The sequence below is a fragment of the Salvelinus alpinus genome, chromosome 27 (assembly GCF_045679555.1).
Source record: "Salvelinus alpinus chromosome 27, SLU_Salpinus.1, whole genome shotgun sequence".
Taxonomy (NCBI): Eukaryota; Metazoa; Chordata; class Actinopteri; order Salmoniformes; family Salmonidae; genus Salvelinus; species Salvelinus alpinus.
In genome coordinates, this window is record NC_092112.1 from 18,267,409 (window position 1) to 18,389,304 (window position 121,896).

General features: G+C 44.0%; 5 protein-coding genes and 1 pseudogene across 6 annotated transcripts in view; 1 reads left to right on the forward strand and 5 right to left on the reverse strand.

The window, feature by feature from the left end:
- Positions 1 to 1,735, reverse strand: part of slc30a1a (solute carrier family 30 member 1a) — a 10,241-nt gene extending 8,506 nt beyond the window's left edge. The window contains exon 1 of the mRNA XM_071369608.1: positions 737 to 1,735. Coding sequence (XP_071225709.1) covers positions 737 to 1,328 — 592 coding nt within the window. The 5' untranslated portion in view covers positions 1,329 to 1,735. The remainder of the gene's footprint in view (positions 1 to 736) is intronic.
- Positions 1,736 to 4,575: 2,840 nt separating this feature from the next.
- Positions 4,576 to 10,541, reverse strand: nek2 (NIMA-related kinase 2). The gene is made up of 9 exons (XM_071369609.1): positions 10,162 to 10,541; positions 9,460 to 9,677; positions 7,936 to 8,176; positions 6,994 to 7,076; positions 6,769 to 6,895; positions 6,316 to 6,547; positions 5,935 to 5,989; positions 5,647 to 5,723; positions 4,576 to 5,174 (listed from the first exon to the last, which is right to left on the reverse strand). The coding sequence occupies exons 1-9, from the start codon at positions 10,255 to 10,257 to the stop codon at positions 4,972 to 4,974; spliced, it is 1,332 nt and encodes a 443-aa protein (XP_071225710.1). The 5' UTR covers positions 10,258 to 10,541; the 3' UTR covers positions 4,576 to 4,971.
- Positions 10,542 to 15,434: 4,893 nt separating this feature from the next.
- Positions 15,435 to 98,766, reverse strand: lpgat1 (lysophosphatidylglycerol acyltransferase 1). Its single transcript, XM_071369610.1, has 8 exons — positions 98,230 to 98,766; positions 96,536 to 96,787; positions 67,621 to 67,739; positions 52,872 to 52,967; positions 47,875 to 48,160; positions 33,587 to 33,713; positions 18,501 to 18,607; positions 15,435 to 18,331 (listed from the first exon to the last, which is right to left on the reverse strand). Exons 2-8 carry the CDS (start codon positions 96,771 to 96,773, stop codon positions 18,180 to 18,182), a joined length of 1,125 nt encoding a protein of 374 aa, XP_071225711.1. The 5' UTR covers positions 96,774 to 96,787; positions 98,230 to 98,766; the 3' UTR covers positions 15,435 to 18,179.
- LOC139556087 (uncharacterized) lies at positions 59,326 to 67,613 on the reverse strand. The gene is made up of 2 exons (XM_071369611.1): positions 62,568 to 67,613; positions 59,326 to 60,411 (listed from the first exon to the last, which is right to left on the reverse strand). Exons 1-2 carry the CDS (start codon positions 62,606 to 62,608, stop codon positions 59,802 to 59,804), a joined length of 651 nt encoding a protein of 216 aa, XP_071225712.1. The 5' UTR covers positions 62,609 to 67,613; the 3' UTR covers positions 59,326 to 59,801.
- Positions 98,767 to 100,530: 1,764 nt separating the features above from the next.
- LOC139555803 (integrator complex subunit 7-like) lies at positions 100,531 to 114,423 on the reverse strand (annotated as a pseudogene).
- Positions 114,269 to 121,693, forward strand: dtl (denticleless E3 ubiquitin protein ligase homolog (Drosophila)). Of its 2 annotated transcripts, none has more exons than XM_071369613.1 (15): positions 114,269 to 114,527; positions 114,956 to 115,060; positions 115,162 to 115,254; positions 115,523 to 115,584; positions 115,687 to 115,807; positions 116,178 to 116,243; positions 116,641 to 116,756; positions 116,863 to 116,936; positions 117,176 to 117,279; positions 117,555 to 117,659; positions 119,249 to 119,361; positions 119,503 to 119,592; positions 119,957 to 120,095; positions 120,383 to 121,080; positions 121,251 to 121,693. In XM_071369613.1, the coding sequence occupies exons 1-14, from the start codon at positions 114,476 to 114,478 to the stop codon at positions 121,057 to 121,059; spliced, it is 1,917 nt and encodes a 638-aa protein (XP_071225714.1). In that variant the 5' UTR covers positions 114,269 to 114,475; the 3' UTR covers positions 121,060 to 121,080; positions 121,251 to 121,693. The 2 variants fall into 2 exon arrangements, with proteins under 2 accessions (XP_071225714.1, XP_071225713.1); XM_071369612.1 differs by having other exon boundaries at positions 114,270 to 114,527; positions 120,383 to 121,041.
- The last annotated feature ends 203 nt before the right edge of the window (positions 121,694 to 121,896 follow it).

Sequence of the window (121,896 nt, forward strand, 5' to 3'; positions counted from 1 at the left end):
ATTATGAAACTATTCTTTTTTGTCAATTTCCATGATCTGGATTTTATTTTAGACGTCAGGACGTATCTCTAAACAAATCCACATGAGCCCCATTATCGGTAAATTAACTAAACTAATATTTGCAACAGGAGTTCGATTTAGGACACTGTCAACTCATCCATTTCTCTCAATACTTCACCTATCTGTTGGAGAATGAGCTAGCACGCTGCTGATTTACCCTGCTGGACATTCCTCGGCATTGTGCAGTGCTCCTGGCTCAGGCAGTGAGTGGCAGCTTGCATAGCAGTATTTTTGCAATGATCGAGAAGTGCGAACAGACTACAAAAGGTTCAAATCGACCAGATATCGGCTCGGCCGATTATCCGTGGTTCTCCAAAAAAATCTATGGTTTTTGTTTTGCATATATTTAAGTGAGTCTCAGGGCAATTCCATTCGGGGCAATTCGGTTACCATGGAATTGCCCTTAACAAGAACACCACAGAGATGGCTTAGTTTGGACTAAAGATCGCTTCATCTTCAGTAGGCCTAGCCTACGTTATTTAGTCAGCAAAGTCCCAGAAGTTTCAGTTATTTTTATAAATTCCCTGTCTGTGTGAGATTGTGAGTGTGTGCTCCGTCTGCCCCCACTCCCCAATAAAATATCTTATTTTAAATCGATGAAACCACATAGCTAGCCAAGTACAGTAGTTACAGTATAGCTAGCTACTGTAATAGACAAATGATTAACATAACTTACCATGTCTACGTCTCTCGGTGTTCACGCCATTAGGGGGGCTGTTGTGGCTTCCTACCAGGTTGTTGGTCTCCTCTCCTGATGATCCATTCGGTCTTTCTGACTTGCATAGTTTACCCCTCTTGTTTTTCTTATTTCCATGAGAATGGCCTCCTCCTCCGTGGGAGTGCCCGTGTCCACCACCTGCGTGTCCGTGGAACAAGCACAGCCCGAGGAGGTTGACCAGGAGCCCGGCGGCCCCCACACCGATAACTACATGGGGTTTCTCGATTTCATGTGGGTTGGTGAATCGCTCGACGGCCTCCAATATTATGGTAAAACAGAGAGCTGTGAGGAACACTGCGTTGACCAGAGCCCCCATCACCTCAGCCCGGATCCATCCGAAGGTGTTTTTATTTGTCGATTGTGTTTTCTGAGCGAAGCGCACGGCCACCAAAGCCACAAGCAGCGCTATGACATCCGATAGCATATGAAAGGAGTCCGAAAGCATTGCTAAAGATGCAGTGATCCGACTGACGACAACCTCCACGATAAAAAAGCCAAAAGTCAATGAAAGCATGCATACTAGCCGCACACGATTAGGTTCACAAGCCATTTCTCTACGCTGATCACTTGTTAACGTTAACTGAGTTAGCTAGCTAGCTTACGATATGCACGATGTTACGGTATACTAGCTGTAACGTTAGCTACAACATGCGAGCCAATCGATAGGCATATGATGCGATTCCACCACGTCTTGTAAATATTTATACGGTCGCTAACAATTCGTCATTGTCATACGATTACAACCGACTCCAATTCCAGATACAGCTAAGACCGATGTTGGTTCCTCAAAAGCAGACAATTGGGAACATTCAAAGACAAGGGCATATTCCAGAAACGTTGACCGTAGACTCCGATTTGCAGACGGCTGAAACTTTGCACCCGAGCCGGTAAAGTTTCCACACGGAATAAGGCGACTAAGAGGCACGCCCTGGTCTTTTGCTATTGGTTGTTAGGGATAAAGTAGAATTTGGTTGGTCAATTTATACAACCATTTCACGTGGACGGAGCCCATCGTTGCTATGTAGCCACGTTGATTAATGCAAACATTTAGACGTTGCGGACTCCTCCAACATTCTGACTCATCATTTTTTTAGGATGGTGTGTAGCATCGGCACACGGCCCCCTGTCTTATTTCTGTGTGGTTAACAAAATTTTATCCATTCGAAATACATGAGGTTAGACTACGTTTCAAGCACCCAACTGAAAAGAAGACTAGTCCTACTAGACTATAGGTCTAGACGTATTATTTCGCAATCTGTTCAAACACTTTTGAGAGGTTAAATGTCCTGGCAATACTTCAATAGAATAAACAACTTTCCATGCATCTAGGGCTGGGCCCTCACACATTCACAGGATTCACTTTGGTGGAAGCGCTTTACCTGCAGATTTCTCCAAAGCCACTATCGAAACATCTTTCAACCTTTCCAACATGAAGAGAAAATATAAGGATAAACGACGACATCATGTGGGAGATACTGATAACTACAACCCTTTAGACACACAGTAGCCTACGTACATCACCGGGCTGTACATTTTGTTTCCCTTTCCATTGTTTGAAGTGAAACAAGTCAGTCAATCACCAGATAAACTCTTTACGAGGTGTGCATGGAGATCAATGCATGCAACAGAAACTTTCCATGTAGAAAAATAGATCATGTAGATATACATTCTGCAACAGTAATCACTCTGATTACATCTGCATTAAATGTTTACAAGAGACCATTCACTACATGTTATGTTCCCACATAATTTACATGACCAAATGTATATGCAAACTAATTATGTAAAACATGTAAATTAAGTTTAAAAACATACATACCAAGAGTTGAACTTCATCATGCAACCAAAATAATGTACATGATGCCAATTTGAGATGAAAAACAGGAGACAATTCAAGGGCAAAGGAACAATAAAGCAAGGGCAAAGGTCAATCAGTTGACAGTTCAACAGAAAGTAATGCCACGTTCCCGTCTTGTCGGAAACTCAGAAATGTTCGACTTGCTTGCTCGTTGTAGAAAAATTATACCGAGTTTAACCACTTGGGAAGTATCAGAATCAAGCAATAGGAAGCTCTACGCAAATATTTTATGTTAATTTTAAATCGGAGATTCTGAATTTCCGACATTATGTGAACGCAGCATGGAACTTTGCACCCGAGCTGCTTAAGTTTCCACTTTCCACACATAACTAGAGGAAAGCCCTGGTATTTTGCTATTGGTTGTTAGAGATAAATGTACAATTTGGTTGGTCAATTTTTACAACCGTTTCACGTGGGCGGGGCCCAGCGTTGCTATGTAGCCACGTTGCGTAATGCAAACGTTTCAACGTCATCGTTTGGAATGCGCTGCGAACTCATCCAAAATTCTGACTCATATTTTTAGGATAGTGTGTAGCATCTCCACACGGCCCCCTTATCTTATTTCTGTGTGGTAACAAAATAGTATAAATCCAAAATACATTAGGTTAGACTACATGTCCAGCACTACTACAAACTGAAAAGACTTGGCCTACTAGACTATCGTTATAAATAAAAATTGTGTATTTTTTCACCTTCTGTTCAAACATCTTTGAGAGATAAAATGTCCTGGCAATACTTAAATAAATGTAACAACTTCGAATGCATTGTCAGCAGCATACCACCCTGCATACCACTGTTGGCTTGCTTCTGAAGCTAAGCAGGGTCGGTCCTGGTCAGTCCCTGGATGGGAGACCAGATGCTGCTGGAAGTGGTGTTGGAGGGCCAGTAGGAGGCACTTTCCTCTGGTCTAAAAAATATCCCAATGCCCCAGGGCAGTGATTGGGGACACTGCCCTGTGTAGGGTGCCGTCTTTCGGATGGGATGTTAAACGGGTGTCCTGACTCTCTGAGGTCATTAAAAGATCCCATGGCACTTATCGTAAGAGTAGGGGTGTTAACCCCGGTGTCCTGGCTAAATTCCCAATCTGGCCCTCAAACCATCATGGTCACCTAATAATCCCCAGTTTATAATTGGCTCATTCATCCCCCTCTCCCCTGTAACTATTCCCCAGGTCGTTGCTGCAAATGAGAACGTGTTCTCAGTCAACTTACCTGGTAAAATAACGGTAAAATAAAAATAAATCTAGGGCTAGGCATTCACATGATTCACTTTGTTGGAGGTGCTTTGAAAAGATAAGGACAAATTACATCATGTGGGAGATTCTAAATACAAACCTCTAAATGTACAGTACATCAACAGGCTGCAAATGTTTCCATTTACATTGTTTCAAGTGAAGCTAGTCAATCACCAGATAAACTCTTTACTTGGTGTGAATGGAGATCAACACATGCAACATAAACCTTTCATTTAGAAGAGATAATGTAGGTGTACATTCTGCAACAGTAATCACTGATTACAGCTGCCTTTAATGTTCACAAGAGGATACTCACTACTTATGTTCCCACATCATTCTCATGGCCAAACTTCTATGCAAACTGCTTATGTTTAGAAAACAAAACATGTAAATGAAGATTAGAAACACATTTTCCAAGAACTGAACCATCATGCAACCAAAATAAAGTACATGACGCCACCTTGAAATAAATAGGAGACCATTCAAGGGCAAAGGAACAATAAAGCATTACGGACAAAGGTCAATCAGTTGACAGTTATACAGAAAGTGGACCTGCCTGAAACAGACATTTGTTGAAGGTCAACAGTGCTTGTTTTTTGCCAACCCATCCCAAAATCATATTTGCAAAACATTGACATATTTCCTGAACAGAAGTGTATGCGGGAGTGTACACATATTTATACATCTTCAGATAACGTACAAACATTGCCCGTAAAATATATTTTTAATGCCACCATACAGTATGTACATAGTGGTTATAAATCACATATTCACAAATCAGAACTTGAGTGAAATTCTGAGCATCAACAACACATTTTAAATGTCAAGGTTGAAGAAACACAAACACCACTATAAACAGAGATATCTGGCATCCAATATTTGGCAATTTCACCATAGTACAAACCAATCACCATGATACAAATAAATTAAAGCTACATAATTTCCCTATGGACCGCTAGGTTTCAATAGCTCTGAAACTAATGTTAGTCAAGAAAACTAAAGCAGAGACCTGCTACTTCAGGGACACACCTCAGACAACCATATATTCATCCATCCACATGACACTGTTAGTCAGGCCCTAGGCAGCAGACTCTCTGTGGGCTAGCGGATGCCTAGGATCTGCCAGCTCTTGAGCTGGTAGAGCCTCTCCACCTCCCCCAGGGCCTGGGCCCGCATGTTGGCTGCCTGCAGCCTCTTCTTCAGCCCCTGGCTCACACTCTGCTTCTGATCTGGCCTCTGGTTCTCTTTGCTTTCTCCGGCAAAATGGACCTTCTTTCCAGGTGAGACGTTCGCCTCTCCCTCATCTAAGGGGCCAAGACGGCAAAGCGTTATATTTTTTATTTATTGAACTCTACAAAAAACAGCTCAGATAAAGACCCTCCTTTGTAGGATGCCTCTGGGATTTTTCAGACTACCCAGAAATGTTAAAATTCATAACTTAACTCTAAATCAAATATGCTTCCCACCTTTATTTCATTTAAAAACATGGTTACCCCATGGCTACTGTATATTATATTGAACTTCAATTACAAAGCAAAACAAGTACCCCTCATTTACCTCCTGGTTCCCACCCCATGTTTGTTGCAGGTTTTATTGCAGTAAAAAAAACACATATATATATATATATATATATATACACACATTCACAAGGTTAAAAATCATAAATACACAAAAATACAGTAAAATGCTAAAAATTCCCCAATTAGAGAAGTGAACACAATGCTCAGTTCTTCTCAATGTTCAGGGGGTCCAGAGGCCTTCGCTTGACTCCCATACCCATTTCATTGGAATAGAGCAGTGGCAGGGCCTTCTGCTGTTTCACCAAGTTGTAGCTCTTCAACAAACTCTCCGCTCTAAAACCAAAAGCAAACATTGTTGGAAGTCAAAATGGATTATACCCACTTGCAGTTTTATAGCAAGCAATGAGATTATAACACCAAAGCAGGAAGCAAAAGTAGCATTAGCACAGCTTGGAGGAGGATTAAAGCCTTAGAATTTAGTCTGACAAACAGCAGTTTGCTGCATTTCAAGTAAATTAAGTGATCCAAGAGAGCTCCGTTTTACCTGGCAAGCTTCTCATTTGATAGTCTCTCGCGAACACAAAGCTCCTGCTCCCGCTCTGTAGGAGGAATGGAAACACATTCACCAGGTTTAAATTAAACATACCTCAGGTAACAAACAATTCAGTCTGTGTATACTCAGTAGCATAGCCAGTGACACATTGACCTCCTTTACAACCAATCATTTCAACAAGACTGACCCCAAAAAACATGCACGTTCCAACACCACAGGGTCTCATCTGTGACTAGGACATTATAGGGACCAGGGTTGGGGTTGAAAACATTTTCAATTCAGGACATTAATTGAAATGGACATTCACTTCCTGAATTGGCTGAGCTAAAAACAGAATTGAGCCCGACCCTGATAAGGGCAAATGACACTCACGCTCCAGCCTCTCCTCTCGCTCCTTCAGGGCCTTCTCCCTGTGCCGCAGCACCTGCTCCTTCAGCCTCAGTCCTGCAATGGTAGGGGCGGTTGAAGACTCTGCAGGCTTTGGTTTCTCTGGATCAGCCGACCTCCTCCGGTGTCTTGCATGCGCCCGCCTCTGCTCATCGGCGACCAGGTCCGTCAACAGGCTGCTCTGGAGAATGGACTCAACTGAGGGCCTCAGGTAGTCCTGGCAACACGGCACAACAGTCAAATCGACAAAGCAAACTGGTAGTTTGAGTACAAGGGAGTGAGGGATTCAAATCTCTTGACGTTGAAATTGTATATCGAGCAAAATTACATGCTTGGTGATTCAGACAAACAATCATCTCAACAGAAGTGCAGCAGTTGCTCACAAGATGCCCTGAACTTTATATGGAGATAATCAGTGCTGTGAAAGTTGTTCCAAACCTTTAAATGGAGCATTCTGGACAGGAGTGTATTCAGCTCCTCTGAATACCGGTAGGGGATTCTCCTAAACTTTCCCTCTCGGATCTTCTCTGCCAGCTCTTTTTGGTTATAAGCTGTGAAAGGTGGCCTACATGGAAGAAATGCATGCGTCAGACTTCAATATCGTCTAATGCATTGACTGGGGGATATTGAGCAAGAATATAGATGACAGGCAAGGTAACTCACGATAAGGCACAGAGTTCGTACAACAAGCACCCCAAGGACCAGATATCTGATTTCTCATTGTAGGACATGCGATTTATTTGTTCCTGTAAAATATGAAAGTGTCCACACAGTGACAAACTGATTAGACAAGCTCATTATTTCTCTAAAATCATAATTAAAAAAAGATCTACTTTTAAACCATAATCATAGTTGGAGTCGGTATTGACAATTTCCCCACCGTGGGGGAAAACACAGGGAAGTACTCAGACCGCCAGCAAAAAAGGCCTCTATTTACACGTTGCTTAGGAGTGCATTTCACACGACTTTTTGATTCTAAATTGGATTGTAAGGCACGTATGAATGTCCTGCGTAATATAATGTTTGTCATTGTAGCCAATCAGCTGCATTATACTTAAAAACACTTCAAATCAGTTAAAATTCCCTTTGGAATGTAGGTTGTAACTTTGTCACAACCTATATCAATGAGCATTAGCATTCTAGCTCAGTGGTTCCCAACCTTTCTCGGTTACTATACCATCAAATACATTTTGCTCTGCCCGGAGTAACCCTGAAGAACCCCCCCACGTGAATTTTATCAGTAGGCCTTTGATCTCATGAATCTTCTCATCAACCCCTTGTAGATAAGCCAAGTACCCCCAGGCGTCCTAGTAACCCGGGTTTGGAAGCACTGTTCTAGTGAACTGCTGCATCCAAAATAGGTATTCTAAGATCACAATCAAATGTAATCTCACCGACTGTTCAAGCAATAATCAAAACATTGTAAGAGTTTGAGAACCCCTCTCCGAAAGACCGCAGTAAATCTAGGCTGTTGAAAGGGCGCAGATGGCGAACGGCAGTTATCCCTACGGTGGCCGTTGTTCACAGGGCTACCTGTTCATGACATGAATAGCAACTTGGAGTATAGGATTCACAATTATATGATTGCCTTTGCTACGGACTCACAGGAGACATGTAGTATGGGGTCCCGACGAAAGTCTTAGCGAAACTGGTGTCATGGTTCAGGATACGTGCGAGACCAAAGTCGCCAAGCTTGACATTCTGCTTGACATCCAGGAAGATATTGGCGGGCTTAAGATCTCTGTGCAGCACTGTGGCCCCACCATTGCTCCGGCGATGGCAGTCCTTCAGGGCAAGAGTGAGCTGTGCCATGACTCGCATGATGAATTCCTCCTCCAAGTAACGCCTGGACACCAGGAACACAACATACAAGTTTTATTAGTCACATGTAAGAAATACACATGGACGATGTCTAACGAAATGCTTTCTTGTAGGTTTCTTCTCAACAATGCAACAATAAATAATAAAAATCCGAACATTAAGTAAATGGCTCAATAGAGTAAACATTTTAGCATAATACAGGAACACGCAATTTATAGTCCAATGTGCACACGTGTATGGGGGGGGGGGGTGTATAAACTGAGCAATATAATAAATGTCTGGTAGCAGCAGTTGTGATGTGTACGTAGCATGAATGTGTGTGTAGCATATGTGTGTGTACAGTGCATTCGGAAAGAATTCGGACCTTGAATTCCACATTGTTACTTTACAGCCTTATTTTAAAATGTATTAAATTGTTTTTATCCCCCCTCATCAATCTACATACAATACCCCATAATGACAACGCAAACAGGTTGACATTTTTGCAAATATATAAATAAATGAAATAACACATTTACATAAGTATTCCGACCCTTTACTCAGTCTTTGTTGAAGCACCTTTGGCAGCGATTACAGCCACGAGTCTTCTTGGGTATGATGCTACAAGCTTGGTTCAAGTCCGGGCCACTCAACGACATTCAGGAGACTTGTGCCCAAAGCCACTCTAGCATTGTCTTGGCTGTGTGCTTATGGTCGTTGTTCTGGTGGAAGGTGAACCTTTCACCCAGTTTGAGGCCCTGAGCGCTCTGGAGCAGGTTATCAAGGATCTCTGTACTTTGCTCCGTTCATCTTTCCCTCAATCCCGACTAGCCTCCCAGTCCCTGCCGCTGAAAAACATCCCCACAGCATGATGCTGCCACCACCATAGGGATGGTGCCAGGTTTACTCCAGACATGACACTTGGCATCCAGGCCAAAGGGTTTAATCTTGGTTTCATCATACCAGAGAATCTTGTTTATCATGGTCTGAGAGTCCATTGGGTGCCTTTTGGCAAACTCCAAGCAGGCTGTCATGTCATGTCGAATTCCGAGCTGACAAGGTAAGAATCTGTCGTTCTGCCCCTGAACAAGGCAGTAAACACACTGTTCCTAGGCCGTCATTGTAAATAAGAATTTGCTCTTAACTGACTTGCCTAGTTAAATAAAATAAAACATTCAAAACCCACAAAGGGTGTTGCACTGTCGCAGTTCACCACCTGGTGTCAGAGTGGGATGGCCATCAGAGAGGTGTATACATGACACATGCTGGACAAGGGAACCAAGGTCAGCACAAAAACACACACACACACACACACACACACACACACACCTTTCTTTGATGCATCTGGTGATGAGGCTGGAGAGGTCACCGCCTTCACAGTGCTCCATAACGATGTACAGTGTGGTGTTGGTCCGGTCAATGATGCGGTCATAATATCTCACAATGTTTGGATGCTTCAGTTCACGCAGGAGATTGACCTCGGACACCAGCATCTGCTTCTCGCTCTCAGCCATTGTGCCGTAGTCCAACTCCTTCCAAACTAGAATCTATGACGAAACCCAGACAACAGGACTAAACATGTATTGATTGGCCAAAGCTTGTTGATGTTGGGAAACATTTTAAAGATAAACATACAGTGTAGGATATTTGCTAACTACCTGTTTGTTTTACGTCAAATCCTGGTTTAGCTAAATGTTAGCAGTGTGGTTCATATGTATAGCTAGTTATATAACACATGCCATATCATAAAACCACACAGTTCCTCGCAGTAGTAGGCAAACATGGCAAATGCTTTAGTATTGCTGATGTGGGGAGGTCTGGTGTTGTTCCCCGCTTTATTTCTAAAATAAATTTGAAAAAAAATGTCTGTCCACTTAGGGGACACCTTTTGTCTTCTCAAGAGCATCCCCCCGAGGCAAACGTTACGCACTGGCTCTGGTTACCTTGACAGGTGCAATGAGAGCATGCAAAGCAAACATAGCTAGCTAACGTTGGTCGAACAACGCCTTACTAAACGTCGGTAACACTTACCTTTGCATCAGATTTCCTCCGTATTTTCTGACATTTTCCGTAAGACCCTGACCCTATGGTATACAACACCTCATAATCTTCAACACGAGATGGCATTTTGTCGTAGCGAACGTTATATAACTAGCTAGCTAAATGCAGATTGCAATGCAAGGTAGCTAACGCAGCTATCTATCGAAGAGCAATAACGACTATTCTGGACGTCTTCTTTCTTGAAATATCGTTAGCAAACGTAAATGCTGACTATATCTCTCCGATAACGTATTGATAATTTTAGCTAGCTAACTACTGGTCAAAACAACGTGCTTTATGTTGATAACACAAGCGACGAAAGGAAGCAGGGGATTCCTTGCGCTGGTTTCAAATTGGTGCCTGAATCCTTCAATGTGATTGGTCCGTCTACTACATATAGAATGTTCTAATTGGCTGTAATGAAGACACAAGCTGCTGGTTGCTAAGCATCTGAAACCCGCGAGATTTGGCGCGGTTGTTTAAAGGGGAATAATTATTTTGCCGACGGGAACCGTTCTGATGATACCTCAGTGACGGAAACGTTCTATCAAAGACAGTACGATTGCGTGGGAAATATATTTGCATACCGCATTTGTCCAAATTAAAACGTAGTAATGTAATAAATTCACAGAACCCCATGTATACATCTAAAATATGGAATCTTCACTTGCTGATTACCACAGAGTTTAAGTAATCTATACCATCTATGACACCACATTTACATGTTTGTCATTTAGGAGACGCGCTTACCCAGAGCGATTTACAGGAGCAATTACGGGGTAAGTGCCTTGCTCAAGGGCACATCGGCAGATTTTTCGCCTAGTCGGCTCGCAGATTCGAATCAGCGACCTTTCAGTTACTGGCCCAACGCACTTAAACGCTAGGCTACCTGCCACTACCCCGTGTGTATCTCACCACAAGGTGGCAGAAAAAGCATACTCTACTTTTATCCTGCCCCATGACTCTGAAAACTGAAGGTGGCCACTGTCCATGCAAGTTAGAATATAATAACTTCTAGTGATTGTCTAGTACTTCCACACATCTATCTGATAACTAATCAAAGTACATTAGGTCCATCTATGCCAGTTAGAATATAATAAAACAAAATATAATAAAAGAGAATAGAATATCCAGTGTAAATAAAAAAACATTATTTTGTGAACTCTACAATTCCTCTCAGATTCTAGTAGATATCAAGATATAGACAGCCTTGAACCCTCTTGGGTGTTTTTACATATGCATCATTGACTTTATAATCATTTTCTGCTGCGTAGCTTGTCATTGTGAGAACATGTGGCAGCCAGGCTGAGTTCTCTGTCTGTCCCACAGTCCCAGAGCAATGATGAATATGGTTATCAGTCTGCATCATAAATCACTGTCAGGGGAGCAGTGTGTTAGACATTGTTAGCAGTTGACCTCACATAGCGAGTGCCACATTTTGTGATCAACTGTTGATCTACCCTCATCACAGAGAAAGTGATACCCTACAACACAACACTGCTCATTGATTTACTGCCTGCATTGACAGGGAGGTTGTTTGGCGTTTGTACTAAGGTTGAGTGGGCCAGCTAGGCTAGATGATAGGCACCCATGAAATCTGCAGATCGTGTTGATTACTGTGAGGTACATTGAAACTCGAAACAGAGACCTCACACTCCATCCAGGGATATCAATAGCCCTTTACCTGGGTCATATTCATTCATGCACACCATCGCAAAACATTTTACAACAGAAAACAAAAAATGAGCATTTCTCATTGGACACGTGCAGGTATTCCTTACGTTTCAGTCCGCTTTCTTCTGTTTAGTGCCTAATGAACATGACCCGGAACTTGTCAGTGTGAAATGATCTCGTCGTTGTCTTCATATCACCAAGCATCTTCCCTGTTGTGATGCACTCTGTGAAAGACAGGGGCCCATGTAGACAGGCTAGTTTGCGGCAACAATATCTAATTCCAATTATACCTGTGCACCTATTAATTGCCCCAAAAAGGTCATTGCCACTAGGGCTGTTTCCATGGCACCCTCTCATGCACACAGGGGAGGCTATTGGGAATCAAGATCCAGCAAACACGGTATCAATCCTCAGCAGCGGTGTCATGTAATTAACAAGGCCCCCTGCAGAGTCCCTCTAGGGGCATACCGTGGTGACAGGCGTCTTCGAATTACCCCTGTGTCACTCGTCTCTCTCTCCTGCCGTCACACTGAGTCGTACACACACATGTCAGGAGGACATGGCAGGGCTCACGGTGCGGTGTAAAATAGTCTGTCTGTCACCACAAAGGTAATTTCCTACAGAGGGGCTGTTATGGTACCAGTGTCCCTCTTTCTGTAACCAAGTCAGGAGCGTTGGGGTGCTTAATGTGAGGCTGACAACCAAAACAACAAAGACTGCCGGGGGCGACTAGGGTCCCTTGGGGGGCCACGCTAGGTGTCACTCATCTCTCTGAGGGCCTAGGAGGGATAGGAGCTAGGAGGGAGAGACAGTGGACCCCGTTTGAATGGCACACTATCACAACAGGGGTGTCAGTCAGTTTTCTTGTCTATATCCTTTGGTCTTTTTATATACCGTGTGTGTCAATGTGTATATGCTTGTGTACTGCGTATGTGTGTTTATGTATCTGCGTGTGTTGTGTACCGGACATGCCCCTATCCGAGGAGTTGGTGGGTCTTTGGTGTCACCGGGCATGGAAGGTGGCGGAGCTGGTGGCTGCAGCCATGTTGCTGTACTGTGACATTCATCTGCCTGCTTCCCCTCAGACTGTCCTCCATCGTAGGTCACCCTGGCCTTCCCCCCCGCAGATCACCCTGGCCTTCCCCTGCCACCATGCCAAGTTTTAGTGTTTGCTGACTCAAGGGGAGCAGCCACGAACCACAACATTTATCAACCAGACCAGAGCAGCCGAGCATGAAGACATGGTACACTGTGGAGCTATGCTTGTGATGCATTTAGTGTAACTGTCACTGCAGGCATTCTGGGAGCGACGCTATAGCCTAGCTTACCTGCGGCTGGGCATGGTGGAGTCTGTGTGCAGTCAAGAACATACCGGTACATGTGTTTGTTTCTACACTGATGTGTTCACATTGGCTCCGGGGTGAAGTTTCCCTCAAGGGACAGATCTAGGATAAGCTTCCTCTCCCCTAATCCTAACCATCAGTGGGGGAAATGCAAAACTGAACCAAGATCAGCATCTAGGGCGGGGATCGGCAACTTTGATGAGGGAGGGGGCCACAAAAAAAAACATTATTCATCATGAGGGGCCACAGTGGCTCATGGGTCTGCGTACCCACATCATATATATACATATACAAAAGGGGGGCCGGCTGCCAGTTGCCCATCCCTGGTCTAGCGGCAACTTCGTCCTACACCTTTCACATCACATGTGTAAAACAGAAAATTACTAGGCCTTCAGAGAAGAATATGTATGGGGTTGTTGTAAATGTAGATTATTAATATTAATTCTGTAGTCTCTGGCTTACGCTGGCCATGAAAATGCACAGCTCTGACACGTTGTGACGAAAGGAGATCCCTGGTCTGACTTTGGTCCTCCCTCTCAGTTGTTTGGTATGGAGATGACGCTCTGGTGTGAATCCCAGATTAGTCATTTTGCAGGTCAGCAGGGTCCTTATAGTCTCTCCTGTGCATCTTTAATCCCATTTTCCAGCTCACTTCCCAGTGCCTAGGCCCTGGCTACCCATTGGCTGCCTGCAGCTATGTGGCTCTCGCAGAGACCCGGCCCTCCTCCTCCCTTCCCCCATCACTCCAGCTGCTATGGCGATGACAAGCCAGGCCGCCCTTGCTCTAGTTCCTCGCTTATCATCCTATACATGATGTAACATTTTACTACATCTGCCAGTCAGGCGGCTTAGTTTAACAAGTGGCCACAAGGCCTCTCATTCATGACCTCGCCCCAGTGGTTTATGCCTACCTGGCAACAAATAAATGCAACAATCTTAGTAATTCAGTCCTGTGCCAAATGATAAGCGTAGAAGGATAAAGAGAAGTCTGAGAAGTGACAGATACTCTGTGTAGATAGAACAAGTGTCTGTTCAGAAGGGTGCGAAACGTGACATTTTCAGATAGAAATGCATTTTGTAGAACAGGCATGATATTCTGTCATGCAGAATTGGACATAAAAATTTAATTAATAAAGCTGACACTATCTGCAATGTTCTATAACGTGAATACACACCAGGAAGAAACGTGGTGGCATTCACTCACTTCCTCTAACATGGGCTGTGTTCAGAATGGCACAGCGTAGCAAAACGTTTTGGAACAGGAAATGAAAATCTATGAACAAATTTAGTTAGTGCCTCCCCGGTTTGAATGGTTTTCTTCCTACTGAGGACTACCGGTTTCAGAGCTGAAAGAGGATCTGTAATGTAAACCGTTGGGTCTCTGTGGTCAAATGACAGATGCCACGGTTAAACAAAGAGCAGAGACCAAAAGCAAGGACAGGCTTTAGTTACCTGGAGACCGCCCTGCGGCAACGGCATCACTATCAGTGCCTATGTCAATAGAAAATGAGGAAATAAGCCTGACAATAAACCTGACAGATGCAATCAGAGCACCATAAAATCACTATTTATTGTGCTGGGTTTAGGTGTGGGAGAAAGGGGTTTGCTTACCCATACCACTCCAAGAGTGATACAATACAAATACATTGTGAAAGAGTTTGATTTACAAATGTTACGCTCCTGTTGTGTTATTTTTTTAGTTCTTACCTCGCCTTGAGACATGGCTGAGCTGCAATTGTTTTTTTTCTTCTTCAAATTAAGGAGTGGGCCTTTATTAAAAATGCCTCATGCACCGCAGTCTAAGTTCAATCAGGTCTCAGTAGCTCACAAGTATATCACACATTCTATGAGAGTGACATACCCTCTCTACACATTCTCAGTATATTAGTGAGATAATGGCTCCTAATAAAATGTATATATATATATATATATATCTATCTATATGTATATTTATTTACATAAAACTCCAACAGAGATAAAAGTGTGCCATCTGAAAAGGGGTGTGTCAGACACTTCAAAAACCAACATCAAATACTGAGTATGAGGCAGAGAGAATATGAGGCAGAGAGTATGAGGCACAGAGAATATGAGGCAGAGAGAATATGAGGCAGAGAGAATATGAGGCAGAGAGAATATGAGGCAGAGAGTATGAGGCAGAGAGAATATGAGGCAGAGAGAATATGAGGCAGAGAGAGTATGAGGCAGAGAGAATATGAGGCAGAGGAAAAATCAGACAAGCTATCAGGATCTTTATGACCATCACTTTTATTCCAGCACAAGTTCTTTGTGTTGTAAAATGGCTGTGTAGCTAGGAAGAAAGGGAGGAGTACAAAATGGAAAATTACAGTTTCTAGTATCGTTTGTTAAAATTCTTAACGTTGTCATTGTTTTTCTTTCCTAAAACCATATCTAGGAAATCAGATTTTTACCTGCCTTTCTTTGGAGACAGTTAAAAAGAAAAAAGAAAATGAAGCTTCATTTTCTGTCACTCTCTCACATTGAAAAGCAATCTCACGGGACCGGCACAAAGATGACCGCTAAAAATGTACGTCCCTATCTTCAAATGGACTCCTTATCTCCCGAACCAGCCAGCCTTCTGTCTTTCATACACAGCCTGTTACTGGACAGTATTAACCACAGTTTAAGAGGTAAGTCATGACTAAAATGCATTCCGTTTGCATTCCTTAGACATCATGATTGTAGCTGTTCATCTAAAGCGTAAATACCTCTTAGGTGTGTTTATATATATTTTTTAGATAAAAAAAACCCCATGGTATTATTAAAACAACTTTTGGGAGAGAATTGGTGCATAATTGCTGGGCCGTGTCTGAATTCCCCTCCAATGTGAAGGAGTGATTTCTTCCTGGATGGTCTAGTTTCAAATCAAAAACGTAATGCCCTACCAATAGACAGCTTCTTGGTACCCCCCTAAGATCTAAAAGGACTGGATAGAGATCAGTAAATTGGCAATATCTTTAATAGGCTAGGTGGGAGATTTGCCATATACTGCACAAATCAATCAAGTCCTTTTAACATCTCCAAGTGGGAATCATCCAGTGCCTAGGGGGGAGGGGCCTATGTCCCTGTCCCGTTACTTCCACCAATCCAACCACTTCAGAGCTGTGATTATGACAAGAAAGGTAGAAAGGAAAGGATGCATTTCTGAAGTATTCCAACAGGGCCATATGTGTATCAATGAGCAGTGTGACAGTGCAGGAGATGAGAGCCTGGCCGAGCCCTCTGGATTCATGAAGCGCGAATGAATAACATCCAGGTCAGAGGTCAAACCAAAGGTCAAGAAATAGGGAAGTAACAGAGAAGTGACTGGTTTCAAAAGCCATTTGCTTTTTCTTCCTCATTTTTTTCTTGTTCTTTAAACATTTATGATATTTCAAAATTAAAAACAAATCAGAAATAGTACGGACCAAGAGAGAGATAACATCGGTTGCAGTCCCTCACAACATTGAATTTCTTCCTCAGCTTCGTTATGTACAAGAATAAACATACCCATGACGTAAGGACAACAGTTCAAGTCATTTAAAATTGAAATAAAATCTGACCACTAACAGTGATTTGCTGTCGAAACTCCGTTATCGCGGAGCAGCGCGACATCAATTATATATATATATATATATATATATATATATAAAGGGGGGGGGGGGGGGGGGGTTATGCTGTAAATTTACAGTAATGACACCTATGAGTGTATCAGCCAAAATCTCTAATTTAGAATGCAGAGCATTAGGGTAGCCACATCTATAAAAATAATATTTTATTATGTCATTCCCCACCCCATGACTTAAATATTTGTAAAACTACAGTATGGAGTCCAATGGGGGTAAATTCAGCTTTGTCCTCCTTTTTCAGTTTGGCTCGCTGAGACGTTCCTATATGGACAGAGATCCACTCTGCTCTGTGTGTGTACGAGTGAGGACAGGGGGGTGGAGAGGGTGTTAGGGGAGTTTGTTTTCAGGGTGGATCGGATCAGAGTGCTGTCCCAATGTGCCATCAGTGTTCTGTCATCAGCGTTTGGGCACTGTTCCTCCGCCGCTGTGTCCTCCTCCCCCCTTGGTTCCAGAACCAGGTACCCCCGACCACATGTTGTGGAAACAGTCCTAACCAGAGCCTGACATCGTCGCTAGCGTCCCTTTAGGCCCAGACGGAGGGCCACTAGTGTAAACAAGAAGATTCCCCCGCAGTCAGTCAGTTCAGAATACTGTCGAAGACAGACAGAGTAAAGTCTCCAAGACTTCAACGTAGATAGAGAGCGACGACGACCACAACAAATGCAATGGCCGTTGTTAAGGGGAGGGGCAATTTAAAATAAACATTAACAGCTACCATTCAGGAATATTTCCTGGAGTAGAAGAGGGGGTAGTAGGGATCCTTTTAGTGCAATGAAGGCTAGAGGAGAGGGGTTGGCATGGTAGTCTCTGATGGTACATACAACAGCCCCCCCTCTCTGTAGTGTGGGTCAACCGCAGAATCAGCAGGCCTGGAGAGAGGTCCAACTGGGGGTTGGTTCACCCGAGGGTGGGGGTGGGTACAATGGCAGACACAATGCATACTCGCACACTGTAAAACTACACCTAAAGACCAGGAAGAGAGTCCACTTGAAAACACCCTCAGTTTAAATCCTGAGCCTCATGCTTGATTTGAGAATGAGGCTCCAGTGGAGAGACCAACTAGATTGGGGCGTTTATATCCAAGTAGTAAGTATGTGTAAATGATTAATGTTCAGAAGTATGGGCTTCAGTCAATTGTGTGTGTGTCCGTCCGTTTGTCTGTGTGTGTGTAGGTATTCATGTAACCAGGGGGGAAAATAGCCTCCAACATGGTCATTTTTTTTCAGTCTCTCCCGGTTTTTGCAAAATGTACATTCATCCATCATAGGAAGGAGAGATGGCGCCGGGGCGGGCGAGCCATCGACTGATCCAGAAGCAGTGCCATTAGGGTCTGGTCCACTTTTAAACTCCATCTTCTTCAGCACACTCAGAACAAACAGTAGTAGAAGTACTGGAGGACGCTGTACCACAGGTAGCCCGAGGCAAAGGCCAGGGATTGGATGAGACAGAGCCGCACGGGGTCAAGGGTCATCGCCCGGGAGACGGCCTCCTTCTGGCCTTTCGGTGGAGGGAAGGCTCCTGTTGGGGGGGACACAGGAAGGAATAGTCAGCGACATTGTTATCACGCCTCAAAGTGGACAGTCACTTCTCTGAAATAGAGGGAGAGGCCAGAAAGAGACAGCTCAGAAAGAAAGGCAGAAAGAGAGGAGGGAGAAAAAGAGGGAGAAAGAAAGCAGTGAATACCGACCTGTTTCGTAGAAGTGAGCCAGTAGATCCTCCTTCTCCACAAACCTCTGGTACAGCCAATCTGTCAGGGGCTTGGTCTCTACCGGAACCTCCTTTATGGGGTATACCCTGGGAGAGGATCAAGGGGAGAGAATTATTACATTTAATTACATTTATTTAATATGTTCCTATATGTTTGCGTTGGCAATGTATGTGGTTACCCTTTCCATTCTGACACAGACAGACAGACAGACAGAACAGCATTATTGAAGTTTTTTCTCAACGAAGGCTGGCTGCATTGATCGGTCTCCTCACTCCCTGAGCTGAGTCTATCCCAGAGAAGAGTCTATCACAGTGTGTGTGTATGTGTAGAGAGATGTGAGAATGAGCTGCAACCCAAGTTTGTTAATGAGTTTATCAGAGAGTGTGTGCGCGTTCGTGTGTGTGTAAGCAGTACAAGCCTCAGCTCTTTCAGGAGACTTCATTAACAGACAGGCTAATCACGGTGACAGGGAATCCATCCCTGCCTCTGACTCTACAGAGATACAGACAAACAGCAGTCCCAGCAAACAGAGAAATGCTGCAAGGCTGCCTCACCTAGCTGGTCCCAGATCTTGTTTGTGTGGTCTTGCAAACTTGGCAAGTCAGCACAAACGTATCTGCGACCAGGCTAAACCTCACCTGCCCATATGAGAGAAACCACAAACTCGGTCACTTTATCAGGGCTAAAAACTGCTGGCTGTTGTACAGTGCCGTGCCGTTTTTTTGCATTAGTCAGCTCCGTTGTCACAGGGCCTGTGCAGAAATGGCCTGTACCACACCAAGGCACTTCTGAGAGGATTGGATAGATAGAAACAATATGGTAGTAGCTCCACCCAGCTCTCTGATAGGCTTGTTGTAATTCTGCCATACTGCTTAAACCAATCCAATCCTTTCAGATCCAAGACTACAGTCTTTCTAAACAAGAGATGGCAGAAAGTAAACTAACTGCCATCCAGGCTTCCCTGGACATCATGCTTTCAGATAAAAAAGTCAGATTCTCCCACTCATCTCCCATGACATGAATCCTTGAATAATACAGCTACACAGCCCATCTACCACAATAGTACAGCGGCAGGTAGCCAGGCGGTTAGAGCATTGAGCAAGGTCACTGGTTCGAATACCTGAGACGACAAGGTGAAAAATCTGTCGATGTGTCCTTGAGCAAGGCACTTAACCCTAACTTTCTCCAGTGGCGGTGTACTACTATGGCTGACCCTGTAAAACAACACATTTTACTGCACCTAACTGGTGTATGTGTATTTTTTGTAACATCGACTGTACGGAATAGGATTATTACATTGTGAATCAGTAACAGGGAGGCTTGAAAGGATCAATGTAGCTCTGGTCTAGGTCAGTAGTGCATGCCCCCCCGTCTCACAGCCAAAACCAGGGTCCTGTTAAGTTGGGAAAAAACGTTTTGAAATAGATTGAAACAGGGGAGGTACTGCCTGATCTCATCCAATAAAAACACAGATTTCTGTTTTTCATTGCAAAATGTTTGCGACAGCGTGCCCTACTGAACCTGCTCCAGCTACGCAACACTAAAGAATTGACGAGAAACACACTGAAAATGAAACATGGTTTCTTAAAATAACTCCTCTGCTTTTCAATTGATCCACATTTAGTCAACAGTGGATCTCGAATCAGAAACTGTCTAATCCTAACTATATGTAATAATCCTATATAGTGTACAACCCAAATGACACACAGAGCTGACCAAATGTATTGCACTATATGGGGCAGCGGCATCAAACTCATTCCATGGAAGGCCTAGTGTCTGCATGTTTGACTTTTATCCTTTAAATTAAGACCTAGACAACCAGGTGTAAGGAGTTCCTCACTAATTAGTGGCCTTAATTCATCAATCAAGTAGAAGGGAGGAGCAAAAACCTGCAGACACTCGGCCCTCCGTGGAATGAGTTTGACACCTGTGATATAGGTAATAGGGTGGCGTTTGGGATGCAGCCATTCATGAGAACCAAGCCCATCTAGCCATGGTTCCACACACACATAGCTGTTTTAGTGTAGCGTGCCTACTGCCTACCTATGAGGCCCTCTCCGGTCCCAGTGGTAGAAGATAACCCAGTAATCCTAGAGCCTAGCGAGAGGAAAGGGAAGCTAGCAGGCTTAGGCCACTTAATTGGCTGTTTGGGCATCAGTAAAGTGGCCACTGCCCTGAGCTTTCCTCTGGCTAAAATATCCATCCAGGTTAATCAGGGACCAGGGGGGCAGAGTGGGGGAGGATCCAGGTTAATCAGGGACCAGGGGGGCAGAGTGGAGGAGGATCCAGGTTAATCAGGGACCAGGGGGGCAGAGTGGAGGAGGATTCAGGTTAATCAGGGGCGCAGAGTGGAGGAGGATCCAGGTTAATCAGGGACCAGGGGGGCAGAGTGGGGGAGGATCCAGGTTAATCAGGGGCGCAGAGTGGAGGAGGATCCAGGTTAAATCAGGGGCCAGGGGGGCAGAGTGGGGGAGGATCCAGGTTAATCCGGGGCCAGAGTGGAGGAGGATCCAGGTTAATCAGGGGCCAGAGTGGAGGAGGATCCAGGTTAATCAGGGGCCAGGGGGCCAGAGTGGAGGAGGATCCAGGTTAATCAGGGGCCAGGGGGCCAGAGTGGGGGAGGATCCAGGTTAATCAGGGACCAGGGGGCCAGAGTGGGGGAGGATCCAGGTTAATCAGGGACCAGGGGGCCAGAGTGGAGGAGGATCCAGGTTAATCAGGGGCCAGGGGGGCAGAGTGGAGGAGGATCCAGGTTAATCAGGAGGTAGAATGGAGAAGGATCCAGGTTAATCAGGGGACAGAGTGGAGGAGGATCCAGGTTAATCAGGGGCCAGAGTGGAGGAGGATCCAGGTTAATCAGGGGCAAGGGGGGCAGAGTGGGGGAGGATCCAGGTTAATCAGGAGGTAGAATGGAGAAGGATCCAGGTTAATCAGGGGCCAGGGGGGCAGAGTGGAGGAGGATCCAGGTTAATCAGGGGCCAGGGGGCCAGAGTGGAGGAGGATCCAGGTTAATCAGGGGCCAGGGGGCCAGAGTGGAGGAGGATCCAGGTTAATCAGGGGCAAGGGGGGCAGAGTGGGGGAGGATCCAGGTTAATCAGGGGCCAGGGGGCCAGAGTGGAGGAGGATCCAGGTTAATCAGGAGGTAGAATGGAGAAGGATCCAGGTTAATCAGGGGCAAGGGGGGCAGAGTGGGGGAGGATCCAGGTTAATCAGGAGGTAGAATGGAGGAGGATCCAGGTTAATCAGGGGGCAGAGTGGAGGAGGATCCAGGTTAATCAAATGGTAGACTGGCATGAGATCACCCTTCTCTTATCTGTAGGGAAGTCGTCTGTGCGTGGGCAATAAAACAACTATACTCAACAACAATATAAACGCATCATGCAACAATGTCACAAGTTTACTGAGTTAAAGTTGAAATCAGTCAATTTAAAACAATTCATTAGGCCCTAATATAGGTATTTCCCATGACTGGGGAGCCAGGTCCAGCCAATCAGAATGTTTTTCCCCACAAAAGTGCTTTATTACAAACATAAATACTCCTCAGTTTCATCAGCTGTCCGGGTGGCTGTTCTCAAAAGCCGGATGTGGGTGTGGAGCCGGATGTGGAGGTCCTGGGCTGGCGTGGTTACACGTGGTCTGCGGTTGTGAGGCCGGTTGGATGTACTGCCAAATTCTCATGGTAGAGAAATTAAACATTCAATTCTCTGGCAACAGTTCTGGTGGACATTCCTGCAGTCAGAATGCCAATTACACACTCCCTCAAAACTAGAGACATCTGTGTTGTGTGACAAAACTGCATATTTTAGAAAGTGTCCTTTTATTGTTCCCAGCAAAGGTGCACCTGTGTAACGATTTTTTTTGTTTAAAATTTAAAAAACATATAACCTTTATTTAACTAGGCAAGTCAGTTAAGAAAAAAATCTTATTTACAATGACAGCCTACCAAGGCCAAACCCAGACAACGCTAGGCCAAATGACCATGCTGTTTAATCAGCTTCTTCATATGCCACACCTGTCAGGTGGATTGATTATCTTGGTAAAGGAGAAATGCTCACTAACAGGGATGTAAACATGTGTGTGCAACGTGCTTTTGAGAAATAAGCTTTTAGTGCGTATGGAACAGTTCGGGGATCTTCTATTTCAGCTCAAGAAACATGGGACCAACACTTTACATGTTGCGTTTATATTTTTGTTCAGAATAGTTCCAGACAGCCTGACCCGAGAGAGAAACAACACTATTTATCTCTGTGTGTGCGCCACTGAGGGTTCCTTTTTAAGGGAGTGGAATCCTAATCGCCATTCCATATATTTTTGTTTATTGGGATAGGCGGATACGAAAGAGAGAAGGAAAGATAGAAGTAGACATAAACAGAGGATTAGATCCCATGCCAACACGTATGGCATATGCACTACAGCCTGTGATTGTAGCTGCTAGACCAGCCCCAGGCCAGAAGGATTCAGTTAGCTCTCCAACAACACCTTTAACCATAGAGGCTGTAGACTTCATACAGAGTCAACCGGGGTAGCCTGCAGGCATACTTCATCTTGCACATAAACATTTGACTGCTAACTGTGGAGCGATACATTGGTTACATGCACACAATATGATTATTGTGGATAGTCCAATTAATATAATAGTTTGTTTGAAACCTTGACATGCTTTACAAAGACAACTTTTTCATCTAATAATCCTGGATACATCTGAAATCAGGCTACCTGATGGGACTTTTGATAAACGCAGAAAATAAAACATTCTATCACAGTGATCATATTATTTTTTATTTGGACATATAAAGTTCGTATGTGAAGAAAAATGATTAGAGTTTTTCTGAACTCGTAAGATGGAGGCTTGCGCTACCGGTGCTGGTAGATGTGCAGATCAAATTCACCGCTGGAAAGCCCATTAAGCTGTTTACATGTCCTAATAATTAAAAAGATTGCTCAGAAAACCAGGCTTTTTAAGTAAGCAATTGAGTAATTGATTTGGGACCTTATTCCGATTAAGACAAGCAGAGTAAGGCGTTTACATGACTAATGTAATACTCTGCGTATTGCCATAATCAGTTTAATATCTAATCATTAGTGTGCATGTAAACATATTGATTGCTTCCAAATAGGGGTTTGGTGTCTGATGCGCCTGGGTCAAGTCCATTAGGGCCTAACGTAGCAAAACATTGTACAACGGAAAACAAAACGTTTCTTATTGGACAAGTAAAGGTTGTACCTCCTCGTTTGGGTCAGTTTTTTTCCGTTTGTGCCTAATGAACGCAGTCCTGATAGAAACCATACACTGGAATTACTCAGGAGTGTTCAGCCAGCTTCACCTGTGTCTGTTTACTACTACGCTACTAGCATCGCCATGGCGAGTCCTCCAAGGAAACCAGTCCCTAAAATGTCACTTTTCATATTCATACTCCCAATAGACTAATAATCCTCATAACCCTCGTTATAAAAAATCACCTGACTATACAGACAGCTGGAGAGAGGAATAGAGATGTAAAGGAGAGCTGGAGAGAGGAATAGAGATGTAAAGGAGGGCTGGAGAGAGGAATAGAGATGTAAAGGAGAGCTGGAGAGAGGAATAGAGATGTAAAGGAGGGCTGGAGAGAGGAATAGAGATGTAAAGGAGGGCTGGAGAGAGGAATAGAGATGTAAAGGATGGCTGGAGAGAGGAATAGAGATGTAAAGGAGAGCTGGAGAGAGGAATAGAGATGTAAAGGAGGGCTGGAGAGAGGAATAGAGATGTAAAGGAGGGCTGGAGAGAGGAATAGAGATGTAAAGGAGGGCTGGAGAGAGGAATAGAGATGTAAAGGAGGGCTGGAGAGAGGAATAGAGATGTAAAGGAGAGCTGGAGAGAGGAATGAGGTGTAAAGGAGGGCTGGAGAGAGGAATAGAGATGTAAAGGAGGGCTGGAGAGAGGAATAGAGATGTAAAGGAGAGCTGGAGAGAGGAATGAGGTGTAAAGGAGGGCTGGAGAGAGGAATAGAGATGTAAAGGAGGGCTGGAGAGAGGAATAGAGATGTAAAGGAGGGCTGGAGAGAGGAATAGAGATGTAAAGGAGGGCTGGAGAGAGGAATAGAGATGTAAAGGAGGGCTGGAGAGAGGAATAGAGATGTAAAGGAGAGCTGGAGAGAGGAATAGAGATGTAAAGGAGGGCTGGAGAGAGGAATAGAGATGTAAAGGAGAGCTGGAGAGAGGAATAGAGATGTAAAGGAGGGCTGGAGAGAGGAATAGAGATGTAAAGGAGAGCTGGAGAGAGGAATAGAGATGTAAAGGAGGGCTGGAGAGAGGAATAGAGATGTAAAGGAGGGCTGGAGAGAGGAATAGAGATGTAAAGGAGGGCTGGAGAGAGGAATAGAGATGTCGCTCTGGATAAGAGCGTCTGCTAAATGACTTAAATGTAAATGTAAATGTAAAGAAAAGCTGGAGAGAGGAATAGAGATGTAAAGGAGGGCTGGAGAGAGGAATAGAGATGTAAAGGAGAGCTGGAGAGAGGAATAGAGATGTAAAGGAGGGCTGGAGAGAGGAATAGAGATGTAAAGGAGGGCTGGAGAGAGGAATAGAGATGTAAAGGATGGCTGGAGAGAGGAATAGAGATGTAAAGGAGAGCTGGAGAGAGGAATAGAGATGTAAAGGAGGGATGGAGAGAGGAATAGAGATGTAAAGGAGGGCTGGAGAGAGGAATAGAGATGTAAAGGAGGGCTGGAGAGAGGAATAGAGATGTAAAGGAGAGCTGGAGAGAGGAATGAGGTGTAAAGGAGGGCTGGAGAGAGGAATAGAGATGTAAAGGAGGGCTGGAGAGAGGAATAGAGATGTAAAGGAGAGCTGGAGAGAGGAATAGAGATGTAAAGGAGGGCTGGAGAGAGGAATAGAGATGTAAAGGAGGGCTGGAGAGAGGAATAGAGATGTAAAGGAGAGCTGGAGAGAGGAATAGAGATGTAAAGGAGGGCTGGAGAGAGGAATAGAGATGTAAAGGAGGGCTGGAAAGAGGAATAGAGATGTAAAGGAGGGCTGGAGAGAGGAATAGAGATGTAAAGGAGGGCTGGAGAGAGGAATAGAGATGTAAAGGAGAGCTGGAGAGAGGAATAGAGATGTAAAGGAGGGCTGGAGAGAGGAATAGAGATGTAAAGGAGGGCTGGAGAGAGGAATAGAGATGATAAAGGAGAGGCTGGAGAGAGGAATAGAGATGTAAAGGAGGGCTGGAGAGAGGAATAGAGATGTAAAGGAGAGCTGGAGAGAGGAATAGAGATGTAAAGGAGGGCTGGAGAGAGGAATAGAGATGTAAAGGAGGGCTGGAGAGAGGAATAGAGATGTAAAGGAGGGCTGGAGAGAGGAATAGAGATGTAAAGGAAGGCTGGAGAGAGGAATAGAGATGTAAAGGAGGGCTGGAGAGAGGAATAGAGATGTAAAGGAGGGCTGGAGAGAGGTATAGAGATGTAAAGAAAAGCTGGAGAGAGGAATAGAGATGTAAAGGAGGGCTGGAGAGAGGAATAGAGATGTAAAGGAGGGCTGGAGAGGAATAGAGATGTAAAGGAGGGCTGGAGAGAGGAATAGAGATGACAGGGGTTTTTCAATATAAAAAGGCACTTTATAAAAGTGCAGAGAACAGGAACGATTCAACTTCCCCACCAAAATCCCCAAAATTGATATGGCTGCAAACTTCCTTTCAAGTGTTTGTGTGTGTGTGTGTGTGTGTAAGCACATGTAAGGACAAGAGGTGTCTAGCTAGCTGTGACCAGGCAAGCAGGGAGGTTATGAATTAAGTCCCCCCCCCCCCCAACACACACACACACACAGAGCAGCAGTTGGAAACACACAGAGCAGCAGTTGGAAACACACAGAGCAGCAGTTGGAAACACACAGAGCAGCAGTTGGAAACACACAGAGCAGCAGTTGGAAACACACAGAGCAGCAGTTGGAAACACACAGAGCAGCAGTTGGAAACACACAGAGCAGCAGTTGGAAACACACAGAGCAGCAGTTGGAAACACACAGAGCAGCAGTTGGAAACACACAGAGCAGCAGTTGGAAACACACAGAGCAGCAGTTGGAAACACACAGAGCAGCAGTTGGAAACACACAGAGCAGCAGTTGGAAACACACAGAGCAGCAGTTGGAAACACACAGAGCAGCAGTTGGAAACACACAGAGCAGCAGTTGGAAAAACACAGAGCAGCAGTTGGAAACACACAGAGCAGCAGTTGGAAACACACAGAGCAGCAGTTGGAAACACACAGAGCAGCAGTTGGAAAGGAAAGCTCAGAAAAAAAGCTGAAGGAAAATCCTTAGAGGAAGAAATCAAGTCACACACACACACACACACACACACACACACACACACACACACACACACACACACACACACACACACACACACACACACAGACACACAGACACACAGACACACACACACACACACATTATAACAGAACATGGCCAAGATGTTCAAATGTTCATAGATGACCAGCAGGGTAATAATCCTCATCCTGACACCAGTGCACCACAAGGCCTTCCTCTGCTAAACTCAGCAACATTCATTCCCAGCAGCCAGTGTGTGTGTGTGTGTGTGTGCACAAGTGCCTCTCACAACAACCTGGGTTCCCAGAGCGGAGCTCCAGAGCGGCTTACCCTGCTGGGGAGGCTGATTGTAGTCACAGCCCAGCGGAAAGTCCCCTAGATGGGTTAGGAAAGAGCGTCTTGTCTCCTGCTTCTCTCATTACTGGGCCTAATGAGTCTTTAGCCTTAATCTGAGCCTGGCCCAGCAGTAGCAGAGAAAGGGGCCTCTGGGAGCCAGAGTGGGGGCTGGTGGAGGGCTGGAGTGGCCATGGTTCACACAGATCACCCGGATGTCAGCATCATAGCCCTCAGAGACCAGAGGGAGGTCTGTACCGGACTGGCTGGAGCACTGGGTCATGTTAATTCGGACCAAACTGACTGTGTTTTTGAACAAACACAACCTTGGATGCAGTGGACGGTGGAGTGGGCAGGAGAGCGAGAGAGAATGCCTCTAGAATGACAGGGCTGTAAAAAAAAGTCAACCCTTGATATAAATCATAGAGATCATTGTGATGCCGTTGGAAAAGAAGACTAATCAAAGAGAAAGTCATTGGAAATGTATATGCTAAGCCATCCACCTTATGAGAGGCCGTCGGTGTGAGGAGGCTGGGGTCACCTACACAGCTGAGCCTAGATCGGAGAGAACTAAAGCGAAGAACATGCCAAGTGTGCACTGCCTTATTAATGTGTGTGTGTATGCACGCTCATACACAAACACGCGCTCACACACAAACGCGTTTGTTTGTACTCTAATCAGTGCAGTAATATCAAGGGAAAAGCAGCTAAGGGAACCTGAGGAGATCAACGCTGTCAGAGGAATGGACTGAACTTGGCTGGGAGTGAGTGAGTGTGTGTGAGCGAGAGAGTGTGTGAGATCTCCTTTAATGAATAGCTGTAGAGCGGCAACAGAGTGACAGAAACAGCTTTTTAACAGCCTTGGCTTTAGGCCTCACCCTACCTGAATGCCTTAACCAGGGAGTGATCTATGCAGTCCTAGTGTCATATCTTAAAGTCTCCTGTTCAGCGCTATCCCTTTAATTCCATGTTGACACGAGGCTAGCGCCACTTTAATGGGTTGTGGTTCCCAAATGGCCCCCTATTCCCGATATAGTGCACTACTTTTGACCAGAGCCCTGTGGATGGGAGTGGGGGAATTCCTAACAGTGCCACACCAACTGTAGGCTTCCGACTGAGGCCATTTCTCTACCTTTTAAGTAGCTGCTTTATGTTGCGTACAGCACTATCAGTGTAATGGCTTTAAAGTAGGTTCAAAGTCCTCTCTGTCTGCACAGAAGTTAGGGCGGTTCCTCCGTATTGCAGCTAGGGCGGCCCCTCCGTATTGCAGCTAGGGCGGCTCCATACTTCCGTCTGGACAGTGTGTCACATGAATAGGGGTTACTATGGAGTCACAACGTCTCAATGTCCCTACTTTGCTAATTAGCAGTAATCCATTAGTGGCATTCCAGGCACCTTGTCACCTAATTTATCAGGTGATTTACTGGACAACAGCACATTTAAGTAGGTGGTGCAGGTATCCTCATGAATGGCATAAATGGGGCGGGGGGTGGTCAATTTGTTCCAGCAAGCATGCAGGGGGAGTGGTTTTCAATGATTTCCTCAAAATGTATGTTTTCACTATTTTGAGAAAGTAACAAAAATAACTGGATGGCTCCTTTTTAAAGGCCTTTAGAGTCTTGTGGAGTCGTCTTTAATCAGAATGGCTAGAGAATGATAAGAATAGAAACTAGGAGTGTGAACATTGTTTAACACATGTTAAAACAAAATTGGGATATTCACGTAACAAAACAAAATCCACATCACAGTGCAGTTAACACAAAACTAACAGGTCATCATCATCCTCAACCCTAACGCAACAATTGGATTTGATTGGACAATGCTGTACCGTAATGCACAAGACAAGTTGCGGGAGACGATGCTAGCGAATGAATAGGACCATATTCTGCATTGTGCACATTTTAATGGTAGTTTAAAACATTAAGAAAAAATATATATTTTTTGGCACATCCCTAATAGAAACTGCTGAGGGGAAGGACATACAAAACTTACTGTACACAGCAGAGGCAGAGAGTGTGTGTGGGGGAAAGCTACAGCAACCAGCCTCTGTCTAATTAATCAAATCAAATGTTATTTGTCCCATACTTCGTAAACAACAGGTGTGGACTAATAGTGAAAAGCGTACTTACGGGTCCTTCCCAACAATGCAGAGAGAAAGACAAGAGAAATAATATAAATAATAATAAAAGTAGTACTAGATACATAATGAGTAACAATAACTTGGCTATAAACAAGGGATACCAGTACTGAGTCGATGTGCAGGGGTACAAGGTATTTGAGGTAGATATGTACATATAAATCTTTGAATAAAGTGACACAGTAAACAGTAGCAGCAGCGTATGTGATAAGTCAAAAAAGTTACCGCAAAAATGGTCAATGCAGATAGTTAAATAAATTCCGCAAAAAAAGAAACGTCCTCTCACCGTCAACTGTGTTTATTTCCAGCAAAGTTAACATGTGTAAATATTGTATGAACATAACAAGATTCAACAACAGACAAACTGAACAAGTTCCACAGACATGTAACTAACAGAAATTGAATAATGTGTCCCTGAACAAAGGGTGGGAGTCAAAATAAAAAATAACAGTCAGTATCTGGTGTGGCCACCAGCTGCATTAAGTACTGCAGTGCATCTCCTCCTTATGGACTGCACCAGATTTGCCAGTTCTTGCTGTGAGATGTTACCCCACTCTTCCACCAAGGCACCTGCAAGTTCCCGGACATTTCTGGGGGGAATGGCCCTAGCCCTCACCCTCCGATCCAACAGGTCCCAGACGTGCTCAATGGGATTGAGATCCAGGTTCTTCGCTGGCAATGGCAGAACACTGACATTCCTGTCTTGTAGGAAATCACGAACAGAATGAGCAGTGTGGCTGGTGGCATTGTCATGCAGGAGGGTCATGTCAGGATGAGCCTGCAGGAAGGGTACCACATGAGGGTTGAGGATGTCTTCCCTGTAACGCACAGCATTGAGATTGCCTGCAATGACAACAAGCTCAGTCCGATGATGCTGTGACACACCGCCCCAGACCATGACGTATCCTCTACATCCAAATCGATCCCGATACAGAGTACAGTACAGGTACTGTCTTAGGCGTCTCACAGTACGGACATTACAATTTATTGCCCTGGCCACATCTGCAGTCCTCATGCCTCCTTGCAGCATGCCTAAGGCACGTTCACGCAGATGAGCAGGGACCCTGGGCATCTTTCTTTTGGTGTTTTTCAGAGTCAGTAAGAAAGGCCTCTTTAGTGTCCTAAGGTTTCATAACTGTGACCTTAATTGCGTACCGTCTGTAGGCTGTTAGTGTCTTAACGGCCGTTCCACAGGTGCATGTTCATTAATTGTTTATGGTTCATTGAACAAGCATGGGAAACAGTGTTTAAACCGTTTACAATGAAGATCTGTGAAGTTATTTGGATTTTTACGAATTATCTTTGAAAGACAGGGTGCTGAAAAGTCTGGGTAGTTATTTTGTTAACTATTTAGCAGTCATAGCTTGGGGGTAGAAACTTTTCATGGTCCTGTTGGTTCCAGAGTGCAGTAGTAGAGAGAACAGTCTATGACAATTTTTAGGGCCTTCCTCTGATGCCGCCTGGTATAAAGGTCCTGGATGGCAAGGAGCTCGGCCACAATGATGTACTGGGCCGTACGCACTACCCTCTGTAGTGCCTTGCGGTCGGATGCCAAGCAGTTGCCATACGAAGCAGTGATGCAGCCAGCTCTCAATGGTGCTGCAGTAGAACTTTGAGGATCTGAGGGCCCACACCAAATATTTTCAGCCTTCTGTGGAAAAAGAGGCATTGTCGTCCCCTCTTCACGACTGTGTTGGTGTGTTTTGACCATGACAGATCCTTGGTGATGTGGACACAGAGGAACTTGACGCTCTCAACCTGCTCCACTACAGCCCCGTCGACGTGAAAGGGGGAGTGCTCGGCCCTCCGTTTTCTGTAGTCAACAATCAGCTCCAACAAACCACACTGCCAGGTCTCTGACCTCCTCCCTATAGGCCGTCTCATCTTAATGATGAGTGTTGGAGTTGTGCGCAACCACGTAGCCGTGGGTGAACAGAGAGTACAGAAGGGGACTAAGCACATTCCCCTGAGGGGCCCCCGTGTTGAGGGTCACCGTGCATATGTGTTGTTGCCGACCCTTACCACATGGAGGTGTCACATCAGAAAGTCCAGGATCCAGTTGCAGAGGGAGGTGTTCAGTCCCAGGGTCCTTAGCAGAGTAATGAGCTTAGAGAGCAATATGGTGTTGAACGCTGAGCTGTAGTCAAATTAACAGCATTCTCTCACAGGTTTTCCTTTTGTCCAGGTGGGAAAGGGCAGTGTGGAGCGGTATGCGAATTGGAGTGGGTCCAGGGTGGCTGGAATGATGGTTTTAATGTGAGCTATGACCAGCCTTTCAAAGTATTTCATGGGTACAGATGTGAGTGCTATGGGGTGATAGTAATTTAGACAGGTTACCTTGGCGTTCTTGGGCACAGGGACTAGACTGGGTCAGGGAGAGATTGAAAATGTCAGTGAAAACACTAGACAGCTGATCAGTGCATACTTTGAGTATGCGTCCTGGTAATCTGTCTGGCCCTGCTGCCTAGTGAATATTAACCTGTTTAAATGTCTTACATCGGCTACGGAGAGCGTGATCACAGTAATCCGGAACAGCTGGTGCTCTCACGCAAGGTTCAGTATAGAAGGCATTTAGCTTGTCTGGTAGGCTTATGCCACTGGGCAGCTCGCGGCTGTGCTTCCCTTTGTATAGTTTGCAAGCCCTGCCACATCCAACGAGCGTCGGAGCCGGTGTAGTACGATTTGATCTTAGTCCTGTATTGACGCTTTGCCTGTTTGATGGTTTGTCGGAGGGCATAGCGAGATTTCTTATAATCTTCCGGGTTAGAGTCCCGCTCCTTGAAAGCGGCAGCTTTAGCCTTTAGCTCAGTGCGGATGTTGCCTGTAATCCATGGCCTTTGGTGGGGATATGTATGTACTAGAGGTCGACCAATTATGATTTTTCAATGCTGATACCGATACTGATTATTGGAGGACCAAAAAAAGCCGATACCGATTAAATCGGCCGATTTTTATATATATATTTGTAATAATGACGATTACAACAATACTGAATGAACACTTTTATTTTAACTTAATATAATACATGAATAAAATCTATTTATTCTCAAATAAATAATGAAACATGTTCAAATTGGTTTAAATAATGCAAAAACAAAGTGTTGGAGAAGAAAGTAAAAGTGCAATATGTGCCATGTAAAAAAGCTAACGTTTAAGTTCCTTGCTCAGAACATGAGAACATATGAAAGCTGTTGGTTCCTTGGAGTCTTCAATATTCCCAGGTAAGAAGTTTTAGATTGTAGTTATTACAGGACTATTTCTCTCTATACCATTTGTATTTCATATATCTTTGACTATTGGATGTTCTTATAGGCACTACAGTATTGCCAGCCTAATCTCGGGAGTTGATAGGCTTGAAGTTTCCGAGAAACATAAGATATTACAGTTCTTCAGGTCTCGTTGATAGAATAGTCTAGAACGGAGCTCGTCCAGTTTGTTCTCAAGTGATTGTAAATTCGCTAATTAAACAGAGGGTGGAGGTGGATTATTTACTCTCTGCCGTAGTTTCATCAGGGCACCAGCACGTCGGCCTCTATATCGCCGTCTCTTTATCTTCCTAGTGTAGGGGGATCAGGGCCTGGTCAGGGGTGAGCAGTATGTCCTGTGTCGCCGATTTATTTAAGTAGAAATATTAATCCAAATCAAGGTTAGTGATCGCTGTTCTGAATCTGTTTACGGTCATAGGAAACGATGGAGGAAACATTATGTACAGAAAAACAGAAGATCAGCGCACAAAACCCCAAAATAGCAGAGTTGGTCAGGAGCCTGTAAAACAACCGCTATACTTCCCATCGTCATCCTTCCTCAGAATGAATCCATAATTACAAGATCTGAACAACAAGAGCCTTAACATATTCTTATTATATTTTCTATGATGAAGAGGGCCAGACCAAGATATGGATCGCAACCTGGGCGAGCCCTAAAGCCAACAACCTGGGCGAGCCCTAAAGCCAACAACCTGGGCGAGCCCTAAAGCCAACAACCTGGGCGAGCCCTAAAGCCAACAACCTGGGCGAGCCCTAAAGCCAACAACCTGGGCGAGCCCTAAAGCCAACAACCTGGGCGAGCCCTAAAGCCAACAACCTGGGCGAGCCCTAAAGCCAACAACCTGGGCGAGCCCTAAAGCCAACAACCTGGGCGAGCACTAAAGCCAACAACCTGGGCGAGCCCTAAAGCCAACAACCTGGGCGAGCCCTAAAGCCAACACAACACAGCCCAGCCTTGGATAGAGACTAAGAGGGTGAGAGAGGTCAGAGATAAAGAGAGAGGTGTCAGTATAGTTGGGGTCAGTCATTACCTGTAGTGTACATGTGTGACCGTGGGGGGTCTGTAGCCAAAGATCCACGTCTGGATGTCCATGGGCCTGGCTTTGGGGTACGCTATGGTCACGTCCACCACCCACTGCAGGCCTTTGGGTTTACTACCTGCACAGACGGAGATAGAGAGAGTTAGGACATGAATGAGCATCACAGGCAGACAGTGAGGATGATATGGACAGGGGAGAGAGGGGGGAGATGGGGAGACAGGGGCAGAGGGGAAGAGAGAGAAAGAGGGATGACAGATGGGAGGGAGAGAGTAAGTGACTCTAAGGGGTGTGTCTGTGTGTATGTCTGTCTGTCAGAGTGGGCTGTGCGTCCTTAGGCTGTGACAGAGAGGACGAGAGAAGCTGAGGGGGGTTGAAACCATCAGGAGGAACGTCTGGCTCAGACACAGGCCGTGTATGAAAACCTTACTAGCCGTCATATTCTTGCTTCCTCCGTCCTTGTTTCTTTAGTTCCTCTTCAAAGCTCATTGGAGGGGAGGATCCATAGTCCCTCCCTCAAATCTTCTCCTCCAATGAGCTTAGAGAAATTGCGGAAACGAGGAGGCAAGGATTTGAGGATTAAGTAAGCTTTTCAGACACAGAGCCATGGCATCACAGGGCGGACAGAGCTAGCAGGCGAGGCAGTGACATGGTCCAGGTGATTATCTAAGGATAAACCTCATCGCTCAAGCCGAGCCTCTGATCTGTGACATAAGGCTGCAATGGCCTACAAATACAGATGTAGCCTGTTTGACCTGTGTGTGTGACTGTCGGAGACCGTGTGTGTGTGTGTGTGTGTGTGTGTGTGTGTGTGTGTGTGTGTGTGTGTGTGTGACTGTCGGAGACCGTGGGTGTGTGTGTGTGATTGTCGGAGACTATATGTGTGTGTGTGTGTGATTGTCGGAGACTGTGTGTGTGTGTGTGTGTGTGTGTGATTGTCGGAGACTGTGTGTGTGTGTGTGTGATTGTCGGAGACCGTGTGTGTGTGTGTGATTGTCGGAGACTGTGTGTTTGTGTGTGACAGTCGGAGACCGTGTGTGTGTGACAGTCGGAGACTGTGTGTGACTGTCAGAGACTGTGTGTGTGTGTGTGTGATTGTCGGAGACTGTGTGTTTGTGTGTGACAGTCGGAGACTGTGTGTGTGTGTGACTGTCAGAGACTGTGTGTGTGTGTGTGATTGTCGGAGGCTGTGTGTGTGTGTGTGTGTTTGTTGGAGACTAAGTGTGTGTGTGTGCGTTTGTCGGAGACTGTGTGTGTGTGTGTGATTGTCGGAAACCGTGTGTGTGTGTGTGTGTGTGACTGTCGGAGACCGTGTGTGTGTGTGTGTCGGAGACCGTGTGTGTGTTGGAGACTGTGTGTGTGTGTGTTGGAGACTGTGTGTCTGTGTTGGAGACTGTATGTGTGTGTGTGTGTGTTGGAGACTGTGTGTTGTTGGAGACTGTGTGTGTGTGTGTGTGCATGTGTGTGTGTTGGAGACTATGTGTGTGTGTGTGTTGGAGACTATGTGTGTGTGTGTGTGTTGGAGACTATGTGTGTGTGTGTGTGTGTGTGTGTGTGTTGGAGACTATGTGTGTGTGTGTGTGTGTGTGTGTGTTGGAGACTGTGTGTGTGTTGGACACTGTGTGTGTGTGTGTGTGCATGTGTGTGTGTTGGAGACTATGTGTGTGTGTGTTGGAGACTATGTGTGTCTGTGTGTTGGAGACTATGTGTGTGTGTGTGTTGGAGACTATGTGTGTGTGTGTGTGTGTGTGTGTGTGTGTGTGTGTTGGAGACTGCATGTGTGTGTGTGTGTGTGTTGGAGACTGTGTGTGTGTTGGAGACTGTGTGTGTGTGTGTGTGTGTTGGGGACTGTGTGTGTGTGTGTGTGTTGGGGACTATGTGTGTGTGTGTGTGTGTTGGGGACTGTGTGTGTGTGTGTGTGTGTTGGAGACTGCTTGTGTGTGTGTTGGAGACTGCTTGTGTGTGTGTTGGGGACTGTGTGTGTGTGTGTTGGGGACTGTGTGTGTGTGTGTGTGTGTGTATGTGTGTGTTGGAGACTGCGTGTGTGTGTGTGTTGGAGACCGCATGTGTGTGTGTTGAGGACTGTGTGTGTGTGTGTGTTGGAGACTGCGTGTGTGTGTGTTGGGGACTGTGTGTGTGTGTGTGTGTGTGTGTGTGTTGGAGACTGCGTGTTGGGGACTGTGTGTGTGTGTGTGTGTGTGTGTGTGTGTGTGTGTGTGTGTGTGTGTGTGTGTGTTGGAGACTATGTGTGTGTGTGTGTGTTGGAGACTATGTGTGTGTGTGTGTGTGTGTGTGTGTGTGTGTGTTGGAGACTGTGTGTGTGTGTGTGTGTGTGTGTTGGAGACTGTGAGTGTGTGTGTGTTGGGGACTGTGTGTGTGTGTGTGTGTTGGAGACTGCTTGTGTGTGTGTTGGAGACTGTGTGTCTGTGTTGGAGACTGTATGTGTGTGTGTGTGTGTTGGAGACTGTGTGTTGTTGGAGACTGTGTGTGTGTGTGTGTGCATGTGTGTGTGTTGGAGACTATGTGTGTGTGTGTGTGTTGGAGACTATGTGTGTGTGTGTGTGTTGGAGACTATGTGTGTGTGTGTGTGTGTGTGTGTGTGTTGGAGACTATGTGTGTGTGTGTGTGTGTGTGTGTGTTGGACACTGTGTGTGTGTTGGACACTGTGTGTGTGTGTGTGTGCATGTGTGTGTGTTGGAGACTATGTGTGTGTGTGTTGGAGACTATGTGTGTGTGTGTGTTGGAGACTATGTGTGTGTGTGTGTTGGAGACTATGTGTGTGTGTGTGTGTGTGTGTTGGAGACTGCATGTGTGTGTGTGTGTGTGTTGGAGACTGTGTGTGTGTTGGAGACTGTGTGTGTGTGTGTGTGTGTGTTGGGGACTGTGTGTGTGTGTGTGTGTTGGGGACTATGTGTGTGTGTGTGTGTGTTGGGGACTGTGTGTGTGTGTGTGTGTGTTGGAGACTGCTTGTGTGTGTGTTGGAGACTGCTTGTGTGTGTGTTGGGGACTGTGTGTGTGTGTGTTGGGGACTGTGTGTGTGTGTGTGTGTGTGTATGTGTGTGTTGGAGACCGCATGTGTGTGTGTTGAGGACTGTGTGTGTGTGTGTGTTGGAGACTGCGTGTGTGTGTGTTGGGGACTGTGTGTGTGTGTGTGTGTGTGTGTGTGTGTGTTGGAGACTGCGTGTTGGGGACTGTGTGTGTGTGTGTGTGTGTGTGTGTGTGTGTGTGTGTGTGTGTGTGTGTGTGTGTGTGTGTGTGTGTTGGAGACTATGTGTGTGTGTGTGTGTGTTGGAGACTATGTGTGTGTGTGTGTGTGTGTGTGTGTGTGTGTTGGAGACTGTGTGTGTGTGTGTGTGTGTGTTGGAGACTGTGAGTGTGTGTGTGTTGGGGACTGTGTGTGTGTGTGTGTGTTGGAGACTGCTTGTGTGTGTGTTGGAGACTGCTTGTGTGTGTGTGTGTGTGTTGGGGACTGTGTGTGTGTGTGTGTTGGAGACTGTGTGTGTGTGTGTGTTGGAGACTGTGTGTGTGTGTGTGTGTTGGAGACTGTGTGCTGGAGACTGCGTGCGTGTGTGTGTGTGTGTGTGTGTTGGGGACTGTGTGTGTGTGTGTGTGTTGGAGACTGTGTGTGTGTGTGTGTGTTGGAGACTGTGTGCTGGAGACTGTGTGTGTGTGTGTGTGTGTGTTGGAGACTGTGTGCTGGAGACTGTGTGTGTGTGTGTTGGAGACTGTGTATGTGTGTGTTGGAGACTGTGTGTGTGTGTGTGTGTGTGTGTGTGTGTGTTGGCGCCTGTGTGTGTGTTAGAGACTGTGTGTGTGTGTGTTGGAGACTGTGTGTGTGTGTGTGTGTTGGAGATTGTGTGTGTGTGTGTGTGTGTGTGTGTGTGTGCTGGAGACTGTGTGCTGGAGACTGTGTGTGTGTGTGTGTTGGAGTGTGTGTGTGTGTTGGAGACTGTGTGTGTTGGAGACTGTGTGTGTGTGTGTGTGTGTGTGTGTTGGCGACTGTGTGTGTGTTGGAGACTGTGTGTGTGTGTGTGTTGGAGACTGTGTGTGTGTGTGTGTGTGTGTTGGCGACTGTGTGTGTGTTGGAGACTGTGTGTGTGTGTGTTGGAGACTGTGTGTGTGTGTGTGTGTTGGAGACTGTGTGTGTGTGTGTGTGTGTGTGTGTGCTGGAGACTGTGTGTGTGTGTGTGTGTGTGCTGGAGACTGTGTGTGTGTGTGTGTGTGTGTGTGTGTGTGTGTGTGTGTGTGTGTGTGTGTGTGTGTGTGTGTGTGTGTGTGTGTGTTGGAGAGTCTCAACGTCAGTGAAGAGGCGACTCCAGGATGCTGGCCTTCTCGGCAGAGTTGCAAAGAAAAAGCCATATCTCAGACTGGCCAATAAAAAGAAAAGATTAAGATGGGCAAAAGAACACAGACACTGGACAGAGGAACTCTGCCTAGAAGGCCAACATCCCGGAGTCGTCTCTTCACTGTTGACGTTGAGACTGGTGTTTTGCGGGTACTATTTAATTTGCGAGGCGTCTGTTTCTCAAACTAGACACTCTAAAGTACTTGTCCTCTTGCTCAGTTGTGCACCGGGGGCTCCCACTCCGCTTTTCTATTCTGGTTCGAGACAGTTTGCGCTGTACTGTGAAGGGAGTAGTACACAGCGTTGTATGAGATCTTCAGTTTCTTGGCAATTTCTCGCATTGAACAGCCTTCATTTCTCAGAACAAGAATAGACTGACAAGTTTCAGAAGAAAGGTCTTTGTTTCTGGCCATTTTTGAGCCTGTAACCGAACCCACAAATGCTGATGCTCCAGATACTCAACTAGTCTAAAGAAGACCAGTTTAATTGCTTCTTTAATCAGACCAACAGTTTTCAGCTGTGCTAACATAATTGCAAAAGGGTTTTCTGATGATCAATTAGCCTTTTAAAATGATACACAGGAGTGATGGTTGATGATAAATGGGCCTCTGTACGCCTATGTAGATATTCCATAACAAATCTGCCATTTCCAGCTCCAATAGTCATTTACAACATTAACAACGTCTACACTGTATTTCTGAACAATTTGATGTTATTTGAAATGGACATTTTTTTTTGCTTTTCTTTCAAAAACAAGGACATTTCTAAGTGACCCCAAACTTTTGAACGGTAGTGTGTGTGTGTGTGTGTGTGTGTGTGTATATATATATATATGTGTGTGCATGCGGGTGTGTGTTTTACAAATTTAAAGATCAGATGGAGGAAGGAGAAAAATATTGTCAATTTCCGCAGGTCTTTTAGACTAAATCACTTAACTGCACTTGGACAACTCTGCTGTCTCAAAACTTTGCTAAGATGAACACAGACAGAATGAAAGCAGAGTTCTGATGCTGTTCAACAGAACATCTATTCCTGCCTGGGCAATGTTGAACATTTTGAATCAGGCCAACAGTGTTCCCATCGCCATGAGGGTAACATGGATCTGGTTCTCGGCACAGTGAAAGCCGAGCAGCCGAGCTTGCCGCTAGATCCGAAACAGGCGTGGTGCCAAGCTATCACTCCCTCCCTGTAACGCAGTGACAAACAATACTGTAATGACAGCACAGCCATTCATTTGATACCACATCGAGGTAGCCTGGATGCTGTAAACAGTTACAGAGGGAGCATACACAGGGTGTCCATCTCAAATGGCACCCTATTCCCTATAGAGTGCACTACATTAGACCAGGGCCCATAGGGAGTAGTGCACTAAAAGAGGAAGTGGGATGCACACAGGGACAAAGGTCTCCCTGACAATGAGGCTAGTCAGGCCATGCTCTTAACCAATCAGGAGGTTCCTGGGTTAATGGACACCTGTGATTAGTCACTGCGCACGGGAAAATCCCATACACAGCTTATCAAAGCTGGCTCTGGGTTTACACAGTCTCTGTTGTTGTGCGACTGTCTTTATTTACCCCGAGTGACATAGAGGGGCCGATACACAGCGGTGGTAGAGGAGGAGGAGGAGGAGGAGGAGGTGGTGGAGAAGGCAGCGAGCTGTGTGGCTAATACACAGCAGTGGTGGAGAAGGCAGCGAGCTGTGTGGCTAATACACAGCAGTGGTGGAGAAGGCAGCGAGCTGTGTGGCTGATACACAGCAGTGGTGGAGAAGGCAGCGAGCTGTGTGGCTGATACACAGCGGAGGTGGTGGAGAAGGCAGCGAGCTGTGTGGCTGATACACAGCGGAGGTAGTGGAGAAGGCAGCGAGCTGTGTGGCTGATACACAGCGGTGGTGGAGAAGGCAGCGAGCTGTGTGGCTGATACACAGCGGAGGTGGTGGAGAAGGCAGTGAGCTGTGTGGCTGATATACAGCAGAGGTGGTGGAGAAGGCAGCGAGCTGTGTGGCTGATACACAGTGGAGGTGGTGGAGAAGGCAGCGAGCTGTGTGGCTGATACACAGCAGTGGTGGAGAAGGCAGCGAGCTGTGTGGCTGATACACAGCGGAGGTGGTGGAGAAGGCAGCGAGCTGTGTGGCTGATACACAGCGGAGGTGGTGGAGAAGGCAGCGAGCTGTGTGGCTGATACACAGCGGAGGTGGTGGAGAAGGCAGCGAGCTGTGTGGCTGGCACACAACAGTGGTGGAGAAGGCAGCGAGCTGTGTGGCTGATACACAGCAGTGGTGGAGAAGGCAGCGAGCTGTGTGGCTGATACACAGCAGTGGTGGAGAAGGCAGCGAGCTGTGTGGCTGATACACAGCGGTGGTGGTGGTGGAGGCAGCGAGCTGTGTGGCTGATACACAGCGGAGGTGGTGGAGAAGGCAGCGAGCTGTGTGGCTGATACACAGCGGTGGTGGTGAAGGCAGCGAGCTGTGTGGCTGATACACAGCGGTGGTGGTGGAGGAGGAAGAAGCAGCGAGCTGTGTGGCTGATACACAGCGGTGGTGGAGAAGGAGGAAGAAGCAGCGAGCTGTGTGGCTGATACACAGCGGTGGTGGTGGAGGAGGAAGAAGCAGCGAGCTGTGTGGCTGATACACAGCGGTGGTGGTGGAGGAGGAAGAAGCAGCGAGCTGTGTGGCTGATACACAGCGGTGGTGGAGAAGGAGGAAGAAGCAGCGAGCTGTGTGGGCGATACATTAACATCAAATCCCATTTCCTCTGAGTGGCCCAATATCTGCCTGTGTGAGTCAGCAGAGTGAGGCTCTAGGCACCATCAGGAAAGGTGAGAGAGAGAGCGCGATAACGCTGTGCCTTTCATCAGCCAGGGATACAGACGCTAATACAAACTCACACACGCATATACAAACACATACTACACAAACTATTCCAAACACTCTCACACTCTACGTAATAATAACACGTGTTGTATATAGTGCAGTTCAAGAGCCCAAAGACTGTTTTACACTAATGTGAATATACAAACACTCACATGCACTATAAGCGTGCACGCAAACACACGGTGCAAAACATTAATAAAACCAAAAGCGTACCTTGACTTGGAAGAGTTCCAGTGTTGGAAAAGCCATAGCCAGCTAGCTAACATAGCATCCCTCTCTGTTTGAGCCAGGAGTAGGCTAAACTAGCTAGCTGCATTTGCTAGCTAAGTGAAAGTAAAAACAAAAAATACAACCAAATATAGCTAGCTCTCTCGCTTCTCCTTCATTTTTGGAAGAAATTAATTTGTTGTCGAGTAAACTACTCACCACATTTTATACATTGCAGCGCTAGCTAGCTGTAGTTTATGCTTTCAGCACTAGATTCATTCTCTGACCCTTTGATTGGGTGGACAACATGTCAGTTCAAGCTGAAAGAGTTCTGATAGGTTTTTTATTATTCCTTTATTTAACTAGGCAAGTCAGTTAAGAACAAATTCTTATTTTCAATGACGGCCTAGGAACTGCCTTGTTCAGGGGCAGAACGACAGATTTTTACCTTGTCAACACGGGTATTCGATCTTGCAACCTTTCGGTTACAAGTCCAATGCTCTAACCACTAGGCTACCTGCCGCCCCAGGTTGGAAGACGTCCTCTGGAAGTTGTCATTATTACTGTGTAAGTCTATGAAAGGGGGTAAAAACCATGATCCTCCTAGGTTTTGTATTGAAGTCAATGTACCCAGAGCAAGACAGAAGCTAGTTGTCCTCCGGCTACACCACAGTGCCCACCCCCAAGAGTTGCTGCTGAGGCTACTGTAGACCTTTACTGCAAAACAGTGTATATTAATCAATAATTTGGTGATGTGAATATACAGTGCCTTTGGAAAGTATTCAGACCCCTTGACTCTTTCCACATTTTGTTACGTTACAGCCTTATTCTAAAATGGATTAAATAAAGCAATTTCCTCAGCAACCTACATACAATATCCCATAATGACACATCAAAAACATGTTTTTAGATAAAAAATGTTAACCTTATTTACATAAGTATTCCTTTGCTATGAGACTCGAAATTGAGCTCAGGCGCATCCTGTTTCCATTGATCATCCTTGAGATGTTTTTACAACTTGATTTGAGTCCACCTGCGGTAAAATAAATTGATTGTAAATCATTTGGAAAGGCTCACACCTGTCTATATAAGGTCCCACAGTTGACAGTGCATGTAAGAGCAAAAACCAAGCCATGAGGTCAAAGGAATTGTCCGTAGAGCTCCGAGACAGGATTGTGTCGAGGCATAGAGCTGGGGAAGGGTACCAAAACATTTCTGCAGCATTGAAGAGATGGTGCCGATAGAGATGGCAGCTTCGCTTCTAGTCCTTAAGAAACTGTGCAGTATTTCATTTAAAAAAATATTATTTCTTATATTGTAAGCCCAGAAAACCTTAAGTGTTATTATATATAGCCATGAAGAACTATTGGATATCAGAGAGATGTCAACTTACCAGCACAACCAGCACTACGACCAGGAATACGACTTTCCCAAAGCGGATCCTTTGTCTGCACCTCCCAGGGCATTTGAACTGACTCATGGTGTAATTGTAACAACATACAAGAACAAGTCCTTTTGTTCACTTGACCTAGAATTCCTCACAATCAAATGCCGACCGTATTATCTACAAAGGGAACTCTCCTCGGTTATCGTCACAGCCGTGTATATCCCCCATCAAGCGGATACCAAGACAGCCATCAAGGAACTTCACTGGACTTTATGCAAACTGGAAACCATATATCCTGAGGCTGCATTTAATGTGGATGGGAATTTTAACAAAGCTAAGTTGACAACAAGGCTACCTAAATTCTATCAGCATATCGATTGCAGTACAAGAGCGAGTAACACGCTCGACCATTGCTACTCTAACTTCCGCGATGCATGCAAGGCCCTCCCCCACCTTCCTTTTGGCAAAACAGACCATGACCATCTTGTAGCTCCCCTGCTATAGGGAGAAACAAACAGGAAGCGCCCGTGATTAGGTCTATCTAACGCTGGTCTGACCAATCGGACTCCACGCTTCAAGATTGCTTCGATCACATGGACTGGGATATGTTCCGGGTAGCCTCAGACAATAACATTGCCGTATACCCTGACTCGGTGAGCGAGTTTATAAGGAAGTGTATAGGAGATGTTGTACCCACTTACTATTAAAACCTTCCCTAACCAGAAACCGTGGATTGATGGCAGCATTCACGCAAAACTGAAAGCACGTACCACCGCATTTAATCATGGCAAGGCAACTGGAAACATGGCTGAATACAAACAGTGTAGTTATTCCCTCCGTAAGGCAATCAAACAAGAAAAGTGTCAGTGGCAGGGTCTACAGACAATAACGGATTACAAAAACAAAAAACCAGCCCCGTCGCAGACAATGACGTCTTGCTTCCAGACAAATTAAACAACTTCTTTGCGCGCTTTGAGGACAATACAGTGCCACTGACGCGGCCCGCTACAAATGACTGTGGGCTCTCCTTCTCCATGGCCGACGTGATTACACCATTTAAACGTGTTAACCTTCGCAAGGCTGCCGGCCCAGACGCCATCCCTAGCCGCGTCCTCAGAGCATGCGCAGACCAGCTGTCTGGTGTGTTTACAGACATATTTAATCAATCCCTATCCCAGTCTACTGTCCCCACATGCTTCAAGATGGCCACCATTGTTCCTGTTCCCAAGAAAGCTAAGCTAACTGAACTAAATGACTATCGCCCTGTAGCACTCACTCCTGTCATCATGAAGTGAGAGACTAGTCAAGGATCATTTGACCTCTACCTTACTTGACACCTTAGACCCACTTCAATTTGCTTACCGCCCCAATAGGTCCACAGACGATGCAATCTCCATCTCACTGCACACTGCCCTATCCCATCTGGAATACTTATGTAAGAATGCTGTTCATTGACTACAGCTCAGCATTCAACACCATAGTACCCTACAAACTCATCATTAAGCTCAAGACCCTGGGTCTTGAACCCGCCCTGTGCAACTGGGTCCTGGACTTCCCGACGGGCCGCCCCCAGGTGGTGAGGGTAGGTAACAACATCTCCACCCTGCTGATCCTCAACACTGGGGCCCCACAAGGGTGCGTTCTGAGCCCTCTCCTGTACTCCCTGTTCACCCACGACTGCGTGGCCATGCACGCCTCCAACTCAATCATCAAGTTTGCAGACGACACTACAGCGGTAGGCTTGATTACCAACAATGACGAGATGGCCTACAGGGAGCTGATGAGGGGCAACAGAAAACGGCGATCCTGCGGATTTGCGTCAAGTTAATAATGGCAAAGGTACATAAAGATGACGGAATTCAGAAACGACGCCATTGTTTTAGTACTATGCACATAGTTTTAAAATTATGGCGCACCAACAAATCAGCACAATCTACTCAGTTTTTCTAATTGGTGACATCTTGTAGCTAAAATTGGGATCATGTATACTGTGGTAAAGACAATACCATTTTTTATTTTATTTTTTTATTTTATTTTTTTACAATACGTTGAACTTAGAAAACAAGGCTTTTGTGGTAAGTGCCGGGGGGGGGCCGCAAATGTTAAAAACATCTGTTGTTGCGGGGCTGCACAACGCAACGACGCAGAATGGCCTCGTTGTGTAGCTAATTGTAGTTCTTGCGTTGCATATACTGTATAGGGTATAAATCAAGCTTTAATCATCAAGCCCTTAGTATCCTCCATCATCATCCCTTTCCCAAACTATTAAATTGATTCTTTATTGGAATTTTTGTTTTACCTAAGAAGCATGTACTTCCATGCTTTTCAATAGACCTGGATGTATTTGATAGCTCAACTGTAAGTGCTGAGTCTCTTATTGCAGGCCACTGGAGTTAGCTGCATTAGCAACCCCCATGGTGGCCAGATCCCTTAGCCACGCGCACTCAATACTGCTGGCCCCAAAACTACTTTACAATTACTAGAAATGCAGCAGGACCCGTTTAAAATGGATTTTGATCTTAAGCCAGGGAATTCCAATGTGCGTGCGTATGCCTGTTTGTGTGACGGGGGATTCTTGTGTGTGTGTGTGCGCGCTTCAGTGATGGTGTTTGTTAGGCTTGGGTGGTATACCGTATACCGAGGTATTTGGAAAAACCACAGGATGGTTTATCAATAACGTTAACACTATTTCCTTTAAGTATTTTAATACATTTTTATATTTGTAGCTACTGCACTTAAGTAAATACCTGCAGTCAACTTGTGCAATACGTTAGGAGATAAAGAACATTACCATCTTCATTTCACCTATCATGAAGGTTATGGCAGTCCCCAGTCACGTGGTGTTTTTTGTTGTTTTATAATTATTTATTACAAAAAACACAAGGAAGGGGTAACATAAAAGTATTAGAACATGAAGGACAAACAATACAGCATCAAGACACCTTCAAACATGTATCAGTCTCCGCAACAGAGACATCCTTATGTGTGAGGGTCGTGTGCATGATAGTGATATAAAATATATGTCATAGTTTCCTTTTTCATGATCACAATCTTGTGAAGCCCGAACCCTCCAAGATCCCCCCACAGTTCCCCCAATAGCTGTCCCTCAACAATTCAAGACCCCTCCCACAGTCCCCCCCCAGAAGATTAAAAATATATATAATTCCATTCCCCACCCCCAAGAACCCCCCCAATGCACCAACAACCAAGAGAATGAACTAAAGAGAAAAAAGGAAAAGACAGAAGAAAACAGTAAACAACAATGCAAAAAATATATAAAAAAAGAATAAATTTAAAACAAAGGACATCAAGGACAACTGAAATCATAACAGCAATGCCTACCTTATAAGTTTGTGTGCATGTCTGGCACTATTACATGTATGTGTGTGTTCTTGTATGTGTTTAGAGAAGAGAGAACACGTGGTGTTTGTTTACATGCACACAAAGACGTGAGTCACTCACTATTGTGCAGAATACACCAGGTGATCTAGTTACAGTATGGAATTCACAACTAAATGTTTGCCAGCTAGATATCGTCTAACTATTAAGTTTACTGTCTAAAATGTGCTAAATGCTCTGCAGTTGTGCATTCGATTTGCTAATTTAGTAGCTAGTTAGCCATCTAGCTAAGTGGTTAGCTTCTTCCAAAATCAAGCATTCGCTTAGTAACAGCAGAGAACCCCCTCCTGCATCAAGAGCCTTGCTGGCTAATATTTGTTTTGTGCGTGAAGCAAACTGTGTAGCATTTTTGAGTTACTTGTACAAAATGTTCGCAATGCGCTCATCAACATTTAGTTAGCGTTCTCTATGGGATTTTACATGTACTTGTTAGCATTGCTAACCTTCGGATTACAGAGTATCAGTGGCGTTTAAAAACAGCCCCCTTGTGTTCACTGCCGGTATTACCGAATATCCTAGTATGGCACAAGGTCGGTATGAAGGTATGACAATCTGGATACCGCCCAAGCCTAGTGTTTGTGTGCGCCTGTTTGTGTATGCGTGTATATGTGTGTTTGTACTCACGCCTGTGTGTGTGGGTGTATGCAGCCTGGGTGGGGGGGTAAAATAAACATGTCATTTTCAGAGCATTTTCTTAATTGCGGAGACATCCTCCCACTCAATCAGTGTATTGAGGCCTGGTCCCCAGAAAGAGAAATTACTCTACCGCAAACTGTCGCTGGGGGTCCAGGGAACCTCAGTTGCAATTTCTGGCTCCTTCATATGTGACACTATCTGTGTGTGTCGCCCCCCCCCCATCCATCCAGCCCACGCCCTCCCATTTAAAACAGTATTCTCAGAGGGCACTAAAACAGAGAAGTGATGATTTGATGTGAGTATTCCGTCAACAGGCAGCCAGCTCAATACAAAACTCCCATTTGATCAAGATCTGCACTACACATTCTATGTATAGGAAGAGTGACAATATTTACAGGAACAGTATGGTAGTTTGAAAGAATAACTGTCAATATTTATCAAAGAGGCTACCAGTGAAAAAAGTAGTTTACTGACAGTAGAAACTAGTAGTTTACTGACAGTGTGACAAGATTTGCCCCTGGGAGGTATTTTGAAAGAGGTATTTTACTTGAAAACTAGGCCTACTCAACAAAACAAAAAAATTATGAATCCGCTTTTTTGATGGAATCAAAAGCTTAAGATACATTGTTGAGTCTCATGCCAAAATCGCATGTCTGATTACTACTTCAATACCCACAATCTCCTTCTCTCTCCCCCATTTGGAAAGTATAGAACTAGGGCGTGTTGTACTCTGGGAACCACAGGCATGGTTGATAACTGACCGGGAGAGTCAAAGAGCAGGAAGTGACGGATGGTGATGCGTCCTGACAACTTCTTTTCCAGGAATCGGTGTCTATCTGGAATCAGGTAAAATCCCCTTTAAACCAGGGTAGGGTCGATTCAAATGGAAGTCAGTCAATTCAGGATGTCAACTGAACTTCCTATTCAATCATTGAAAAAAAGGGCACCAACGTTCAATGACTTCTCAATAAACTGAAAATGAGAAGCTGTTTATATTACAATTATAATCGCTTAATAATTTCAATTGACACAGACCCTGCTTCAAACACAGGAGACCTTTGCTTGGTGAGCCCTGGTGGCTGACCTGATCCTAGATGACTATAATAGGTGAACAGATGGTTCTGTCTGTACCTGTCCCCGACAGTCTGACAGGATTAGGGGGGGTGTCAGAGTCCTCTCAGACCTCAGGTGACTAGAGATTTGGATGCAGGGTAAGGTGAAACGGAAGAGTGTGTGTAGGGAGCTTCTGACTTGACAGTGTGTTAACGTGTGTCTCAATGTGTGTGTGTTGGTGTGTTTCTGAATGTGTGTGTGTCAATGTGTGTGTTTGTGTGAGAGAAGTGACAATCGTAAAAGAGAGTTTATGTATGTACATGGTGTGTGTGATCCATTAGCTCCCCCTCCCTGCCCTTTGTGTGTGTGTGTTGGTTACCCACCTGACTGGCTGGGGTGCACCGTGCTGGCCTCCTTCCCCAGGCTGCCGTTCTCCTGCTGCGGTCCTAGGGTCTTCAGGATCACCTGGGTGGCGCCTAGCCGCGGCAGCGTCACGTGCGTCAGGGGCGGTAGTGAGTTCTTCTTGGCAAACGCCTGGCTGGTTTCCCGCCGCTTGCGCAGGAAGCCGCCCTCCGGGAAGAGCACGATCCACTTCCTGTCGCGGCTGCGGTAGTACCGGTCCAGGTGGTCCTTTAGGTAGATCAGCTGCTTGTCCCGGTACGCTTTACCCTGCGGGGTAAACAGGAACACAGACCAGCGGTGTCATGAGGGCACTATCAGGGCTGTCTGCACGAGGAACAATGTTTAGATATGCAGAAAATGTAAAGGGTCCACACACTAAAAGATTTTACAAAAAGCTTCCGCTTTAATTTGTTTTATTCTTTATTACTGTGGTAGTGTACAGTCGTGGCCAAAGGATTCGAGAATGACACAAATATTAATTTCCACAAAGTTTGCTGCTTCAGTGTCTTTAGATATTTTTGTCAGATGTTACTATGGAATACTGAAGTATAATTACAAGCATTTCATAAGTGTCAAAGGCTTTTGTTGACAATTACATGAAGTTGATGCAAAGAGTCAATATTTGCAGTGTTGACCCTTCTTTTTCAAGACCTCTGCAATCCGCCCTGGCATGCTGTCAATTAACTTCTGGGCCACATCCTGACTGATGGCAGCCCATTCTTGCATAATCAATGCTTGGAGTTTGTCAGAATTTGTGGGTTTTTGTATGTACACCCGTCTCTTGAGGATTGACGACAAGTTCTCAATAGGATTAAGGTCTGGGGAGTTTCCTGGCCATGGACCCAAAATATCGATGATTTGTTCCCCCAGCCACTTAGTTATCACTTTTGCCTTATGGCAAGGTGCTCCGTCATGCTGGAAAAGGCATTGTTCGTCACCAAACTGTTCCTGGATGGTTGGGAGAAGTTGCTCTCGGAGGATGTGTTGGTACCATTCTTTATTCATGGCTGTGTTCTTCGGCAAAATTGTGAGTGAGCCAACTCCCTTGGCTAAGAAGCAACCCTACACATGAATGGTCTCTGCCTGGCCAGTTCCCCTCTCTCCACTGGGATTCTCTGCCTCTAACCCTATTACAGTGGCTGAGTCACTGGCTTACTGGTGCTCTTCCATGCCGTCCCTAGGAGGGGTGTGTCACTTGAGTGGGTTAGGTCACTGACGTGATCTTCCTGTCTGGGTTGGCGCCCCCCCTTGGGTTGTGCCGTGGCAGAGATCTTTGTGGGCTATACTCAGCCTTGGCTCAGGATGGTAAGTTGGTGGTTGAAGGTATCCCTCTAGTCGTGTGGGGGCTGTGCTTTGGCAAAGTGGGTGGGGTTATATCCTGCCTGTTTGGCCCTGTCCGGGGGTATCGTTGGACGGGGCCACAGTGTCTCCCGACCCCTCCTGTCTCAGCCTCCAATATTTATGCTGCAGTAGTTTATGTGTCAGGGGGCTAGGGTCAGTCTGTTATATCTGGAGTATTTCTCCTGTCTTATCCGGTGTCCTGTGTGAATTTAAGTACGCTCTCTCTAATTCTTTCTCTCTCTCGGAGGACCTGAGCCCTAGGACCATGCCTCAGGACTACCTGGCCTGATGACTCCTTGCTGTCCCCAGTCCACCTGGCCGTGCTGCTGCTCCAGTTTCAACTGTTCTGCCTGCGGCTATGGAACCCTGACCTGTTCACCGGACGTGATACCTGTCCCAGACCTGCTGTTTTCAATTCTCTAGAGACAGCAGGAGCAGTAGAGATACTCTGAATGATCGGCTATGACATTTACTCCTGAGGTGCTGACCTGTTGCACCCTCGACAACCACTGTGATTATTATTATTATTTGACCCTGCTGGTCATCTATGAACATTTGAACATCTTGGCCATGTTCTGTTATAATCGCCACCCGGCACAGCCAGAAGAGGACTGGCCACCCCTCATAGCCTGGTTCCTCTCTAGGTTTCTTCCTAGGTTCTGGCCTTTCTAGGGAGGTTTTCCTAGCCACTGTGCTTCTACGCCTGCATTGCTTGCGGTTTGGGGTTTTAGGCTGGGTTTCTGTACAGCACTTTGAGATATCAGCTGATGTAAGAAGGGCTTTATAAATACATTTGATTTGACAGAGTGATCTCCAGCCTTGTCCTCGTCAACACTCACACCTGTGTTAACGAGAGAATCACTGACATGTCAGCTGGTCCTTTTGTGGCAGGGCTGAAATGCAGTGGAAATGTTTTTTGGGGATACAGTTAATTTGCATGACAAAGAGGGACTTTGCAATTCATCTGATCACTCATAACTTTCTGGAGTATATGCAAATTGCCATCATACAAACTGAAGCAGCAAACTTTGTGTCATTCTCAAAACTTTTGGCCACGACTGTACACAGAGGGAAAACATTTCAAGACGTATTACAGCAGAAAACTAAAATCTTATTGGACAAGTCCTGATAGTCCCTGGGTGTTTCAAATCTTTTATTCTGTTTGGTGCCTAACGAACTAGTCACAACCCAGTTTAGAGGGTACACTACAGTATCAGTGTAACACTCAGCCAAGCTACATTGAAATAAATGGACAGCAAGGTTCATATGAGCTGTGGTTACATTAGCAGTAGGAGCATTATCAGTAGAGATAACACTAGCAGGGTTTTTGGATTGATTGCCAGTTAGGCCAGGTTCAGAGGCAGTTTAACAGGCATCAACACACTGAGGCTGGATTCATGTGCCAGTATTGGGTTTCTATATTTGTGTGATTAGTACATGTGGTATGTTATACAATAGAGTTATACATGTTGGTCAAGTTATGTACGTTATGGCATTTGTAGTGTCGGCATGTGCCTTCATGTTCGCCTCAATTTCTCAACCCGTAGTAATCTAAACCCCAAAACTTCATACACAACCTTTTGGACAGCTGAAGCAAGCAGACCATTTTTCCTTCAGGACAATTACCTTTTCTAGTTTGCATGTGTCGGCATTTGCCTTCATATTTGTATGAGAGAATGTAAGTGAGTCCAAGTAGAGCTCCTGGTACAATATGCAGTAACATCATTCTAGAACACTGGCTACCATGTTATGTGTGTTAGGTGATTTGTGTGTGTCAGCATTCATGCTAGTGTGAGTGCCATGTGGAGCAGTCCAAGTAAAGAGCATACTATGTAGTAATACATCATACCAGAGCCATATATTTACATAAGATGTAAATACTCTGCATCATACTGTCTACTGTTGTGTTATGTATGTTGTGCAATTTGTCTTTTCATGCTTGTGTGCGTGCGATGCATGCCAGTCCGGTCAGTCCAGCCTAAGTAAAGAGCGTGGTGCCAACAGTGCAGATGTTCAGTGTGTGAGGGAGTGTGAGGTATTTGGAGAGAGGAATGCGAGCCACGTGACAGGAAGGCCAGAGGAGATTGGAGCTGCTGGGCCAGCATGCAACTGGCACTGTAACTGAATCAGCGCTCTCCCTCTCTACAGCACCAGTCCCCCTGTCCGTCTGTCTCAGTCTGTGTCCACCTCTCCCCGTCGGTCTGTCTGTTCTCCCAGTCTGTTAAGGTTGGGAAGTGCCAGGGACCTCATGATACGATCACAATACTTAGTTGCCGATACAATAAGTATAGCGATTCTCACATTTCTACATGTATTGAGATTCAATACTGCGATTTAATGTCCCAAACATATTGCTCACTATATGTCTGCTGCAGAGAGACAAGAGATAGCATGATATAATTAGTTTTGGTTAGACCATGGAAATAAGTGCTGAAAACATGTTGGCTTTATTTAAAAAGAAGATAGAGAACAAGCTAAAGGTTGAAAATATCAGAGTTTTGGCGCATTCACTTTATGATTATTTTTACAACTCAATACTTGGGAGTCAAATTATTGATATATTATCCAAAATAATATTGCGATATCTAACTATCCATTCCCCCTCATCGCTACTGTCCGTCTGTCCCCGTCCATCTGTCTGCCTGCCTCTCTGTCTTCTCTCTCCGCCTGTCGGTTCGTCCCCCAGGCAGAACACTGCTCTCTGTTCTGTTGTCTTCCAGCTGCTCCCACACTGCAGGCTGGGTCACTCCAGGCCATGGGGCTAGACTACTGTACGGTACCATAACACTGCTCTACTGTCCACTGGGCCTGCCTGGCTGTTCCCTGTTAGGAGGTGGAGGCTGTAGCCGTTTCCTGCCTGGCTGTTCCCTGTTAGGAGGTGGAGGCTGTAGCCGTTTCCTGCCTGGCTGTTCCCTGTTAGAAGAGGAGGCTGTAGCCGTTTCCTGCGTGGCTGTGTCCCTGTTAGAAGAGGAGGCTGTAGCCGTTTCCTGCGTGGCTGTGTCCCTGTTAGAAGAGGAGGCTGTAGCAGTTTCCTTCCTGCTGCGCTGATATACTGCTCAGTTGGAGTGCATGTGTAATGAGTGTGTGTGTGTGGTAGGTAATAAAGTGTATGTGTGTGTAAGTAGGTAAAGTGTGTGTGGTAGGTAATAAAGTGTGTGTAAGTAGGTAAAGTGTGTGGTAGGTAATAGTGTATATGTGTGTGGTAGGTAATAAAGTAGGTAAAGTGTGTGTGGTAGGTAAAAGTGTGTGTGTGTGTGTGGTAGGTAGCTAATAAAGTAGGTAAAGTGTGAGTGGTAGGTAAAAGTGTGTGTGTGTGTGTGTGGTAGGTAATAAAATGCTAACCTATGGGACAAATACAAACATTGGTGAAAATATAAAACACATTTTTAGATAGAGACGATGACAGTGTGGAAAGATGGATAGAGGTTGCCAGAGGGTAGAAGGCCTGATTCAAACCTATGCCGACACTGTAGATGTGTGTGCCGGACGCTGTGGCATTAGCCTTCCGCTAGATCAGCCAGACCACATAAAACAATATCTGATCACAAGAGCAGTTAGGTAGTTATCAACCATCAGCTGACGGCCGAGCTAAAGCCAGCCAGATGGATAGAGGTCTCTGAGAGTCTGTCTGTCTCACCTGTCTGATGAAGAAGTCCCCGTGGATTAGAGACACCAGGCCGAAGTTGGTGTACTTGAACACATGGTCCATCAACCACATCATCTTCCTCACCACCTAAAGGACAGAACGGAACAGACTGTGGTCACACACTCTATAGCCATAGGTCTGGACACACACACACAAACAAACACACACAGTCTACGTAGCCAAAGATGCGTCTGTGCGCGCACACACAAAAACACAATCTATATAGTCATAGGTATGAAGGCAGTCTACGTAACCCTAGCCCCCGCTGATCAGCTTTGGCCCATTCTGCCATTTTGGTCACTTCCTTCTTTCAGCACTAAGAGAATAACTGGGCTGAGGAAGCACGTGATGAGGTGGATCATATCATCATATTGGTGCGCCCCGCTCTCCACCTCCTCCAGAAAAACCCTAACCCTCAAAACCTCCACAATTCACCCTCTCTTCATTCCCCAAACCAGGGGCTCATCCATATGATGGCAGTGGGCTGCGTGTGAGGTTGGCAGTCGTCCTCAACAAAGAACTGTACTATCCTGGAGAGAGAGGACAGGACAGGAGCTCAGTCCCCACTGGCTCTACCCACCACAGAGGGGGTGTATCAGTAAGGCAGCCCTGTGATGTTACACAGTATGACGTCTGCCTGGCTTGGCCTGCAGAAACCAAAGGCATTTCCAGGCAGCTCTATCACATTGATCTTTAAGTTGTACTGATAGAAATGTAGTTTATTAGATGTAGGCTAGTTTATTAGCCTAGGTCCCCTACTGCACAGTAAGAAGCCCACTCTTATTAGTGTCATGTTGGGCTTGGCAATGAATGAACACAGAGTTGTTGGCAAAAAGAACAAACCAACTGGATCACCAGGATGGAGGTTCATATAAACCTGGGGTGAAACAACTTTTTTAAATAAAATGTTATTCATTGCATGCTTGGTAAAGAACAGGTGTAGACTAACAGTGAAATGCTAACTTACGGGTCTTTCCCAACAATGCAGAGAGAAAGAAACTAGCAAAATAATAGAAAAGTAAATCATGTAATAATACATTCACAATGAGTAACGATAACTTGGCTATATACATGGGGTACCAGTACCGAGTCCATGTGCAGGGGTATGAGGTAGATATGTACAATGCATTTGGAAGTATTCAAACCCCTTCACCTTTTCCACATTGTTACGTTACAGCCTTATTCTAAAATGGATTCAATACTCCCCCCCTCCCCTCAAATCTAAACACAGTACCCCATAATGACAAAGCAAAAACAAGTTTATAAATGTATAAAAAAATATATTAAAAAAATATCACATTTACATCAGCATTCAGACCCTTTACTCAGTACTTTGTTGAAGCTCCTTTGCCAGCGATTACAGCCTAGTGTCTTCTTGGGTATGACACTACAAGCTTGGCACATGTATTTGGTGTAGTTTCTAGCATTCTTCTCAAGTGCTGTCAGGTTGGATGGGGAGCGTTGCTGCACTGCTATTTTCAGGTCTCCAGAGATGTTCGATCGGGTTCAAGTCCGGGCTCTGGCCGGGCCACTCAGGGAGATTCAGAGACTTGTCCCAAAGCCACTCCTGCATTGTCTTGGCTGTGTGCTTAGGGTCATTGTCCTATTGCGCTCTGGAGCAGGTTTTCATCAAGGATCTCTCTGTATTTTGCTCCATTCATCTTTCCCTCGAGGCCGACTAGTCTCCCAGTCCCTTCCGCTGAAAAACATCCCCACAGCATGCTGCTGCCACCACGCGTCACCGTAGGAATGCTATTGGCCAGGTGATGAGCGGTGCCTGGTTTCCTCCAGGTGAGACGCTTGGCATTCAGGCCAAAGAGTTCAATCTTGGTTTCATCAGATCAGAGAACCTTGCTTCTCATAGTCAGATTCCTTTAGGTGCCTTTTGGCAAACTCCAAGCGGGATATCAAGTGCCTTTTACCGAGGAGTGGCTTCCGTCTGGTCACTCTACCATAAAGGCCTGATTGCGGGAGTGCTGCAAAGATGGTTGTCCTTCTGAAAGGTTCTCCTATCTCTACAGAAGAATTCTGGAGCTCTGTCAGAGTGACCATCGGTTTCTTGGTCACCTCCCTGACCAAGGCCCTTCTCCACCGATGGCGCAGTTTGGCCGGGCGGCCAGCTCTTCCTAGAGTCTTGGTGATTCCAACTTCTTCCATTTAAGAATGATGGAGCCCACTGTGTTCTTGGGGACCTTCAATGCTGCAGAATTGTTTTGGTACCCTTCCCCAGATCTGTGCCTCGACACAATCTCAGAGCTCTACGGAGAATTCCTTCGACCTCATATGCACTGTCAACTATGGGACCTTATGTAGACAGGTGTGTGTCTTTCCAAATCATGTCCAATCAATTGAATTTACCACAGGTGGACTCCAATCAAGTTGTAGAAACATCTCAAGGATGATCAATGGAAACAGGACGCACCTGAGCTCAATTTCAAGTCTCATAGCAAAGGGTCTGAAAACGTACACTACCGTTCAAAAGTTTGGGGTCACTTCAAAATGTCCTTGTTTTTGAAAGAAAATGCAAAACAAATTGTCCTTTTAAATAACATCAAATTGATTGGAAATACAGTGTAGACATTGTTAATGTTGTAAACGAGCATTGTAGCTGGAAACAGCGGATTTTTAATGGAATATCTACATAGGCATAGAGGCCCATTATCAGCAACCATCACGTTCCAATGGCACGTTGTGTTAGCTAATCCAAGTTTATCATTTTAAAAGGCTAATTTATCATTAGAAAACCGTTTTGCAATAATGTTAGCACAGCTGAAAACTGTTGGTCTGATTAAAGAAGCAATAAAACTGGCCTTCTTTAGACTAGTTGAGTATCTGGAGCAGCAGCATTTGTGGGTTCGTTTACAGGCTCAAAATGGCCAGAAACAAATAACTTTCTTCTGAAACTCGTCAGTCTATTCTTGTTCTGAGAAATGAAGGCTATTCTCCATGCGAGAAATTGCCAAGAAACTGAAGATCTCATATAACGCTGTGTACTGCTCCATTCACAGAACAGAGCAAACTGGCCCTACCCAGAATAGAAAGAGTGGGAGGCCCCAGTGCACAACTGAGCAAGAGGACAAGTACAAGAGGACAAGTACATACGAGTTTGAGAAACAGTTTGAGAAACAGATGCCTCACAAGTCCTCAACTGGCAGCTTCATTAAATAGTACCCGCAAAACACCAGTCTCAACGTCATCCAGTGAAGAGGCGACTCCAGGATGCTGGCCTTCTCGGCAGAGTACCTGTGTCTGTGTTCCTTTGCCCATCTTAATATTTTCTTTTTATTGGCCCGTCTGAGATATGAAGGTTCCCTTTATAGCGCACTACTTTTGACCAGGGCCCATAGGGAATCCCATAGGGCTCTGGTCAGAAGTAGTGCACTATATAGGGAACAAGGTGCTATTTGGGACGCTGTCAGTGAGTTTGGGACAGAGCCACTGGCTGAGGGCTGAGGGACTGGGTTCTCGCATCCCATCACAAGATGTGCCAATCATTTCAGGTTAAACTTGAGGGAGGCTGAGAATCAGATACTTGCTGGCTAGCCAGAGTACAGTATCAGCCAGCAGCTTCGAGTAGAGCTGTTACAGTCAACATGAAGATGTGTGTGTGAGTGAATGTGCGGATGACCCTGCGTGTGTATGTGTGTGTGTGTGTGTGTGTGTGTGTGCACGGTTTCCGTTAGGAAAATGTGGTGCCAGATATTTGACCGCCAGCATTTTACTACATTTTGTTGAGAAATTTAGCGGACCCATATGCAATGTAACCTTATTAGGGCGTCCACCCATGGTGCTCAGAATGACAGAAATCCCATTTAGATTATGACAATTCATCTTAAAAAAGGTTCCACACAGTCACCCTATTTCCCAAGTAAAAATTTCCTTTGAATGACCAAACCATCATTTGTAATATTTTTATGCTATTAAAATGCTCAGAATTTCTCAGAATCGCTAAGTACCAGGAAGCCTAAAAGAACAGGCGGTGAGCGTATATTCATGAGCTCGCCTTGACTAACAGCTCTTTGAAACACCTTTGTGGTCGTAGGCCAGGTGACAAGGTAAGCAATGGGCAACATGTCGTTGATGACCTGGGTCCGGTTTCCCAAAAGCATCTTAAGTCTAAGTTCCTCATTAGAACCTTGGTAGGAGCATTGTTAAATCTCAGAGCTGTTTCCCAAAAGCATCTTAAGTCTAAGTTCCTCATTAGAACCTTGGTAGGAGCATTGTTAAATCTCAGAGCTGTTTCCCAAAACCATCGTTATTAAAGTTGCAATATGTTACTTTTTGGGAGACCTGACCAAAATTACATAGAAATGTGATGTATAGATCTGTTACGTGTCGAAAGCAAGTCTAAGAAGCGGTAGATCTGTTCCATGTGTGATATTTCGGTGCTTAAGTTCTGCTTTTGCATCTTTTACCCTCGGTTTTGTACACCAGCTTCAAACAGCTTAAAATACTATATTTTGGGTTATTGATGATACAATGAATCTCTACACAATGCAAACTAGTAGGATTTTAGCAACCAGGAAATGGCTGAGTGATTTCTGCACATTACACCTTTAACGTTGCTTTTAAAAACGCTCGTAATCTAACTTCTGCTTCAGACCACTCGTAGAACTGCTAAGTGCGTCGTTAGATGCTTTTTTGCCCTCCCGCATCACTTAATACATAGAAGATCTCTGACATAACATAGAATCACATGGTTAATCCGTCTCGCTGTGACCGCGATGTCAGAACAGTGGACTACAAATATAGAAGTTGCCAATGTATTTGTAATTGATAAAAACAAGTATAAAAAGATGCTTAAAATAAAAACCAAAATGACTGCATTAAAATAAACAGCAAGCTATAGGCCTATTTCATTCATATTGAAATATATTTAATGTTCAATCAAATGACTTCTATTTTGATACTTGTAGGCTAGTCTGTAATTTGTCTCAATGTATTTCATGATATGTAGCCTAATGATGTGCCAAATCGGGGATAATGCATTTTTATAGGGTAAGCATTAGAATAAGCCGCCTCAATATTAGCAGCCATATGTTGTAATATCTCTGAGCCAATCCGTCTTCAGTATTTTGAAATCAATTTAATGGGGGGGGGTTCTACTAAGCTAGCATATGGAATTGTGGTCATACCATGGAATATTTAGCTATTTTAGGACCCCTTAAGGTATCAATTTTTTGGGGATGAAACACAGAATTTGGCCTTACAGCTAATAGTCCATGGAAACGTTTGCTTCAAACATGGATAAACAGATCGTACAAAAAAAATCAAAAGTTGGTACTGTGTCTGTCCTAAATCTGAGAGATAAGATAGATCAAGTATTTAACCACTTATTTTAGGGACTAAACTATCTCCACATACAGTGCATTCGGAAAGTATTAAGACCCCTTGACTTTTTCCACATTGTTACGTTACAGCCTTATTCTAAAAATGATTAAATAGTTTCCCCCCCCTCATCAATCTACACACAATACCCCATAATGACAAAGCAAAAACAGGTTATATAAATTTTTGCAAATGTGACCATTGGGTTCTTGGTCATCTCCCTGACCAAGGCCTTTCTCCCCCGATTGCTCAGTTTGGCCAGGCGGCCAGCTCTGGGAAGGATCTTGGTAGTCCACTGTGTTCTTGGTGACTGTCAATGCTGCAGACATTTTTTGGTTCCCTTCCCCAGATCTGTTCCTCGACACAATCCTGTCTCGGAGCTCTACGGACAATTCCTTCGAGCTCATGGCTTGGTTTTTGCTCTGACATGCACTGTCAACTGTGGGACCTTATATAGACAGGGACCTCATATGTGTGCCTTTTCAAATCATGTCCAATCAAATTTACCATAGGTGGACTGCAATCAAGTTGTAGAAACATGAAGGACGATCAATCGAAACAGGATGCACCTGAGCTCAATGCCAAGTCTCATAGCAAAGGGTCTGAATAGTTATGGTATCTGTTTTAAATAAGGTATCTGTTTTTAACTTAGAATAAATGTGAAAACATTTATAACAACCTGTGTTCGTGAGAGTCTTATCTTGTCATAGAGGGGTTATTATAGGAGGGGTTTGTAGGTTCGGATGCTCCAGACGTTTTCGTGAGAAGACTGATTTACGGGATGTCTCATGGTCTGTCTGACAAACACCGCTCTAGCTCTGCAACCATTCACCGCAGATGGGGAAGGGTGACATTTGCAGATGCAGTGGAGTGAGACACAGCCCATGCAACAACAAAAAACATCTCTAGCCTATACTGACGAACTTATGGCAATTGTTTTGTTATCCTAATTAGATGTCCGTGGTGGAGCTGACATCAACTCTAGGGGGTTAAGGAAAGATTTCAATGGCAAAAGCTGAACCGAGAGCAACGCTCCCTTTCTTTCGATCCTATCAGCCCCAACAACACACTTAGCGACTGTTCTCTCTGTATAGGCCTGACAAGGAGTATACAATAAGTATACTGGACAATGTATTGGTGCCTCCTCATTATCATTATTAATGACAGGAATTGTATTTTTTTATCAGACATTTAATTCATAATTTACAATAGGCCAATATAGCCGAATAATGTATCAACATGAACACTCATGAGAAATAAAGGTGAGAAACAATGGTGAGACATCATTTGACATAAATGATTAAAGCCATAAGCCTAATATAGGCACCCGGCCACCCTACAGTGTGCAGGACCCCATTGATTCGCACAATTTAACACTCATCTCCAATCTGAATGCTTGAAAAAAAAAAAAAAAAAAAAAAAAAGTGACATATCATGTAAAATTAATTACTTAGGGTTTAAGAAATGCAACCAACTACAGAGATTGATGGGGAGGAGAGCGGGAGTGGAGGGTGACCCATATACCCCGCTTCAATCAAGCAGGCTTCAGTCACCCCCAAGATTGTAGTGGGAGACAAATCCAGCTATGGCCTCCTAGTCAGGCCTCTCACACTGGGTATACAGGGGTCCTGGGATGGACAGCTCAGGCCTCTCACACTGGACATACAGGGGTCCTGGGATGGACAGCTCAGGCCTTTCACACTGGACATACAGGGGTCCTGGGATGGACAGCTCAGGCCTTTCACACTGGGCATACAGGGGTCCTGGTATGGACAGCTCAGGCCTCTCACACTGGGCATACAGGGGTCCTGGGATGGACAGCTCAGGCCTTTCACACTGGGCATACAGGGGTCCTGGGATGGACAGCTCAGGCCTCTCACACTGGGCATACAGGGGTCCTGGGATGGACAGCTCAGGCCTTTCACACTGGACATACAGGGGTCCTGGGATGGACAGCTCAGGCCTCTCACACTGGGTATACAGGGGTCCTGGGATGGACAGCTCAGGCCTCTCACACTGGGCATACAGGGGTCCTGGGATGGACAGCTCAGGCCTCTCACACTGGGTATACAGGGGTCCTGGGATGGACAGCTCAGGCCTCTCACACTGGGCATACAGGGGTCCTGGGATGGACAGCTCGCACAGCTTCCCCACATACAGCGCTGGACCAAGGGTAACATCGTTAAAGAGGAGATCCAGGAGCCTGTAATGTTTTTGAAAACAGAAATGTTTGTTAAAAATGGGTAGTGAATTTTATTTTATTTACTGTTGTAGGTTATGATGCTATCAATTTGTGATGCAGAGATCTACTCATTCCACAATGTGTTTTTGAAGTACTCAATTTGAAATATTTGGTCCTGCCCTTTTTTTGTAAAAGTTTTCAATGTTTGCATTTTGAATGTGTGCCTGAAATGCTCAATTGACTTGAAATTAATTACTATCACTTACAGTATGTGTCGTAGCTGAATCAGAATTAGTTAGGTAACATAGATAAATAACATAGATAAATAAGATGTTTTATCTACTTTCATAATATGCTTATGTGAGATACAGTGGGGCAAAAAAGTATTTAGTCAGCCACCAATTGTGCAAGTTCTCCCACTTAAAAAGATGAGAGAGGCCTGTAATTTTCATCATAGGTACACTTCAACTATGACAGACAAAATTAGAAAAAAAAATCCAGAAAATCACATTGAAGGATTTTTAATGAATTTATTTGCAAATTATGGTGGAAAATAAGTATTTGGTCAATAACAAAAGTTTATCTCAATACTTTGTTATATACCCTTTGTTGGCAATGACAGAGGTCAAACGTTTTCTGTAAGTCTTCACAAGGTTTTCACACACTGTTGCTGGTATTTTGGCCCATTCCTCCATGCAGATCTCCTCTAGAGCAGTGATGTTTTGGGGCTGTTGCTGGGCAACACGGACTTTCAACTCCCTCCAAAGATTTTCTATGGGGTTGAGATCTGTAGACTGGCTAGGCCACTCCAGGACCTTGAAATACTTCTTACGAAGCCACTCCTTCGTTGCCCGGGCGGTGTGTTTGGGATCATTGTCATGCTGAAAGACCCAGCCACGTTTCATCTTCAATGCCCTTGCTGATGGAAGGAGGTTTTCACTCAAAATCTCACGATACATGGCCCCATTCATTCTGTCCTTTACACGGATCAGTCGTCCTGGTCCCTTTGCAGAAAAACAGCCCCAAAGCATGATGTTTCCACCCCCATGCTTCACAGTAGGTATGGTGTTCTTTGGATGCAACTCAGCATTCTTTGTCCTCCAAACACGACGAGTTGAGTTTTTACCAAAAAGTTCTATTTTGGTTTCATCTGACCATATGACATTCTCCCAATCTTCTTCTGGATCATCCAAATGCTCTCTAGCAAACTTCAGACGGGCCTGGACATGTACTGGCTTAAGCAGGGGGACACGTCTGGCACTGCAGGATTTGAGTACCTGGCGGCGTAGTGTGTTACTGATGGTAGGCTTTGTTACTTTGGTCCCAGCTCTCTGCAGGTCATTCACTAGGTCCCCCCGTGTGGTTCTGGGATTTTTGCTCACCGTTCTTGTGATCATTTTGACCCCACGGGGTGAGATCTTGCGTGGAGCCCCAGATCGAGAGAGATTATCAGTGGTCTTGTATGTCTTCCATTTCCTAATAATTGCTCCCACAGTTGATTTCTTCAAATCAAGCTGCTTACCTATTGCAGATTCAGTCTTCCCAGCCTGGTGCAGGTCTACAATTTTGTTTCTGGTGTCCTTTGACAGCTCTTTGGTCTTGGCCATAGTGGAGTTTGGAGTGTGACTGTTTGGAGGTTGTGGACAGGACAGGTGTCTTTTATACTGATAACAAGTTCAAACAGGTGCCATTAATACAGGTAACGAGTGGAGGACAGAGGAGCCTCTTAAAGAAGAAGTTACAGGTCTGTGAGAGCCAGAAATCTTGCTTGTTTGTAGGTGACCAAATACTTATTTTCCACCATAATTTGCAAATAAATTCATAAAAAATCCTACAATGTGATTTTCTGGATTTTTTCTCTCTCATTTTGTCTGTCATAGTTGAAGTGTACATATGATGAAAATTACAGGCCTCTCTCATCTTTTTAAGTGGGAGAACTTGCACAATTGGTGGCTGACTAAATACTTTTATCACAGCATTCCTGCTGCGGTGGTTGCCTGGGAAGCTGTGCAGACAGAGTAGATGTTGAATTTTCTAAAATGTCTATCATTACAGCTTGATGATAGTGGAAAGACAAAAAGGTGATGGAAATTATTAGCCCCAATCTACATCAACTGTAAGACAAAAACAAACAATGGAATGTCAGAATATGATTTTCAGAGGTAAATTACAAGTACCATACACGCTGCAACTCCTTTTGTGGCCAACATTCCTTCATGTCAGCTGTGTGCTGGCAGTTCTCAGACTCAACGTAGAGGGCTTAGGGATGTTGAAGAAAAAACATTGGTGTTACAGAAAATATACCATTCACAAATCAAAACAGCTACAATTACAGCCACAGCATCAGACTAAAACTTTGATACTTACATTATGGTCATCGCTGGCAAGATCCATTTCAATGATGGCAAAGCATCCGTCTTCAGGATTAGCTTCCTGGCAAGACCCATCGAATGTTCTCCCCAACTGACAGTGCAACTTCGCTCGACATATGCACTACACACGCGTGACATGATCAATTTTTTGTGCAGCCTGTTATCCAAAATGAAAGCGTAGCCACTGCTGTCGGATGTCTTCCTTCTTCAGATAATAGTATACCATTAAATTAACACTATGGCATCCAGTCACAACAGTGTGCCTTTTCTGCCGTGCTAGTTGGTAGCCTGCTAGCTAACAGTAACAACACAGGTGAAAAGGGGTTAGTTACCAGTATAGATCTGCCACATTCCGCTTGAGCCATCGTACAGTTTGTAAACAAAGCTGTATGACGCGCAACTGATGAAGGTTTTAAGGTCTTACATATTGCACCCCCCCTCCCCTCAATTTGCCTACATGTAGGCTATTGTATATATGCCTATTTCACACTATGTTGAGGTAAAAATCGGAGTATAATGCTTGTATGGATATCAACCCCAATATATGTTCATGTCAATCAACTACACTACAGTTAAAAACGACTGACTGCCACCACCGATTTCTGTATGCTAGCTATGCTACCAGCATATACGAACGGGAGTTAGCATTTAGCAGTCACTTTGTCTAAACCTGAAAAGGGACAACTTATAAATGTTATGCTGCGAAAACAGCCAAATGGATTTTAGTAACCACAGTGGGCCTGTTACAATACATCAATCATGACATAGTTGACAAATATCCACTTTGTTAGATCAGATTTGTTGAATGTGCATCAATCCAGTGTCCTTTCCCCACGGCCTGTATTCCATTGACCTTATCCCCATTACCTCCTCTCTTTCCAGGAGTGCAAACTAAATTTTACATCTTTGAAATCCCTACACAAGGTATCATAAAGATGCATATTATTTGTGAACTGGCTTTGATAGCCTTTCGTCAAAGTTGTCCATGTTTGTCAAGGAAGTGAGTTTGTGTTTATACAGGATGTACTGCAACCACCTACCGTTAACCAATCATGTCAATGCACAGCTCTATGGAGCACTCCACAGTGTTACAAATGTTGTCATGTCATGTTTTGCCAACTCAGATCTACTTGCTAGCTAACAAGGTAGAACAGTTGAATTGTTATGAACACACCCTTCTGTCCGTCTCCAGCTGTTTGAACAGCGTGCTAGCCTGTCCACGTGTTGAAATCAAGTGACCTACCTTATTTCTCAGAATGAGTTGCCAATTCCATATATAAATTGTTTTATTCTTATTGCACATTTATAAAAAATACAGCTAGTATAACAGTCTTTGGCTAACATGCTGCTAGCGGTACTGCTACAAACTGAGCATACATTTTCCAGAATCAATGTGAATTGATACTCCCATTTTAGTAGTGTCTGCTCTTCTCTCAACGTGAGGAGCTGACATAAAAATGGTATTGTTAGAAAGGTTAACTTCTCTATTACAGTAAAGTAATGTCTCAATGCGTTTCAGTGTCCATATGAACAATTCTGTTGGATCAAAACTGAAATGCAAATAGTGAGCTGGAGAAATAACCTCTTCCTTATTGCTGTGAGTAGCAGTGGGAGGGGCTTGGTGTGTGTAAATATTAAGATGCACACAGTCCACAGTCATTGAACACATCACAGAAGGAGCGAAGGAGCTGACACCAAAAACACAACATGAGAGCAAGCGGACATAAAATGCTAATAAAATGTTTTTTTAAGTTTTAAAAATGGATTCGTGCAATACAGTCATTCTGAAGATCACGCCCCCCAATTTTTTTTATAATCAAATTAATTAAATATCGCACAGGCCCAGCCCTAAATTGAGCCCTAAAATTGCATTGAAATTTCTTAGGAACTATGCACACATTGGAGAGGTGTGGCCACTTGGAGACACCAGTTAGTCCTCTCACTCAAACTCTTGTCATTTTTTTGGTCTTATGTTGCACCTACCCCACATTTTTCCAGGAATAGTCTTAACATGTTACTGAATGTATCCAGGGTATTTTAATATTTTATCTTCAACAAATGCAGCGAAAAGTACAGTAAATGTAAAATGCACATAAAATCAACAGTGTAATGTTTGGATTCAGTCTTGTATCAGGTGAACTGTTGGGTACACACCTTTGGTCTAATACATGCCCCCTTTCAATTGCTGCCATGGTTATGCATATGCTTTTCATACTACTTTTGTAAGAAACATTTCAATTTAGCCCTATCCAGTTAGGTTAATTCCCATGAGTGTAAACGGGTTAAACAACTTCAATTAGCAAATTTGACATTCCTAAGACAAACAAAGAAATACCACTGGATTTGAACTCCAGGCTCAAGTCTTTGGTCATCATCGCTTCTGTCCTTTTACCTTACCAATTATTTACTTTCACACAGTAGAACTGTCATTTTGGGTAAATATGCAAGTCACAAATGACGATATCTTATCTTTGCCAAACACATTCCAGGTAGTGTGTGTCACTGTGGATACTGGATAGTCAGTTAGTCCTGCTGATACAATGGCTAATTATTAATATCATTCATCTGATACTGATAAGTAATATTATGCAATAATGTTGTGGCTCAGCATAGCTATCTCCCTTGGAGAATAGAACTGCTTCAGTGAATATTCCAACCCACACACAACCATCAGCCCACCTTGAGCAGTATATTAAGCAGGATATCACACCCAGACCATAGCCCTGAGTGCGCTGTGCAGCTCCCCCGGGATCAGCCCAGAGAGAAGCACGAGATTGAACTTCACTTAACTTTATAGAGCAGTGATGACCAGCCCGGTCGATCGACTGGTCGATCTCCAAACATTTCTGTAAAAAACCCAACGATAAAGCCTTGTGTTCCTATTTATTTATTTTTTCAGCTCAGGTTGTTGGCGGTAGGTGCACCCAATCAGCTGCCCTGCGTGCCAGGTAGGCCAACTGTTGCCAGGTTGAACCATTTTATCTGTCTGAAGGTCCAAACTCTGCCTTCCCGGCAGGTCCAGAGAGCAAATCAAGTCATTGCTTACCACTGGTGTGCAGTAACGTAGCAGGCATAAAAGATTGCTACAGCAAAGTTGATACTGTCAGTGCGACACGAGTTTCCCAATCAGCCGGAAGAAGGTGTCCCTTTTTGTTCATTGTCAGTGGAGGAAAGGGAGAGCAGAGGGAGGATGAAAGGCTGACCCTCAGTCTGCTGCTCTCTCCTTCTGCTGAGACTGACCATCAGATGCCAGGCACCATCAGCCCAGTAATATAAAAATAAAAAGCAAATGATTTCAAATGTGTGTTCACTCAGCTGTGCCTAAAGTAACACAACAAAGGATCTATTACCAGTGTGATCATATAGCCTACCTCACTGTTTTAGAGTTTGCCCTGTTAACACCATCAACATTTCCCTTTCCTGTGGCACTTGTGATTGAATCAACACCAATATTAGCCCCTTTCAATGCAATGAACTATGCAAGAGATTTTGCTGTAGGCAGAACACATCGGAGTAGGACTCTATTGCATTGACACGCACTACTCAGCCCATACTCAGCAAACACAATCAGAGCTGGAGTAAGCCTACATGCAAATAGACCATTGCCATACATTGATCTGTGCCATTTACTTTCAACTGGACTGGAATTACAGCATGAGCAGTCGTGAGTAGATGAGCTTGTTTTGAGATCAAAGCGAAAGCTGCATGTAGCCACCAATGCACATTTTGTTCATATGTTTTGCTAGTTAGTGAGTTATTAGCCCACTTATAGATTATTTGTAGTCAGCAATAGGGGAGTCATTGCTTCCTACAAGAGCACAAAACTTGTACATTTCTAGGCATCTTTGACAAGCGAGTCAGGCAAAGAGCTTTTTTTGTCTTAAAGGGGCAGTGTTGTATTTTGAGACAGGCTCGAATAAGCGAAGTAGCCAATAGGCAGAGGCTAGCATCATGTCTGATTCTCTGTAATAATATTATGGGAATAATAATGCATTTATTTTGTAAAGTGGTTTCTTGCATCAACATTTTCAGTCACCTCTTAGTCTGAAGGACAAGTGATTAAACAGGTTAATGTCAAGCCCTACATGTTTCTTTCTAAAGTCTCATGGAATGTACGCCTACATTGAACACCACACACAGGCTGCTACTGTAGGCTGAATGATAGAACAGCTATTTCCATGTTAAAATGTTAAGGGATGTATTTTCTCCATTGTTTTTGATGGTAGGCCATTCTGGTAGGCCTACATTATGATCAAATAGCCACAGTAGCCCTCTATGGCCAAAGTTAAAACGGCAAATTAAAAGTGGGTACAGCCTCAGTGTTCACAGTAAACATGCGCTGGAAGTTGCACCGAATTGTCACAATGTTCAAGTTTGCGCTCAGTAGACCTGAAATCTGTTCAGTGCAGGATTTTTTTTTTAAGGGAAAGTTGGTCCCCAGACACACAATCCAACCACATTCCAGACATCCAAATCAAGTGCCCCTAATGGGTTGAAAGAGTTCAATTCAGTACCAGTCAATTGAAGACATTTTGTATTGAGAAATAGTCCTACCTCTTACATTTAAGGACATGTTTAACTGTCACTTCTAGATCTGTTAGTTTCATCCCTGAATTCACTTGAAGTGATTCGTAGTCTAGGACAGAGTTTCCCAAACTCAGTCCTGGGGCCCCATTTAGTTTTGCCCTAGCACTACACAGCTGACTTAAATAACCAACTCATCATCAAGCTTTGATAATTTGAATCAGCTGTGTAGTACTTGGGCAAAAGCACCCCGGGGGGGGGCACGAGGACAGAGTTTGGGAAACCCTGGTCTAGGAGGCTACATTTTAATGCCAACTATGGAGGTGTCCATTACCGTGCCCTTGTCCTGCAGGCACATCATGAGGGTGCACACGTCCCCTGTGGCTTGGTGGTTGACGATGACCATGGCTTCCTCTTCAGAAAGGGGCCTTACATCGTCGCCCCATTCCATCACTGGAGAAGACGCAACACAAATGAAGTTAGTGGACACATCACAGTGACTGCACTTCACATTACTTCAGAGGATTCATAGCTAGGCCTACATCATATCAAACATCTAAAAGCAAGTCACAACTTGTAGGCCTACATTTTAGTACAAAATGGATCAGAGTTGTCTTCTCAAGCTGGGAAAAGACCAGTTCAAATTAGACTATGTGTAATCACATTATCCAAAAATAGCTTTTCCTTGTGAAAGCCCCAGTGTCAGAGAGCGATAAGCCCTATGTTGTGCTGAAAGAACACACAACCATAACACGACATTGGAAAGCAACTGACCACTAAAGAGGTGCTCTTGACATCTAGCAAATTCTATACTAATCTTGGAGAGAATGTTTCACCATTAAGTCAATGCCTAAAAACACCACACCACTTTGGTTTCAAAATGGACATGGGCCAGTCTTTAGCATTGATGCTCATTAAAGTAGAACTTTATTGGACTCCATTCATTCCTGGCTGATTTACATTGGCACACTATTCAAGAGATAGCACGCTTAATGGAGTCTCTTTGGCTAACATGGTGGGTGACAACAATAGGCCTTCCACATAATAAACGAACAAGTTTAATTTGTTATTTAACTCAATTGGACAAGGGTGAGTATTAATAACAGTAGAGCTACCCCTCTGGAGACCTGGGAGACTTTTGGGGTATCGCTAAAGAGCTAAAGCCACAGAGATGGACAAATCAATGGAAGATTGTGAGTGAATCCCCCCATGGTTCTGGGAGGCTCTTGCTGACTGAGGGCCTGTGTAATGCTAATGCTAGCAGGCTCAGGGGTGCCTAGCTAGAATTTACTGTTCTGTGGGAAGGCTAGGTTGGTGGAGCGTGCCGAGTTACATTTTCAAGGGATTACTGGCCTAATGAGTCCCAAGAAGTGGACTATGCTACTGGGACTTGCCGATGAAACAACAGAATATGGCTTAGCTATGGCATGCAAACAACTCACTGGTAAATGGGTTAGCATTGTAGAGCAAATGTGAATAGAAAATACAAATATAAACTTTTCATTGCCCACACAATGTGGAAATTTGCCTTCATGGCGTCATTGCCATCAAACAGTATAAAACACTGATGTCATGATAAATATGAAGTCTGTAAGAGTCATTGAGATCGTCCCTTTTAGTCTTCACGACGACAAGACAGAAAATGTTTGGCCAAAGGTAAGATCTCTTTAGGCCGTTGCTAGGCGATATGACATCTGATCTATATGCAGCAGCCCTGAGGAAACCTTTCATTGATTGTTCCATTCTCTCATCATAATGATGAATACCCACTGAAAACATTATTAACGGTCAAGTTAGCACAGTCCTACGATTACATGCTTGAGTTACCCTGTTGAAAAAGGGCACAAGTGATCGCTCACTCCTGAAACGAATTGTAGGAAATGGTGTTTATCAAGTGTCAAATCAATAGATTCTTGGCAGATTTCAAATTGCAATATTAACATGAAGACAACAGCTAACTGGTATAAGATACACAGACATATGAAATCCAACCCTACTACTGTTTAAATAACATTATGTACGGCCTAGGCTAACCACAACAGTATCACCAAAAAGACAAAGAAAGGATGAGAGTTGTGAGTCCTGTACATTTGGCAGCACACTCAACAAAGTGTACAGAACCTGGTCGCAGGCTAGTTTCATGGTAGGAAAATAATGACAAGCAAAATAGAAGCAACTCTTTGTCACCACCATCATCAAACTATACTCAGCATATGGGCTGCTCGGTAGTTGTTACACAGAAAACTAAGCTAGCCCATCGATCACAATTCATGCCAACTTCAGGCAAACATGCTTTGTCCATGCCTCATCCCATTCAGATACCATGTTGACTTGGATTACAAAAACAATTACAGTAATCTTAAATGAACTGACTGACTGAGAAATGGGAATGATCTGACAAATTGACAAGCAAAGTTGAAAGTGCGGGAGTGCTTGGACGCCCATACAAAGAAAACATTTTCGGCTTGCTACTTTGTCAACGCTGGTGAATTTCAATGATACAAAGTGCTCGGCCGAGACAAAGGCCTCCGTTCAACACAGCTTCTGTGGAGATGTGTCACTCCTCATCCTCAATCAAGAGGGTTTTGTTGGGGGGAATTAGCCCTTTGAGTGCCCATGACACAGCAAGGTCAGGACCCATTCCCTGAAGAGGGGCAAGGATGCATCAGAAAAGGCGCCTGATGGAAAGAGAAAGGCCTGATTAGAAGCCATTGTTATTCACCAGAGATTTGGGGCTCTCAAGTGGTAGTGATTCACAATGTCGAACAGTGCTCAATGACATGGCCAAGTTTTCCAAATGATGGAGCTAAGACAGTGTCTCTCACATTAGGCCTATCCCCACAAAAAGAAACAGAATGTAACATTTAGGGAGAAGCACATCTCAGATATCAAATGAAAAAACTTAAGTGTAAAAGTGTCACTGTGGCTTCTGTGCTGGTAGTTAGACCTATTTACATGTCAGGCTACGGCTTGCCTTTCCGTTTGTCATTTTCATATTCAAATACACATACAACTGTTCCATTGTACATATAACTGAGCATGTGACATCACAGTGGGAAATTAACTTTTTGGTCCACCAGCCACTGTTGCAGGTAGATAAAAAAAAATATATACCAGCCACTTTTTTACCATTATTACACTAGAAATGACAAATAACAGATGAGCATGCTTGTAATGTTTCTAAAACAAGAAATATATTACTAGTCAGAATAAGTAATGTGGTGTATAACTCAATTCAATACAAATTGTGTGACCGGAGTATTTTAAACAATGTATCTTAAAAATAAATCATTTAGATACAATAGATGTAAAGCAGATGAACAGTTCTACAAATGAACATCAAGAACCAGCAAAGCGTCTGCCCTGCCACAAAATGCTGATTGATACAGCTTAGGCTAGTTATAATTAAAGTTCAGGGCGCTATGCTGAAAGTTTTTACAAGGAGTACATAGGTTGAAATATAGGAGCACAATGAACGTGTTAAAGATCAGAAATAACTCAAAGTTAATGAAAGATTTTTGGATTGTTCCACGCTAAATCAAGCACAATGTACCCAAATATTTGAGTCATTAGTAGAGATAAAAATGTTCTGCTACCCCTTTAAGGTGTGGGCCGTTACCTGTTAACGGGGCACTACTCCATGTCTGTCAGATATGACGATCTCCATGTCTCTTCAAAATAACTCATATTTAAAAACAACAGCCAAGAACTGGCCAAGAAACACAAGGACAAAGTCACACTTTAGTAGCCTTTCGGGTTAAACAGACCAAGATCTAAATTTGTGTTTTGGATTTTTAAAAATACAACAATCATAAATGCTCTGTGACCACCCGCCAATGTCGCTGGTGAAATAGACATTTTGGCGAAAGCCAAAATCTACTCGCATTTGGCGGGTGTTAATTACCCATCCTGTGTGACATCTTCACATCTTTTGTCAATATCAACTTCAGCCCAATATAAGCTCAATAGCAGTCAGGTTTATCTAGTCTACTTATCATGCAAACAAAAAAAACATCAATGAGTATAGGGGGGAAGCAACTTATTTGCCAGCCTCGATTCATTCCCACCTCAGGAAAGACATCCTAATCCCCATTAGAATAGAAATCGAGCGCAAGCAGTATGACACAATGACAGAGCTCCTTCACTCTTGGGGGTCCCAAGTCCCCCAGAAGGGTTGATGAAGGTCACGCAGCCATACCTCCATCATTGAGTGGCAGGTAGCCTAGTGGTTAGAGCGTTGGACTAGAAACCGAAAGGTTGCAAGATCGAATCCCCGAGCTGACAATGTAAAAATATGTCTTTCTGCCCCTGAACAAGGCAGTTAACCCACTGTTCATTGAAAATAAGAATTTGTTCTTAACTGACTTGCCTAGTTAAATAAAGGTAAATAATAAAGGTAAATAAAAATAGAGTGCGGATGTCCTCCATTGTGTGGAGGAATAGGTGATATTTGAGAGACAGTTCATCTACAACAGGACTGTCATGGATCATTCATTAGGGAAATTGTCTGAGAAACGGCCCGGCAGCATGATAGTTGAGTAAAAAGGAACGTTGAGTAAAAATCCGTTAAAGGGGGTCGCTGACCTTGTCACCCCTCCTTTCCTCTAGCTCTCTCAGGGAGAGTGGTGATTTCGCAAGACACTCAACCCTCCTCTCCAGTATATTAACATGGGCGCATGCTCATCTTCTCTCAGTGAGGCTACAGAAGGCAGAAGAGGCATCATTATACAATTTCCTGTGACTCACTTCCTGTGTCAGTGTATTTAGAAGTATGCAGTCAGTATCACTTAAAAATAGAAATAGCCCATAACCCCCAAAAATATTGGAAAATCAAATGACTGCTTTGACTTCAATACAAATGCTCTTTCACTCATGTATTAAAAATAAATGTATGTAATTGCTTGATGCCTTTACCCCTAAAGTGATCATTTTTCAAATCGTTTGTATGAATTAACATGGGGGCTATCAGACAGAATTTGTGCAAAGTAGAGTGGGTCAATGTTCATAGTTACAGGACAATGCAGCCAATTCTTGGGATGAATAAATAGGACTAGAGACCAAAATCAGGTCAGGATCACCACGTCCTGCTACAGATTAAATACGGCCAATTGTCACCAGCCCAGGAATACCAAGGCAATTAATGTAAAATCCACGTTTCTAAATAATGGTTTCAATTTCAACCTAATACAGGCTACTAGAGCTTGCTTGTTCACAACATCACAATTCATCTATTGGGATAAAAATATTGTCTAACAGATTTGTCAAATGAATATGCAGAAATAAAAAGCGGCATGGCCAAATACGTTAAACGGGAAGACTTTCACAATACTACGGAACAACAACGTGACCAAAGAACAGAAGGTCAACATTTCTAATCATGAGTCAGTCTCAAGGCACACAGTATATGATCTTCCAGCATTCCATTCTAGTGGAATAAAAAAAAAAGATATAAATAATTTTTGAAAAAGCAATAAATCACTGCATGCCACCGTTCTGTGAGGCTGAAATCTGATCATACGCCCTCAGCTAAGACAATACTTGCTCTAAAGACTTAAAATGATCTTGAAATCTTTTCCACTGGACCAGCCAGTCATTGGCTGCGCTGTTAGTGGCAACCCAATCCCACCAATCTCGGCCTACAGGGGCAACCTTGTGCACTTCAGTTAAAATAACAACCCAATGTCTATATGCAGGACAAATTAGCTAGCTAAATTGCCATAATAGTTTTATGCTTTTTGACCTGTCCCCAAATTAATATAATTGGTTCAGTTTTTGATATTTTAACCTGCGTGTCCTGATCGTATCTGGTGTGGGTGAACAAAATCAACTTGCGGAAGACCACGTACGGTCTGGTCAGCATGTTATTCACAAGTGATAATGTATAATTCACAAGTGATAATGTATAAATCACAAGTGATAGGCTAATATTGTCACCCATCAGACTATTCTTGATTTAATCTCGTCTTTACATATACTAAATAATATATGTGTGAAATTTCTTTTGATTTAGAATGGATCATTATCATGCATCTGTCTGGAAACGGGCAGAGGGGAAAAAATACATGTCATCTATGTACTTAAATAGTGAATGGAGGACACTTTTCCCGTGGTTCATTTTCATCCCAGCCAGGTAGGCAATACTCCTGTTGTAAAGATAAGCAATGTGCTTAATATTAGTAAAGTTGAGAAATAAATATAGTAGGCCTAGCGTCATCTGGGTTAGGGAGGGTTTGGCCGGTAGGGATATCCTTGTCTCATCGCGCACTAGCGACTCCTGTGGCGGGCCAAGCGCAGTGCACGCTGACCAGGTCGCAAGGTGTACGGTGTTTCCTCCGACACGTTGATGCGGCTGGCTTCCGGGTTGGATGCGTGCTGTGTTAAGAAGAAGTGCGGCTTGGTTGGGTTGTGTTTCGGAGGACGCATGGCTCTCGACCTTCGCCTCTCCCGAGCGGGAGTTGTAGCGATGAGACAAGACAGTAACTACTATCAATTGAATACCACGAAATTGGGGAGAAAAAGGGGGTAATTGCATAATAATAGTGAAGACATCAACACTTGACATGTAGTAACCAAAAGTGTTAAATCAAAATATATTTGAGATTCTTCAAAGTAGCCACCCTTTGCCTTGATGACAGCTTTGCACACTCTTGACATTCTCTCAACCTGCTTCATGAGGAATGCTTCTAAGTAGATGCAGCGGTCTAAGGCACTGCATGTCAGTGCTGGTTTGAATCCAGGGCGTGATTGGGAGTCCCAAAGGGGGAGCGCAAAATTGGCCCAGCGCCGTCTGGGTTTGGCCAGTGTAGGCCGTCATTGTAAATAAGAATTTATTCTTAACTGACTTGCCTAGTTAAACTCAACCCAAACCATCTCAATTCAGTTGAGGTCGGGTGATTGTGGAGGCCAGGTCATCTGATGCAGCACTCCATCAATCTCCTTATTGGTCAAATAGCCCTTACACAGCCTGGAGGTGTGATGGGTCATTGTCCTGTTGAAAAACAAAATGATAGTCCCACTAAGTGCAAACCAGATGGGATGGCGTATCGCAACAGAATACCGTGAGACCATGCTGGTTAAGTGTGCCTTGAATTCAAAATAAATTACTGATAGTGTCACCAGCAAAGCACCATCACACCTCCTCCTCCATGTTTCACGGTGGGAACCACAAGAGATCATCCGTTCACCTACTTTGAGTCTCACAAAGACACGGCGGTTGGAACCAAAAATCCCAAATTTGGACTCATCAGTACAAAAGACAGATTTCCACCGGTCTAATGTCCATTGCTTGTGTTTCTTTGCCCAAGCAAGTCTCTTCTTCTTGTTGGTGTCCTTTAGTAGTGGTTTCTTTGCAGCAATTTGACCATGAAGGCCTGATTCACACAGTCTCCTCTGAACAGTTGATGTTGAGATGTGTCTGTTACTTGAACTCTGTGAAGCATTTATTTGGGCGGCAATATGAGGTGCAGTTATTCTAATTAACTTATCCTCTGCAGCAGAGGAAACTCTGGGTCTTCCTTTCCTGTGGCGGTCCTCATGAGAGCCAGTTTCATCATAGCGCTTATTTTTTGCAACTGCACTTGAATAAACTTTCAAAGTTCCATATTGACTGACCATGTCTTAAAGTAATGGACTGTCGTTGCTCTCTGCTTATTTGAGCTGTTCTTGCCATAAAAAGGACTTGGGTCTTTTACCAAATGGGGCCATGTTCTGTATGCCACCCCTTTATTGTCACAACACAACTGATTGGCTCAAACGCATTAAGAAATTCCACAAATGTACTTTTAACAAGGCACACCTGTTAATTGAAATGCATTCCAGGTGAAATCAAGTTGAGTTTTAGGCCACATCACCGAGCCCTTACTAGGGCACCTGTCTCGGCCTACTACGGCAGGGGCTCCCAAACTTTCTCACTCAGGTCCCCCTTCTAGCATTGTGGAACATCCCACGCCATGTCTATTTCTGCACATTTGTATGAATTAACATGGGGGCTATCACAGACAGAATTTGTGCAAAGTAGAGTGGGTCAATGTTCATAGTTACAGGACAGGACAATGCAGCCAATTCTTGGGATGAATAAATAGGACTAGAGTCCAAAATCAGGTCAGGATCACCACGTCCTGCTACAGATTAAATACGGCCAAATGTCACCAGCCCAGGCATGCCCATGCAGAGTTCATGTAGAATCCACGTTTCTAAACAAATGGGTTTTAATTTCAGTCTAATATAGGCTAGCTTGCTTGTTCACAACATTACAATTCATCTATTGGGATAAAAATAATGGCTGACAACAGGTCAGATTTGTCAAATGAATACGCAAAAATAAAAAGCGGCATGGCCACACTACGTTCAACGGGGAAACTTCCACGATACTACGGAACAAAGTGACCAAAAATCAGAAGGTCAACATTTCTAATCATGAGTCAGTCTCAAGGCACACAGTATATGATCTTCCAGCATTCCATTCTAGTGGGATAAAAAAAAAGAACTAAGATCACTGCATGCAACTGTTCTGATAATACTAATATTTTTCCACTGGACCAGCCAGTCATTGGCTAAGCTGTCAGTGGCAACATAATCCCCTCCTGCCGGCCTACCGGGGCACCCGTCTCGGCCTACCGGGGTAGGGGTTCCCAAACTTTCTCACTCAGGCCATCCTTCCAGCAATGGGAACATCCCGCGCCATGTCTATTTCTATGGGCACAAGAACTGTGCATTCTACTATCACAACTTTCAAGAATATTATTATATATTTTTTTAAAGCTGGACGGAGTCGGAGTCACAACCCCCCCCCAAAAAAAGGGTAGCGCGCCACAGTTTGGGAACCACTGTACTAGAGCACCCGTCTCAGCCTGACGATGTGTGTGACATTCTGGGCAGACGACCGGGCTGCAGCTGTGCCTTAGTGGAGTGGGGTGACGGGGTGCAGATATGCAGCTATTTTTGCAGGAATCTCCTTGTGAATTATTTTGCCGAAAATTGTATCTCCGCCGGCCTGGGCAGCTTGAGCTTTTGCTATAAAAAAAATAATGAACTCTTCACGAATTAGCATGTGCCTTAGTGGAGTAGGGTGACCAGGTGCAGCTGTGCTTAGTGGGGTGGGGTGACAGGGTGCAGAGAAAGTCATATGACAGTTCGTATTTACACCCTGTTGAGATTTTTTTTGAAGGTAAAAAGGTACATTTTTTTTTTTTTTAAGGTTACTTTTAATAGCGACTACCATCTGTCATATAATCTGAGCCTAGAGAAAAGTCGTTGTCCTCAGGCCTGGAAGGAAGGCAAAGTCATTCCGCTACCAAAGAGTGGTAAAGCAACCTTTACTGGTTCTAACAGCAGACCTATCAGCTTGTGTTAGGGTTAGCAAACTGTTGGAAAAAATTGTGTTAGACCAAATACAATTTCTACATAAACAAACTTACAGACTTTTAGCATGCTTATAGAGGACACTTAACATGTACTGCACTGACACAAATGACTGATGATTGGTTGAAATACATTTAGAATAATAAGATTGTGGGAGCTGTAATGTTAGATTTCAGTGCAGCCTTTGATATTATTATTAACCTGTTGTTGAGAAAACATGTGTTAAGGCTTTTCAACTTCTGCCATATTGTGGCTTCAGAGCTATCTAATAGAACTCAAAGGGTTTTCTTGAATGGAAGCTTCTCTAATGTCAAACATGTTAAATGTGGCGTACTGCAGAGCAGCTCTCTCGGCCCCCTTCTCTTTTCTATTTTTACTATTGACCTGACACTGGCATTAAACAAAGCATGTGTCCCAATGTATGCTGATGATTCAACCATATATGCATCAGCAACAGAGCTAATGAAGTCACTGAACCCCTTAAAGAATTGCAGTCTGTTTTGGAATGGGTGGTCAGTAATAAACGGGTCCAGAACATCTAAAACTAAGAGCATTGTATTTGGTACAATTCAAGTTGTAGACCTCAGCTGAATCTGGCAATGAATTTTGTGGCTGTTGAACAAGTTGAGACTAAATTACTTGGTGTTAGCTTAGATTGTAAACTGTCATGGTCAAAACATATAGATTCAATGGTTGTAAAGAAGGGGAGAGATCTGTCCGTAATAAAGAGATGCTCTGCTTTTTTGACACCACACTCCAAAAAGCCAGTACTGCATGCTCTAGCTTAGTCTTATCTTGATTATTGCCCAGTCGTGTGGTCGAGTGCTGCAAGGACAGACCTAGTTAAGTTGCAGCTGGCCCAGGAAAGAGCGGCACGTCTTGCTCTTTTTTTATAATCAAAGGGCTAATTTAAATACTATGCATGCCAGTCTCTCGGCTATGAATAGAGAGACTGACTGCATCACTTATTTTTAGAAAAGTGTAGAAAATTCCAAATTGTTTGCAGTCAACTTACGCAAAGCTCTGACACACACTTACCTCACCAGACATGCCACCAGGGGTCTTTTCACAGTACCCAAAACCACAAATTCAAGAAACGGTACAGTATTATATAGAACCCTTATTGCATGGAACTCCCATCTCATATTGCTCAAATGGACAGCATACCTGGTTTAAAAAAACAAACACAAAGCAACACCTCACGACAACCCTTCTCCCCTATTTGACCTACATCATTTGTGTGTATCTATTGATATGTAGGCTACGTGTAACATTTTTTAATTGATGTAGTTCTGTCCCTGAGCGGTTCTATATTAATGTTCTGTATTATGTGTTGTTTCATGTTGTGTGGACCCCAGGCAGATCCTAATAAAATACCAAATCCTACCCTGTGATTTCAGAGAAGCATTTTTTAGGACCTTATCTTTGTAACCACAGAGTATAGAAACAGACCATTTTCACATATGTAGACACTGGTATTGTGCTGGATGTAATGAGGTTGAAAAGAGGCAGAATAATCCTTTAATATTAACAACAACAAAAAACATCCACACGGGCTTATATTAGGGTGAGGAAGTACATCCTCTCTACCGGTAAAGGCTGATCATGTGTTTATAGGCTACATCATTGATCATGTTACATCCAACGCACAAGTCACCAAGTTGTGAAACGGCAACACTGCAGACAGGTGTTGAGATTTGAAATGCTTTAATAGCTTTTCGTATTCTTCGTTACTGATCTACTCCATCATTTCCCTCCCTCCCATCCATCCATCCTGGAATCATAGAAGGGGCACTCCTTCCACTCAGAGGGAAGACCGGTTAGCAGGCTCCAGTGACCTGTTTGACCTTGGGCGATATGGCCTAAAAATGTCAATTTTGTCAAACTTACAATTAAAAAAAGGTCAAATGCACTGCATTGGTAACATTATACCTAGGCTAACAAGTCTTCCACAACCATAAGACCAAATTATTAGTGGATATGTCTTTCAAGTCGATGAAAATGCCCTTTGTTACAAATGTAACCAGAACCATGCATAATGCACATTCCCTAATAATGACTAACTTCTTGAAGCAGGAATTAAAGAAAATGAACAGGTCTCATAAACACTCTCAAGCACAACAAGTCCACATGCTAGAGTAGCCCACTAATCTTTACACAGAACCGTGAAAAAGTATTTCCCCCCTTTCTGATTCTATATTTCTGCATATTTCTGATAGTGAATGTTATCAGATCTTCAACCAAAACCAACTTGCTTTAATAGAACAAGCCATGTGTTCTGCTCTGTATCAGAGACTTCTACATGGAGAATGTCAGGTCATCTGTCTGAGCTGAAGCGCAGCAAGACAATGGTCCAAAACACAATCAAGTCTACATGAAAATGTTTAAAAAGCAACAAATGTGAAGTTTTGGAACAGCCTAGTCAAAAGTCCAGAACTAATCCCAATTGAGATGTGGCAGGACTTGAAACGAGCAGTTCTTGCTTGAAAACCCACAAATGTCGCCGAGGTAATGCAGTTCTGCATGGAAGAGCGGGCCAAAATTCCTCCACAGCGACGTGAGTGACTGATCAAGAACAATAGGATGGCGTTTGGTTGGAGTCATTGCAGCTAAAGGTGACACAACCAGTTAGTGTAGGGGGGCAATTACTTTTTCACACATGGGCATTGGGTGTTGCATAACTTAATGAAATCAATTAAATATGTACACTTAATAATTTAAAATGCAACATGTAAAGTGTTGGTCCCATGTTTCATGAATTGAAACAAAAGATCCCATAAAATGTTCCATATGCACAAAAAGCTTATTTATCTCAAATTTTGTGCACAAACTGGTTTACATCCCTGTTATAGAGCATTTCTCCTTCGCCAAGATAATCCATCCACCTAACAACTGTGGCATATAAAGAAGCTGATTAAACAGCATGGTCATTACACAGGTGCACATTGTGCTGGGGACAATAAAAGGCCACTAAAATGTGCAGTTTTGTCACAACACCATGCCACAAATGTCTCAAGTTGAGGGAGTGTGCAATTGGCATGCTAAATGCAGGAACGTCAACCAGAGCGGTTGGACAGAGAATCTAATGTTAATTTCTCTACCATCAGCCGCCTCCGTCATTTTAGAGAATTTGGCAGTATGTCCACCGGCTTCACAACCGCAGACCACGTGAATGGCATCGTGTGGTCGAGCGGTTTGCTGATGTCAACGTTGTGAACAGAGTGCCCCATGGTGGTGGTGGTGGGGTTATGGTACGGGCAGGCATAAGCTACGGACAACGAACACAATTGGATTTTATCGATGGCAGTTTGAATGCACAGAGACACCGTGACGAGATCCTGAGGGCCACTGCCGCAAGCAACTCATGTTTCAACATAATGCATGGCCCCATGTCGCATGGATCTGTACACAATTTCCGGAAGATGAAAAATAATCTGTTCGTCAGTGGCCTGCATACCCAGGGAAATGTTACCCATTGAGTACATTTGGGATTCTCTGGATCAAAGTGCACAACAGCGTGTTCCAGGTCCAGCCAATATCCAGCAACTTCGCACAGCCATTTAAGAGATGGAACACACTCCACAGGCCTCAATCAACAGCCTGATCAACTCTATGCAGTGGTGGGCCGTCAGGGCCTGCAAGGCCTTCTCTGCTGGCCTAAACATCATCAGAATATAAATGTATTTTAAAATATATTTTCCCACAAATATGTATTAAATTATTCCCCAGAGTAAGAGTTATACTCTTCATTTCATAGCTTTCCTCTTGGTTGCACTGCTTCCAGCCCCAGGTTGAGATTTGGAGGGCTGGTCTTTATGTTAGATCTTTTATCCAATCATATTCAGCCATCATGTGTTGCCAGGGGTCTAAAATCTGCCCTCAGGCCTTCAGAATCAACAGTGCGGGCGCTTGTAGCTTATAGGGAATGGAAATGAAAATTTAGTGTCAACCAATCAGCTTTAGAGTTGGCTATTGTACGCCTGCTAGCTGGCTCCAGTGTTACACAGGAGCCAGGTAGCAGGCGTAGTGCGTGTACTTCTTTTGATTGGATTACCAATATTGAGAGGCAGGTCCTATGGGCAGGTCTATGCAGATCTAGGAAACTGAATTTGATAAACGAATTAATTCGCGTACTACTAAGCTGTTTTTTCAACCCACAATGGCGGAAGGAGGAGAAGATATCGATTTGGTCGAGGATATAATTATAACGCCATTCTCAAGACGAACTTTAAGAAAAGTTAGACATTGTAAGGAGAGGTCGCCCGACGCCACAAAGCCTGTCACAGGCGGGAAAGCCACTTTCAAAGTTTCAATTACGAGCGCTGTCAATGGCTCACAGGCTCCGAGAAGCACTGCAAACTGTACTGCTGGGAATGCCTATTATTTGCAAGTGATCGATTTGGTGTTTGGAGCCACACTGGCTTTGCAAACTTGAGTTGTCTAACCAAGGCAGCAACGAGACTCCAAAGTACGGCTGGGCACTTACAAGCAATTGTGCTTTTGAAAACTTTTGGGGACACCGGAGTGGATCTACAGCTCAAAAAACAAGCGCGCAGGGCAACGGAGCTGCACAATGAAAAGGTGAAGGGAAATATTGAAAAGACTCATTGATTGTGTCATGTTTTTGGGTAAACACTGTTTACCCAAAAATGTCAATTTGTCAATTTCAAGGTGACGCAACGCCTGGTTATACTGCGTTTCTGTCTAAATGTATAGTGTCTAGAGCCATGGCATCATAATGATGGTAATAAGAGGTGGATTAATTCGGGTGGGACTGTGTAGTACCTCACTGAAGGCCCAGGCCCCAGGCCCACGGCACGCAACTGACTCTATGCAAAGGAGATGCCGTTCCGTTGCATGAGGGAGATGGTGGTCACAACAGATACTGACTGGTTTTCTGATCCACGACCTTAACTATGATAAGCAATAGATGCATATCTGTATTGCCAGTCATGAGAAATCCATAGATTAAGGCCTAATTTATATATTTAACATTGACTGATTTCCTTATACGAATTGTAACGCAGTAAAATCTTTGAAATGTTACGTTTATATTTTAATTCAGCATAATTGTTTTGTTATTTGTTTACTCAGGTACACTTGATCTGATATTAGGTTTTGGTTAAAGAACTGAACATTAAGAATCAAAATTATGCAAAAGTGGAGAAAATTAGTGGCAAATATTTTCACTGCACTGTATTTCAAGTTTAGCCAACTTGGATCTACAGTGCATTTGGAAAGTATTTAGACACCTTGACTCTATCCACATTGTTACATTACAGCCTCATTCTAAAATGGGTTAAAACATTTTTCCCCCTCATCAAACTACATCATACATTGCAAATGTATTATAAAAAAAACTTAAATGTCACATTTACATAAGTATTCAGACAATTTACTCAGTACTTTGTTGAAGCATCTTTGGCAGCAATTACAGCCCCAAGTCTTCTTGGTTATGACGCTACAATCTTGGCACACCTGTATTTGGGGCGTTCATCCCATTCTTCTCTGCAGATCCTCTCAAGCTCTGTCAGATTGCAGTGACGCTCCCCATACACAGCTATTTTCAGGTCTCTCTGGAGAGGTTAGATCGGTTCAAGTCCGGCTTCTGGCTGGGCCACTCAAGGACATGCAGAGACTTAGTTGTGTGCTTAGGGTCACTGTCTTGTTGGCAGGTGAACCTTTGCCGCAGTCAGATAACCTGCTCCAGAGTGCTCAGGACTCTACTTTTCTCCGTTCATCTTTCCCTCGATCCTGACTAGTCTCCCAGTCCCTGCCACTGAAAAACATCCCCACAGCATGATGCTGCAACTGTTTGGCATTCAGGCCAAATAGCTCAATCTTGGTTACATCAGACCAGAGGATCTTGTTTCTCATGGTCAGAGCCTTTATGTGTCTTTTGGCAAACTCCAAGCAGGCTGTCATGTGCCTTTTACTGAGGAGTGGCTTCTGTCTGGCCACTCTGCCATAAAGGCCTGATTGGTGGAGTGCTCCAGAGATGGTGGTCCTTCTGTAAGGTTCTCCCATCTCCACAGAGGAACTCTACAGCTCTGTCAGAGTCACCACCAGGTTCTTGGTCACCTCCCTGACCAAGGCTCTTCTCCCCCGATTGCTCAGTTTGGCCAGCTCTAGGTGGTTCCAAATGTATTCCATTTTAGAATGGAGGCCACTGTGTTCTTGGGGATCTTCAATGCTGCATACATTTTTGGTATCCTTTCCCAGATCTGTGCCGACAACCCTGTCTGAGCTCTACGGACAATTCATTCAACTTCATGGCTTGGCTTTTGCGCTGATATGCACTCTCAACTATGGGACCTTATAGACAGGTGTGTGCCTTTCCAAATCATGACCAATCAATTGAATTTAACACAGGTGGACTCCAATCAAGTTGTAGAAACATCAAGGATGATAAATGGAAACAGGATGCACCTGAGCTCAATTTCGAGTCTAATAGCCTAGGGTCTGAATACTTATGTAAATAAGGTGTTTATCTTAAATACATTTGCAAAAATGTTGTGGCATTGTGTGTAGATTGATGAGGATTTATTTTTATTTTTTTTATTTTTTTTCATTGCACTGTATTTGCTAGCTAACAAGGAGAACAGTTGAATTGTAATAAAACACACCCTTCTGTCCATCTCCAACTGTTTGAACAGCATGCTAGCCTGTCCAGTTTGTTCAGATGTTGAAATCAAGTGGCCTACCTTATTTCTCAGAATGCAAAATAGTTGCCAATAACTTATATTAAAATGTTTTATGCTTACTGCACATTTATAAATACACACACTAGCCACCTAGTATAACGGTCTTTGGTCAAAATACTGCTCGCCGTACGTGGATTTCATTGCTTCGCAAGACAAACTGAGTATTAAAATTTCCAGAACCAATCTTAATTTATACTCCCATTTTAGTAGTCTGCTCTGCGCGCAATTTGAGGAGTTGAGACATGTAAATAAAAAAATTAAAAAAGGTAAACTTCATTATTACAGTCAAATAAATGTCTCAATGTGTTTCGGTGTCCATATGACCGATTCTGTTGGACCACACCTCAAAATGAAAATAGCAAGTTGAAACCTCTTTTCAGAAAGGAAGAAGTGAGCTCATCTTTGACAGGGAAAACCTGCCCTAGAGCTATCATACAGCTACTGGATCTCCGCCCAGTCAGTGCTGAGCAAATAAACTCTGCCAAACCCTCTTGCCTCATCTCTCCCATTAATTGAGTTTGTTTTTAACAGGGTTAGCTGATTGAGCGAGGGAGGAGAAGAGCATAAAAACTGTGGTTTGGAGATTATTTGGTTTCCTAGGAACGCCGAGACTCCCATGAAGATAAAAACACACCCTCGTCCACAGTGAGTCAGGAAGTCTTTACTCCCAAAATGCAACTCCCAATCTGCGCCAAACTCTTGTAGATCCAATGCTTGAAACCAACCCATTTAGACTTTTATTGGAGAAAATGGAATATCAGCTTTCACAGAATGCAGATGGACTTAGCCTCATAATTAAGTCCAACATTTAAGCAAAGACCTAGATACAATGTAATTTTAATTAATCATTTTATACCAATGTGGCATAATTGATCTTTAACTGTTGGGCCTTAAAAGATGACACAATCTGAAAGATTTCCTGCTTTTCAAATAGTTTCTGAAGCTAGGTTTCCAGCCAATTGGCAGATTTACCATTCGAATATTCTAAAACCAGCATAAAGAAACTTTGCACATTTCCCCACTAGTGTTGTTTCCACCAAACGGACTTGCTGCAGATAAAAATCACTGCTTGATGACAACGCACACAGTGTACTTTTTCTTATTAAGTTTTCATGTACCAAATAAAACCGTAACAAAAATTGTTGCGTTAAATAGCAAATGTGCCTACTCTGGTCTTGGCATCTGGGCTCTAGCCAACAGCTCACAGATACAGTACGGGTAGGCAAGTCTACATGACGAGATTACGGATAAGTGAGAATTTTTATTTGTCAAAACAGCACTCAAGCATCGATCACCATGTCACCAGAACAAGACCTTCAATAATTATTACAACGGAGCATAAAAGATGACCATGGACTTTCAACACGGAGGTTCGTCATAACTTAATCTGTAGCATAATAAACTGCATGGTATCCCGACTCGTAGCGGGAGGACCACACACAGACTATATTACGTGACTCCAAGTTTACTTCGATATGATGGTTATATCAATATTTGCACATAAAAGGGATTTCACCGCCACTTCAATTTACCACCACAAAAAGACCACAACCACGTGGAACGAAAAATTGTCAGCATTTAATTTTCTTTACAGTTTAACTTCATTCGCATAAAAACTGGATGGAACCGTGGTTTAATATGGTGAAAGTCACCTCTAGTTCCTCTGTTGGTTTTCAATTAATGATAGAAATGCCTCAAGCTTATAGTACAACGGTCTTAACCTATTATAAACCAAAATAAAGTATCACTCCATTGTTAATGTACACGAGTCCAGTAAACAAAGGATATAAAGTGCATTCGGAAAGTAGTCAGACCGCTTTACTTTTCCCACTTTGTTACAGGCTTATTCTAAAATGGATTAAATACATGTTTTCCCTCAAAACGACACAATATCCCATAATGAAAGTGAAAAGAGGTTTTTGAAAAATAATGGCAAAAAAAGTACCACTCAAAAGTTGACACCTATTCATTTCTTGAGTTTGATAATTTTCTACTATTTTCTTACATTTTACTGTAGAATAATAGTGAAGACAACACAACTATGAAATAACACATCTGGAATCATGTAGAAAACGAAAAGTGTTAAACAAATTAATATATATTTTATAGATTCAAAGTAGCCACTCTTGGCATTCCCTCAACAAGCTTATTGAAAAATGCTCCTCCAACAATCTTGGAGTTCCCACATATACTGAGCACTTGTTGGCTGCTTTTCCATCAATCTGCGGTCCAACTTATCACAAACAATATCAATTGGGTTGAGGTCGGGTGATTGTGGAGGCCAGATCATCTGATGAAGCACTCCATCACTCTCCTTCTTGGTCAAATAGCCCTTACACAGCCTGGAGGTGTGTTTTGGGTCACTGTCCTGTTGAACAACAAATGACAGTGGGACTAAGTGCAAACCAGGTGGGATGGCGTATCGCTGCAGAATGCTGAGGTAGCCATGCTGGTTGAGTGTGCCTTGAATTCTAAATAAAATCACAGACAGTGTCACCAGCAAAGCACCACCCACACCATCACACCTCCTCCATTCTTCACGGTGGGAACCACACATGCAGAGATCATCTGTTCACCTACTCTGCGTCTCACAAAGACACGGCGCTTGGAACCACAAATTCCCAATTTGGACTCGTCAGGCCAAACGACAGATTTCCACCGGTCTAATGTCCATTGCTCGTGTTTCTTGGCCCAAGCAAGTCAGTTGTTTTTATTGGTGTCGTTTAGTAGTGGTTTCTTTTAGAGGTCGACCGATTATGCTTTTTCAACGCCGATACCGATTATTGGATGACGAAAAAAAGCCGATACCGATTAATCGGCCGATTTTTTAAATGTATTTGTAATAATGACAATTACAACAATACTGAATGAACACTTATTTTAACTTAATATAATACATCAATAAAATCAATTTAGCCTCAAATAAATAATGAAACATGTTCAATTTGGTTTAAATAATGCAACAACAAAGTGTTGAAGAAAGTAAAAGTGCAATATGTGCCATGTAAGAAAGCTAACGTTTAAGTTCCTTGCTCAGAACATGAGAACATATGAAAGCTGGTGGTTCCTTTTAACATGAGTCTTCAATATTTCCAGGTAAGTTAGGTTGTAGTTATTATAGGACTATTTCTCTCTATACGATTTGTATTTCATATACCTTTGACTATTGGATGTTCTTATAGGCACTTTAGTATCGCCAGCTTAACAGTATAGCTTCCATCCCTCTCCTCGCCGCTACCTGGGCTTGAACCAGGAACACATCAACAGCCACCCTCGAAGCAGCGTTACCCATGCAGAGCAAGGGGAACAACTACTCCAAGTCTCAGAGCGAGTGACGTTTGAAACGCTATTAGCGCACACCCCGCTAACTAGCTAGCCATTTCACATCGGTTACACCAGCCTAATCTTGGGAGTTGATAGGCTTGAAGTCATAAACAGCGCAATGCTTGAAGCATTGCGAAGAGCTGCTGGCAAAACGCACGAAAGTGCTGTTTGAATGAATGCTTACGAGCCTGCTGGTGCCTACCATTGCTCAGTCAGGCTGCTCTATCAAATCATAGACTTAATTATAACATAATAACACACAGAAATACGAGCCTTAGGTCATTAATATGGTCGAATCCGGAAACGATCATCTCAAAAACAAAACGTTTATTCTTTCAGTGAAATACGGAACCGTTCCGTATTTTATCTAACGGGTGGCATCCATAAGTCTAAATAGTCCTGTTACATTGCACAACCTTCAATGTTATGTCATAATTACGTAAAATTCTGGCAAATTAGTTCGCAATGAGCCAGGTGGCTCAAAAATCTGGATTTATTTTAGCTAAATATGCAGGTAAAAAAATATATACTTCTGTGTATTGAATTTAAGAAAGGCATTGATGTTTATGGTTAGGTACACGTTGGAGCAACGACAGTCCTTTTCACAAATGTGCACTGCATCCATTATATGCAACGCAGGACACGCTAGATAAACTACGTAGTAATATCAACCATGTGTAGTTAACTAGTAATTATGATTGATTGATCGTTTTTTATAAGATAAGTTTAATGCTAGCTAGTAACTTACCGTGGCTTCTTACTACGTTCGCGTAACAGGTGGGCTCCTCGTGAGGCAGGTGGTTAGAGCGTTGGACTAGTTAACCGTAAGGTTGCAAGATTGAATCCCTGAGCTGACAAGGTAAAAATCTGTCGTTCTGCCCCTGAACAAGGCAGTTAACCCACCGTTCTTAGGCAGTCATTGAAAATAAGAATGTGTTCTTAACTGACTTGCCTAGTTAAATAAAGGTGTAAAAAAATAAATAATAGGCAGAATCGGCATCCAAAATTACCGATATCCGATTGTTATGAAAACTTGAAATCGGCCCTAATTAATTGGCCATTCCGATTAATCGGTCGACCTCCAGTTTCTTTGCAGCAATTTGACCAGGAAGGCCTGATTCACACAGTCTCCTCTGAACAGTTGATGTTGAGATGTGTCTGTTACTTGAACTCTGTGAAGCATTTCTTTGGGCTACAATCTGAGATGCAGTTAACTCTAATGAACTTATCCTCTGCAGCAGAGGGAACTCTGGGTCTTCCTTTCCTGTGGCGGTCGTCATGAGAGCCAGTTTCATCATAGAGCTTGATGGTTTTTGCGACTGCACTTTCAAAGTGCTTGACATTTTCCGGATTGACTGACCTTCATATCTTAAAGTAACGGTCTGTCATTTCTCTGCTTATTTGAGCTGTTCTTGCCATAGCCTTATTTGGTAAAAGACCCAAGTCCTTACTATCTTCTGTATGCCAACCCTTTGTCACAACACAACTGATTGGCTTAAGGAAAGAAATTCCACAAATGTACTTTTAACAAGGCACACCTGTTAATTGAAATGCATTTCAGGTGGCTACCTCATGAAGCTGGTTGAGAGAATGTCAAGATTGTGCAAAGCTGTAACCAAGAAAAAGGGTGGCTACTTTGAAGAATCTCAAATATAATTATATTTTTTGGTTACTACATGATGCCATGTGTTATTTCATAGTTTTGATGTCTTCACTATTATTCTACAATGTAGAAAATAGTAAAAATATAAAAAGCCTGGAATGAGTAGGTGTCCGAACTTTTGACTGGTACTGTAACATAGATAACTATTCAGACCCTTTGCTATGAGACTCGAAATTGAGCTCCGGTGCATCCTGTTTCTACGATCATCCTTGAGATGTTTCTACAATTTGGAGTCCACATGTAGTAAATTCAATTGATCAGACATGATTTGAAAAAGACACACCTGTCTATATAAGTTCCCACAGTTGACAGTGCAATTCAGAGCAAAAACCAAGCCATGAGGACGAAGGAATTGTCCCATAGAGCTTCGAGACAGAATTGTGTAGAGGCACAGATCTGGGGAAGGGTACCAAAACATTTCCGCAGAATTGAAGTCCGAGAACACAGTGGCCTCCGTCATTCTTAAAATGGCAGTTTGGAAACACCAAGACTCTTCCTAGAGCTGGCTGCCTGGCCAAACTGAGCAATCGGGGGAGAAGAGCCTTGGTCAGGGAGGTAACCAAGAACCTAATGGTCACTCTGACAGCGCTCCAGAGTTCCTCTGTGGAGATGAACCTTCCAGAAGTACAACAATCTCTGCAGCACTCCACCAATCAGGCCTTTATGGTAGAGTGGCCAGACGGATGCCACTCCTCAGTAAAAAGGCACACGACAGCCCACTTGGAGTTTGCCAAAAGGCACCTCCGACCATGAGAAACAAGATTCTCTGTTCTGATGAAACCAAGATTGAACTCTTTGGCCTGAAGGCCAAGCGTCACATCTGGAAGAAACCTGGCACCATCTCTACAGTGAAGCATGGTGGTGGCAGCATCATGCTGTGGGGATGTTCTTCAGTGGTAGGGACTGGGAGACTAGTCAGGATCGAGAGAAAGATGAACGGAGAAAAGTACAGAGGTCCTTGATGAAAACCTGCTCCAGAGCGCTCAGGACCTCAGACTGGGTCGAAGGTTCACCTTCCAACAGGACAACGACTCGAAGCACACAGCAAAGACAATGCAGGAGTGGCTTCGGGAGAAGTCTCTAAATGTCCTTGAGTGGCCCAGCCAGAGCTCAGACTTGAACCCGATCAAACATCTCTGGAGACCTGAAAATAGCTGTGCAGCGTTGCTCCCTATCCAACCTGACAGAGCTTCAGAGAATCTACAGAGAAGAAAATGGGATTAATGCAACAAAACCAGGTGTGCCAAGCTTGTAGCGCCATACCCAATAAGACTAAGCTGTAATCACAGCCAACGGCGCTTCAACAAAGTACTGAGTAAAGGGTCTGAATACTTGTGTAAATGTGATATTAAATTAGCACAAAAAATAAATAAAAAAACAGTTTTTGCTTTGTCATTATGGGGTATTGTGTGTAGATTGATGAGGAAAATAAACAATTTATTCAATTTTAGAATAAGGGTATAATGTAACAATTTGGTGGGTGATAATATTTATCCTCTTTCACACGTATAAGTGTGTATTATACGCATGTGAAATAGATTATTTTTTTATTTTATTTTGCATATCCCAACTCCCCCACCGAAACACCCTCGGACGGTGGGACCATGAACAGGGTCAGCCATGATCAGCGGCTACCCTGGAGAAATTAGGGTTAAATGACTTGCTCAAGGACACAGATTATTATTATTATATTTTTTTTTACATTGTCGGCTTGGATATTCGAACAATCAACATTTTGGTTACTGGCCCAACGCTATAACTGCTAGGCAACCTGCCAAATTTCCACAGCCCTCAGCATTAGGCCTACACCTAACAGTGGCAGTGCTGCTGTTGGGCTGAAATACAAACTCAGTATTGTGGTTTTCAGTGTCAGCATTGAAGCTTTCTCAACAGTCTAAGAATGCCGATCATAATGGAGAGAAGAGGAAGGACGACAAGTTGGATGGCTGATGGGAATACTACCCGTGTGATATATACAGTGCCGTCAGGAAGTATTTATACCCCTTGACTTATTTCACATTTTGTTGTGTTACAACCAGAATTTAAAATGGATTAAATTGTTTTCTCCCCCCCACCCAGCTACACACAATACCCCATAATGACAATGTTATTGTGGAACATTTGCCTATTCTTTTTAAAAATCTTCGAGCTCTGTCAAATTGATTGTTGATCATTGCTAGACAACCATTTTCAGGTCTTGCCATATATTTAAGTAGATTTAAGTCAAAACTGTAGCTCAGCCACTCAGGAACATTCCCCGTCTTCTTGGTAAGCAAATCCGGGGTAGATTTGGCATTTTGTTTTAAGTTATAGTCCTGCTTTAAGGTGAATTTATCTCCCAGTGTCTGGGATTTTGCCTGTGCTGAGCTCAATTCGGTTTCATTTTTATCCTGAAAAACTCCCCGGTCCTTAACGATTACAAGCACACCCATAACATGATGCAGCCACCACTGTACTTGAAAATATGGAGAGTGGTACTCAGTAATGAGTTGTTTTGATTTGCCACAAACATAACACTTCATATTCAGGACAAAAAGTCAAATTACGTTTTTTGCAGTATTACTTTAGTGCGTTGTTGCAAACAGAATGCATGTTTTGGGATATTTTTCATTCTGTACAGGCTTCCTTTTCACTCTCTCAATTAGGTTAGTACGGTGGACTAACTAAAATGTTTATCCATCCTCAGTTTTCTCCTATCACAGCCAAACTAACTGTTTTAAAGTCACCATTGGCCTCATGGTGAAATCACTGAGCTGTTTCCTTCGTCTCTGGTAACGGAGTTAGGAAAGACGCCTGTATCTTTGTAGTGACTGGATGTATTGAGACACCATCCAAAGTATAATTAATAACTTCACCATGCTCAAAGGGATATTCAATGTCTGCTTTTTATTTTAACCCCTAGGTGCCCTTCTTTGCAAGGCATTGGAAGACCTCCCTGGTCTTTGTGGTTGAACCTGTGTTTGAAATTCACTGCTCGACTGAGGGACCTTACAGATAAAGTTGTGTGTGGGGTACAGCGATGAGGTAGTCATTCAACAATCATGATAAACACCATTATTGCACACAGAGAGTCCATGCAAATTAGACCCATTTTACTCCTCTTTAGGCTAGCCATAACAAAGGGGTTGAATACTTAACTCAAGACATTTGTGGTTATTTTTAATTTGTAAAATAAATTCCACTGACATTACAGGGTATTGTAAGTAGGCCAGTGACAAAAACTCAATTTAATCAATTTTAAATTTCAGCCTGTAAGAATTTTTTAAAAGTCAAGGGGTGTGAATACTTTGAAGGCACTGTAGGCTATTGAAATTATCTTGTGGTTGGGAGAGTGGTAAAAATATACAGGTCCAGATCTTAGACACTGCACCACAACGTATCATTTCAAAATTATATGTAAAATTGGTACTGCCCTCACTTTTCTCCCAAACACAATACTTTCCCGAAATTCTCTTAACCAGGCGTAGATAAGTGACAGTAATTATGTTGACAAGGACTTGAGTGGCTGTAGCAATGAGTCACGCAAGATACTACGAATCATGGCAGCTTTAGCAGTCATTTACCTGTTCCTTAAAGTAACAGACCTGTAAGTAACTACTGACCTTGTGTAAACATTTATCATATGTGGAGGATGGGGCATGAAGAAGTCAGGAAAACCCCCGTTGTGCATAGGCAGTCCGGTCACAGACTCCAACATAAACAAGTTACAGGGGTAACCTCATCTGCAATACGCTCATCAAGGTCCCATTACACAAGTTGCAAAAACAAGCCCAGGTGTTCTATAAGAAGACTCCTATGTATTATTTATCAGCAGGCCGTGTTCATTACTTTGTAAAGATTTTGCGCTCAGAGAGCAACGTGGCTCCCAGACACCCAATTGAAAGGAGGGAATGAACATGTAAAGAGTGCCGAGGGGAAAAACACACCTAGAGTGCCATCAGAAAGAATTCAACCCCTTAGATGATTTTTCCCACATTGTTACATTACAGCCATATTCTAAAATTGAAGAAAACTATTTAATCAATCTACACACAAAATAATGACGAAGCAAAAACAGGTTTGGAAATGTTTGCACATAATACAAAAACTGAAACATCACATAAGTATTCAGACCCTTTACTTTGTTGAAGCACCTTTGGCAGCGATTACAGCCTCGAGTCTTCTTGGGTATGATGCGACAAGCTTGGCACACCTGTATTTGGGGAGTTTCTCCCATCCATCTCTGCAGATCCTCTCAAGCTCTGTCAGGTTGGATGGAGAGCGTAGCTGCACAGCTATTTTCAGGTCTCTCCAGAGATGTTTGATTGGGTTCAAGTTCGGGCTCTGGTTGGGCCACTCAAGGACATTGAGACTTGTCCCGAAGCCAACCCTGTGTTGTCTTGGCTGTATGCGGAGGGTCGTTGTCCTGTTGGAAAGAGAATCTTGGCCCCAGTCTGAGGTCCTGAGCGCTCTGGAGCAGTTTTCGTCAAGGATCTCTGTACTTTTCCCTCAATCCTGACTCAAAAACATCCCCACAGCATGATGCTGCCACCACTCTTGACCGTAGGGATGGTGCCAGGTTTCTGCCAGACGTGATGCTTGGCATTCAGGCCAAAGAGTTCAATCGTGGTTTTATCAGACCAGAGAATCTTGATTCTCATGGTCAGAGTCCTTTAGGTGCCTTTTGGCAAACTCCAAGCGGGCTGTCATGTGCCTTTTACTGAGGAGTGTCTTCCGTCTGGCCACTCTACCATAAAGGCCTGATTGTTGGAGTGCTCCAGAGATGGAGCAACCCTTCTGGAAGGTTCTCCCTTCTCCACAGAGGAACTCTGCCAGAGTGAACATTGTTATTATGGGGTTTTGTGCGTAGATGGATGAGGAAAACAAAACATTTCTAAAAAAATGTTTTATATAAGGCTGTAACGTAAAAAAAAAGGTAGTCTGTATACTTTCCGAATGCACCTTATATCAAAGTTATTACACACGCGGTACTATACAGAGTCCCATACTATTTGAGCATGTGATAAGACAGGAAGCAGCAGTGTACTGTCTGCAACAAAAATTGTGCGTATAATATTTGCCTTCATAAAAGTATGCATACCCCTTGACTTATTCCACATTTTGTTGCATTACAGCCCAAACTCAATGGATTAAATTGCCTCTTTTTCCACACACATACACACTACCCCATAATGACAAAGTGAAAACATGATTAGAAATGTTTGCAACTTTATTGAAACCGAAATATAGAAATGTCTATTACATAAGTATTCATACCCCTTTGCTACGACACTCCAACTTGAGCTCAGAGGCATCCAATTTCCTTTGATCATCCTTAAGATGATTATTTTCACCTCCGGATGAAAAGCGTGCCCAAAGTAAACTACCTGCTACACAGGCCCAGAAGCTAGGATATGCCTATAATTGGTAGATTGATAGAAAATGCTCTAAAATTTCCAAAACTGTTAAAAATAATGTCAGAGTATAACAGAACTGATTTGGCAGGCGAAAACCTGAGAAAAATCCATCCAGGAAGTGGGATTTTTGAATGTTTGTAGTTTTCTATTGAATGCTATTACAGTATCCATTGCCTTAGGACTCAAATTGCACTTTCTATGGCTTCCACTAGATGTCAACAGTCTTTAGAAATTGTTTCGGGCTTGTAATCTGAAAAATGAGGGAGTAAGACCACTCTGAATGAGTGGACCCCACAGTGTCCCAGAGATTTTTCATGCGCACGACCGAGAGCGCGCCTTTGTTTACCTTTTATATTGACGACGTTACTGTCCGGTTTAAATATTATCGATTATTTAGGCTAAAAACAACCTGAGGATTGATTATAAACATCGTTTGACATGTTTCTACGAAATTTACGGATACAATTTGGATTTTTCATCTACCTGTGGTGACTGCGTTTGAGCCTGTGGATTACTGAACAAAACGGAGATTTTTGGATATAAAGAGGGACTTTATCGAAAAACACGAACATTTATTGAGTAAATGGGATTCTTGTGAGTTCAACCATATGAAGATCAAAGGTAAATGATAAATTTTATTGCTATTTCTGACTTGTGTAACTCCTCTAACTTGGCTGGTAACTGTTTATAATGCTTTGTCTGCTGGGCGCTGTTCTCAGATAATCGCATGGTTTGCCTTCGCTGTAAAGCCTTCTTGAAATCTGACACCGTGGTTGGACTAACAAGAAGTTAATCTTTAAACCGATGTATAACACTTGTATGTTTTATGAATTTTTATAATGAGTATTTCTGTTTTTGAATTTGGTGCTCTGCAATTTCACTGGATGTTGGCCAGGTGGGACGCTACCGTCCCACAGTGAGGTTAAACACCGTTTCCCATGCTTGCTCAATGAACCATAAACAATGAATGAACACACACCTGTGGAACGGTGGTTATTAAGACACTAACAGTTTACAGACGGTAGGCAATTAAGGTCACAGTTATGAAAACTTAGGACACTAAGAGGCCTTTCTTACTGACTCTGAAAAACACCAAAAGAAAGATGCCCAGGGTCCCTGCTCATCTGCGTGAACGTGCCTCAGGCATGCTGCAAGGAGGCATGAGGACTGCAGATGTGGCCAGGGCAATAAATTGCAGTGTCCGTACTGTGAGACGCCTAAGACAGTGCTACAGGGAGACAGGACAGAGAGCTGATCGTCCTCGCAGTGGCAGACCACGTGTAACACCTGCACAGGATCGGTACATCTGAACATTACACCTGCCTGCGGGACAGGATGGCAACAACTGCCCGAGTTACAACAGGAACGCACAATCCCTTTATCAGTGCTCAGACTGTCCGTAATAGGCTGAGAGAGGCTGGACTGAGGGCTTGTAGGTCTGTTGTAAGGCAGGTCCTCACCAGAAATCACCCGCAACATCGTATATGGGCACAAACCCACCGTCGTTGGACCAGACAGCACTGGCAACAAGTGCTCTTCACTGACAGGTCGCGATTTTGTCTCACCAGGGGTGATGGTCTGATTCGCGTTTATCATCGAAGGAATGAGCGTTACACCAAGGCCTGTACTCTGGAGCAGGATCAATTTGGAGGTGGACGGTCCGTCATGGTCTGTGGCAATGTGTCACAACATTATCGGACTGAGCTTGTTGTCATTGCAGGCAATCTCAATGCTGTGCGTTACAGGGAAGACATCCTCCTCCCTCATGTGGTACCCTTCCCGCAGGCTCATCCTGACATGACCCTCCAGCATGACAACGCCACCAGTCATACTGCTCGTGATTTCCTGCAAGACAGGAATGTCAGTGTTCTGCCATGGCCAGCGAAGAGCCCGGATCTCAATCCCATTGAGCACGTCTGGGACCTGTTGGATCGGAGGGTGAGGGCTAGGGCCAGGGCCATTCCCCCCAGAAATGTCCGGGAACTTGCAGGAGCCTTGGCGGAAGAGTGGGGTAACATCTCACAGCAAGAACTGGCAAATCTGGTGCAGTCCATGAGGAGATGCACTGCAGGATTTAATGCAGCTGGTGGCCACAGCAGATACGGAATGTTACTTTTGATATTGACCCCCCCTTTGTTCAGGGACACATTATTCCATTTCTGTTAGTCACAGGTCTGTGGAACTTGTTCAGTTTATGTCTGTTGAATCTTGTTATGTTCATACAAATATTTACACATGTTAAGTTTGCTGAAAATAAACACAATTGACAGTGAGGACGTTTCTTTTCTTGCTTTGTTTAAATGAGTTATCTATTTCATTTTCAGTACATTGGTAAAAATATATATATATTTTAAACATGTTTTCACTTTGTCATTATTGGGTAGTGTGTGTAAATGGCTGATAAAAAAAATATATTTAATCCATTTTGAATTCAGTCTAACAAAATGTGGAATAAGTCAAAGGGTATGAATACTTTCTGAAGGCACTGTAGGTCTAACATTTACAAGTAGGTGTACACTACAAATACAAGGGGGATGACCTGTTCAGCATTAACTTCCTAGTTCCTACAGACAGGTGCTATTGGTCTTGCACTTGAGGTACAACAATCCTGAAAGGGGACCAGGTAATCATTGAAAAAGGTTGTTGTCTTCAATACCTTGAATACAATGATCCCACCACACCAGTCTGAACCATGTAGGCTAATGACCAATAGTGCTTGTGTCCACCATACCCCTTGCATTCATAGCTATCCCCAGTTTCAAACAACTGAGCCAAGGAAAAGCATGTTGTGTGGCAGCTTACCTGTATAGCCTGCAACCCAGCCCCACAGTGACACCATTGCCAACATCCATTTGAACATTATTCCTTCAATGAGCCAGAAATAGCGACTGTCCATTATTCTCAGAGGTTGAAGAAGAATGCAGTAGAGGCAATACGAAGGGATTGCTACACAGTTATTGATGAACACAAAGATGAAACGAAGGAAGGCGTTCAAGAGTACCCAGCCCAGTTTGCGGGCACCTTCTAGAAGCTGTGCCATACTGATACACACTCCTGTAGAAAGAGGGAGAAAACCAGTAAGCCAGCTAATAAATACATTTCAGACTGGTGCATTTCTAATGTGTGTAACAACTTGACATTGACAAGTAAACATGGCTAGCTAAGACTATCACACTGTAAGCTAGCTAATAAATGTAGTTAGCTACAAATATTGTTTGGTCGTTCTAAATTGGAGAGCATACATTACAAGCTAGGTAAAAGTAACATTTAGACACCTGAAAAAGGAAGCAGTCTTTCTAGAGACTAGGCTCATTATCACATTTTAAACATGTGTAGACCTTACAGTGAAATGCTTACTTACAAGCCCTGAAACAATGCAGTTAAGAAAAATAAAGTGCTAAGAAAGTATTCACTAAAATAAACTGATTAAAAAATATATATATATATATATATATATATATATATATATATAGAGAGAGAGAGAGAGAAAGATAAATGATTAAAGATCAACAATAAAATAACATCAGCGAGGCTGTATACGGGGGGCGTGTCAATGCAAATAGTCCGGGTAGCCATTTGATTAGCTGTTCAGTAGTCTTATGGCTTGGGGGTTGAAGCTGTTTAGAAGCATCTTGGACCTAGATTTGGCGCTCCGGTACCGCTTGCCGTGCGGTAGCAGAGACCAGTCTATGGGTGACTGGAGACTGACAATGTTTACGGCCTTCCTCACACCGCCTGGTATAGAGGTCCTGGATGGCAGGAAGCTTGGCCCCAGTGATGTACTGGGCCGTACGCACTACTCTCTGTATCCATGTACCAGCATTCGGTTTTATAGCTACACAAGATTCTACGTTACATAGTTAATGTCAATATCATTTTACAGGACTCAGGACGAATACCGCCGGGTTCAAATCACATCACTAGTCCAAATCATGGGAGACCAGCCAAAAGTGGTCTTTGCATTGAATGAATGAACCTACAACACCGTTCTCTGCGTCCAGTGGTTCAGGTAACTAGGTAGTTAACTATTGGGATAGAAATAATATTATTAATAATAATAAAGCCATTAGTAATTACATTAACGATAGCTAACTTTGTGTTGGAATCTTCACCCAGGAAAGAAACTCAACCAGTTCGCTAGCTAATTTTAGCCCAGGTGCTGTGACTGAAACAAGCGGCAAACTTATCCACAAAAACTAGTTAGCCAGCTAGTAACGTTAGACCAGTAGTTTATGTAACTAACTAGTTATAGGTACAACGGTTTTTACAACGCTGCATGGATAACCGCGTTTCGGTTAATGTTAACTGGCTAGCTAACTAATAAACCAACGCGACTCACAACATGCTGTCATTTCAATTGGATTTTAAGTACATTTTGTACAAATTCCGTACTAATCATGTCTTACTACTTAACATTAGCTAGTAAATCAAATCACGGTCAGAGGTTTGTCAGCTAACGTTAGTTAGCTAAACATCAATGTTCTTATCCTACTCACCCAATCTTACTATCACTCCGTCCAAATGCCGGACGATAAAACCAGCCAGCTAACGTTAGAGATAGCTGGCTTAAAATGGATGAATACCAAGTCACATGTATTTAGTTAACATGTTAGATCCTTCAACGTTGAGTAATACATCATCCTGTCTATGTGCGGTTCAGTCTCCGGTCACGGATAACTCGCCGCTATCCATGTACTGAAACGTCTTCTTTAGCGTTGCTGGGTTGATCTCAATCAATGGCACTCGAATAATTCCATCGATGCAACATCAGTTAGCTAGCTAACGTTAGTAGATAGCAAGCAGGATAGCCAGGCATCTGGTCCAGCTACATCCCTTGCGTCTCTTTTAATCCAAATGCAACAATCCCTTGATGAAAGAGCCATATAACACGCCTTTATTGTTTTAATGCAAAGGCGGCCGCGTTTCAGTTTGTACATCGGGTGATGTTGAATAGATTCTGCTGTCTGCTCCTCTAGCTCGTAAAATCCGTTCGATTATATCTAGCTATTTATGCACTGCAGCGGCCACCAGAGGAGAATCTGTCGTTCTTCTTCTTCGGCATTATGTTGGCGGATCGCATCCAATTTTAACTGCATTCCCCTGCCACCTACTGTACTGGAGTGTGAGGCCATTCACGGCCTATATACATTTTTAAGGTACAATACAATTGGGGAAAGGTAAAAATTACACTGCCAACTATTAGTCCTTTAAAATTAAACAATATTTATATAACAAAGAAACACCCCATTCCACTATTTATCCCCTCTAATCCTTCTCCAGACCAAAGGTCTGGGAGGACAGAACACTACCAATCAACAGCCCCTGCAACTGTACTGCAGTAAAACCTCGCAATCCCAAGTATTTGCCGCTGCCACCATAACCTCTATTTTCTGTGACTTTCGATCCATTTCTGCCGTGCAATTGACAACCATAGCTATGAATGCCAAGAAACCTACCTTACTGAAGCACATATTCTTCCCATCACTCTCTATTAGTCTCTGCCTACTCACAGGAATCATCTCAGGATCCCTCACCCTGTACCCATCTTCCTCTACCTCCCTCTTCATTGCTTCAGCATACAACACTTTCTGTTATTCTGACACAACAACCTCAACCTGCCTTTCTCTCACCGGACACCTCTGATCTCCAGCCCCATGGGCACTCCCACAACTTTCTCCACTGAAACTACACATTCCTTCGTCTCATGCCCTCCTGCACACTTCTCATATCTAGGACTCTCCCTCCTACATACTGCTGTGAGAATCTGTGTTATGGGATAATCTCTCTGCCCTCTGACTTTCTCCTCCAATGGGTTTTGAGAAGGAGACGAGGAGAGAGAGGACGCGAGGAGTATGGAATTGAGATCTTCCCTATGACGACGACCAAAAACTTGGATTTGAGCAAGTGCCGACTGTCCCCACCGACCACCAAATGATTTTGAGCCAGAGATGAACAGTATTTTTTTTTTACAAATAAATAGCATCAGTGCATAGACCTACATCAGTCCATCACTGAAGCTATTGTGGAATAAAATGAACTGTACCTAACTGAAAATACATACATTTCTGAAGGACATGTAACAATAACAGAAGGGGCAGAGAGCTGCATACAAGTCAAATTGATCAAGAGACTGTAGTCCATCCATACTTGTTCCAAATATCATTATTAGCGTTCAATGATTTTGTTTAGCCACTGTAGAACATTATTCTACAATAGTTACTGACCGCCCCCTGCTGGTCTTGTTTAGAACAGCGCCGAGTAAAGGGATGGAAGGTGGAAATGGTTTTGAATACTTTCACTGGCAGTCAAGGGCACCTTATGCGGAGGCGGCCCTGCCCATGGAGAATTTAATTTAATGGCTAAATGCTGCATTCTCTTCACTAAACTACAGATGGAGTAAGTAGCTTTGCTGAACATTTATATTTCCACTTTCCACTATACAAATCCTTTATTGAAAGCTAATAAAGGCACAGAGATATATGAAGTTATGTAGAATATTAATATTGTGATCTTGCAGACATTGATTTAGCTTCGATCTAGCTTCATTAAATAAGCACCATTCACCACAAATACGCCTGATTAGCCTGTTCTCTGGGCAGCCGAACGAGCAGAGCAGAGACTGTGCGTTATGTAGAGAATCCCGCACATGCGCAGAAGCTTCGGCTCTAGCTGTTGGGAAGAGGGTTCCAGACAACTCGGATCCGCAGCTAATCCGTATAATATAATGGGCATTTGTCCAACTGCCCCCACGTGACAACAATTAAACTACACTCGCACAAAGACTCACATTGCGGAGCTTCAGTAAAATGTGGTCTTTAATAATTGGAAAATGTATAGAATATTAGTAAACAGTCACCTGAAATTCTGTCAGACAAGCAACCTCCTGGGGGGGCTGAACTATAACATTCCAAAGCTTTGTCTCCCTTCCTCCATTCTGTGACCACTAACCTAAAAGAAATGGATAAGTGAAAGCAATGATGAGTGGATGAATGCTCACCAAGCCGTTGCCTCTATTTCTTCAGTCCAGTCATTTCAGAGAAGGAAAGGGAAGGAAACAAACCAAGACCTTTGGGACAAGGCAATGGGTTAGAGGAGTTTTACTAGGGTATCACTGGAAGCGAGCATGTACACTACTCCTCTGGGGGGGCCGGGGCCGGCTTGGGCCTAGCCTGCTGTGCCTGCTGCTGCTGTTGGTGGTGGCAGAGCTGCTGGGAGTAAAGGTCCTCCAGGGACTTGACCGACAGTGATTTTGGGCTGTCTTCCACTCCATGTAGCTCTCGTCCACCACTGAGGCCTCCACGTTGACCGTGTGGCTGCCCAGGATGGAAAAGATGAGCAGGAACTGGGTGCTGAAGTAGTCGTTGTGGGGCTCCCCCCGATGCTCAATTTCATTGGTCTTGCTGACCAGTGGAATCTAACAGGAAATGAAATATGCTGGTGGTTACATACGTTGGCATTGTTGTATTAATGAAGCTGAACCATTGGGAGTTGTACTATTTTTTCTTTAAATTAAGTTAAAAGTTCAAAAACCATAGTAGCTAGAGACATTGTAACAGTATAGGAGTACAGTCTCAACAACTTATAACATCAGCCCATTAGTGTATACTGTATATAACCATTGCAATAATCATTACTAGGGCAGGGGGTTGGGATAGCTGCAGTCTTGGTCTGGAGAGCGGAGCTGACGTTGAGGCAGACAGACTGAATCTTGCGGAACAATCCGGGGGTGGAGCCACCTTCAGAGGCAGCTGTTGGTTGTACTGCACCGGGATTGGCTCGGTTGGGGTCCGAGGAGATGGGGAAAAGCAAGCTGGCAAGCTGGAAAAGCAAAAAATGTACAATAAGTCTGGATCAATTTCTATAAATAATTTAGATGCAAAATACCACTTCTAAAAGGTAATTGCCTATATGATACATACATTTTACAGCGTACAAAATACCAATGCATCAAACGGCCCCTAAAGCAAGAACTGAGCTACAGTAGTGTATTCCCAATAGTATTTCCATTGCTTTAGTTAGTTCCTTTAATACTGGTTGACTGGAGTTTCTGGAAGTACCTCTGGAAGGACAGTGGAACATTAAGCAGAGATATGACCGCGTCACATCAAATGACTGCACACTGACTATAAGCAGGTGGCCAGTCACTGACCGTCAGGGAGGCGATGCCTTTCTGGTAAGAGCGCAGGGCCTCGGCGATGGCCGCCATAGCTGCGCTGTAGTCTCCGTCTTCCAGGCCGCTAAGACACAGCACAGCCTGGGACAACTCCTTCAGACCGTTGAGCCAGAAGTATAAATGCTCCGAGGCCACATGCGTCTGCAGGCTCTGGTACAGCTTGCTGGAGAACTCATGGCAACCCTACGGAGAACAGAGAGGGCCAGGCAGGACAGAACAGACATCAGGACAGTAGGGTGGAAATGCTGCTACACTGATATCTAAGGTATCAGCATCAGTGACTAATGACTAAGGCTCGAATACTAACTTGAGATATGCGCATTGTAACTTGAGTTTTCACGGAAGTATGCCAATGACATCAATGCATAATTTATGCGAGTGTCAAGTTAAGCATGCACATTTAGGATTCCACCCTAAATGAGGGCAACAAAGATCTTATCTATAAATAGAGTATAGGTCTAGTCTTTCCTCTTTACTTTACTTACTTCACCGAGAGAGGACTACAAGAGCCTCCTTGACATCACTATATTAGGTTAATTTGACAGGGACAATAATTAACATTCCTGTAAATGTCCAGATTTAATGAGTCTTGACTTCCCACAGACTAGAAACTCACCATGCGTGAGGTCCGCCTGGCGATGCGGTTCACCATCCAACCGATGGCCATGTTCTCCAGCTGCTGCTTGATCACCGACGCCGACAGGGACAACTGGCTAGCCACAAACACCACAGTCGCCAGGGAGACCTAGGGAGAGGTGACACATGCCAGATGTCAGTATCTAGTAGGTGGGATTCGTGATTGGAGAACAGCTTTGGAAACAACTTGAATAGACTTCACACACAGAATTTATCAGAGACCATTATGATATATGAGAACAAATCAGTGCTCACTCCTTAGCTTCCTATTAACCCTTTACACTCGTGGGAATTTTTCTTAATTTAAATGTTTCAATTTCAATACACTTTTATGACTCAAAGAAGAGTCTTCAACAATAAGGTGCTTTTTTGAGCTCTCCTAACTGTGTCGTTGAGGAACTAGAGCAAGCACACTTGTAGTTGTTTTGTTTGGAACACAACCCTGCATCCCCGCCATCACACAATTACTGTTGTTGTTTACGAATCCAAAAACAGTCCATTATAAAATCGCAATCTAGGTCAGGTAGGCATTATTTGAAAGCTTTTTATATTGCCAACATAACTAGCTAAGTTATAAAATACAATATTACAGTGTTAGGCTTTAAAAATGCAATTCAGGGAAACAGACCGGAATTTTGGTGCGCATAGAAAGGAGTCATAAGTACATTCATGTGTGTGTGCCGCCACTCATTTTCTTCACAGTAGACAAACATAGGCTCATTCTATTGAGAACAACCCAGGGTATGACAGTATGTCATCTTGTAACTGTACATAAAATATAGGCTCATTCTATTGAGAACAACCAAGGGTATGACAGTATGTCATCTTGTAACCCTATCAACATGGTGATCATAAACATTGACACTGTATATTACATGAGTTTTATGATATGGAAATGTGAAGTGCATATTTGGACTCACAGGTGTTTGGCTTGCTTGTATGACATCAAAGCAGTATTTATTATAATCCTCAACATCTCATCTATTAAAATATATCAAGTCGTCTTCATTTACAACATTTCCCTCACTCAGACAACAAAACGTGCAGAAGTTGCCCAATTAGCAATTTTTTCTAATTCAATTCACTACACTTTTACTTGTCCCCTGAGGGCAATAACAGTTAGTATTAGGGCTTTGTGTATCTCTCAGCAGGAGCACCTGCAGCTTGTCGGTGAACGAGTGAATGACCACCCGGTAGAGGTCCACCAGATCCCCCAGCATGCCCTATCCCAGCACGTGTTAAGGGTCGCGGGCCGAGTGCAGCTGGCACAGCAGGAACTCCACAGCCAATTGGCTGAGGTGGGGGCGACTCTTCAGCAGCTGGACTAATGAGGTGAGAGCCATCTGGGGAGTGAGAGAGTAAAAAGTACACAATTACAACAAATGTGTTATAATTGTTTATTATTTTTTTGTAAACTATTGATAAACTAATAGCTAATAAACTACAGTTTACATGACTACCAAGGAGGCCAAGCATCTTTTCCCCTCACTCTAAAAGTACTGTATAGACACTTGGACCAGGGTGCTATCCACCTTGAGCGTGGCCTGAGCTCTGGGGCTGTCGCCCTGACTGCAGAGCTCCAGCAGAGACTCCACCCCCATCACTGTGTCCTGCTCCAGCTGCATCATGTCTGGGGAGGGAAAGCAGGACAATAACATTAATATAGATACCATTTTCATCGCTAAATAACACAGGCCAGGCAGCAACAACCATTACAAAAAATATTTTCTTGGCAAAGAACAAAACACTGCCGTTAATTAAATGGATGACTGTTACTTTATTACGGACAAGCCCTAATACTGTACTGGTATCTGTGAAGGCCTGTGAAGACCTTGGAGTGCACCAAACCCATTTTAACATGAATTCGTCCACTACTGGAAGTTTTTCTTAGGTAGACCCTATTTTGGATGGCTGTGAAGTGTGAAGACCTGTGATGGTCAGGTAGCTAATTAAAGATGAGTGAGAGGACATCTCCTCCTACTAAGTGGTACCCTATACACACACCTTTCTCTGGAACAGAGAAAACACTCAGGTGGGGTCTTTGTCCCACACATACCTGCAAATTCCCAACTCCATAATCCAACAGCGAGTGGTGAATTATCTTTCATTGGTTATTATGAGGATAATCCATGTTTTCATAATACTGTGTTAATTTATTTTCCTTGAAATGCATTACCTTGCTTCCATAGCTATTCTGAAACTGACTTTCAAGTAAATCATTTGTTTTAAACTATTTACTACATATTCAACAACAGTTTTTTCCCTTCAAAGTTTAACAACGCTCCACTTGAAGCCCGTATTCAAAAAGCATCTCAGAGTAGGAGTTATTACCTAACAAATCTGATCCTTTACCAACACACCTACTCTAAGACTCTTTGTGATTACCAGCCCTACTGTTTTGGGGCTTTGTGACATTCAGTCAATTACTTAAGTTGGGTTCAAAACTTTCCAAAACATTCCTTCTTTCTGTTCCTCAGGTGATGCTTCCACCCCTCCTCGGCTCACTGACCTTGTTAAGCTAGCGCAGGAATGCTGTTACCACAGCAACCTGGCCTTCTCTGCACATGGAGTCACTGTGCCCGCCAACATTGCCATTTCCTATCCAGAGATAGGTGGCCTTTTTAGCCAGGAGCTTCAAGTCCTGGATGGCCAGTCTCTTGACTGCATTCCTAGGGTCCTCCTTCATGTACTGGAGAAGCAGCTGTAACTTCAGAGAGAACAGACTATACATTAAACATTATTCAAAGCCTTCTACTGATCTCACAGAAACTTAAGCTAAGGAAAGGAGTTTAGATTTTCTAGCCTGGGTGGGTGCCACAGCATGTTCTCCACTTTTGTTAAGCTATGCTGTCTTGGGACTTCAGGTGCATATAATAAACAGGTCAGTTGTCACTCAAATTCTGTACTTGGACATCTGTTTGTCTGTCTGTTTTGAATGAGATGTACTCTGTCTGCTGCGGTGGTAGGTGTCATGCCAAATAGCATCCAGCTGCCAAAAACTGTCTGGGTTGCGTACCAATGGGATTCTAATATCCATTATTGTCCAGGGGAGAGACTATGAGGACTTTTCTTACCAGCATCCCATTGACAGGCCGTCTAGCCAAAATCTAAAACGGAGCCTGACCTCAACGCTAATCTTAACCAAACCCTTAACACAAACTAACATTAACCTAATCTTAACCAAACCCTTAACAAACTAACATTAACCTAATCTTAACCAAACCCTTAACACAAACTAACATTAACCTAATTTTAACCAAACCCTTAACACAAACTAACATTAACCTAATCTTAACCAAACCCTTAACACAAACTAACATTAACCTAATTTTAACTAAACCCTTAACACAAACTAACATTAACCAAATTTTAACCAATTTGAAAATGTAATATCTGTTTACACGTCAGCCACGCCCCTTAGTTTCCCTCTAGTGTCCGTTGCTATAGCTACCCATTTTGGGATGTCGATGAGCGAGGAGGCGGCCAGCTGGGTGAATGTGTGCAGGGTGACAATGACCATGGGTGTGTAGGGGTAGGAGGTGACCAGCTGCTGAAGCAGCTCCCGGCTGCAGGAGGCCACGCTGCTAGAGGCCACGCTGCTAGAGGCCACGCTGCTAGAGGCCACGCTGCTAGAGGCCAGGCTGCTAGAGGCCAGGCTGCTAGAGGCCAGGCTGCTAGAGACCACGCTGCTAGAGGCCACGCTGCTAGAGGCCACGCTGCTAGAGGCCACGCTGCTAGAGGCCACGCTGCTAGAGGCCACGCTGCTAGAGGCCAGGCTGCTAGAGACCACGCTGCTAGAGGCCACGCTGCTAGAGGCCACGCTGCTAGAGGCCACGCTGCTAGAGGCCACGCTGCTAGAGGCCAGGCTGCTAGAGGCCAGGCTGCTAGAGGCCAGGCTGCTAGAGTCCACGCTGCTAGAGGCCAGGCTGCTAGAGACCAGGCTGCTAGAGACCAGGCTGCTAGAGACCAGGCTGCTAGAGGTCAGGCTGCTAGAGGTCAGGCTGGCATTGTGGTGCATGTGCTGCAGAATAGGGATTAGCTTCATTTTCAGGTCCACAGGGGCATCCAGAGCTGTGGAGGAACAAGAGCATAGTGAAACATAGCACGGGCCAATGGGAGATCACAAGGGGTCATGTTCAGTTGGCATGAAATGGAAGAAAACGCTCAGAAACCAGGACGTACTATCTGAACTTGTCCACTAACAAACGCTTGCATTTGTCTGCCTTTGTTCCCATTGCAAAATGTTTTGCTACAGTGTGGCATAATGAACCACGACCCTGGATGCTTCATCTAAAAATAAAATCGCATGGCTTTTTTTCTACAACAACACCTAAGGGACAACAGCCAAAGGGACAATGAAGAATCCTTGAAAATGTGCTTGTTCAGTTGCTTGTATATAACTAAACCCTAATTCCTCAGAATGTAATGTGATTCTGCACAAGATATTGTCACTCAGTGTCATGACACTGAGAACATTATGTTACCTTGAATCAATTAACTGATTTTGTTGCAAATCCCAGCTGCAAAGTCTCTGCAGATTGAAATGGGACAGAGAAACATGTTCAATACATAATTATTCCTCTATGGGGCATAGAACCAAAACAACTATGTGAACAGTTTGCAAGGAAGTTAGCTAAATTCAAATAATGACAGATCGGCCAGACAACACAGCTACCAGACTGAAACTTATCTTAAACCACTTACTTTGACTGCGCAGATAAGTAGGCCGATGCAAAGATGTCCGCCTCTACTTCAACGTTGTCGTGTGAGTCTAGACTTTGGTGAACGCTATGATGGCCATTCTTCCTTTCAGGTATGAAAGTGGCCAAACTGCCAAGCATCCTTAATAAATCAAAAACAGGACGAAACACACAGATTCAGAAATCATGGAAGCAGAGCTGATTGAGTCTTAAAAAAAGAAAAACGCTTTGTCATCTATGGTGTATTGTATCCCATTTTCTTTTGGAATCAGTGAGGTTTCACATTTTCTTCATGCACTGATGATCTAGCCTTGCATTGCTCTTGAAATAGTTGTAGGTACGATGCATTTGGAAAGTATTCAGACCCTTTGACTTTCTCCATATTTTATTACGTTACAGCCTTATTCTAAAATTGATTAAATTGTTTTTTTTCTCTCATCAATCTACACACAATACCCCATAATGACAAAGCGAAAACAGGTTTCTATGAATTTTTGCAAATGTACATTTAAAAAAAAAACTGAAATATCACATTTACATAAGTATTCAGACCCTTTACCCAGTACCTTGTTGAAGCACCTTTGGCAGTGATTACAGCCTCGAGTCTTCATGGGTATGACGCTACAAGCTTGGCACACCTGTATTTGGGGAGTTTCTCCCATTCTTCTCTGCAGATCCTCTCAAGCTCTGTCAGGTTGGGTGGGGAGCGCCGCTGCACAGCTATTTTCAGGTCTCTCCAGAGATGTTCCATCAGGTTCAAGTCCGGGCTCTGGCTGGGCCACTCAAGGACATTCAGAGACTTGTCCCGAAGCCACTCCTGCATTTTCTTGGCTATGTGCTGTTGTCCTGTAGGAAGGTGAACCTTCGCCCCAGTCTGAGATCCTGAGTGGTCTGGAGCAGGTTTTCATCAAGGACCTCTCGGTACTTTGCTCCGTTCATCTTTCCCTTGATCCTGACTAGTCTCCCAGTCCCTGCCGCTGAAGAACATCCCCACAGCATGATGCTGCCCCACCATGCTTCTCCTTAGGGATGGTGCCAGGTTTCCTCCAGACGTGTCGCTAGGCATTGAGGCCGAAGAGTTTAATCTTGGTTTCATCAGACCAGAGAATCTTGTTTCTCATGGTCTGAGAGTCTTTAGGTTCCTTTTGGCAAACTCCAAGCGGACTGTCATGTGCCTTTTACTGAGGAGTGGCTTCCTTCTGGCCACTCTACCATAAAGGCCTGATTGGTGGAGTGCTGCAGAGATGGTTGTCCTTCTGGAAGATTCTCCCATCGCCACATTCTCCCATCTCCACATAATTTCTGGAACGTTCCAACAGGACTCTGTTCCAAAAACTTCGTAAATAACAAGGTTGCCAACAAACAACGCATACAAAGGTGTATAGCGGCAGAAGAAGATATCGGGTAGGGAGTAGGCTATTTAATTACGTTTTTTACTGACCACGTTTATTCCGAAAAGGACTCACTCTGGTAGTGAGTGGTAGTCTATGGACAAACATTACAAATTAGCTACGTGGTGAGTTGATGCCTATTCGGCAGCTACTGAATTGATCATGCTACTTTGTATGCGTTTTTTGTTGGCAACCTTGTAATTTACGAAGTTTTTGTAACAGATTCCTGTTGGAACGTTCCACAAATTATACCCACCCAGTCAAGGGGTCTGAATACTTTCCGAAGGCACTGAATGCAATATTTGGGAATCAATTGTCTGAATTGTGAGACTAATGATGACCATCTTGCAAATCTGTAACACAGCTACTGTATGGATTGTGGACTTAACCACCATCATAATAATCAAGCTCTAATGGAAAGACAAAGCGAGCAGCATGCCATGATACCTGAGAGTGATGGCTCTGGTCACAGGGTCGTTGCTGTGGACCGAGGTAAAGACAGATTCAGGTTGGATAGTCGACGGATATTTTGTCTGTAGTTTTCTTTACGTCCACCAACAGCAGTTACGGACCGTCAACATAGTGACAATAGCTTTCAATTACTCCTAAAACTTTCAAAACTGGTTGTAGCTAACCCGATGGCAGACACACACATTGCACACACGTTTTTTTGTCGGTTTACATCTCACACCATTTCAAATTACTTATTTACATTTATGAAATTAAATAGCGCCTTGGTCATGTGACCCACACACCTCAAACATGGTTCATAATGTACACTCAGTGGGCCAACACATTGCACACCCTTTTGTTTGTACATTTGCATCTCATGAGATTTTATGACAATTTTTAAAAGATTCAAATTTCAATAGCTCCTTAGTCTTATGACCTACAACCCTCAAACTACTTTCAGAATATCCACTGAGTAGCCTTATATTTTGCACACCGTTTTGTTTGTCCATTTTCATCTCACAAGATTTTACATTAATTGCCTGCTCTGTTCCCCTGAAGGACAGTGTTACTCACACACCTATTCACTTGGGCCTTCTCCCTGGGGCCTTCCTGAACTCCAGGCAGGCCCCCATTGACCTGGTGACCTCTGACTCCAGGCCTCTAGGCCTACACTCCCTGCCTGCCTGCCCTCTTCCTGGGCCTGAGAGTGTATACTCCCTGGAACTACAGACCTCCACACCTACTCTCCCTACTCAGTCAACACCCCTCTCACTGGGCATCACCCATCACCGAGTCTCAGCCATCTCCATAACCTTGCCCACCAGGCGAACCGGGGCACCCACACTTAAGCACCCCTCCCCGGACACTAAGACGTCTATATTTCCACTGTCAAAAACCACGTGCACCTGGTAAACTGAAACAGGCACTGTACACCTGGTAAACTGAAACAGGCACTGTACACCTGGTAACTCGAAACAGGCACTGTACACCTGGTAAACTGAAACAGGCACTGTACACCTGGTAACTCGAAACAGGCACTGTACACCTGGTAAACTGAAACAGGCACTGTACACCTGGTAAACTGAAACAGGCACTGTACACCTGGTAACTCGAAACAGGCACTGTGCACCTGGTAAACTGAAACAGGCACTGTACACCTGGTAAACTGAAACAGGCACTGTACACCTGGTAACTCGAAACAGGCACTGTGCACCTGGTAAACTGAAACAGGCACTGTACACCTGGTAAACTGAAACAGGCACTGTACACCTGGTAACTCGAAACAGGCACTGTGCACCTGGTGACCCGCCCCCTTTTTTCCACTCAGAAACTAAGTCCCCACTCCAACCTCCATGGCCCCAGAGTCCGGCCTCCCCTGCTCGGACTCTAAGTGGCCTCGCCATGATGGAGGCCTCCTCATGCACCTGGTGACCCTTTGACCTCCACAGCGAGTCCCAACCTGACTCACAGTCCACCACCTAGCCCCCTACCTATCCAGAGCCCCATGTCAATGTCTTACGGCTTCTACCTGTCTGCCTGGGCTCTCTCACACTCTGTGTCTGGCCTCTGGCCCTTCTGCGTGCACCTTGTAACCTGTAAGTAAAGAAGGAGGATGATGGAGGAAGACACCTTCCGTCCCCGACAAAAGCTTGGATCGACGGCTGACTTTCAATAGATCGCAGCGAGTGAGCTGCTCTACTACATACGAAACCCTGACCCAGAATCGGGTCGTCTAAGAGTGATTTAGCACCAGGTTCCCAACAAAATGCGGTGCGATTCAGGAGAGGGGAGGCAACTCATCTGGCCGCACCCAACCCCGTTACGAACAGCTCTACTCACCTGCCAAAAGAGGCAGGCTATCCCGGGCCAACCAAAGATCCGTAGTGCTACGGTATCGTTACGTTTAGGGGGATTCTGACTTAGAGGCGTTCAGTCATAATCCCACAGATAGTATCTTCGCACCATTGGCTCCTCAGCCAAGCACATACACCAAACCTACTTGGGTGATTTGAGTGCGACCGCGACAGGTGGGTATGCTCCTTTGAATTTCATCAAGTTGACATTCAGTGATCTGTGCCCATTGGGAACCTAGGTTTCTTCCGTCCATTTTATGGATAAGCAGCAAATCAATGGCCGTAGATAGCACTAGCCACATCAGATGGACGTCTCCCTCCCCAGACAAGCTGGAGATACCTCTTCCCCACTTCGTAGGGCATGATCCAGTTCCATCCAATGCCCTATCACTGCGGGGCCAATGGGTTTAGTCTCCGCCTCGAGTCTAGTGAGCGTAGAGGAGATCTCCCCACCTACAATGTGTGGTGTCCAGCACTCAGGCAAGCCTGAGGCCTGGTAGTGTCAGCTAATGGTCAGCTAATCGCCACTACATGGAGGAGAGCTCCCACATAGAATGTGTAGAGTCCCGCATCCAGGCGGACCGGAGACCTGGCAGTATCCATAACCGCTAACCACATTCAATCTCCATTTAGTGCTCCACTGTTAGCGGGTCCAGCCGAAGCCAGCGTTCAATTCAAATCTTTGCAGTTTATAGTTAGCTAAGTATACGGGGGACGCGTTTAAACGTTTCACCACAGCCGCTCTGTGATCAGACTGATGCCAGTAGTACACTTTCATCAGCCGTCTCCCAGGACTTAACTCCACCCTCCCAGCCAAAGCCAGGGATGCGTTCGAGCCATCATTCTCTGATTGGCTTCTTGTCAAGGTCAGGATTCATTTACAAGAGCCTCGCAGCAAATCATTGACTCTGGTGGAACCGCCCTCACATTTTCATGCTTGACCGAAAGCCCCATATTCCAGGACAAACTGCCGCCTTCCGTTAACGATCAACAGCCGTCACCATCTGCAGGACTCTCTTTGCGTACGGACTAGTACCGAGGTAACTCCCACTTGGTTTGCATCGTTAGCGACACCTGAAAACAGGTGACATACAGGGAGGGATTGGAAGAGCCCTGCTAGAGGACTACCTCGTTATCCCATACTAAGGCTAAGGACTCCTTAACAGAGTCATTGTTACTCCCGTCGTTTACCTGCGCTTCATTGAATTTCTTAACTTTGACATTCAGAACACTTGGCAGAAATCACATCGCGTCAACACCCACCTCGGGCCTTCGCAATGATTTGTTTTAATTAAACAGTCAGAACCTGTGCGGACCAGGGGAATCCAAGTCAGCTGCTAGGCGTCGGCCGATGCGACCCACCGATACGACCCACCCAGCGCGAACAGGGCCGGCGAGCACCGTAGCTGGGGAGATCCGCAAGAAGGGCCCGGCGCACGTCCAGAGTCGCCGCCGCCAACCACCGAACCCAACCCCCCACCGGTCCGCCTTCGGCCTGCCGACGGACACCACCCCGACAAACCCCCGCACGCAGCTCCTTGCGAGACCACGCACAAGAGACGGCGAGATGTGCCGCGCAACGAACTTCCAACGGTGGCGAGAGGGTGACGGAGCAACTTCTCTCCCAGCCACGGCTTGAGCCCCGCGACTTCCTTTACCAACATTGTTCTAACATAACAAAGGCTGTTCATCTTGGAGACATGCTGCAGATATGGGTACTGCCCAGCGCAAGATTTCCATCCTCTCCCCAGAGAGAGCTCACCGGACGCCGCCAGAACTGCGACCCTTTCCAGGGCTTGGGCCCCTCTCTTGGGGCGAACCCATTCCAGGGCACCCTGCCGTTCACAAAGAAAAGAGAACTCTCCCTGGGGCTTCCGCTAGCTTCTCAGGGATCGGTCGCGTTACCGCACTGGATGTTTCGTGGCGCTCGTCTCCGCCAGTCCGTGGACATTCTGAAAGTAGTTTGAGGTCAGTAGGTCACAAATTAGAAAGTTTGAAAAATGTATGTAAAATCTTGTGAGATGAAAATTGACAAACTAAAGGGTGTGCAATGTGTAGGCCCACTGACTGTACATTCTGAACCTTGTTTGAGGTCAGTAGGTCAGGTCACATGACCAAGGAGCTATTGAAATTTAGAAAGTATGAAAAATTCATGTAAAAACGTGTGAGATGAAAATGGACAAACCAAAGGGTGTGCAATATAGAAGGGTAGTCAGTGGACATTCTGAACCTTGGTTGAGGTCAGTAAGTCGCATGACCAAGGAGCTATTGAAATTCGAATGTAAAAAAGTTTGTACTTTGTTTACGCTTCCTAACTAATTCAACTAGGAATACAAAATGCTGCTCACATTTCCACATGTTTATTAGCTTTGGAAAGCGAATTAATGTCCAAATCGTGAAAATAAGACCTGTGCAATGTTGTGCTCAATTTTTCCAACATCATGACAATTATTTGTAGTCTGTGGCTCAAGTGGTTTGAAAGCACAAATATCCGTTGAATATCCAACTCGAAACGGTCTTTACCTTGGTTTGCTGTGGATGACAGAGAACCCTCTCTTGACAAACTCGTCCACGTTGAGAAACTTCTCCAGGTGCTTCTTGCTCTGTTGAGTCACCTTCAACACACAAAGGCGCAGAAAGTTGTTCCTGAGAGGGGAGAGGTATGTTTATGTATTACTGTAGGAGGACAATATGGTCAAATCTGCCTTGAACGATTCTGTGGCTGAGGTATACGCATTTTGATATTGATCAATATTGCATTGCATTTTGCAGAGTAATGTTTTGTTGAAATGTCACAATCCTCTGTACCCAAGCCTGAAGATGTCTGCCAGTTTCAGGAAGGCAGAGTTGATGAGGATGGGGAAAGGGTAGTTCTGGAAGAGTTTGGGGAAGACGACCACTGCTTCACATTGCTAGCCAATTTTCCAAGACGCAAAACTGTAATAAATGACAGTCAAACATTTAGATCATCGAAGCAGTCTAACTGGGCAATGTCTGAATGTAGCTAGCTAGTTTTAGTTTGCTCATCACTGTGACGAATAGCTAACAAGCTAGCTTGTCATTTTAATTGTAGTAGCTAGCTTAGCAAGCTAGTTGCTTGATGACTGGTTAACTGTACACACCTTTGTCCAACTCCATGAAAGCTGAATTTGTATCAAATTCTTGTTCCCCATAACCAGCCTCTGACAAGAAAGGACGTGCAGTTAAATGCGACATTGCTTATATTTTAGACTTCACGTGAAATAACTTTATATTATCTTCAACCGTATCAATTTAGCATGTTTCATTCCGCACAAAGGTAGAAAGTGACGTAATACAGGAAGTATCAGATTTCCAACCAATCAACGAGTGTGATGTAGGTTTCGCGGGGGATTCGTGTTATATTTCTGTTACTTAAGAATACGTTATGTATGTTAGTTACTTACTTAAGTACGCGCGAAAGGGGAGCCACGAATGAACTGATGACCACCGCACAGAAATTCATCTGAAAAATCGAAATATTAGAAAAATCGTCTAGCTTCGGCTAAGTTACAGAAATGCTTTTTCGCTCCATTGTTGACAGAGGAGTCTGTGAACGGAGGTGCAATGGTAAGAATGTCAATTTATAGGGATCCAGACAGTATTCCGTCTGGTTTGACTCTTATTAACGTTAACTAGCTATAACGTTAGTTAGCCTAAGCTAGCTGGCTCAGCTGTGTCCACTTCAGCGTTGTTGGCTGCTAGGCTGGCCACTGTGTGTCGACTATAGCTAGATCTATCTACTCAGTCGATTGTTGACTCGTTCATAAAAAAACAATACTATCCTGATCATGTTACTATCTTATACTCGATTGCATATTTTCATTGAATATATGTGTCTTGTTAATTGTTGTTGTGGGAAGTACTGGTAACTAGCTCTATAACTAGTGACTAAGCATAGGGCCTACCCAGGCCGGACGGGGTTTAGGGTGGTTATCCATACAGTATTGCACTGCATGTTCCTGAGTGGCTAACGTTATTTGTTTATTTCCCAACAGACCTCAGCCCAAAATACAATTTGTACTCTCTGCTGGACGGCTACCAGTGTGCTCGTCATGATGAACACATCTCATACGGGAATCTGGGGATCGCCTTCTCTACAGGTAATACAGTAAATATTTTACTCTGTCTTTGACGGCGACAACCATGAATCACTGTCCTGATTTCGTTATTTTTTTACTGCATATTTTCCTGTCGATTTCAGCCCCGGGGCTGCAGGGCGTCCTTGCGGTGGCCAGTGATGGGGGAGTCCTGAGGCTTTACAACACAGAGAACCGACAGAGTCCACTTCTGAAAGGTATGTTATGCCTGAGTGACAGAATCACACCACCAACAGAGTAACTCTAGCACCTTGTTTATTCGGCTCAGACAACAGATGGTATGATCATGATGCTCCCTTATGATGCAGACCTCCTTGGAAGGTTGTGAGGCACACCACTAGTTGTGTGACTAGCCAATAGTCACCGCAGCTGTCAGAATCACCAGTCTAGCTTGTCTTGTTGTTGGACCATGAAATATCATCGGAGGCCAATTGAGGTACAAACTTAATGTATTCTATTCCACAGAATGGTTGGCACATGATAGTGCTATCTTTGACCTTGCTTGGGTGCCAGGGGAGGCTAGCTTGGTGAGTAGAAGTTTTTCCTGGTTGTTTCACACACAGTGATCAGACTAGTATTTTTTTTTTATAAGACACATGATAAAATTATGTTTGTATTTTCACCATCAGGTGACCGCATCAGGTGATCAGATGGCCAAGCTGTGGGATGTGACATCAGGGGAGCTCCTTGGTAGCTTCAAGGGGCACCAGTGCAGCCTCAAGTCTGTTGCATTCACACAGCAGGAGAAAGGTACATTTCTAATCAATTCAATATAACTTTATTGTCCCAGAAAGGGAGCGCACGATACATTGTAGACATTCTTCCTGAATGCAGAGACATTGCTTGCTCCATCGAGTGTATGGTCTTTCAGACTGTACATGTGTATAGCCATGCCACAAATATTTGTTATTTGATTATTCGTAGGCATCATCACTGGCCAGCTTCACAGCTCAGCTACTGAAAACAAAGCTCTTCTTAAACGACTGCTGCAGAGTTTCTGTTTTACCCCAGGAGACCCCATGCTTTTTAGGCCAAATACACACTTAGTTGTTTGTGTCCGGACACTTCTTCATGAGTAACCATGGTAACCGTCCACTCTGGCTTCTCTGTTCTCCCACAGCTGTGTTCTGTACTGGGGGCCGAGATGGGAATATTATGGTCTGGGACACAAGGTGCAGCAAAAGAGGTAAGGCCAGACATAAAAGTGATTTCGCTTTTCTTTAGTGTAAACGATGTTTGAGTTTTTCAGTGAGTAATCTTGAAACTAAAATCTTGGGTTATTGCATCAGATGCTCGATTTAAGTTCTGCTTGGACACGTGTTAGAAAATATACTATAACGTGGAGCGATAGCAGGCCGGTAACTCCACTCCCCTCTCTCTGCAAGTTGGCCAAATGTCCCCTTTTCGAAAAGAGGCGTACACCTAGCCAAATGATCAGTTACAAAAAATAAATCTGTGCACCGGTACAAAGTACCTTGTTAGTCATCGCATCCTACAGTGTGTTGGCAGATGCTACTATACCAGTTATGTAGTCTGTCCACAAGAGATTATTCGGTGAGTAATGGAGTTAGTTTTTTCCTCAGATGGCTTCTATAGGCAGGTAAAGCAGATCAGTGGAGCTCACAATAAGATGGATAGAAACACACCCTCTAAGACGAAGAAGAAACGCCCCGGCACACGCGGCATGGACCCCTCTGTGGTGAGTGGTAATACGCTAATACCCTTAACAACTGACTCGGCGTCAGCTTTGTTTTTAATGTTGAATAGGGGACTGGGATAACTGATTGTCTCCATCTCTCTTGTAGGACTCCCAGCAGAGTGTCACGGTGGTTCTGTTCCAGGATGAACACACACTCATCTCCTCAGGTGCTGTTGATGGGTAAGAATAATCTAATAACACAGGACCATATTCATTGAGACACACCGTAACATAATGTTTTACAACGGGAAACTAAAGCAAGCATTTCTTATTAGACAAATTCAGATGGTACCACCCTGTTTCCTTGCACTTTGTGCATATTGAACATGACCAGATGACTGTCGTAAGGATGTATGTGACGCCTGCATCACGCAGAATGATTCTGACATGAATAGTGACATATTTATCCTCCTAAACAGGATAATCAAGATGTGGGACCTCCGGAAAAACTACACAGCGTACCACCATGACCCCATCCCCCTCCAGGCGTACCCGTACCCAGGGACTAGCACACGGAAGCTAGGTGGGTTTTCTCAAACATGGCTATGGCCCAATTTGAATTCTTCAAAATTGCATCTTCCCTACGTTGAATTAGGCTAATAACTTATCAGACCTCACTGGATTGGTGAAAGCTATTTGGTGTCTGGAACCCCTACTTTCACCTAGCCAACAGTATCAGATCAGTGATTACTTCAAGGAATGAGGGAAACATTTTACAAGTATTCAAATAGGGCCTAGGTTGAGTCCATTTTTGGGGTTTCCTAGTGTAGAACCTGACCTGTGTTGTCTGTGTGACAGGTTACTCAGGGCTGGTGTTGGACTCCACTGGCTCCAACCTGTTCTCCAACTGCACTGACAACAACATCTACATGTTCAATGTCAGCGGGCTGAAAACCACTCCAGGTAAACAAATGCTCCATACAAAGCTCATTCTGTGTCATCCTGTTTCTATGGCTACATCCATCAGAAGCATGTCTGCATTCAGCCCATGACTTTGTTTTATAGCAAGTTCGTTACCACCCATTCACATTCAGCTCCAGCACGCCATTGTTTCAATCTGCCAGTACCACTGTTTACCACCAGATGGGGCTGCACACTACTTCTGTTCAGTTGAGGCTATTTGATGTATGGGAAGCTGTCTGTCAGTTTGGCAAAAATGCCATACTTTGGGAAGATTAATTTGCTTAAATAGCTAGTTGTACAGCATGGGGTTGCCAACCTTTTCAAAATGTTGTGTGTAATTCCCCTTTTATTCCGGATGTGGCTGTTATAATTTCATGGCAAAGTTAGAAAATAATAGATAATGATATACTTACTCATGATATACTTCTGCCAGGTAAGCCTACTTTTCAGTTAACATTTTAATTGAGAAGATTTTGGGGATAGTATTTCTGTCAAGCCACAAGATGGTTGTCACATCCACTGGCTGGCTACGCATGGAGTGCAAGACAAACGCGCGTACCACACAGACAGACAGAGACAATACTACTGGAAATTAATTATTGTGTTAAGTTTGGCTTTTTAAACCAATATTGACTAACTAGGTGTGGGATAATGTCAATGTTGTGTTGATTAGATATTAGCTGGGAGCTAATGGTGTCTGATACTTGTGAGATTTATTTATGACAGTTTGCGGTGAAACACCTGAAAATTGCATGTACTTTCAGAATTGTTTGGTGAGCTGCTCATAGGTGGGCTGCGAGCAACTGGTAGCTCACCATCGACCTGTTAGAGACCCCTGTTGTACAGCATGACCACTGTTGTACAGCCACATAATGAATTTGGCTACTGTCATTCATGTGCCTGACACGTATCATAATATATCGTCTTTACAATAGCCCAGAGGTTGTTGAATGGCTGAGTGGGTACCTCCGTGTACAAGAGACTGTCTGACAGAAAGATGAGAAATACCTCAGTGTTTGTGTTGTTAATGAGTCATCAAAGTCTAGGTTGTGTTAATTTGAACATGCAACAGAAAACAATTCAGGTTGCAATGGAAAGAGAAAATTAGCAGTTCTTATTGGACAAGTCCAGTTAGTCCCTCCCTGTTTCACTCAATTCCCCTTTGGTGCTTAATGAACTGATCGTTTGTGTGTATGTATTGATATGTAGTTCTGTCCTTGAGCTGTTCTTGTCTATTAATGTTCTGTATTATGTCATGTTTTGTGTGAACCCCAGGAAGAGTAGCTACTGCTTTTGCAACAGCTAATAGAAATCCTAATAAATACCAAATATGGCCCTGGTATTGTTTGCAACCACTATTCCTTAGGAATTAGCCAAGAATGTAGCCCAGGGGGCTTTGACCCACCATGTGACCAGTCTCTTGACCAATCAAGAAGTAATATATGGAGAGCCTCTTAAGGATCCTATTTGTTGACCACTTTGTGTACTCGCACTGTATACTCTGAACAACTGAAATGTTGTTCTGGTGGTTTCACTGTCCAGTTCTATGCATGTTATTCCTGATGTTCATACATGTCTTTCTGTTGCAGTGGCAGTCTTCGGTGGTCACCTCAACTCCTCGTTTTACGTGAAGTCCACTGTTAGCCCCGACAACCAGTTCCTGGCTAGTGGCTCAAGTGACCATCATGCGTACATCTGGAAGGTGAGCTGCCATTTTGATTTGACCAATCCAGTGAAAACCTTTGAAAAGCAGACTGATAGACGATTGCTGACAAATCAACATGCTTTGACTATTCTATCCATGCATTTATTAGTGTCTTACCAACTTATATTCCGACTTCAGATCTCCGACACAAAACAGCCTCCCATGATGCTTCAGGGCCACAGCCAGCAAGTGACCTCCATAGCATGGTGCCCCACAGATTTCACGAAGGTGAGATCTAAGATTTTGTCAATGTTCACATAGCCAGCGTGATTTCAGATGAGTTTGAGAACATTCATCATGCAGCGGCCAGGAAAGATACCCTTTAAGCTGCCTTTATATCCGTTCTGTGTCTCTGGAGAAAATGTTTTCAGTTTGATCTGCTCATTCTAAATATTATTATTTTGCCATAAAACAGAATTGTGGTAGTTGAAGTGGTCTGGAGGTGGAGGTGCAGGTTGGTAGCCTGGGAAGACCAGACTAAAAGCTGTGTTCACCATTGAAACAATGATGAGTGCAGCATTCAGTCTGGTTTAACCAGGCTAGGAGAAGTGCAGGTTGGGGCCCTGTGTAATCTCATGTTCTGTCTTGGCAGATTGCTTCCTGCTCTGATGACAACACCGTACGGATCTGGCGTCTGGACCGGGGTACGGATGGAGCAAAGTCTTCTGTCGGAGAGGCCAATCTGGTGGGCTGGGCATGTTCTAAACCTGCCACCACCATGCACAGTCCAAGTGAGTACCACTACTGCTGCTATCTATCAGTAGAGAGGGGGTCCATTAAATGTTTTACATTCCAGTCAATTAAAGAATTGGATAGTACAGTTCATCTTTACTAATATTGCCTGATGAGGATTGGCAGTATCTAAAATTCCATATCCATTGCGGTGGTTACCATCCTCAAATGCTTTTACTGGTCTGTATAGCCTGTATATTGCCAACCATAACAAAGATGACTATCTCCAATGATTCTTGAACAAGCTGAACTCTTGATTGAAACTAAAACTCTGTTTCTCTCTCAGTGCCTTTGAACCAGGCGGAGTGCACCCCAGCCAAGAGTCCCCGGCCAAGGCGTCTGGGGGCCCTGGCCTCCCCCCAGCCTGCCGCCTGCGCTCCCAGAGGAGCAGACCTGCCTCTCGCCTCCAGCACCACCGCCGCCTCCCCCTTTCAGGCCCAGGGCGCCAGGGCCCCCCTCATACGTCAGAAAACGCCCTCCATCAGGAACTGGTTTGTCCGGACTCCCGGGGAACAGATCACCCCTCCTCTCCGCAAGGTGCTTAGTCCCTGTCCCGTCCCTACCCTTTCCTCGGAGAGGACGGCCGAGTGCCGGCTGGAGATTGGTGACAGTGGGGCGGCAGGGGGCTGTGAAGGTTCAGGGGAGTGTGACTGCATCACAGGGCTCTACCCCGCAGCCAAGAGGAGCCGGGGACTAGCAGGAGTGTGCTGCCCTATCCAGGAGCCACCTCATGCGGGCACAGAGAGGAGCGAGGCCTGGGGAAAAGCAGACCTCCAGGTGGAGGACCAGAGGCCTGTCCCAGCCACACAGGCAGACAAGGAGAACAGCTCTCCAGAAGGGGCAGACTGGTTGTCAGCAATGAGCCAGAAGCTGAGGAAAGGTTTGGGAAAACCCAGAAGCACCAGTGCCCCCAAGAGGCAAGATGGCAGGATACCGACCTCACCGGTATACACAAGATCCTAAAATTACAAGTTGACCAGAAATGTATGAAGTTTATTGATGTTCTTAACAGGATTTGCGCCATCTCTTTTACGTGTTTTTCATAATGTGATAACACATGGTTGTTCCCAATGTAGAAAAAACATTGATGTCTCTTACTGCATATCCAGGAACCTGTTATCATTTACCTTTCTCCTGTTCCTTCCTTATCCCAGGCAATGTCCTCTCCCTCCTGGGCAATGCGCTCACCGAAATCCATTAAGAAAATATCTTCCTCGTTCCAGCGAAGGAATCGGGAGTGATCAGCTTGGAATGAAATGGTTTTCTCAGTGCTGATTCAGAGACAATATTTAGATTTGTAACAAAAAATATATTTCCTATATATGTATTTTAATTTGGATCACTGTTCAACATAGAGAAATCTTTTTAAAGATATGAGGGTTGATTCTTAACCTTAATATACCCAATATTGCACCCATTTTTGAGGATCATTACAATGAGTTGTCCACTCAACATAGAAGACAAACATACAAGAGATTCCTGTTCTCACGTCTTTATTTTGTACATTAACTTTGTATACAATGATCCGCTTCCCCTCCACCAATCCTAACCTTAACCATTAAATGAGTCTAGGGGCAACTTCACCCTACACCATTCATGTCTGCACAAGTTTGAATTCCAGTCTTAGTTCCCCATTCTGAATAATTAGCTGTGTCACTACCATATCACACTATAAGTCATGAGTATTCACAAAGGCCATGAGACTAAAATTACCATTAGTAAAGTCTAATGTCAGATTTCCCTACAAAATATTTAGATGATAATGCAGAAAGCAAGTCCCTAGACATGACAATACTTATA

Bases quoted from the DNA above. Each gene is read 5' to 3' on its own strand.
- dtl (XM_071369612.1), top strand. From the start codon at position 114,476: ATGCTTTTTCGCTCCATTGTTGACAGAGGAGTCTGTGAACGGAGGTGC. The intron at 115,808-116,177 runs GTACATTTCTAA...GTTCTCCCACAG, and splicing joins ATTCACACAGCAGGAGAAAG to CTGTGTTCTGTACTGGGGGC. The intron at 120,096-120,382 runs GTGAGTACCACT...TTTCTCTCTCAG, and splicing joins CACCACCATGCACAGTCCAA to TGCCTTTGAACCAGGCGGAG.
- nek2 (XM_071369609.1), bottom strand. From the start codon at position 10,257: ATGCCATCTCGTGTTGAAGATTATGAGGTGTTGTATACCATAGGGTCA. The intron at 9,678-10,161 runs GTAAGTGTTACC...GTTTCGTCATAG, and splicing joins GGAGGAAATCTGATGCAAAG to ATTCTAGTTTGGAAGGAGTT. The intron at 5,175-5,646 runs GTATGGGAGTCA...TTGGCCCCTTAG, and splicing joins GCTCTATTCCAATGAAATGG to ATGAGGGAGAGGCGAACGTC.
- LOC139556087 (XM_071369611.1), bottom strand. From the start codon at position 62,608: ATGAAGGAATGTTGGCCACAAAAGGAGTTGCAGCGTGTATG. The intron at 60,412-62,567 runs GTACTTGTAATT...AAAACATTACAG, and splicing joins AAGGAGTTGCAGCGTGTATG to GCTCCTGGATCTCCTCTTTA.
- lpgat1 (XM_071369610.1), bottom strand. From the start codon at position 96,773: ATGGCACAGCTTCTAGAAGGTGCCCGCAAACTGGGCTGGGTACTCTTG. The intron at 33,714-47,874 runs GTGGGTAACCAA...CCGTCTGTGCAG, and splicing joins GGTGCACCCCAGCCAGTCAG to GTAGTAAACCCAAAGGCCTG. The intron at 18,608-33,586 runs GTAATGACTGAC...ATCCTCTCCCAG, and splicing joins GTCACACATGTACACTACAG to GGTATACCCCATAAAGGAGG.